The 144,179-nt window shown below is 37.0% G+C and overlaps 4 protein-coding genes across 4 annotated transcripts; 3 read left to right on the top strand and 1 right to left on the bottom strand.

Moving 5' to 3' along the window:
• Window positions 1-25,112: 25,112 nt before the first annotated feature.
• Window positions 25,113-26,126, bottom strand: LOC123662445 (histone-lysine N-methyltransferase SETMAR-like). Its single transcript, XM_045597288.1, has one exon. The coding sequence runs from the start codon at window positions 26,124-26,126 to the stop codon at window positions 25,113-25,115; it is 1,014 nt and encodes a 337-aa protein (XP_045453244.1).
• Window positions 26,127-42,370: 16,244 nt separating this feature from the next.
• Window positions 42,371-44,796, top strand: LOC123662354 (esterase FE4-like). The gene is made up of 3 exons (XM_045597204.1): window positions 42,371-42,550; window positions 42,929-44,202; window positions 44,555-44,796. Exons 1-3 carry the CDS (start codon window positions 42,371-42,373, stop codon window positions 44,754-44,756), a joined length of 1,656 nt encoding a protein of 551 aa, XP_045453160.1. The 3' UTR covers window positions 44,757-44,796.
• A 28,637-nt stretch (window positions 44,797-73,433) lies between these two features.
• LOC123662444 (eIF-2-alpha kinase GCN2) lies at window positions 73,434-115,525 on the top strand. The gene is made up of 29 exons (XM_045597287.1): window positions 73,434-73,656; window positions 73,869-74,029; window positions 74,642-74,777; window positions 76,159-76,275; window positions 76,877-76,965; window positions 78,182-78,318; window positions 80,170-80,668; window positions 81,400-81,519; window positions 82,300-82,426; window positions 83,287-83,409; window positions 84,423-84,683; window positions 85,033-85,139; window positions 86,432-86,640; window positions 87,119-87,256; window positions 87,601-87,650; window positions 88,967-89,199; window positions 91,411-91,675; window positions 93,851-94,002; window positions 97,820-97,959; window positions 98,576-98,755; window positions 99,090-99,304; window positions 100,323-100,459; window positions 101,089-101,263; window positions 101,932-102,161; window positions 102,207-102,290; window positions 103,258-103,355; window positions 104,288-104,406; window positions 107,949-108,127; window positions 115,378-115,525. The coding sequence occupies exons 1-29, from the start codon at window positions 73,603-73,605 to the stop codon at window positions 115,523-115,525; spliced, it is 4,683 nt and encodes a 1,560-aa protein (XP_045453243.1). The 5' UTR covers window positions 73,434-73,602.
• A 10,503-nt stretch (window positions 115,526-126,028) lies between these two features.
• On the top strand, window positions 126,029-136,401 carry LOC123662443. Its single transcript, XM_045597286.1, has 3 exons — window positions 126,029-126,118; window positions 130,787-135,307; window positions 135,520-136,401. The coding sequence occupies exons 1-3, from the start codon at window positions 126,029-126,031 to the stop codon at window positions 136,399-136,401; spliced, it is 5,493 nt and encodes a 1,830-aa protein (XP_045453242.1).
• Window positions 136,402-144,179: the final 7,778 nt, after the last annotated feature.

Below are 144,179 nucleotides of genomic sequence, written 5' to 3'. Positions count from 1 at the left end.
CCACGGGAAGAGAGGGGGTGGTTAAATTCTTTAGTGCCGTAGCCACACAGCACATATATTTAAACTACTAAATACTATATTAATCCTTAAACTATCATTATAACATCAATTAAAACATAAAGAGCTATATTTCAAACGCCTTACACCATAACTCGATAATTATTAGAGATCGAAACGTAAATGGCTTTTATGTGGAACTTTAATGGCATTCCATATAATGGGTAACATCAAAATGCGCACATATAATTGAATTTAGTTTGCATAATATCGGATACCGGATGTTGCCATTAATATGCAAAATTCACGGCAATGTAAGCGAAAATCCTGAACGGTATTATGCAAATTCATCACGATGTATGGATAAAAATTATCCTTTTATTGCGTCGTGTGTTCCATCCCGATCGTTACGGTCGAGGAGACACTTTGAAAATGTGAGTTTTATCTGTTGCTGTGTGAGCGGTCGCTTCAACATCAGCACTTGTAGATTTAATTCTGGCTGACCGATATACTCACTATTAAGTATTTAGAAACACCAATGCAAGTGAAACAACAATACCTATCGTCTATCTCATTCGTTAATTTTTAAATCCATCATATTTCATTCGGATATATTTAGTAATAATTTATGAAAACATAGCGTTTTACTGTTTGCAAATTTTATGTTACATTAAACCAAATTTCATATATTTTGAAAGATCTGTATGCAAACAGTGCCTCATTTTCATAAAATATATTTAGTTATTCGCTAAAATCATCACTCTATTCATTTGAACAATAGCAACGTATAATTTCACGTACTTCAATCACGGCCAAATGTGTTGTAATTTTAGTGTTATAATGACTGGGTTATGATGTTCAATTAATTCTTTTTTATTAACGATGCATTGCGTATTTCCTGTGAGATTAAACACGTTCTACTGTTTGTTATTTTACATACTAATCTTCTTTTCCTTGTTTAGTTATTTCTCGTAATGATACTTTAACAAGGGAATATGCCTATAAAGGCAAAAGCATTTAAAATTAACAATATATCTTAGATGATGTTTCCCCATATTATCATTACTTTGTAATGCTGTTCTTTAAATAATACGTCATCATTTCCTTTTCTCACTTATATAAATTCGACCAGTGGTCGAAATTAAAAAAAAAATCTTTTTTTTTTTTTCAATTTGACTACAGACTGTGACAATCAACAAGAGTATATTATGCGTGTGTGCGACAAATACATGGCAGTGTGTGTAATGTTTTATCTATTGATTTAATATATTTTTATGCATAATTAAAAAAAAATTAGCATTCTGAACTCAAATCTTTCTCTATATAAAACGTCTACGATATTTCACACTGCGTCGTCCGCGCAATTTTCGTAAAAAAGAGTACAAAGTTTTTGCTTCACGTATTAATATATAGAAATATAATTATTAGCAAAGTATCCTACATATATAGCCACTGCTGAGCAAAAGCTTCTTCTTTATATTAGAAAAACATTAGAGCTTAATCCACGACCTTGTTCCGCTTCTGACATGCTGATAAATATTCTATAATGACACGATTGGGACTGCAACGCCTTGCCACTTCTATGTCAGTTCGTAAGAAATTTGCCAAAAATTTCAAATTGAGAATAATAATAGCAAATAACCATCAATAAAGTGTGGTCCATAGGGGAATTGTAGGTGCGAGCCTTCAATGGATTATCCGTATGATTTAAACAGATATCCCCTTTTCTAACTATTACAGAACTATTATTATTTACAAGTTCTCGAGACGTTCAAAGATAAATACATCTTTAAAAAATTTCTTAGAACATTATAATAATTGTTCAAGTATAATAAATAATCTAAAAATTAGTTTAAAAGGACTATTCGGGTAAAAATGGAGAATTTCTCTCTAGATATGAGATATAGCTCGCTGAGCCCTATATTTCAAATTTTGTCGAAATACATTAGAGTCGTTTTCCAAGAGTTCACAGGCAATTGTAACCGTTTATCATAAAACGGAACTGTAGCTTTGTTTGACACTCTACAAAGATAATAAAAATATTCTTAAATCCTTTATAGGTGCTTTTATATAAACAAATAAAATACTTAATAACGGTAAGACTAGCTTCCTTAATAAGAGTAAAAAATAACCGTCATAGCCAATAAATAAGTCAGTCTGCTACGTGATTGTTTGAGAAATGACGTATAATATGTGTTAAAATTTCCCCCGAGACGTGCAAATTTCTTTACTTTCTAACACAGAACCAAATACTTCTATTTTCAAATAAAAATAATCACGTTTTCATATGAAAAAAATTAAATTTTTTTATAGATTTAAGGCATTCAGTAATAAAACAATATTACTAATAATACTTAATTTTTGCGTCAAACGAATCGTGGAAAACTCGTAAAATCTCGCAAAGGAAATCATTCCAGTTTTCATCTTATGCTATATACATAACAGTATATATAATTATATACTTTTAGAATTGGAAGAAAAAGAAGAAATTTGATATATACATGTAATAATGCCGTTCACCTTACATGTTAACATTATATTTTATTTTGACTGTCTAACCCCTTGATTGATAGTTAAATATTAGTTTTATTGTATTGTATATTAGTACTATTGTAAAAGTTAAATAAAATATTTCAGACAGTTATTTACATATATTATTTATACTTTTCCTTACATTTTTTTTTATGTCACTAGGTCGGCAAACAAGCGTACGGCTCACCTGATGGTAAGCGATTACCGTAGCTTATAGACGCCTGCAACACCAGAAGCATCGCAAGCGCGTTGCCGACTCAATCCCCAATCACCCCCCCCCCCCCCCCGGAGCTCTGGTCACCTTACTCACCGACAGGAACACAATACTGCTTGAAAACAGTATTATTTTGCTGTGGTCTTCTGTAAGGTCGAGGTACTACCCCAGTCGGGCTGCTCCATATTTTGAGCAGGAAATTCCTGCTGTGCCCTACCTCAGTTGTACATATTACAAATATATATTTTGACAAATAAATATTTTTGGAGTTTACTCTTTAAAAATCGATTTTCATATAAGGCCTCTGGTATGATAAAAATATAAGGAATGAAATCTGAACGAATGACCTCGTTACGTTTCTCGTAACGCCAACTATTACAACGCCATATATTACTCTATTGGGTTCCAGTAGATGGCGTTATTTTAATCATTTATTCATCATTTAATATAATATTAAACTTTTTCTTAGACTAGTAAGACTTGCTCCAGCCGTGCGTCGAAGCTGACACACACTTTTTTTGGAATAATTTAACCTTTTATTTAAAACATATCCGCGACCGTAAAATAACAACAATAGAGCTTAAGTTAAATCGCTTTTATAATACGCACTAAAACAAATTGAATACAATAAATAAAATTGCCGTTAGACCCTTTAAAAATCATAAAATATTTACTTCCCCATTCCGTCCTTAGAGATCATCAAAGTTATCTACGGCAGTTAAAATTATACGACATTGATAACAAAACAAGAAAAACAAATTTATATCTGTTATAAAAAAAGTCGATTTTGGAGTTACTTATAATTCTTTGATCAAAACGATCAACGAAGGCTAGTAAGAACCGAGAAGATTCTTTAACGTGTCTTACCCATCATACATTTGGTTTGTCCTTGACCAGTTCCATCTCATGGAAATTAAGGATTGAAATCATTTTGTGTAGAAATTTCCTACTAACTCTTCAAGGTACATAAATTGTGAGTTGAAGAGAACTGTTTGTATAAGAATCGTAGATGAGACATTTGTAATGTAAGTAGACTGGACATACAAAAATAATAGACTGTGGTTTGGTAGTTGATGACAGGAAAAAGGGCGAACACAGTTTTTAGCCCTTTCTGTAATATATAATATAATTATTGAATATAAATACTTAAATTAAATTTGGTTTTTGTATTTTTGGGCGATATTAAGTTTTTAACCGACTTCCAAAAAAGGAGGAGGTTCTCAATTCGACTGTATATTTTTTTTTTTTTATGTAGGGTAAAACCGGGATAGATGCCTCACTTTTTGAAATAGCCACCTAATTTTAAAAATATGATTTTTATACGAATAATTTTTATTAATCTAGCTAGCTCAATCCTTTATGTTGAATTATGACTATTTTGTTTCAACCTAGCCATTGCAGATTAAGCAGAAATTAGCTTTTCGTGAACCCTTTTTTTGAGGATAGATGCCTATCTATATGGATAGTTGCCTCACCATGAAAATAGTGAGTAGGAGAGATGCCCTTTAAACCGTGTAAACGAAAAACCAAATGTTAGGTTAGGCTACTCCTAAAACATCGATTGTCTCCAAGAAACATGGGCCATAGCAATGAAATTTTTTTTGTGTTTTTTTATATCTTTTAATTGTTATAATTAGAATATAATTTTTATATCACACAGATTATACTATATATAGATATATATATATATGTATATATATATATATATATATATATATATATATATATATATATATATATATATACATATATATATATATATATATATATATATATATAAATGTAATGAAATTTAAAAATGACAAGCATTTATTCAACAAAAGTATAAATTCTTAATTGTTGGTCTAAAATATTCATATCAAGTGTCAACATGCACATTGCACAATCATACTTTCTCATCGAAAGCTGACTGTAGGTTTTCTATAGTCCAAGAACATACTCGAGCTCGCATTTCTTCCTTTCTTTTATATTTTCGTGGCATAGTTCTGCTAGAATCAGTAAAACATCCAAACATAAATATACCTAAATACATAAAAAATATAACAGACACAAAAAAAATTATACATATAAACTTACTCTGTATATGGTGAATGAAGGGATAGATAGTAACGATCGCTACCAGATGTATATGAAAACAGCCGGTACAGACAGCTTAACGTAATCTACGAGGCACAGTGGAGAGACCCTAAAGAATAGACTTACAAACTGGAAAGAAATATTTGTACAAATGCAAGCACCCCTTCCGGGCGGGAATCGAACTAGCAAACTCTCGATGTTTAGGAGCATACATGGCTTCATGAGCCACTGAGAGATTGTAATAGAATATACAAACCCCAAAAAAAACGCATTTAGGAACATAAAATAAAAAATACTCGTACAAATATATAATGAATTTTTATTTATGAAAAGTTAATTTCAGAGCCCTTTCTGTACCTTTCATCACTCTGCGTCAAGTCTAAGGGCACCTATACCTCAAAAAATCAGGGCAACTATCCTTTGTGATTGGGATAGATGCCCACGTATTTTTTAAATAAATTATAAACAAAATAGCATCTATTTACAACTATATGCAGACTCAATGACCCAGTATATAGTCGTGATAAAAAATATAACGGAATTTATTACTATTTATAAAATTATACAACCTTAAATACTAACCTTTAAAACTTTGACGTGTTTTTAAATTTCGCCACGGAGAAAATTACACACACGATCCAAACGCGTCCTTGCCACACGAATATCTGTGGATATCCGAAGTACGGGGTGACTTCGACTCCTACTTATGGGATTAATTTTTATTTGTGAGTTCGGGATGTTAGGTTTTTAGAACATGAGGCATCTATCCCACTGCGGCATCTCTCCCGGTTTTACCATATGTTACATCAGAACTTTTGACCGGGTGGACCGATTTCGACAAATTTTATTTCAATCGAAAGGTGGTGTGTGCCAATTGGTCCCATTTAAATTTATTTGAGATCTAACAACTACTTTTCGAGTTTTATCTAATAATGCGTTTTTACTTGATGCTTTTTTCGTCGACCTACGTTGTATTATACCGCATAACTTTCTACTGGATGTACCGATTTTGATAATTCTTTTTTTGTTGGAAAGGGATATCCCCTAGCCCCTAGTTTGGTACCGTGATAAGGAAACCAGGATCTGATGATGGATTCCCAGAGGAATCGAGGGAAACTCTTGAAAATCCGCAATAACCGTTTACTGGGTGTACCGATGTTAATAATTTTTAATTTAATCGAAAGCTGATGTTTGTCATGTGGTGTGACCACATGTTATAAATTTTATTGAGATCTGATAACTACTTTTTGAGTAATCTTTGATAACGCGTAGTTGCTTGACTATTTTTTCGTCGATCTACGTTGTATTACTTGTCGATGTAATTGAAGTCGGCTTTTTTTCGTTTGCGAGCAAACACAATTATCGGATATAGTAATAATAATAATATAAGCCTTTTATTTCAGACAGTTAAAATGATTTATCTTACTTGACTAACTTATCTCTAAATCTCGATGATTGTTAATATCGATATCCAATTATTGAAGCAAGTCAGTCGGGTTTGCTGGAGTGTATGAGAAAATAATCAAATCATGAGCATACGTTGATGATTAAGTTTTTCGCCATTTATGTTCAAGCCATACACAGTTTAAGATTCGAAATACCCAATTCCACTAAGACTATGGAAAAAGCTTGGGTGATAGCTGTCGCCTGACCTTGAATACAGAAAAAGGTCGTTAAATAGTAGTTTCAATTAATTGTGGTTACAATTAGTATTCATTTATTTAAATTTAGTTTCTGTGTGGTTACTTAAATCTTTTTAGATTAAAAGAAAATATAAATAATGAATATTTAATTAATATTTACTATTTAATTGTAGTTAGAAAAAAAAATCTATAATGTATACTAATTTTACGAAATAATTGGTTTGGACGAATCTAAAGATAGAGACGGATGCAATTTTCATATAATTTTTTAATATAAATATTATTTATAAAATGACGATTTGAAGTACATTTAAAGCGTGCTTTCATAAATATTTTTTTATTTGAATATCGACGATTTTATTTTTGTGTTACCCACACTTTAGGAATTCTAAACATTTTTGAATATCATATCAAAAATTGACCGCTCCAGCGGGACCGACCGGTCCCGGAACCGGACCGACACGGTCAGTCGGAGACGTGGGTTCGAATCCCGCTGGAGCGGTCAATTTTTGATATGATATTTAAAAAAAAATTATTTGATTTTAATTTTTTATTTTGGTCACATTTTTTTTTTTTTGGCTTGTTACATTTCACCTTTACTATTAACAATTTTATTTAATCACATCAGTCATTATTATAAATAATAAAAAATCATTTTTAGACATACACACACGGTTTAGAAAAACAACTTAATGCTTGTGTTAACAGTAACAGCTGACTGATACTACATAGTTTTGGTCGATGGATAATGTACATATTAAAATATAAATATATTATATATATATATTAATACTAGCTGACTCGGCAGACGTTGTCTTGCCGCTAAACGTTATTTAAAAATGGGGGTTTGTGATAGAAGGGTGAAAATTTAGGGTTGTATGTATTTTTCAACGCCAAATCATAATAAAATAAAAAATAAATAATTTATCTAAAAATTAAAAAAATTAGGGGTGGACTACCCTTAACATTTAGGGGGATGAAAATAAATTTTGTTCGATTTTCAGACCTACCCAATATGCACACAAAATTTCATGAGAATCGGTCAAACCGTTTTAGAGGAGTTTAACTACAAACACCGCGACACGAGAATTTTATATATTAGATTACACCCAGACTCGCGGCTAGAATAGAACCCAAAATATCCGTAGCGCTATCGGGTTAGCCAATATATTATTTGGCGGTGTTGTAGACGCACCATAATTAATGAGTGTTAATATTACGAGATATCATTAAAAAACTCACAAATTTTCTTCAAGCATTTGCATTCAAATAAAGCTCGCGATAATGGCAGCATCTTGTAAGGAAGTTTAGCCAACGGTTATTTCGAGTTATTTACGACCTGGATATAATTAAATTCTAGAAATGCACCCTGGAACAAATGCTTTGTGCTTATTTAATTAAATATATCTGTTTGTACAGTTACCTACAAATATAAACGGTTTATCTTGTTAGTTTAAAACTTCTTGGTATTCAATCTATGTGTACAAATAAATAAAATTGGAGTGTCTGTTTGTAATATTAAAATAACCGTTTTTTACTAAATGCATATGGGTGTATACACGGTACATATACCAAAATAACATTTTCTCTGTCTGTCTGTCTGTCTGTTTGTTCCGGCTAGTCTCTGAAACGGCTGGACCGATTTCAACGGGACTTTCACTGGCAGATATATGATGTAATAAGTAGCTCATGCTATTTTTATTTCAGAAATATGTTTATTTTATAACTCTGCGAACAGAACAATAACTTTTTTGTTAAATCCGCGATTAAAGTCGCGAGCATAGCTAGATGCTTTATAAAATTTAAAAACGTAGCTAGTGAAATAATAGGACGGAATGTGAAACGCTTATGCTATTTCTATTACCACTTTTTAGACTAATTAATACAAAAAAACGACAATAGCTTATCAAAGGTCGTATATAAGTTCTGATCATAAGACGAAAAAGGGAATTAATACCAAATCATGGGCATAGTCTTCTATCTACATGTAGAAGAAAGATCAGAGCTTAATCCACCACGCTGCTCCAATGCGGGTTGGCGGATATATTATCATTATAATAACCGAGACCGACGGCTTAACGTGCTCCCCGAGGCACAGGGCAAGGCACGAGACGAGGGCAGTGTTAGTTATTTTTAATCTTATTATTATTATTTCTAAAACTTTAGCGATATAAGGTAGGTAGGTAACGGTAATCGAATATCAGAACTTAATGTGTACTATTTTTTTGGTATCGCAGGGAAACCCATTTACGGGTGATATCCAAAACGCTCGGGTAGGCAGTCCTAGATCGTTTGTCGGTTTCAGCACTTGGGGGTGCAATACCGACCCCTGCTGGAGCCTTCAGCCACTGTAATTGGAGGGTCCCGGATCTGCAGGCAACAGCATCCCTCCAGCCACAGGCTGGCCTCGGCGAAAAGGCTAGACTTCTCCTCCATGGGCACTGTCCGGCTCACCTCTGAACAATTCCAGGTCAGAACAGTTCCAATGCCAGGTCTAGCAGGACCTGGTTCCCATCCCGGCCCGACACGGGCACGGGTGCGTTACTGGAGGCGCATTAAGTAGCGCCTCCTACGCAACCCCGTTCGTCGCCTGCGGAAGGAGGCCTCGTCAGCGGCCTCCTCTCTCATCCGCTCGTCATTCTTCTTCCGAGACATTACTGTCTCGCAGAAAGTGACCATCGCCTTCCAGGACTCGTCGTCGCCGAGCATCGCGATGATGACGCTCTGCAGTGTCAAGTCCCCTCCGAGGACTGTCGTCAGATCGCGACGCAGCGCGACCCATCTCGGGCACACCTCGACGGTGTGCTGAGCAGAGTCCACCGCCGCGCCACAATCGTGACATCAGTCGTCGGCTCCCATTGGGCCGTCCGACACAAGTATTCACCAAAGCAGCCGTGCCTGGTGAGAACTTGCATCAGACGGAAATTGGGGCACCGTACGTCGCCATACTCCGACAGACTCCGGAATATAGCTGCCTACAGGCGGCGCTGGGTCCTCCGAGGTAATGTGTACTATTTTGCTTTAATAGAAAGTAACGCCAGAAATCATTATTAATCTTGTTATAGTTTTTTTGTACTTTTTAACTATACAAGGAATTATATTTATTAGCTGTTTAAGGAGCCTAGTCTCCTTACGTATGCTATAGATTATATTAAAATTATTTTCCTCATACGTCCCGAGAGAGCTTCCACCCATCAAAGGTCGACAAAAATATTCAACAACATTCGACGTTAATATTTTCGAATATAAATCAGATAAAATACTCAATGATATTTTTCCCTTTTTCGTTCGAAAATATTCTATCATTCAATCCGTAATCTTTTGAACGTTAACAAAGGAGCGGTCGTGAAAACGTCTTATTGGGTAATATTTAATTTATTTATTGGAACATTATAAAGAAGCGCCTAAATAATAAGGGGACTGTTACTTTGATAGACAGCTATAAAGGTTAGGGAATTGAGGAAGATATTAAAACAAGGAACCTTTTTATTATCGACGTCCAATATACGAAAATAATCTTTATTTTGGATATGGTAAATGTCTTCATGTAGGGGTTATAAGAAAAAAAATACGTAATTATTTTTCTTTTTATGACTCTCTAATGATGATTTCTGCGAAGTAACTTTTGTGGTAAGAATTAAGTATATTAAAAAAGAGATTTCAAAACAGTTTGAAGACGAAAAAGGGAAAATATCTTTTTTCATTTTTCAATTTGTAGTCTACGTCGCTCATATTGAGGTAGGGCACAGCAGGAATTTCCTGCTCAAAATATGGAGCAGCCTGACTGGGGTAGTACCTCGACCTTACAGAAGATCACAGCAAAATAATACTGTTTTTAAGCAGTATTGTGTTCCTGTTGGTGAGTAAGGTGACCAGAGCTCCTGGGGGGATTGGGGATTGGGTCGGCAACGCGCTTGCGATGCTTCTGGTGTTGCAGGTGTCTATAAGCTACGGTACTCGCTTACCATCAGGTGAGCCGTACGCTTGTTTGCCGACCTAGTGACATAAAAAAAAAATTAACTTTTTAACCGACTTCCAAAAAAGGAGGAGGTTCTCAATTCGACTGTATATTTTTTTTTTTTTTTTATGTATGTTACATCAGAACTTTTGACTGGGTGGAGCGATTTCGACAAATTTTCTTTGAATCGAAAGGTGGTGTGTGCCAATTGGTCCCATTTAAATTTATTTGAGATCTAACAACTACTTTTCGAGCTATATCTAATAATGCGTTTTTACTTGACGCTTTTTTCGTCGACCTACGTTGTATTATACCGCATAACTTTCTACTGGATGTACCGATTTTGATAATTCTTTTTTTGTTGGAAAGGAGATATCCCTGGTTTGGTATCATGATAAGGAAACCAGGATCTTATGATGGGATCCCAGAGAAATTGATGGAAATTCTTGAAAATCCGCAATAACTTTTTACTGGGTGTACCGATTATGATAATTCTTTTTTTGTTGAAAAGAAGATATCCTTAGTTTAGTACCATGATAAGGAAACCAGGATATGATAATGGGATCCCAGAGAAATCGAGGGAACTTCTTGAAAATCCGCAATAACTTTTTACTGGGTGTACCAATTTTAATAATTTTTAATTTAACCGAAAGCTGATGTTTGTCGTGTGGTCACATATAAATTTCATTGAGATCTGATAACTACTTTTTGGGTAATCTTTGATAACGCGCAGTTACTTGAGTATTTTTTCGTCGATCTACGTTGTATTACTCGTCGATGTAATTGAAGTCGGTTTTTTTTCGTTTGCGAGCAAACACAATTATATCAATATATGAAAGATCAGATAATTGATATTAATATTTTTGTGTTTTTAATGACTTTCAATTTAGTCTTCAAAATTAGACATTGAACACACAACAAGAAATAAACAAAATAAAATTAAAAGAGCACTATAGGAAATTTCACGCTCAAAATTTTGATCTATCAGACAGGGGAAGTGCCTCGACCTTACAGAAGATCACAGCTAAACAACACTACTCTCAAGCAGTGTTGTGTTCCTATGGTGAGTAAGGTTGCCACATCTCCAAGGGGGGAGGGCGTGGGGAAAGGGTTTTCAATCTACTTTTAGTTCTCCTGATTATAATGAAACAAATTTTTCGGATTTTATCGCTGTTAAGTTATTTAAATGCTCGACGTTTCGGATACTTCACAGCAACAACGGTCACGGGAAGATGGACAATCGAAACGATTACGATCGGACAATTTAAAATCCAAAAAAGCTGTTTCATTATAATGAGTGAAATTCGCGTAAATATTAGAAAACAATATATAGTGCTCCTGGTTTTACTAGCGTCCATAGGACATGGTACTTACCATCAGGCAGGTTAATTTGTCCTCTAAACAAAAAAAGTTTTATTTTTTTTTTATATTCCGATTTTGATTTTTGTTAGTGATCGTTTACTTGGTGCACTACTGCAGCTTACATTAAGAGAACTAATTATTTTATCTTAATATCCCTAATGCAGATGTGAGTCCACCGACCAAAAAAAAAGTTATATGCATGCAGAACCATTTAGAAAAATGAATAAACAATAAATGTCATATCTATATTTTCCTGAATATGTTTACGTTCGCTACACAATTTACGCTCAATTTGAGTGCTTCTGAAGGGAACAAAAAGTTTAATACTCTTAACGCATGGCAAGTGAATCGATTTACAAGGAATCTGTTCACGGAACAATTTTGTCCATCGAAGTGGATATAAAAATTAAGACATTATTTCAATTTAAGGAAATGTGTGTTACAGGGTAACTTTTCACGGATTTATTTTGTTATTTGTCACGTAATTTTTTTTTGATTGTACCTACATTAATAATTTTTACAACAAACCTCGTATACAACCTCGATAATTTGTAGCCTATATGTTGACCCCACTTCTTAATAATATTCTTGCCAAATTTGAAGTAAATCCATGCAGTACTTTTTGAGTTTATCCCGGACATACATACAGACAAACAGACAAAAATTCTAAAAACTATATTTTTGGCTTCGGTATCGATTGTAGATCACACCACAAGTATTATTTTAAAAAAATATTCCAATTTGACTTTCCTACCATTTTATTATATTATACATATAAGATATGCGGTCAAATTGAGTAACCTCCTCCTTTTTTGAAGTCGTTCAAAAAAGAATGGATAAATCATTGATTGTATTTAATAAAACAAAATAAACAAAATTAAATAAGCAACAATATATTTCATTTAACGATCCTCTGGTCCATTGAGTATTCATTTATTTTCGTTATAAATTTTTACAACTGTATACTCGTTTATATATTTCAAAGTTTATTCTTAAAACCTTTACTAGTAAACATTTATATCGATTGTCCACTTTAAAAGTACTGTGAAACAAACACTTATTTACTTCAAATCAAAACACACGTCTTCAATTTTGCAACAAAACGCTTAACAAAATTTTTCGTTAACTTATTCTATTTCACACTCCATCGTGCCGCAAATCTGGAATAAAGAAATTATTGTTATTATTATTTTTTTGGATGCTGTATTATTATTATTAGTAGTGTGTGTGGTTACGGCAGCAAAAAATATAGCTACCCCTTCTCTTGTCGTGGGTGTCGTAAGAGGCGACTAAGAAATAACATAGTTCTAGTGTTGCCCAAATTCAGTCTTGGTCTTGCAGTCTTGGTCTTGTTCTTGCGTTTTTGCAAGACCAAGACCAAGAACAAGACCGCGTATTTTTAGCAAGACCAAGACCAAGACTGACCGTGCAAGACTTGAGCAAGAACAAGACATAGCCTGCAAGACTCTTGCGTCTTGCAGCTAGGACTTAGCGCTATTTCACTGAGTAGTTAGGTGTAACAGTTCGGTGTATAGGTAGGTACGCTTAAGAATTCTATGAGACGCAAAAAACTGTATCAAAGAATATGAAAAACTGGACCTATGCGCATTACGACTAATACCATAAACATAGCGAATAAAAAAATATCTATTAAAATCAAACTGAGTGCATGCATAGTTATGTTTTAACCATCGGCACTTTGATAATGCGGCATCAAAGGTTTTGTACTTACTTCTCAAAGAAATTTGCCGCTTTTCGGAAGTACATGGTTATGATACACGCGCCGGCGGCTTCTTTTGAAATCTAAAACAATCGTTGCCACCACGCCGAAATCATAACATTTGACACTATTTGATTGCCGCCATAGGGCGTAGGTATACTCATGCAAAATAATTTCGAATTTTAAGAGTACCTACAGGTGTTCCAAAGAATAAATAAGTTTCAGAGTGCTTAGAATGAAAATGAATACATTATACTGATCACGCAAGTAGTATTATGATTAGGATAAAATGGTAAGGATAGGTAGTAGATGTCATATTAATTCATTCTAGTAAGTATATATTATAATATTGATTACTTATATGGTTTTAAACTAATTACTTAGGTACTATTATTGTACATTTAGTCATTATATTTCTTAAGTTTTTACAAGAAAAAATAGCAAAAAGTGTTCAAATATCACCCGTTTAATAAATATTGTAGCCACTTTTAAATATACTTGAAACGTGTAAAAAAATTCTACAAAACTAATAAAATAATATAAAAAGCGTAGGTACTTACCTACTAATAAAATAAAAAGCCTGCGATAAGAGTTTTGTATTACTTACCAGCCCGAATATCTCTGAGAGAGATGATGAGAGTAAGTATTTACTAGCTGTGCCCGCGACTTCGTCCACGAGGAATAGTAACTTTGGAGGTATAGTGACGTTCAGGACTTATTTATTTATTTTAAAACTTCTGTCATCAAACATACAAACGAACTCTTCAGCTTTATAATATTAGTATAGATGTACGCCAAAACATTCACTTATATGTAAAGAATAGTGATTGGCACTAATTCTTTACATATATTTTATTCACGCGTCGCGTCTGTACAAGTAGGTAATATTTAGTGTGTGTTTGTACGCCGCACGCGGCATTGTTTGATTTGCGGCGGCATCCTTTTCATAGAGCCGGCACGTGGCGAGGCGGCGCGGTAGAAAGCAAGGAAACGTACTATAAATAAAGGAATTATTTTAATTCCAGTCATTTCCAATTGAGCTGTGCTTCGAGTCTAACTTAATAATTGTTTTTACTAATTCTCGTTGTTTTCTAAAAACGTATCACGTGTACAATTTAATATGAGTGACGAAGATTCAAATTATTCTAGTCCGAGTAACGAGAGTTTGAGTCACAGATCTAAAAGACCCAAAAGCAAATTTGAGGAGTTTTTCGAAATAATTCATGCATCCCAAACTGCCTTCTGTAAATTGTGCCAACATAAAAAGATTGAAATAAAAATGAAAAACAGAAACACTTCAGGCTTAAGGAAACATCTAATATCTTTCCACAAAAAGGAATCAGAAATATTTCTTCCTGTTAAACCAAAATTAAGTGGAGATATCACAAGCTTTTTAGTAACCGCTGGAAGAAGTGGACAGGTAAGAATATTTTTTTAACAGTTAAAAGAATTTTAACTCTGCGTAGCTATTCATGCGATACTTTCAAAAACGCCATTAACTTACGTAAGTATTTTTGAGTTAGTGGTGTTTTCATCTAGGGGTGCGACATATTAAGTATGTAATTATCGTCTTAAATATTTTTTATAAACACCCATATTTTCATTTAATCGGCCAGTAACAACTAAGTACTTTATTTTGGTAAATTACAGTACAGTGCAACCTTAATATAACAAATATCAATTTAACGATTTTCTCGATTTAACAACAACAAACCTCCTGCTCTTATACGCTCAAACCTAGTATGTTTTAAATAATAACACAAGATTTATTGTTTTGTTTCAGTCGGAAAACAGCAGTGACAACATCACGACAGCTACAGTTGATTGGGTGGTGAAAAAATATCTTCCCTTCTCATTTTTCGATGACGAAGCTACACAAGTATATTTTCGATGTATTTGCCCTAATATGATGTTTCCTAAAAGGTCTACACTTAGAAGGAAAGTCAAAGAGCGATTTGAAGAGCTCCAATTGAATCTCAAGGAACGACTTCAACAATTATCATCTAAAATGTCTTTTACCATTGATGGGTGGACGTCAATTGCTGGTAGGAGTTACTACGGGGTTACTATTCATTATATAGACAACGAATGGAAGTATCAATCTGTAGTTCTTGATTTTATACCATCACGCGGTCGACATACTGGGGAAGATATTGCAACGATTTTCCATGAATGTTTATTGGAATATGGCATAATTGATAAAATACAAGGTATCACGGTCGACAACGCAACTGCAAATACCAAATTTATGTATGAACTGGGCAAACAGCTGCCGCCACACTTTGATTCAGACAATCAACATTTCCGGTGCTTTGCTCACATTTTAAACCTTGATGTACAAGATTTATTAAAGACCTTAGCATTACACTGTGAATCTGACACTAACGCGCAAGATCAGCAGTACGAAGACTATGCAGACGAAACTGAGGATGAGGAAGATGAAGAATCTGCACCAAATATTGCTGACTCGCGTACATCTGTAACAAAGTTACGCAGTATTTCCAGTAAAATAAAAAGAAGTGAGATAGTGAAGAAGAAGTTTCAGTCTGCTTGTGAAGCAGCTGGCGTGCCATCAAATCTAAATGCCATTCTTGACTGTCCAACGAGATGGAATTCCACACATGATATGATTGGATTTGGTTTAAAAGTAAGAGCGGGCATTGACATATTGTGCAGTTCTGTCACCGAATTAAATGATTTTCAAATCACAGCTAATGAATGGCAGGTACTCGAAAAATTACATAAATTTCTAATAAACTTTAAACTTTTAAGTACAAAACTTGGTGGAGACAAATATGTTACATTACCGCTAGTCATTGTATCATTCAATCTCTTGCTAGATAAAATTGAATCAAATGGTAAAACAGTTAGATGAGAAACCTAATCGATCTGAAGTGGATGAAAGGCTCATTCTAGCTTTCCAAGCAGCTCGAGACAAAATGCTTAAACATTACAAGAAGAGCAACTGGATTTATTGTACTTCTTTAATTTTAGACCCAAGGCATAAGGCTCAGACTTTTGACCTGACAATGTGGGGGAAGCAACTTAAAACAGAAAGTCTGCGCAAGTTCAATGAACTTTATGAAGAATATAAAAGTCTACACTCACTGAACAAATCTCTGGAATTACCAGAAAAAGAAAATAAAGTATGTGATGAAGATGAAGACGTAATAGACTTTGATAAACTCTATGAATGTCCCTCGACGTCATCTGGATCTTGTCTTCAAGGCTTAGTGATAGACGAGTTGGAGGAGTACATGAGAAAACCAAGAACTGCCAGCTCGGAAGACATTTTAGATTGGTGGAGGACGCATGAGACAGAGTATCCGATTTTATCGAAAATGGCCCGTGATTTTCTCTCAATACCTGCAACTTCAGTACCTGCTGAGAGGTTATTTTCTAAAGCATCATTAGTAATTAGAAAACATAGAAATAGGTTAAGTGATGAGTGAGCCAGATGGTTACTTTGTATTAATTCTTGGTCAAAAAAATTGATATAAAGTATCATAACCTAATGATAAAGCTGTTGATTTGTGTTGTATTTTATTTTTTATTCAAATAAATGATAAATCGTAAAACTCTTTTATTAAATTTCTTCTAAGTTGAGGGTTCAATCTCTTTCTAGACAGATAAGTATTGTTCTTTAAAATACAGTCAAGTTATTGTAATTAATTTGTTTTTTTACATGTTTTAGCAAATGTAAGCTTATAAATCATAAATGTTTATTAAGAAACAGTTACTTCCATGGAAAACGACATATAGGTCAGTTGATTTTTCGAATTTCTTATCAAATCTTCAGTTATTTATTAATCTGCTTGATCTTTACTATGGCTATGTTAATTCAAGCTCACAATGTTCCAATTCTAATACGTTTTTCTAAGATTTAAAGTAAACTTTAATAAATAGTAATAGACTAATAGGTAATTGCAAGACTTGCAAGACTCTTGCTGCAAGACCAAGACCAAGACCAAGACTGGGAGCGCAAGACCAAGACCAAGACCAAGACCAGGTGTATTGGCGCAAGACCAAGACCAAGACTGGCTAAGTCTCGTCTTGTTCTTGCATTTGGGCAACACTAGGCTACATACATGAGGCGGAAATGTCTAGCAGTGGACTGCGATAGACTGAAATGATGATGATTCATGAAGTCAAATTAGATCGACTAATAAATATAACTGTTTCAATTTCAATCAAAACAGCTCACATGACACCAACTCAAAGGCTCTATTCATATAAATTAAACAGATGTAAACAGTTGTAATTCGATTCGAGTCGTATTCCACAACGTACTTAACACTCAATAAACTAGTTCCTGTTAAGAGCCCTATGTGAAATCTAAATTGAATGCTGTTAATAGTATAAGTTTTGAATTGTAGCAATTAATTAAAAGTGCGTCAATCACCGTGGTAAAACCTCTAATAACCTCTTTACGTTTCTCATAACGCCATCTATCGGAAACCAATAAGACTCCGATAGATGGCGTAACTACGTTTTCTAGTAATGCCAATAGATGGCGATATTTTTTTTACCATTTGATATGGTATTAATCTTTTTCTTAGACTAGTAAGCCTTTTTGTGCCTTTTTAGACAGTCGATCTCAAGGAGTAAAATCCAGTCGTGTGTCGGAGCTAACACACACACTTTTTTACTATCAACAGTTAAGCAAGTAAATCGTAATTACTAAAACTAGCTGATGTGGGGCACAGCAAGAAATATAATTTTCATAAATTTGGGAAGCCCGACTGAATAAATATCTTGACCTTACAGACGATCGCAGCTAAATAACATAACTTTCGAGCTGTGTTGTGTTCTAGCGGTGAGTAGAGTGACATAGGGAATTGGGGGTAGGGTCGGTAAACCGTCTACGTTGATTCTTGTGGCGTCTATAGGTAAGCTACGATAATCGCTTACCATCGGATGAGCCGTACGCTTGTTTATCGACCTAGATTATTGATAATTTAAATACTAAATAAATAATCATCAGAACTATATCAAAAATTAAACACCAATGTCACTTGTTATAAAATAATGAAGATTTATAGTGTACACAATAGTAGTAAACCAAAGTTTTTAATATTACTTCAAATTTGAAATCTGGATTTATCAACGATAACTATGAAAGTAAACTTCCGTGTGTTTCCGACGAAGTGCTATTTGATTTGACAAATTGCATCCTTTGTTGGCATCAAACTGTCGATAACCCCTTACTATTTGCCAACCTTTTTCAACTAAACGGTTTCGTCCTCGATGATTTGATGGAACGCGCTATCAGTCTTGAAGATGTTCACGTATTAATAGATATTTTAATATAATAATATGTTTATAAGTAAGATCTGACTAATATTCAATAACTGCAATTGAATAGTAGTATTGTAGGCGCGTAAGTACCTTTTCTTTGATTAAACAATCGCTTTTTCTTCTGTCTTGAAATTTAGTACAATTTTTGGCTATTAAAGTATTCTTGACGATCGAAAACTCAGGTAACTAAACTCAGTATATAGTACTTATCTTTTTCTGAGGCCTAATTCATGGTATGTCTGAAGTTTCTTACATTACTTTTTATATACAATTCTAGGAAATATAGGCAAAAAGCGAGCTCTTCCAGGCAAGTATGAAGAGAAATCAAATTTGTGTTTAAGGTTAATAATACAATTATTAGATTTTATTGCAATAGAAGGATTTTACTATGAGTAGACAATTTTTTATTTTATTTTTATAAAATTATTTTTAGTAACGTTCTTCATTTTATTGTCAGAGTCAACTGAGATTAGGGTATTTTCTCGACTTAGTAATAATAGCCCGCACCGGGTGCATAAAATGCTTGTTACGACATCGGTGCCACTTGTGCCCTTATGAAGGAGATCAAAGTGCTTGAGACATCGAAACATTACTCCGGATTTTTCTTTTACACAGTAAATGTTTATCGGCATATTATTACAAGAACTTCATTTGATGTTGCTGTATGACTCTTTGTTCATGTATATATAAAATCGTCAAGTCATTCACTCATCACGAAAACACAAAAACTGTATCGATTTTGACAGGACTTTCACTGGCAGATAGCTGATGTAATAAAGAGTAACTTAGGTTACTTTTATTTATAACGAATATAATTTTAATTTATAAAGTGACGTATGGAATTTCTCTCCCAAGCGATACTTCAGCAATTTATTTCTACATATCTGTTTAATATTTTCAGAATCGAAATACATACTCGTATTCAAACGGCTTATTCGATTTACATAAACATGATTATAATAAACGAAGCCATGTAGCAGGCATATTGAATTAGTCACTAACAGCCTGGCCGTAAAATGTTACATATTTGTATATAAATATTGAGTATATTTAGTAAAAATTTAAATTGAGTATATAAACGAGATTTGGAATACGGTGGGGTTAAAATCAGTTGTAATTCCTAGTCTACGCAAAATTATAACTTAATCTGTGTTCAAGTTTATTTCTATCTTGAAAGCCTTTTTATATTAGTAGGTTAGTAGACAAGCATCCGGTTCATTTGATGGTAAGTATACCGTAGTTAATAGATACCTGAAAATCAGTACAAAACTACGACCAGTAATTATGTGGTTGTGTTCTTCTGTAAGGTCCCCAGTCGGACTTCTCCAAATTTTGAGCATGATGTTTCCTGCTATTTTTGGTCTATAGGAAATCAGCCAGATAAGTCTTTAGATTAAGAGTCATCGAATAAAAAAAATAAGCCTAATCTATCTAACTTCAAAATTTTACCGTTTATCGGTATAATTTCATGACAAAAACTTCGACGGCTCTTAATCTAAAGACTAGCCAATCAGCAATAGTATATTGACGATAATCTGATACCGACCTTTTGCAAATTATCTCAAAGTTACCACCGTGTGATAAAGTTATCTATTTTATCAAATGCTCTTATCTCTTTATTTACTGGATCGATTAAAAACTACTCTGCAAAGCCTCTTTTTAACCGACTTCCAAAAAAGGAGGAGGTTCTCAATTCGACTGTATTTTTTTTTAATGTAGGTTATGTAGGTTTGAGTAATCTTTGATAACGAGTAGTTACTTGACTATTTTTTCGTCGATCTACGTTGTATTACTCGTCGATGTAATTGAAGTCGGTTTTTTTTTTCGTTTGCGAGCAAACACAATTATTTGTTAACAACATCGCTTAAATCTTACTAATATTGTAATTACTAAACTTTCTCGCAAAAAGTATTGAACCGATTGAAATGAGACTTAGTAGTTTTTATACCGACATTCACACAGCATCGGATATCATTATTTAAATTATTTCTTAAATAAACACAAGTTCGGTAGTGATAAATCATCCACCATCCACCCATCAGTCTTTAACAGTCCACTAATGGACAAAGGCCTCCCCTAATGTTCGCCACTCCATCCGGTCCTGCGCCTTCTGAATCCAGCGACTTCCCGCTGTTTTCTTAAAAAAAATAGCGTAAACTTCAAATAAAATACAACAAAGATCTACAGATCTTGTTGGCAGTACGCTTGTTTGCCGAACTAGTTGTATGAAAAAAAAAATAGATATTAAATTGATTATTTTTTTAACTACCTACTTTTCGATGTAAATGGAAGTCAGTTATTTCTGTTTGCGAGCAAAATAATAATTTTATACACTTACTTAAATATTTATAAAAAAATAATTAATTATGACTAATATACATAGATATAATGTTAGTTAATAGAAACTAGGGAAATAGCCGTTTATACTTAAATTTCATTGGTTAAAAATTGTTTTTTCCTCCTTGCATAAATACTCGTAAATAACTTTTTCCCCATTAAAACTTGTTCTAATTTCAAAAGGTTCAAGTACGATTTAAAACCGCACACAAAAGATTTTTTACCCACGATACATGATATTTTTTTCTTTTTTTTTTCTAGATTTTTGTTTTTTAGAACTAAATTTTAAGAAGATTAAAACATAATTAATTGCATTCAACATGTATAATTAAACACGTTTGTTTATGCCTTTTTTGACAGAATTTTATTTTTTGGTAATTAGAATACTTGTTTACAAGTATTTTAAGATTTTTTTTTCTGTTCAATAAGTGTTAAATTTGTCGGCTTTATTCCCATTTATATTTTGCATATGCTTAGTCATAAAAATGTTTATTTCATTTTTGTCTATGGAAATTTTTTCTCTTGTGGGTATACTAGCACTTGAAAGATACATAATAGTATTTATAAAAGTTTTTCAACGACCTGATTTTTTTTTTGTTTTAACATTTTTGTTAACATGTTATAATAATATAATTAATAAAATAATAATTTTATAGCAAATCTGTTACAAACTAATAATTTTCAAATTTTAATAGTTACGTATACGTCTATCATAAATTTGTCTCTGTAGCATTTTCACTTAAAATTTTTGGGATGTCGTAATGGATTAACCATTGCCACATTATTTTGCCATTTTCATCTAAAATAATTGTGCCTATTCCAGTTTAATAAATATATTTCATTGCTTTGTACAAATTTACAGGCCGTTCCTAATTAATTTGAACCTGTAATTTCCCGGCGGAGGCGCTCTAATTTATGAATGAAGATAGGAAAATGCGATCCAAATGTCATGTACCCGAAAATGATTTTTAGCATTTATTAATTGAATTGGTTTATTTCTGGCGGACATTTCTTATTACAAACAATCTCGTCTTAAGGTATAATGTATTCTTGCTATGATTGAATTATGCAATTTTTACACACGTACAGTTTCCGCTCGTATATTTATATAAACTTGATGCGAAAATGAACCGCATTCCTTTGTAGTTAAGTATCTTTATTGCAATTTTTTTGGTTAAATGAACTCTTTTTTTTTACAACTCGGTCGGCAAACAAGCATACGGCTCATTCTATGTTAAACGATACCTGATTAGTTGTATAAAAAAATACCTCTCTATTGAGGCAGCTTGTAACCTACAAGATAGAGATTTTTTTTTTATCACTAGTTCGGCAAACAAGCGTACAGCTCACCTGATGGTAAGAGATTACCGTAGCTTATAGACGCCTGCAATGCCAGAAGCATCGCAAGCGCGTTGCCGACCCAATCCCCAATCCCCCAGGAGCTCTGGTCACCTTACTCATCAACAGGAACACAATACTGCTTGAAAGCAGTATTATTTAGCTGTGATCTTCTGTAAGGTCGAGGTACTACTCCAGTCGGGCTGCTCCATATTTTGAGCAGGAAATTCCTGCTGTGCCCTACCTCAGTTGTAGCTATAGCACAAGTAACCATAAACATTAAGGCAAGTAAAACCATACTAGTAGTGTAGTCATATAATGGTATAAATTTTTTATACTAAGGGTGCTTAAAAGTTGTTTTTACCTTTTCGTACCAATGCTTAAACTGAGAAGAGTAAATACCAAATAAATCTTACAGAAATACAAGTGTTTCATTAAAATAACGACTGAAATATGTTGAACTAATGACTTACCCTTGATTACACTTAGCTTCTTATCTGTTATCCAAGGTTTGTTATCCTGTATAATTAATACTCTCTTATTTAATTCGGGAGGGCAATTAGAATCATTTGTTAAGTATAGGTATACATTGTATTTTATCCTTATAAATGCAAGTTTAATATGTACGATTTTTATTTTTGTGTTACCCACACATTAGGAATTCTAAACATTTTTGAATATCATATCAAAAATTATCAGTCGGAGACACAGGTTCAATCCCCGCTGGAGCAGTCAATTTTTGATATGATATTCAAAAATGCAAGTTTAATGCTTAAAATATTGGTTCCGATAGTCAGAAGAGAGTTCCAGTGAGCGTGAGTTAAAAAGGCATTTAAATTAATTTTACTGTAAACTTTTTTTTTAATTAATCATACTTATTTACACTTTTACATTAAGATAAAATATCAAGTATACATTACTAGTGACCCGCATCGGCTTCGCACGGTTGCAAAAACTATCACTGTTCCTCTAATATATTATGAATAATACATATAAACCTTCCTATTATATAATATGCCAAGACAAACCCAATAAGGGTTTAATGGCATTGTTACTGCTGAAATAAAAATATGTATGTATATCATCATTATCATCATTACAGCCTATACAGTCCACTGCTGGACATAGGCCTCCACAAGTTTACGTCAAAAATAACGTGAACTCATGTGTTTTGCCCATAATCACCACGCTGGGCAGGCGGGTTGGTGACCGCAGTACTGGCTTTGTCGCACCAAAGACGCTGCTGCCCGTCTTCGGCCTGTGTATTTCAAAAGCCAGCAGTTGGATGGCTATCCCGCCATCGGTCGGCTTCTTAAGTTCCAAGATGGTTGTGGAACCTTGTTATCCCTTAGTCGCCTCTTACGACACCCACGGGAAGAGAGGGGGTGGCTAAATTCTTTAGTGCCGTAGCCACACAGCACTGTATGTATATATAAATACGTAAATAAATAAATAAATAAATAAATAAATACTACATATATATAAACCTTCCTCTGGAATCACTCTATTTACTGAAGAAAACCGCATCAAGTTCCGATGCGTAGTTTTAAAGATCTAAGCATACAGACAGCGGAATGCGACTTTGTATTATACTATGTAATATTGTAGTATGCAACAAACCCAGATTATTAAGATAAGATAGTACGAACAATCAAATGTTCATTGATTTGATTCCAGCTAACAGCTAAAATGTAGAGATGCTTTAATTGAACTTAATAGACATTAGGAATTCTAAACATTTTTGAATATCATATCAAAAATTGACCGCTCCAGCGGGGTTCGAACCCGCGTCTCCGACTGACCGTGTCGGACCGATTTTTGATATGATATTCAAAAATGTTTAGAATTCCTAATGTGTGGGTAACACAAAAATAAAATCGTAGATCTTAATAGAAATTCTGTCACAAATCAGTGTAAAATTAGCGCATATACATACACAGAACTAAACAAAAAACACAAACACGGCACACAACTTACTTGTTGGTATAAATGTCGCTAGGTTGCCTGGTAGAGATCGCTTTTCAGCGATAAGGCCACCCTTTGTACCTTGTGATGCTCTGTTAAAATAAATCAGATATGTATTATTTCTGTATTGGTGTACAATAAAGTGTATTGTTATGTTGTTATGTTATTGTCCTTGAACAATCACAACCGAACGTCAGGACAAATTTAAAGAAAACCGCTTTTATCAATAGGTACATATAATAAAAATGTAACGGGTCGCTGAATGTACATTTAAGATAAATGAGAAAAAATATTGGGATCTATATCAACGCAAATACCACCCATAGCAATGATTGTCTGTTTCTCTGTGTTTTTGTGCATGTCTCACTAATCTCTGAAATGACTTACTTGATTTAGATGTGGTTTTTACTAATATATTGTGGCATGCTTAGCTTAACATTTAGTGTTTTTTTGTTCATGTCAATCGGTTCATAAATAAAAAAGTTAAGTCAATTTAAGGAATCACGTTGAACATGTAAAGTCACTTAAAGAGGTGTATTCCACGCGGACGAAGACGCAAGCGTAGCTAGTACGAGGGGTGATCCAAAAGTCATGATAATAAAATAAAACACGGTAATTAAAGTTAAAATAATAATTTATTTTTCTACATAGTCTCCTAACAAATCAATACATTTAGTCCATCTTTTTTCTAAACCCAGGATTCCGTTTGAAAAAAATTCTTTTTTTTTGACCCTCCCAAAACGCTTCAACAGCGGCCATTACTTCGCTATCGTCTTCGAATTTCTTGCCTCGGAGGCGTTCCTTGAGCCGAGGAAAGAGGTAGAAATAACTAGGAGCTAGATCTGGTGAATAGGGAGGGTGTTCGAGCAGTTCGAATCCCGTTTCTTGAATGGCAGCCATCGCAACTGCGGCTTTGTGAGCCGGTGCATTGTCTTGGTGAAACAGCACTCCAGCTCGCAGTTTGCCGCGTCTTTTTTCCTTAATAGCCTCCCGTAATCTTCTTATTTGGTCTGCGTAGTAAGAGCCCGTAATAGTGGCTCCCTTTTCCAAATATTCCACCATAATTATGCCTTGAGCGTCCCAAAAAACAGATACCATAACCTTTTCCGCCGAACTTGAAACTTTGAATTTCTTTGGCGTCGGTGAGGAGGCTCGCTTCCAAGTCATCGATTGTTGTTTCGTTTCAGGATCAAAATGAAGGATCCAGGTCTTGTCCATAGTCACAAAACGGAACAAAAAATTTTCTTGATCTGCTTGGAACTTTTGGAGATTGACCCTCGAAATGTCAATTCGATTTTTCTTTTGCTCGTCGGTTAACATTCTGGGCACCCAACGCGCAGAGACCTTTTTCATATGCAACTCGTTCGCAAGGATTCTTTGAACGCTGCCATATGAGATCCCTGTGACCTCAGCTTCATACCTGATGGTCACTCTTCGATCTGCCAACACAACATCTTCGACTTTTTTCACGTTGTCTTCAGTGAGGGACGTGGATGGGCGTCCTTCGCGATGTTCATCTTCAGTGGATGTTCTGCCCAGTTTAAACTCCTTGGCCCAGCGTGCAACTGTAGAATATGGAGGAGCAGAGTCCCCCAATGTTTCCACTAAGTCACTGTGTATGTCTTTTGAAGACATTTTTTTCAAACAGAGGTACTTGATGACAGCTCTAATTTCGTTTTTCTCCATGTTGATGTTATCTCTTTGACAGTTCGTATTCAAATGAATGTATCTCCCGGAAATCGTGATCTATTTATATGATTTTTTTAGGCTGACGTAGTGAGTATATAAGCAAGCAAAAAATATTTTTTTTTGGATTTTTATGCGGACCTGAAGTAACCGATTATCATTACTTTTGGATCACCCCTCGTATATAATATACTACAAATGTGTCAACACAATAGATTTATAATACATTAGTATATTTCTTATATATTAAAATATTTTTTATCAGACATAAGGGGAAATACGCGATGAGGAAAATTGTAAACAAAGATTACGTTAGGAATTAGTTACAAAATATTAAAATTGCATCAGATTGTTTGATTCAAAATAAAATAAATAAATTAAACTTCTTCACTGAACTCATTGACCTCTGACATAAAGTTAATGAATATTTTATACTTATTAATCGATAAAATTTTCCACAAAACAAATAAATCCTAAAAAAAAACCTTAAAGATAGGGAATAACAGCTAAATTGAAGTAAGGTGCAGCTGGAAATACCTTGACAAAAATCTGTTGAGAGTGACTGATAAATACAGAGCTCACGTAAGCTTATTATCAGGCGGATATTTACATACATAAAGGCTACATTGTAAAAGTATTATAAAGTAAACAGTCGTGCCATTATCACGCTTCAACAAATTTTTGATATCATAGTTATAAAAGTGAAATATGTGTATTATGGTAAATATGGTAACTAAAGGTTCTTTAGTTTATGATAATTTGTATCTAGGGTAAAAATATGGGACACCATATATTACAAGTTTGTGAGAAAAGATTAAGGAAGTATAAAATCTGATGTGGTTAGTCGGGTTTATTATATCCTACGTAGGGTAAAAAATACAGTCGAATTGAGAACCTCCACCTTTTTTGGAAGTCCGTTAAAAAAGAATAAGGAAATAACAAAGAAAACCATGTAATACTTCCCGGTATCTGTATGCTTAGATCTTTAAAACTACGCAACGGATTTTGATGCCGTTTTTTTAATAGATAGAGTGATTCAAGAGGTAGATTTATATGTATAATACAATAATATAGTGGAGAACACTGATAATTTTAGAGGTTTCTAACATGTCTTTGCTGTAGATAGTGTTTAGTATCAGCATTAAACCCCTGGGTAGCCAGGGCGGGTGCTAGTTATTTTATACGAGTAATATACTATATATTATGTTTAATCTCCAGCTAAGTACCAAATTTTGTTTTTTTTTTACAATCAGTACAAAAATAACAAATATCCATCTATCCTTTCATCCTCACAAATCTTCCCATTTATTGGCAAGATGCAGCCTTCCCACTGCTGGGCATAGACCTCTTTCTCCGTGTAGGAGAAGGATTAGAGCCTAATCCATTAATAGTATTGTATAACACATAAATCTCTATTATTATTTATATAAAATATAGAAAACAATCTAAGATTTCGTGACTAATTCCTGACCTCGTTATTCACGGTACTTCACGATTTACCACTTCTTGTTCTTCCCCTACGTTTTATAAGATTTCAATTAGTATATAAGAAGTGTACAATGCATTTTAAATCAGTTTTGTTGACACTGTTGTAGTGTATTTTAAGTATTAATTTAAAAATATCAATATGAAAGCCATTTTCTTTACATTTATCCTGTTTTTCGCTGTTGTGATTGTTCAAGGACAACATATACAAACAAGTAAGTTCTATTTTAAATGTAATATAAAAAAATCTGTGATTTAAAAAGTGTGTATTTTTGTATGTGTGTTAATGTGTTTGTATTTCAGTTTGTATTTGTGCGAAGTCTTTCTCTTGCAATTAAATATTGCGCTTATGTCTGTGTTCAGGGTAATGATGTAGACTTCATTGGTCATGGTCATCATCATGTGACCATGTTTTGTGTGTGTATGTGTGTATGATGCTACATGTTCTAGCTGACCCAGCAAACGTTGTTTCGCCATGTATATTATAAAAATTTAGGGTGTTGTGTATTTTTAAATGTCAAATTATAATAAAATAAAAATGAAACGCACAAAAATTTTCATAAGAATCGCTCAAACCGTTTCGGAGGAGTTTGGCTTCCAACACTGTAACACCTGAATTTTATATATCAGATTTTATATATTACATTAAGTCTCAGTTTCGTAGTTTATTCAAATATCGTCAAAACATTCTTACACTAACTAATTATCTTACACATTTTACCACTTGTTTTATATTCATCTTGTGTATATATAAACTTTTAGCTCTATAAAAAATATTTTATTAACGCAAAAAATTCAATACGGCCGATGTACTTTGTATTTTTTTTTCACATTTTAACTTAACATTTTGCTTGGTAATTTATTTTTTGTTTCGTTACAGAAAAATGCCCAGCTGGCGAACACTCAGTCCTATACTGCCCTCAGAAAGCTGAACCATCTTGTGACAATCCTACGGTACACAACATGGAAGGCCCTGCGGCTTGTGGCATACCTGATTGCTTTTGTAACGTCCCTAATGTTAGAGACCTGAAAACCAACAGATGTATTCCACTATCCCAATGTCCAAAGCATTAATTTTTTTTACATTATGCTGTTATACCTCTTTCTTTTCTTTCCTTTAAACTTGGTTCTCTCATTCCTTCAGTTTATTGGTAATTATTTTGATCTTCGAAGAGTAATGATTTAACTTATCGCTTAAAATGACGCTTACAGACAAATTCACAAAGAGTAAATAAAGTTTTGAGAACAACATAGAAATGTATAAATATCTGAAAGTATTTTATTTTTATTTATATCACTTCTCACCGAATAAGTTTCCATATGCACCTTATTACCTATCTATTGATAAGTCAACTGTACATTTTTTTTTATAATAAAATTCAAACACCCCAATGTTATTCATTTTTTTCCATAAATAAGCTACTTATGGTAAGCATCGCCCGAATGTTATCACAAAAGCACCAAGTTTGATTCAGTTCACTTACAAATCTAAATGTGAGTGACCATCTTAATATATTGTTGTTCTACCTGTTGAGAAAAGGACAATGTTCCACTTCCAAAAGTTTTTTCATGTTATTAACTATGAATTTAGGATGTCTTTTTTGTCTATGGCAGTTTTTGTAGTAATGATAGTAGTAAAGGTAAGATTTGTAAGTGGTAAATATGTAAATGAAGAATATAAAAATAAAAGAAAAAGTGTTTAAAAGATAAAAGCTTTATTATTATTCCTCGTTCCTGTCAAAATAACCAACAGTGGTAGCAGAGCGTGGTTCTCTGCAGTTTCCGGCAATCTATAAAATATCGTCGAACACAACGTGAAAGAACAAAATGGCGTCAGGACAATATGAGTTTAAAATGAAACAGTTTGAAGGAGAAAATTTCGATACGTGGAAATACAGATTGAAAACTATATTAAGAGAGCAGGAATGCTTAGATGCTATAGAAAGTGAGAATTTTGCGATCAAAACAGAAAACATAAAAAAGGAAACAAGAGCAGTAAGCATTTTAGTAAGCTCTATAGCAGACAGTCATATTGAATATATAAAAGACGAGAAAACGGCATATGGGATGCTTAAGATATTAGAAGAAAACTTCATGAAGAAAAATACCAGAAGTAAAATATTTATAAGAAGACAATTAATGGAAATTAAGTTTAATGAAAATGAAAAATTGCAATCACACTTTACACAAATGGAGGAATTGTTTACACAACTCAAAAACGGAGGATCCACCCTGTCAGAGGAAGAAAAGGTGAATTACATCTTACTTAGTATGCCGAAATCTTATGAAGTAATAATAACAACTTTGGAAACTATGACTGATCTTAGTGTCAACTTTGTCAAAGAGAGATTGCTGGGGGAAGAGGAGAAAAGAAAGAAAACAAAATCAGAGGCGACAACAGCTGTCAACAATGCTTTCCTGTGCTACAACTGTGGTTTGCCGGGCCATAAGAAGTTTCAATGCCATAATAGAGGGAGAGGACGTTACGGACCAGCCCGAGGAGGTAATGCAGGATGCGGACAAAAAGGTCAAGAAGGACAATACCTGAATGCAGGACGAGGACGTGGATATGCCAGAGGACGTGGACATGGCAGAGGACGAGGACAATATAGGGGACACTACTATGAAAAGAACCATCACACATTCCTGTCAACATTTGAAGAAGAGGAGGCACCGCTGTGTATTAGTGAGGTGAATGTAAATGAAAGTAACTACACTACATGGTGTGTAGACTCAGGTTGCTCTGATCACTTAACTAATAATAAAAGTTTCTTTATAGATTACATAGAATTAAGTAAACCTAAAATAATTGCAGCAGCTAAAAATGGTATCATGTTACAAGCAATTGGCATAGGTAATATTAATGTAAAATGTTTTGTTGGTAGAAAAGAGTCTTATTTTACTATTAAAAATGTTTATTATGTCCCTGATTTAAGAAAGAACCTATTGTCAGTATCTAAAATAGAAAACCATGGCTTTAGAGTAGAATTTTACAAAGGTAAGATTAGAGTATACAACTATAATAATCTTACCATGATAGGAAATCAAGAAGGTTCACTTTATACAGTCAAATTGTTAATAGATAAACTGGAATGTGACTACACTAATATTGATGATGTTAACTTGTGGCATAGGCGCTTTGGACATTTAGGAATTAAAAATTTAAGTTTATTAAAACAAAATAACATGGTAAATGGATTAGGTGACTTAAAAACAAATAATTATGATACATTGTGTGAACAGTGTTTGACAGGTAAAATGACAAGACAACCATTTAATAGAGAGGGTCATAGGGCGTCCAGGCCTTTAGAATTAGTGCATACAGATGTGTGTGGGCCAATTAACCCACCAACAAGAAATGGATATCGCTATTTTATAACCTTTATTGATGATTATACTCATTTTGTAATGATATACCTATTAAATAATAAAAGTGAAGTTTTTAGTAAATTCAAACAATATTATTATTATGTTACAAACCATTTTAATAGGAACATCTTAAAACTTAGATCAGATAACGGTAAGGAATATGTAAATAAAGAATTTCAAGATTTTTGTTATTACAAAGGAATTAAATTGGAGTACACGGTCCCATATAATCCAGAAATGAATGGGGTAGCAGAGAGAATGAATAGAACGTTGTTGGAAAAGACCAGAACAATTTTATTAGATTCAACTTTAGGAAAAGAGTTTTGGGGAGATGCTGTATTGTACTCAGCATATGTTAGTAACCGAAGTCCATCAGCAGACAGGTACCATACTGCAAGTGAACTCTGGGAAGGAAGAAAACCGAATGTGTCAAACATGAGAGTATTTGGAAGTTTAGCATATAATTATGTACCAAAAGAGTGCAGACAGAAGCTTGATAACACTGGACGTAAGATGATTATGATCGGATATGCTCCAGCAGGTTACATACTCTTCGATCCTGAAACACAAAAGGAAGTACATGCAAGAAATGTGATATTCGATGAAAAACCTAAAGAAAAATATGTACCAAGAATTTACTTACCTTACCAAGATGTAGAAGAAAAAGATGAAGCACCGGAAGAAAGAAAAAAATCACCTGAAAAGAAAAAAGAAGAAGGTAAGAGAATAACAGAGAAGAATACAGAAGATAACACACAAGAGAAACAGAATAAAGAGTCATGCAGTGAAGAAAACACAGAAGTTTATGAAGATGCAGTGCAAAAATTAGAAGACCGACAGGTTGAAAAGGAGCTAGCAAGCAGGGAGAGACCTAGAAGAAATATTAGAAAACCTAAATGGCAAACAGATTACCAGTTAGATGATAATGAAGATACAGGAGATATATTATATGCTTTACTTACGATTCATTCTGACGCACCACAACATTTTGAAGAGATACAGAACAGAGAAGATAAACAGCAATGGGAAAATGCTATATCAGAAGAAATGAAAGTCCTACAAGAGAGTGAAACATGGAAGATAGTACCTAAACCAGAGAATAATAAGTTAATAGATACCAAGTGGATATTTACTAGAAAAGATATTGGAGACAAGGAAATATGTAAAGCAAGGTTGGTAGTAAGAGGATTCCAGCAAAAAGAAAATTTAGAAAACATTTACTCACCGGTTTTGAAACTGCAAACATTGAGAGTGTTGTTGTCAGTAGCAGCACACAGAGACTATAATATTCATCAAATGGATGTCAAAGGAGCTTTTCTTTATGGTAGGATAGATGAAGACGTATACTTGAAGCCCCCTCAGGGATTAAATATACCAGATGGTCATGTATTAAAACTAAATAAGTCACTATACGGATTAAAGAAATCTCCTAAATATTGGTATGAGAAATTTAACGAAGTTATAACTACTTATGGTTTTGAAAGATCTAATAATGATTATTGTTTATATTATAAGAAAGATATATACTTATTAATATATGATGATGATTTGTTAATCTTTGGACCTAACAATAAAGAAATAGAAAAAATAAAAAGATATTTGTCAGAAAAATTTAGAATGAAAGATATGGGAAGTAATAATTTAACTTATTTGGGAATTTCTATATTAAAACAAAATGGACAGATCTATCTGAATCAAACTAAGTATTTACAAAATGTTCTAAAGAAATATGGTATGCAAAATTGTAAGGGCATTGACACACCTATGGATCCTAATTTACAACTAGACATAAACACTGACATAGACATGACGTTAGAAAACTATTGTAGATCACTCATAGGATCTTTAATGTATTGTATGGTTAGCACTAGACCTGATTTAGCTACAGCTGTTTCATACTTAAGCAGATTTCAAGGAAAACCTAGTGTAAAACTTGTAAAAGCTTTAAAGCGAGTTCTTAGATACATAAAACAAACAGTTAATTATCAGTTAACTTATACCAATTGTAATGTTAATAATAATAATACTCTAGTAGGATATGCTGATTCTGATTTTGCTAGAAGCATGGACAGAAAGTCTACTAGTGGTTATGTTTTTAAACTTTATGGTAATACTATTTCTTGGAAGTCTAAAAAACAAAATATTGTGACATTAAGTACTACTGAGGCTGAGTTAGTTGTTTTGTGTGAAAGTTGTGTAGAGTCTTGCTGGTTAATGAAATTACTTAAAGATGTAGATGTTAACTTGAAACATGTAACTATTTTTGAAGATAATCAGAGCACTATAAAGATTGTTAATAATCCTGATCAGAAACGTCTCAAACATATTGATATAAAATACAATTTTATTAAGGAAAAGGTAGAACAGGGACTCATTAAGGTAATTTATATTTCTACAAATAATCAGTTAGCAGATTTAATGACAAAGCCTCTAACCACTCATCATTTTAGAAAGTCTGTTACTTTGTTGGGTTTGGAAGATTGTAACATTGAGGGAGAGTGTTGAGAAAAGGACAATGTTCCACTTCCAAAAGTTTTTTCATGTTATTAACTATGAATTTAGGATGTCTTTTTTGTCTATGGCAGTTTTTGTAGTAATGATAGTAGTAAAGGTAAGATTTGTAAGTGGTAAATATGTAAATGAAGAATATAAAAATAAAAGAAAAAGTGTTTAAAAGATAAAAGCTTTATTATTATTCCTCGTTCCTGTCAAAATAACCAACACTACCCAACCTAAGAATAGGTAAAAACCATTTTGAACAATAATAACTAATAGAAAATCAACTGCAAAAGCTGGAACAAGATAAAAATTCAATATGCACACAAAGTCAGCCCCAAAGTTGATCGTCGCCTAGGAGGCGAGTTTGACATGGTATAGGCGTGGGAAAGAGCAAAGTCCACATTTTTTAAACTTTAATATTGTATTTATGTATTAGTATTACGGTAATAATAATCATGATATACCTTTTTAAAATCCTTGTATTGTGCCCTTCAATTTGATACCCATATTGTAGTATTCGAGAAAAAATATTTTTTTTCATTAAATACAATGGCTTCGCGCAGCCGCCATGTTTGATTTTTTTTAATGTCACCTATCTAAGAACACTTGGACAGCTAAGACAAACCTAACGATACCTCAATTATGTAAATCTGTTCAGTGGTTCTGGAAATATGAGGTAGTAAAGAATATTACATACATACAAGATACGCGCGAAAAACATAACCCTTCCTTGGCAGTCGGGTAAAAATAACAATAAGCAAAAAAATTTGTTTTAAAAAGAGATAAATCACATCTCTAAAACTACGATCTAAGTTACATTCTTAGAGATAATCAATTCAATCAACAAATGGTAAAAAACATTTTTGGGTACATGTCATTAGTATCCCATTTTTCTACTTTAATTCGTAAATTAGAGAGCGCCGTTATCAAACTAGTTAGAAACGGCCTGTGTACAAAACTATAAAATATATGAATTAATTAGCTGTGCCCGCGACTTCGCCCGCGTGGAATTTATCAAAAAAGTAAAAATATCTTAAGCCAACTATAAAATAGACAAACAAGTAACGTGTAAGAGTAATCACACATTATAAACATAAAAAAATCATCAATAGTCTTTTTCTGCAAGGAATAGACACCACAAACTATACAGGTAATAGAAAAAATACAAAAAAAAAAATAACGGGATAGAATTACACCTTCAGCGTCAGTCTAGCTTTTCGAAATTTAAAATCTGTCTGTGTGATCGGTTATAAATAAAATAGTCTATAAGTTACCTTAACAAAAAAAAATATGCTTAAAGACCCAAAGACCAAATAAAATCAAAAGATAGCAATTAAATAGAAACTCATAGTGCTTATTACCCCCTGAGCATATCCTCTGTGACAGTCACGACCGCTCTGCTCTGCTCTGCCTTTCCAATTATTTTTTCTAAAACTTTAGTTTCAATATAAAATCATTTCGAAAAAAAAAAACTATAACAAATTTATTAAATTCTATACTTCTACATACATCTCTAGTAACTTCAGTTATTCATATCAGAATTTATTTCTCACCATGTGACATAAAGTTACTTGATAATGATAATAGTTTTAAAGCTTGTAAAATGTTACTAAACTTATTTTGTCATGTTTTGTACTAAGCCTTTGTACCTGGTCTTTATGTGTACCAGTGGGCACTAAATAAAACTAGATAGGCAAGTTCCGAACAAACAAACTTCAGGTAAAGCTAAGCAAATTTGACTTCAACCCCTATCAACTCTGACAAAACATACAAAACCTTTCTCGGTCGCAAAGTCTAGGACAAACTTTGGGCATTAAATAATCGCATATCGTAAATTAAGGTGTCGTTTTTTCTCTAGATTTATATTACACATAAATATTTTTTACGTATAAGAATTATTGTTTTCAAATTTTCTTTATATATCATCAACATCATCATCATCATCGCTTCAGCTTAATTCAGTCCACTGCTGGACATAAAATAAATAAATAAATAAGCCTTTATTACTGTTCCACAATTTATAGAAAAATTAAGATTTTTATATTAGTTTGTTATCGACAATCGGTTTCAAACAGCTTGTCCTTCGACATAGGCCTCCTCTAATTTTTTCCACATTGATCTGTCTCTCGCTATTCTCATCCACACTGGACCAGCCACCTTCTTCAGGTCATCGTCCCAACGTTTCATTTGTCGCCCTTTGTTTCTGTACATAGGCCTCCATAAATAGGCCGCCAAAAATGGCATGAACTTATGTGCTTTGACCATAGTCACCACGCTGGGCAGGAGGATAAATATGATCATGTCACCAAAAGGGTGGAATGTGTTGAAGAGAAAATTAAATTTTTAAAAGCTGTTAAGTCTGACTGCTTAGACTTGCAAAGTGTCATCACTAGAAATAAATAAAAAGAAACAATGGGCATTTCGTTCGAATATCGAGATTGTTGGAGTCCCGGAAACAAAGAATGAAAACTTACTGAATGTTATTAGCAACATTTCCAAGGTCATAAATATTAGCACTTTTGTCGAAACGGATATTGATTTGGTCACCAGAGTTAGTCCTAAGAATAACGATTCGAAAAAACCCAGATCAATCGTTATTCGCTTTTTGTGTCGATATAAAAAAGATGACTTTTACGATGAAGAACATAATATGCAGTGACATATGTTTTTTGGGTAACAGCAATCGTATATAGTTTAATTACCACCTAACTAGTTCCAATAAAATGCTTCTTCGGAAAACAAAGGAGCTAGCTCGACATAAAAACTATAGATATCTATGGATTAAATACTGTTTGATAATGGCACGTAAAAATGACACGAATTTTGTACTGCATAGTCAGACCGAAAAAGATTTTAAAAAGATGTAATAGGTATTGGTAATGTATACATTTATGTTATTTTATATTATTATATTTTTGGTCATTTATTTTGATTGAGAGAGGAAGAATTGATTTAATTTTATTATTTTTTTAACTTTATCTGTCGATTGTTCCTGCACAGGGCTCTAGCTTAGCATAAAAGATATTTTTTTGTCTTTTTACTCAATTTCCATATTTATTTAATTAATTATTGGGAAGTACTATTTTACTTTAGGACCAATGGGATGTATTTTATTAATATATTTTTTAGTATATTACTATTTTTAATGGATAATTCTCTGGACAGTATTTTAATTAAAAAAATGTAGTTTTAATGCATATACGTTATTTATTTGTTTCTTTATTGTTCTAATGGATTCTAAAATTCTTGTATATTATCAAAATGTTCGTGAACTTCGTTCAAAAACCACTTGCTTTTTTTCCCATGTGCTTAATGTCGAATACGATGTTATTTGCCTGACTGAAACATGGTTCTTGCCCGGTGTGTGATTCCGAGCTCTTTGACTACTGAATAATAATAAAAATTATTTAATATCTGAATATTCAGTGTACCATTGTGATCGCGATTATAAATCTCGAAATAAAAAACTAAGAGGTGGTGTACTGATTGCTGTGCGAAAGTGACTGACTCTTAAGGATGTTGTGGTCCAACCGTCTACTAAAACTTGTTCATCGGACGTAATTTGTATTGGCGTTAAATCTTATCTAGATCGAGTTAGAAAATATTGTTCAGTAAACTATTTATTTATAAATTTAAAAAATTGTAATGTATTAACTTTCTGTAGAAAGCGTTTTAGTATAAACTAAAAAGATCTTGGAGTTATTATTGACTCCATTATATAGACTACCATTAGGCATATTTTTCTTAATTTCACGTTTATTGATGTTACTATTAACTTTTGTTGCGATGTATGATAAAAAAGATTTTTTTTCATCATCATCTAAAAGCTATTATTTTATTTCACAGAACAACTTAAAATACTAAACATAATTTCAAGAACAACATGTTCTACCAACATTAACACGTTAATTTCGAAAATGTGTTTTTAAAAATATGAATTTTAGAAAGCACGGTGTAGGTAACTGTTTCGCAAAGCCCGTTTGAAACTAAACACTTCACAACAGTGAGTTGTGGCAGAGGATAACATATTTTACGCTCAGGTATACACGTGCGAACTAAACCAAATATATTCAGTGTGAAGAGCCAGGCGTATCATTACACCTTACGATACGATATTTTCATCTGTAAAATATTTCGCTTTTATATCCTATAAATCAGCCTGTAAATGTCTCGTTTTCACGATTTTTCTTTCTTTTCTTGAATTATCCAAGGGTTAGAAGTTAATTAACCAATCTGTAACCTACATACCTACATCGAGTTGGCGGATTACTTTAACATGAGTAACATTCATCATTGCGTATCTGTGATAATAATCAAGAACTTCATAATGTCTTCACGTGTTCTATGAGGTACGATGGGGAAAACCACAAGGACCTACATAGACTAAGTCTATTTGAACCCAACCTACGATCAACGCCTTCGGGGCGACTACTCACACCATTACACCACAACAGCTGTGTATCTCACAAATATCTAAGTAAATTAAATATTATATTGAATCGCAAACAAAAATAATAAATATTAAGTCTGAAAGTGTAAAAACATCAAAACTCCGCTTGGACGTCCGTGGCGGACACTAAAGAATATCATATTATAATACAACTTTTACAATTATACACGTATATTAATACTATTTTGATTATTTATGTATGGATATTTGTACTTGTATGTGTATGTGTATGAATTAAGGAATCTATTATACACTATTTTTTTTTTTATTCATCCTTAAGGATATTGTACACTTCCTATCCGTCGCTACTATATCATGTCCTGTGCCCAAAGGTTATCTGGAAGAAATCGCTCTTCAGCGATAAGATCGCCTTTGTACATCTTTTTGTTGTAATTACTACTGTTTGTTTATATTTTGGTGTACAATAAAGTATATATTTTATTTTTTATTATTATTATGGCTTTGCGATTTTACCAAAAAATATCTGTCTTTTTATGTATCTTTGTCATAAAAATAATTTTATTCTACCCTTATTTTTGTGATACAAACACAATGTATTGGGGTATCGAAATTCACGACCCATCGATAAAAAAACACGTGCACTTAATGAACACTAAAAGGATAAAATTTGTGGATCCTAAAATAATCATAACACTGATATTCATATTAAGAAATACGTTTTTATGACTAGACACCAAACCTTGGACCTTTAATACAAAATCAGTTGATGTAACTACATCGATGTCACAAGACGACAATACTCAAAACTGAGTCTAACTTGCAGCTTGTAAAGGACTGGAGAAACCCAACTGGGAATAGATCAATTAAGGATGACCCATTTTATTGATCATCAACAAAATTTGAATGAGATCTGACAAGTACTTTTCGAGTTATATCTAATAATGTGTATTTACTTGACTATTTTTTCGTCGACCAACGTTGTGTTATACCTCACAGCTTTTTACTGATTGTACCGATTTTAATGATTCTTATTTTCATCAAAAATAGTGCTTATCTTGTGGTTCCATTTAAATTTGATTGATATATGCTGACTACTTTTTAAGTAACCTTATTAACTTGACAATTTAATAATGCTTATTTACTTGACAATTTTTTCGTCTACCTACGTAATTAATTTTAGTAATTTTACTCGTCGATGTAATTGAAGTCTGTTTTTTTTTGTTTGCGAGCATATAAAATAAATATAACTTACTTTAATTAAACAACTCTTTCAAGCGAACAAAGACAAGACGGTGAAAAAAGTGACTCAGCGCATAAATTAAATTCACAACGATCCTATGAAAAATTTAAATTTTCTGTCCTTAGAAATATAGAGGACCTATTTACAACTTTGTATTCTCTTTGTAGACAAAGCTCTCGAAACAAACTCGAACGACCATCTTGAAATTCAAAGCTTGGGGGCTAAAGATAAAAGCACTGCAAGGAAATGACCCAAAGTTTCGAAACTTTTTCGTATTTAAATTTTCTTTAAACCACGCTAAGAGTAATAACGTCATTGGAAACTTTGTTTTCCGAACACCCTCCACCTGGTGAATTTTCTGCATATATTTCTGAGATTTATGGAAACACTTCGATTAGACATAAAAACCAACTAAGTAACAATAATTCCATCCCATACGAAGATTTCCGTACTGCAGTTATTTCTAAGCAGATTTTTAGTCTGAAAGCGGAATCTAAATACTTTATAATAGCCTAACAAGTCAGTTTTATCTACATTTTAAACCGACTTCTAAAATAGGAAGAGTTTATCAATTTGATTGTATTTTTTATATGTGAGGTAATCCTCATAACTTTTTACTCTGTGTACCGACTTTGATTATTCTTTTTTTAATCAAAATCTGTTGCTGATTCTGTAGTTTCAAATTTGATTAAGATCTAACGAGTTATTTTTGAATTGTCCTTAATATTTAATTGACTATTATTTTGATTACCTACGCTGTATAACTTTTTGATGTTAACCCTTAATTACTCGCATGGGGTCAAAGCATTTTCGGATTAAAAAATGAAGCACTTGGCTCGGCCCGATTTCCCCCGCGCCCTCGCTAGCTTCGTAACGCGCGTCTAAGTTTGCATTTTACCAGCAACCAAGTCACAGGAGTGGAAGGATGCGTCGCTGCACTCTTCAGTGGTGAACTTTCAATTACCGACTCCCTACAGCTCCTCGGTGTTGAGCTATCGTCCAATCTGAACTTTGGGCAACACATCGAGTCCAAAGCAAAAACTGCAGCAAAAAAACTAAGTATTCTCTCTAAGGTCAGGCGATACTTCACTCCAGAACAGCTGCTTCAACTATACCAAGCACAAGTTCGATCTTGTATGGAGTATTGCTGCCATCTTTGGGATGGATCCGCCAAATACCAACTGGCAACTTTGGACTCGGTGGAAAAACGAGCTAAGAGACTCATAGGTGACCCTACTCTGACAGACACCAAGTTGCAGAGTCTCGATCATCGACGTAGGGTAGCTCGTCTGTCGGTGTTCTACAAAATTTATTTCGGTGAGTGTGCGAAGGAATTACACGATCTAATTCCCCCAACAACCTTCCGCCATCGGGACACTAGGCGCGGTCGATCGTTCCATCCTTATGTCACCTACCAGATGCCACCTACGCGCACAAAACGCTTTGGCTCTACTTTCCTGATGCGCACAGCTAAGGAATGGAACTCGTTGCCCGCGTCTGTGTTTCCCGAACGATACAATCTGGGTGCCTTCAAGGCCAGAGTGAATAGGCTGTTATTAGGCAGGCATGCTTCACCTTCGACCGCATCGTCACTTAACATCAGGTGAGATTGTAGTCAAATGCCTGCCTATTTGTCATAAAAAAAAAAAGAGTAATTACGTTACTTTTTTGGAAGAGGTAAGTTTTTTATTTTATGTATTTTTTTTGTGAAAAATGCATTATATTTGTATTATTGTATGTTCAGTGAATAAATGTTTGTTATAAATATGTTTTTTATATCTTTATACAATGAAATTATCAAAAAAATCCGTTTTACTACGAGTTTTGTCTTTTTGTCAGAGTTAGTCATAGATAGGAGAGAACAGGAAATTGCGCAATGGTTGGTAGAGGATGAAGGAGGTTCTGACGATGAAGAAGTTGGAGGGTTAGGTTTCTTATTTTCAAAAACCAAATAAAGCTGTTGTGTTGTTATCTTTTATGCATCATGTAACTCATATCGACCCAGCCTCAACTGACAAGCAGAAACCTGAAATAATAACATTTTAAAACAGCACTAATGGAGGAATGTACAGCAATAATCACTTGTGTGGTACATTCAACGCAGGGAGGTGAACCAAACGGTGGCCGTTAGCCATTTCCTTCCACCTGATAAATGTTTCAGGCATAAATTCACTCATTGTACATCGAGTAAATACCGAATAATCACATACTCAAATGAGGCGTAATTTCTTACGGCAATTGTCTGTTGAACTTATTCATAATAACCAAAAACGATGACTTGAAGTCAGAGCAACTCCTAACAAGTTAAAAAAACGTCTGATGGAAGTGCATGAGTTGGAAAATCGCGTCTCGCCAACCACTGCAAAACGTGGACGTTGCAACAGCTGCCCGAGGAAATGCGATCGCAAAGTACCAACAAAATGCAAGAAATGTACAAGATTTGTTTGCTATGATCATTCCGACATATACTGTCAACAGTGTAACGAGAGTGATTCGGAGAGTTCCTAAAAATACGAGTATTTACTATGATCTCAGTATACCTAAGTACAAATTGTTGATTATTGATAATAATTTTCGTTTAACTTGTTTTTGTATAATTAGTTAGTAATTCATGTTATTACTTATAGATATTATAAAATAAACAAAGCACATTAATAATAAAATAGTTTTATTTACTTAAATATTTCAAAATATATTAAAAACTACTCATACTATTTGTCATCATCATGTCATCATGTGTGACCATCTCTGATCCCATCTGTGACCCCATGCGAGCAGTAATGTAATTTTCTTTATGCGAGTAATTAAGGGTTAAATTAAAGTCGGTCTTTTTGCAAACATAATTATTAATTACTGCTACACTCTTTTGAGTAGAAGATTAAAGTAGGTTCTAAGAACAATGGATTAAATAAAACAAATTTTTTATCTTTATTGTACTACGAACCAATCCTTATCGAATTTTGGTATTTTCACTTCTAAGGACTATCTTTAAAAAATAAAATCAAAAAAATTAAAAATATGAAACTTGACATCCGGGTAAGTTTACTTGCCATAGCTATTATAGAATGTAATGAAAATTAATGTACAGTAATTCATAAGCCCAACTACTACATTAAAGATAAGAAAAAGATTACTTAAATATTACGTGTTCAACTTCGCTTTGACCAAATCATCGATAATCTGCCAACCTATAATTATCGTAATATTATCATTATCAAGTAATCAGTTGAGTTTAAGAAAATGTGGCGAGCTGTCGTATTATTTATACTTGCAAATAGTATTTATTGTGATGAGGAAGAATTTAAAACAGTCGTTTTGGAAGAGGGTATCGTGAAGGGTGATAAATATTGGGACGGTGATTTTTATCGATTCTATGGAATACCATACGCTTCTGTACCTACAGGACGGGACAAATTTCAGGTATATTTTACGTTTTTATCATTTGTTCTGTACTGTCCCACTGCTAGGCAAAACTTTTTCTCAAAGAGAAAATAATACGAAACATATAATGCTATATTCAGAATTACATCCCAAAATATTTTAATTATAAAACTAATTTATTTATAATCAAGAAATAAACAAATATAAATCTACTACAGAATCAGATAGAATAGTGTATATTCTTTATTTTTTTTTATCCATACATGAACAAAACATTAATTTATTTTAAGTTCATTGTTGCTAAGCTAATCTTAGAAAGTAGAGAAGAGAATGTTATAGGTCAATAAGAATATGCACTTATAGATTTTGCACCTCATATTTTTTGTATAAATAATGTCTTTAAAATTCCATTCACAGGCTCCCCTGCCTCCTAAACCTTGGGATGGAGTATTTGAAGCCACTGATAGGTCAACAGTATGTCAGCAATGCTATTATTCCAGTGACTATGATGTCATGGTTGATGGCGATGAAGATTGCCTTCTTATAAACTTACTCGTACCCCTGGTAGCTTCAGAAGACAATCTATTACCCGTAGTCGTTTACATACATAGCGGTGCATTCTCCGGTGGAGGAGGAAATATGGCCCATTTCTTTTATTTAGCCAGACACGATGTTATAACAGTTAGCTTTAATTATAGAATAGGCGCTTTAGGATTTGCTTGTCTCGGCAATAAAGAAATACCCGGGAACGCTGGTCTAAAAGACCAGCTAGCTGCTTTACGATGGATAAACAAAAATATCAAACGTTTTGGTGGTGACCCTAATCAAGTTACGCTGGCTGGGTTTAGTGTAGGGGCGTCAATGGCTGAGCTACATTCTTTGTCGAAAGCATCTAGTGGTTTATTCAATAAAATAATTTTAGAAAGTGGTTCTGTACTGTCACCTTTTGTGATAAATCGTAATCCTATAGCTACAGCTAAAAACATAGCCCTATCTCTTGGATACAATGGTACAGATACCTTGGAGGGGTTAACAGAATTTTATTTAAATGCTACAGTCAAAGATTTGGCAGAAAAAAGTTTAAATTACTACTTGAAAAATAGTACTTTTGGTTTCGCTCCTTGCATTGAAAATGAAATTGAAGGAATAGAACCAATTATAACGGAATCACCTTTGGAGTTAATGAAAAAAGGTTTTAATAAAGATATTTCAGTTGTAACTGGCTTCTCAAACATGGAAGGTATTAGTAGAACTATTAAGTTTGGCGAATGGAGAGAAGAAATGAATGACGACTTTGCTCAATTCCTACCCGCGGACTTGAAGTTTGATAGCGAAAAATCTAAAAATGATTTCATTAAGGAAATCAAACAATTTTACTTCGAAGGTAAAGAGATAAATGCCAATTCTTTACATGGGTACGTAAATTACTTCTCTGATTCAATGTTCAAGTACAGTATTATGAGATCAGCTAAAATACGTGCACAATTAACAAAAAAACCGATATATCTTTACGAGTTTTCTTATGTTGGTGGTTTGAATATAGAACATAATTACAAGGACAGACTTAAAGGTGCAAGCCACAGAGATCAAACAGCCTATATTCTAGACTTTTTTGGATATACAAACACTTATAAAGATTTAGACACGAGGGAAAGAATGACTATGATGTGGACTGACTTTGCTAAGTACGGGTAAGTACTTCACTATTTTAACTAATTCCTATACTTAACCGAGGTACAGCAGAGCAGGAAATATCCGGCACAAAATCTAGAGCAGCCTGACTGAGGAAGTATCTCGACCTAAGAAATGATCACAGCTAAATAATATGCTATCAAGCAGTGTTCTGTTTCTGTTAGTAAGGTAACCAGAGAGGGGGAGGGGAGTTCAGCGACACACAGTTAACATTACGTAACTTTTAAACATACTATTTTTGTTATATTAAATAAATATCACACATTCCATCATTCCATTATTTCTGTGCTGTTATTGCTAAGATGATAGCAATTGTTTCTGTTTCTTATTATTCTATTGCCTTATTTACAGCAATCCAACTAAATATGAAACATCTCTCATAACCTTCCCATGGCTACCTTATACAAATGAAGAACAAAATTACTTAGCAATCAACAGAAAATTGGAGCTAAGAAAGAATCTTTTTGAAAAAGAATGGAAATTTTGGGACAAAGTATATCAGAAATATTACTGGAATCCATCTGCTCCGAAGATTCACGATATTAAACAATAAAATTTTATTTAGTACTAAAATAAATAAATTAATATAAAAATGATAATTATTTCAAAAACTCCTAATAAGATCAGTTGATACCACGGTTTAACTAAACAAAAAACGCATCACACTTATGATACGAATCAAGGTTTCAGGCTACGAAAAAAGTATATAAAATACCTATACAAATATTTATCATGTGCGGGAATCAAACTCACAACTGCTTGACCACCAGTCAGTAGTTTTATCCACAGCGTAAACATAAAGTAAGAGCTAATTGTTGCGTCAACGTTAAAGTATTTTTAAAAATTCAATAAGAAGTAAATTAAGGCACAGTAAAATTAATTTGTCACTTTGATCATTGTTATTTTTTTTAATAAAGAACAAACTTTACGATTTCCTTTTCTAAAAGATAGATACAGATAATTAATACTTTCAAACTACATTTCTACCATAGTTTTAACGATATAGGTATGAATTTCTAAAACTCCTAACTAATTCACCCCTTCATTATGCTCACGCAAGTTATTTAAGCCAATACAATTAGAACTCGCTGATGCATCTAACGGCTCCCTTATATTGCGTTCGTTTTAAATCTGACGTTGAACTCGACCCGAGTTTATAATAACGAAATCCTAAACCATAAATAACTGGTAACTTTAAGGGGAGAACGCTTGACAGGAAAATCTCTGCAAAATGACCCCACTTCAATCGAGGGGAACATTCTAGTCGAACTCGAAAGCTCTTTAAAATTTAATGTCAATTTTAAAGTGAACCACACAGATCCCTTATTCCCATGAACAGAAAAGTCACCTTCGCGTCTTCAAGGATTAATATTTGCTGGAGTCTTGCAAGTATAAGATCTAATATCCATTGCACGAGCTATAACGAGTGACTTTATGTTTTATCTGCGTACAGGTGACACGCACAATATGGGCTCCGTCAATTTATAAATGTCAAAATCAGAGTTTGGTTGACGGTGTTTTATTTCGCCGTTTAAAAACAGCTTGTCAAAGGGGAAAGAAATTTTTGTTCTTTACAAAATTTCAATGGATTTTCGTTTGTTATTATTTACAAGTTTTTCAAATATTTTCCCAGACTCTTCACAACTATTATGAACGAAATTATCATTATCTAAATGTGTAGACATGAAATACACATTATATTATTATTTTTATATAAAATATATCAAGATACAAACAAATTGTCATGTTTAATCAAGATAATACTGATAAAATAAAAATAAACATAGTATCGAAACGCTAAAAATATTTTAAAACCGTAGATAAATTTATATATTAATACGTGAATCAAACATTTTGTACCCCTTTTTACGAAAATTGCGCAGACGGAGAGGTATGAAATTTCGTACACTTATAATTTATATAGAGAAGGAGCGCAGAATGCTAATATATTTTTTATTATGCATAAAAATATATTATTAAATCAATAAAAAAACATTACACAACCAACAAACACACTACCATGTATTTGTCACAACGCACTCACACACACACACACACACAAATTATACTTACTCTTTTGTTGATTGTCAAAGTGTAGTTAATTTGAAAACTTATAAACTATTCTTTAATTTAAATTTTTAATTATGGAATTTCGACATCTGGGCGACTACTAGTATACATATATAATTATGCACATATGCTGGGTCCAAAATTCTTTCTTTCATTTCTTTCAGAGACTTAACCAACTTGCAGATTACCATTTATATAATTGTCTCCCAACATCTACCGAGATACGTCTCGAAAGAATGTTTTATGACGTATTTCTTTACTATCATACTTTGATTATATATACGTCTATATAATCAAAGCTATCATACTTATAATCAATTTGAATCCTTTCAGCCCTATAGGACATAGGATAAATTTTAAAGTAGTAGCACGAATAAGTACCAATTTTTTGGGTGACCTCAAGTTTTCATTCACTGGCTCGTCTCGAATATATATTACAACAGATAAATTTTCTTGAAATAAATAATGAACTAATAACTTAACTATTGGGGTGTTTATGTAGACTTATCTCGTAAAGGTATACCCACAATTACGTGCAGTTTAAATACTTGGCAATCAAAGTTGATCGAAGCCTTCACTTAATTAGGGTTCAAGCGAGCAATGTTCGGCACGCGTCGTGTCAACAACGACATCGCATGGCATTTGATATTGACGTAGGCGTGTGCCTACATAAACAGGATGTTTGTGTTATAAGTAACGATTTTATTTGTTAATTTTAACTAGTTTTCTATAGAATTATTCAAAAGAAAAAATAGAATTAATGTGAGCAAGGAGATGTACAGACAATTTTAGAATATAACTACAGAATATAAAATAAATAATATTTACATTCGGTGTTGTATTATTTCGATGAGTGCTGTTGCTATTTATATTTTAGGAGACACACAAAATGTCTATAGCAGGCATGTCGAAGATACGGGCTGCGATCGTAATATGTCACAGAAAGAAGAATCATGACTTCACTCGATTCCTCTACGGAAGTTTTAAAATGCACACACTACATTATTTTTTATTAGAATCTGGCCCGCCTATACATTCTAAATTTAATATATGGCCCTCTGCAAAATTAACTTTGACTCCTCTGGTCTATAGTGAACTTTTTCCTATTTAATCTGAGAACGAATGGACCAAATCTTTTAATTTTCCAAAGAAAGTAAGGAATTACTTTTAGTGATAATACCGACTTTGCACATTAGTTGCTAATCTTGTAAAATTAATTTTTATAATGTGCACAATTAAGTATTCAAAATGAAAAATCAAATCGAAATAAATATCTCTTCACTCAAGTTAGCTCCAGAAGCACCTATAAATCGTCATTTTACTATTTAATATAACTATATTTAAAAATTCAATTATATTTCATAATAATCGATAAAATTTCATGTAATCGATAAAATAACGCCACGTTTTTTATATCGATCATTAAATAAACTATTAAAATATTAACTGAATAAAAAGCACGCTGTGTAAGTTATTCTGTTGGCACATACCATACCCGTAGGCAGCGCGTTAAGCAAACCGAGGCAAGCTCCGACGACAACTCCACGTCACTTTGCCTACCCAATATTGACGTACAGAATGCTTGGCTTGTATAAGTGTGATATAGCAATTAAAGCCGTAATTTTGTTGACATACACAAACATAGTTTCGCTCTCGAAGATTTTATCTGGAAAATACTATAATTTAAATACTGTTTACAATTATTTTTTTCAGTTAATACTTATTAAAATACATTTGGTGGTTATTAAAGTTAAGTGTCTCCAAGCAATAAATTTTTAACGCTTGAATGATATATGATTATCATTATGAAAATACTTAAATACTATTTCACATTTTGTATTTGTTAGTGATTTTGGCAGGAACGAGGAATAGTAATAAAGCTTTTATCTTTTAAACACTTCTTCTTTTATTTTTTATATTCTTCATTTACATATTTACCACTTACAAATCTTACTTTTACTATTATTATTACAAAACTGCCATAGACAAAAAAGACATCCTAAATTCATAGAGTGATAATAACATGAATAAACTTTTGGAAGTGGAACATTGTCCTTTCCTCAACACTCTCCCTCAATGTTACAATCTTCCAAACCCAACAAAGTAACAAACTTTCTAAAATGATGAGTGGTTAGAGGCTTTGTCATTAAATCTGCTAACTGATTATTTGTAGAAATATAAATTACCTTAATGAGTCCCTGTTCTACCTTTTCCTTAATAAAATTGTATTTTATATCAATATGTTTGAGACGTTTCTGATCAGGATTATTAACAGTCTTTATAGTGCTCTGATTATCTTCAAAAATAGTTACATGTTTCAAGTTAACATCTACATCTTTAAGTAATTTTATTAACCAGCAAGACTCTACACAACTTTCACACAAAGCAACTAACTCAGCCTCAGTAGTACTTAATGTCACAATATTTTGTTTTTTAGACTTCCAAGAAATAGTATTACCATAAAGTTTAAAAACATAACCACTAGTAGACTTTCTGTCCATGCTTCTAGCAAAATCAGAATCAGCATATCCTACTAGAGTATTATTATTATTAACATTACAATTGGTATAAGTTAACTGATAATTAACTGTTTGTTTTATGTATCTCAGAACTCGCTTTAAAGCTTTTACAAGTTTTACACTAGGTTTTCCTTGAAATCTGCTTAAGTATGAAACAGCTGTAGCTAAATCAGGTCTAGTGCTAACCATACAATACATTAAAGATCCTATGAGTGATCTACAATTGTTTGCTAACGTCATGTCTATGTCAGTGTTTATGTCTAGTTGTAAATTAGGATCCATAGGTGTGTCAATGCCCTTACAATTTTGCATACCATATTTCTTTAGAACATTTTGTAAATACTTAGTTTGATTCAGATAGATCTGTCCATTTTGTTTTAATATAGAAATTCCCAAATAAGTTAAATTATTACTTCCCATATCTTTCATTCTAAATTTTTCTGACAAATATCTTTTTATTTTTTCTATTTCTTTATTGTTAGGTCCAAAGATTAACAAATCATCAACATATATTAATAAGTATATATCTTTCTTATAATATAAACAATAATCATTATTAGATCTTTCAAAACCATAAGTAGTTATAACTTCGTTAAATTTCTCATACCAATATTTAGGAGATTTCTTTAATCCGTATAGTGACTTATTTAGTTTTAATACATGACCATCTGGTATATTTAATCCCTGAGGGGGCTTTAAGTATACATCTTCATCTATCCTACCATAAAGAAAAGCTCCTTTGACATCCATTTGATGAATATTATAGTCTCTGTGTGCTGCTACTGACAACAACACTCTCAATGTTTGCAGTTTCAAAACCGGTGAGTAAATGTTTTCTAAATTTTCTTTTTGCTGGAATCCTCTTACTACTAACCTTGCTTTACATATTTCCTTGTCTCCAATATCTTTTCTAGTAAATATCCACTTGGTATCTATTAACTTATTATTCTCTGGTTTAGGTACTATCTTCCATGTTTCACTCTCTTGTAGGACTTTCATTTCTTCTGATATAGCATTTTCCCATTGCTGTTTATCTTCTCTGTTCTGTATCTCTTCAAAATGTTGTGGTGCGTCAGAATGAATCGTAAGTAAAGCATATAATATATCTCCTGTATCTTCATCATCATCTAACTGGTAATCTGTTTGCCATTTAGGTTTTCTAATATTTCTTCTAGGTCTCTCCCTGCTTGCTAGCTCCTTTTCAACCTGTCGGTCTTCTAATTTTTGCACTGCATCTTCATAAACTTCTGTGTTTTCTTCACTGCATGACTCTTTATTCTGTTTCTCTTGTGTGTTATCTTCTGTATTCTTCTCTGTTATTCTCTTACCTTCTTCTTGTTTCTTTTCAGGTGATTTTTTTCTTTCTTCCGGTGCTTCATCTTTTTCTTCTACATCTTGGTAAGGTAAGTAAATTCTTGGTACATATTTTTCTTTAGGTTTTTCATCGAATATCACATTTCTTGCATGTACTTCCTTTTGTGTTTCAGGATCGAAGAGTATGTAACCTGCTGGAGCATATCCGATCATAATCATCTTACGTCCAGTGTTATCAAGCTTCTGTCTGCACTCTTTTGGTACATAATTATATGCTAAACTTCCAAATACTCTCATGTTTGACACATTCGGTTTTCTTCCTTCCCAGAGTTCACTTGCAGTATGGTACCTGTCTGCTGATGGACTTCGGTTACTAACATATGCTGAGTACAATACAGCATCTCCCCAAAACTCTTTTCCTAAAGTTGAATCTAATAAAATTGTTCTGGTCTTTTCCAACAACGTTCTATTCATTCTCTCTGCTACCCCATTCATTTCTGGATTATATGGGACCGTGTACTCCAATTTAATTCCTTTGTAATAACAAAAATCTTGAAATTCTTTATTTACATATTCCTTACCGTTATCTGATCTAAGTTTTAAGATGTTCCTATTAAAATGGTTTGTAACATAATAATAATATTGTTTGAATTTACTAAAAACTTCACTTTTATTATTTAATAGGTATATCATTACAAAATGAGTATAATCATCAATAAAGGTTATAAAATAGCGATATCCATTTCTTGTTGGTGGGTTAATTGGCCCACACACATCTGTATGCACTAATTCTAAAGGCCTGGACGCCCTATGACCCTCTCTATTAAATGGTTGTCTTGTCATTTTACCTGTCACACACTGTTCACACAATGTATCATAATTATTTGTTTTTAAGTCTCCTAATCCATTTACCATGTTATTTTGTTTTAATAAACTTAAATTTTTAATTCCTAAATGTCCAAAGCGCCTATGCCACAAGTTAACATCATCAATATTAGTGTAGTCACATTCCAGTTTATCTATTAACAATTTGACTGTATAAAGTGAACCTTCTTGATTTCCTATCATGGTAAGATTATTATAGTTGTATACTCTAATCTTACCTTTGTAAAATTCTACTCTAAAGCCATGGTTTTCTATTTTAGATACTGACAATAGGTTCTTTCTTAAATCAGGGACATAATAAACATTTTTAATAGTAAAATAAGACTCTTTTCTACCAACAAAACATTTTACATTAATATTACCTATGCCAATTGCTTGTAACATGATACCATTTTTAGCTGCTGCAATTATTTTAGGTTTACTTAATTCTATGTAATCTATAAAGAAACTTTTATTATTAGTTAAGTGATCAGAGCAACCTGAGTCTACACACCATGTAGTGTAGTTACTTTCATTTACATTCACCTCACTAATACACAGCGGTGCCTCCTCTTCTTCAAATGTTGACAGGAATGTGTGATGGTTCTTTTCATAGTAGTGTCCCCTATATTGTCCTCGTCCTCTGCCATGTCCACGTCCTCTGGCATATCCACGTCCTCGTCCTGCATTCAGGTATTGTCCTTCTTGACCTTTTTGTCCGCATCCTGCATTACCTCCTCGGGCTGGTCCGTAACGTCCTCTCCCTCTATTATGGCATTGAAACTTCTTATGGCCCGGCAAACCACAGTTGTAGCACAGGAAAGCATTGTTGACAGCTGTTGTCGCCTCTGATTTTGTTTTCTTTCTTTTCTCCTCTTCCCCCAGCAATCTCTCTTTGACAAAGTTGACACTAAGATCAGTCATAGTTTCCAAAGTTGTTATTATTACTTCATAAGATTTCGGCATACTGAGTAAGATGTAATTCACCTTTTCTTCCTCTGACAGGGTGGATCCTCCGTTTTTGAGTTGTGTAAACAATTCCTCCATTTGTGTAAAGTGTGATTGCAATTTTTCATTTTCATTAAACTTAATTTCCATTAATTGTCTTCTTATAAATATTTTACTTCTGGTATTTTTCTTCATGAAGTTTTCTTCTAATATCTTAAGCATCCCATATGCCGTTTTCTCGTCTTTTATATATTCAATATGACTGTCTGCTATGGAGCTTACTAAAATGCTTACTGCTCTTGTTTCCTTTTTTATGTTTTCTGTTTTGATCGCAAAATTCTCACTTTCTATAGCATCTAAGCATTCCTGCTCTCTTAATATAGTTTTCAATCTGTATTTCCACGTATCGAAATTTTCTCCTTCAAACTGTTTCATTTTAAACTCATATTGTCCTGACGCCATTTTGTTCTTTCACGTTGTGTTCGACGATATTTTATAGATTGCCGGAAACTGCAGAGAACCACGCTCTGCTACCACTGTTAGTGATTTTGGCAGGAACGAGGAATAGTAATAAAGCTTTTATCTTTTAAACACTTCTTCTTTTATTTTTTTATATTCTTCATTTACATATTTACCACTTACAAATCTTACTTTTACTATTATTATTACAAAACTGCCATAGACAAAAAAGACATCCTAAATTCATAGAGTGATAATAACATGAATAAACTTTTGGAAGTGGAACATTGTCCTTTCCTCAACAGTATTTCATGCAAGATATTACTAATTTCATACTAAAACACGGTTTATACCTACATTATTTTCAAAAGAGTAACTGCGGTGCGTCTTGCTGATTTTTTCCTGCAGAATGTACATTCCGAATCGGTGGTAGCTTTACTTTTAAAAATAAATTGTACTTTAAATATCTAGATTATATGTATACTTTAAAAAAATTTAAATGACAATTCAAATGTAGAGAACACACAGAAGCCTATTTTAATAAAGCTATTTTTGATTTTGAACTTATTTTTAAAATACATACCTAATAATTATCCACTAGATTTTATATTATTGTAACTATAACATCTGCAACGTCGTCGAAATATCGATATTATCAAACTATTAATTAAGGTAAGTCCTGAGTGAGTAAATAAATTTATATAAGTATTTATATACGGGTACATACATAACGACTTTGAAATAAGCAATTTTGCAATTATTTCCTACATTTGGAACGCGACAAAGTTAATAATTATAATTACATGATATACCACACTATATACATATAAAACATCATAATATTATATCAAATTATAATTATTAATTTGTTTCGCTAAGAAATGAAAAATATCCTTTATTAAAAATATTCCATTGAGCGCCCTCGGTGCTACGCATAAATTTTCTCAAAAGAATCTCACCTCCCCTAAAATTCTTAGCCGGATGAGTGTGCAATTACCAATATCTGCATCACTGGGATCGAAAAATTCCTATTGCGATGCCATAAATCAGTTTTTCCTTTATTAAAACGATCGCGACACCTTACAAGTTAAAACAAGATTGTGAATTGCTTTTTTACCTTACCGAAGGAAATTTATACGAAGCAAAGTTTGTTATAAAACTTCCTGCGTAGTTTTTGTTTGTTTGATTATGTTGTATAAAAATACAGAATTTTAATAAATATTTATTTAAATAAGACGGTAATATGCATTATTTTAATATAGTACGGTTTCGATTCGATGTGTCGTAAAGATCATTGGTAAAATAATTATGAGTAAGTCATCGTCGAGATATAACAACGGTTTGTTAAATATTTTATTATTAGCCGTTAGATTTCAGGAGACTCGATTTCTGCCCTGAAATGTATTATATACATATTCAAAAAAAAAGTGTGTGTCAGCTCCGACGCACGACTGGAGTTTACTCCTGCAGATCGACTGTCTAAATAGACACAAAAAAGGCTAGTCTAAGAAAAATATTAATACCATATCAAATGGTAAATAAACGAATCAAACAACGCCATCTATCGGAACCCAATAGGGTTGTTGTGGCGTTACGAGAAACGTAACGAGGTCATTCGTTCAGTAGATTTAGCTCCGTATTTTTTTATCATACCTTATATGAAAATTGATTCTTAAGGAGTAAACTCCAATAATATATAACACAATCATTAAATTGCTTATCTTAGGAACACGTACCGTGTATGTATTGTTAAAGATATTTATTATATTTCAAACACTTTATGTAATCGCAGAATAAACGATAAATTTTCGAACGAAAAGTGAATTGAAGTCCACATAGTTTACCTTGGGCTATACGGTTTTTTAAATTTTGCCATCCCTGTTGGATAAATAATATTTTACAAAAAAACTAAAATTAAGACCTAATAATCTCATTTATTTACCTGTCAACTAAAATTAATTTAACGACTTAAGAGATTTTAATTTAGTTTTAATTAAGACAGAACCTTTATATAATTATTAACTAATAATAATTTTACATTTTCATTTTATAAAATCTATACAATAATAAATTATCCATCAGCCATTATTATTAATTTTTAAATTAATATGGGGAGGTCTAAGTCCAGCAGTGGACTGCGATAGGCTGAAGTGAGTGAGTGAGTCAGTGATATATTTATTTATCATTTTGTGTTTGTGAATGATAAGTTTTCGTGTTTAATTATATATTTAATAGGTTTAAATTTTAAAGCTATTTGTCCCATGTGCTGGGTAGCTACGGGTAATGTGTGGCTACGGCACCAAAGAATACAGTCACCCCCTCTCTTCCCGTTGGTGTCGTAAGAGGCGACTAAGGGATAACAAGGTTCCACTACCACCTTGGAACTTAAGAAGCCGACCGACGGTGGGATAACCATCATACCGCTGGCTTTGAAACACACGGGCCGAAGACAGATAGCAGCGTCCTCGGTGCGACAAAGCTAGCCCCGCGGTCATCAACCTGCCTGCCCAGTGTGGTGACTATGGACAACACACATGAGTTCACATCATTTTTGGCGCGAACTTGTGGAGGCCTATGTCCAGCAGTGGACTGCAATAGGCTGGCATGATGATGATGATGATGATGATGATTGTCGCATGTGCCTATCATGTAATCAATGTTATCTTCAGGTAATTTTAAACTATTAAAGAAATCAATATATTTATTTTTACCAAATTCTGTTATATTTTTATAATTTAAAATGTTACCAAACTAGTTAACAACTTCTTACGCTAATCTTTATTTTATTTATTCTAGTTTGTATTGAACATTCATATCTAAGATAGGACATCGTCATCGTGTCAGCTAGAATATTATTGTATGTTACACCTAATTTGGTGCTGTGGAGGACAAATAAAAGATATAAAAATAAAAGTTAAAATGTAGATATAATTCGTAATATTCAATTGCTATGAGTGAATCACGAACGCGCTGTATAATGATGTGTGTGAACTGATTTTATGTATGTAGCTAAAAAATTGTGCAACCAGTGTAAAACGCTGATCGGGCGATATCGATGTGCGGCTGAACCATGCAATCGTGTACCTAAATAAATCAGACAAGTTTTTATATATTTAGATAACCTAAAGGTAAATGTTAGCCGTCGTTAAACATTCATAAAAAATCTGACTCTCCCTTAGCAGTAAAATTATAATTGAAACCCTATTATCTAGAATGAACCAAGGAACGTTGTAATGTTATTTTTAATCTGTGCACCCTCCGTGTAAACTTCGACACCCATTATTGCATCTGGAGGGATAAGATAAATCTTCATGAAAAACGTGTTACCAGTCAAGTTTTTCCTCACAAATTTTAGGGGCAAAATTAAAAAAAAAAAACAATATTTTTGTTTTTCAATTCAATTCGAAATTTAAATGTTTCCATTTTCGAAAAACGAAATAATGAATTATATTTATTGATACTTTAATTTCTATACATACACAAAATTTGTTTTAACTTTTTTCAAATTTTTCAATGGTCTAGAAATTTTAAGTTTCGTGACGTCTGTGTGTGTATGTGTAGGATAAAGAACTTGTTCGCAAATAATAAAAAAAATCAAACAAGCAAATAAAATTTCAATAAGAAGCGGTTTTTATAACGAAATACAATATGGAATAATGACAGCATTTATCGCTTGCTGAAGGGACTGATTGAGGGGTGCGAAGTACTATACCTTCAATTTGGGAACTGTCATACACAATGACGTAGCCTTGATTCCATTTTGTATGAGTTTTTTTTAAGCCATGACAGTGGTATAGGAGTATTTTATGTGCGATCTTCAAATATTTAATTATAAGTCACTACGAAGAATAAGGATTGGGTATTGGAAATCCTTATAAAGCAATTTTGGAAAGTATTCGTAATCAAAACTACCTAACAATTAAGTTCGTATTTTTTATTGAAATAAGGTAAAAACCGCATTTTGAACCAATCTTCACTTTACAGAAAACAAATTATCATTTATGAAATTATGCTTTTAAAGTATTAAAAAAATGACCCTAATGAATTTAACATGTTATGAAATTAAATATTTTTCTTTATTAGGTATATATGAATTAGTATGTATGTTTTCCTGTGGGTAATCATCCACTTTGTCTCATATACAATTTAATTATTATTAAACTATATAAGAATATATAAAGATTTCATTTTATACAAATTAAAATTTAATTTCAACCGTCGCGTGCACTTAATGTTCAAAAATTAATTTCGTCGACTTTTGAAAGCGTTACGCCCGAGTTAATTAGATTTCATAATATTCGATGTTAAGTTTATAATCTTAAGTTATTTGAAAATAAAAGGTACCTTTCGCGTAAACATCTTAATATTGTTTTGTTAGATCAAAATACCGGCAATAATAAAGCTTGGCTTTTCAACGGTTGCTCTTTTAATTCATATCTTAAACTATTAAACGTGCAATTCTTGTATATATATATATATATATATTTTGATATATATAGAATCTAAACGACCGAAAAGATCACGAATCCTTCAATTTCCAATTTCCAGATCGATTATTATTTTTTTCTTTTTTTTTCTAATTGCACTCGTTATTTTTAATTTAAACAGCCAGTTCTAATTTTTTATCATTAATTCATATTTTATCTTTATTATTTTTTAATTCTTTTTTAATTTTGATTATTTATATTTTTTATAATTGTCGGTAAAAAAATATTATTCATATTTTCTAAATACTGTTGGGGGGTCCCCCAAATCAGCCGAGGCTGTCAGGAATTAGGTGTGATTCTTTCCTCTCGAATGGTTGAATGTGTGATGGAGCATGAATGTGTAACTCCTCTGGATCGGGCTAAAAGTTGGACTCACCCGCTTGTTTATCCTTGGGGTCTATGTACCAACAGAGATACGTGGAGGTGGGTCTTCAAAAGCCCAACAGGAGAGAGGGGAATTTCGGGATAGCATGAGAGATGAGAACGGATCGTAATGTTAAGGGACTTTAATGAGTGGGTTGGAGTAAAGCGTGATGGATATGAAAGAGTTCTGGGTACGTTTGGGGACGAGAGAGTGAATGACAATGGGAGAAGCCTGCTTGAAGTATGCTTGGAATGAAATCTTTGCGTAGCCAACACAATGTTTGACCACAAAAAGATCCATTTGTATGCAAGAGATAAGGGTGAGTCTAGAAGTATGATTGATTTTATAATAGTGGATGAAAGACTGAGAAAGAATGTGCTAGACACTCGGGCATACCGCGGTGTAGGCCTCGACACAGACCACTTCCTGGTCGTAGCCCGAATGCGTGGCCTCTTTAAACGGTGGCGACACCGAAGGGCCAAGCCTACGAGTGTTTTGGACAGAGTGAAAGTGGAAAACCTACAAGAAAAGGAAAAGAAAGACGAGTATGTAGAGAAACTAAAAGAAAGTTTTAAAGGCATAGAAGAGATAGGTGTGATTGAAGATTTGTGGGAAAAAATTAAGAAAGGGGTCGTGAATGTTGCTATTGAGGTATGCGGGGTAGCTAAAAGAAGGAAAGAAAGAAAGAACTATAATAACCAAAAAGTTCAAAAGGCACGGATGACGAGATAAAGGAAGCAAGAAAGAAATTGTGTCTAGAAAGAAAGAAGAACGAAAGGATGATTTTGATAGAAGGCTCACTGAAGATTTCCAGTCAAACATCAACTTTTTCTGGAAATCCATCAAAACTGCCAGAGGAAAAACCTCTACCTCGGAACTGAGTACAATCAGGAGTCAAGATGGAAGCATTATAAAAGGAGAATAATGTGTGTTAAAGAGATGGAATTTTTATTTTTATTTTATTTTATTTATTGTTTTTATTTTTATTGTTGTCCTATTTTCTTTTTTTCTTTTTTGGGCTTACTGTTTTTACTACCTTTATCTTAAATTTTATACTGACTCCATATTTCCTTTTTTTTTTTTCTTCTTTTTTTTATATTTTTCTTTGCGAGAATGGTAAAGTAATGGAATTTAGTTTCCTTGTTCAATTTTGCTTAGTATTGTAATGTTGAAAACTTGTAATTATTAAGATTTGTATTATAACGCTGGCAGGTATGAGAAATTATTTATTTGTTTTTATTTATTTATTTATTTTATTTATCACTTTTATTGTTCTCTTTAATACATTATTAATATTATTATTATTTACGTTTAATATATATACTACATTTTTTTTTATTATATGATTTTATACATTTACATTTTAGATTGCATAATTATATATATATACATACTTATTGCTATTTTTATTATTATCTTGCATATACAATGCTCAATATTAGCGGTACAGCTATTTCTGATGATAACAGTTTTTGTTCCCTAAGCACATCTTCGAATGATAGTTTTCATAGTGCTTCTTTGCCTTTGAATAGTATACTTAATGCTACATTTTCCTCTCTTCATAAAAATTTTAATGTCGTTCATATTAACGCACAGAGCATCCCAGCCCATTACCCCGATCTTTTAGATACTTTCGACGCTCCGAATATCCATGCCATACTAGTTTCTGAGTCTTTTTTGAAACCATCTTTGCCTTCCACCTCTTTCGCACTCCCGGGGTTTCACCTTATTAGAAATGATCGTACTGGCAAAGGAGGTGGTGGCGTGGCCATTTACCTTCGAAGTCACATACCTTTCTCTATTCTAAGCAAATCTCCTTCAGTTTATTCGGAATCCGCAGAACATATTCTCTTGGAAGTATTATTTGGCAAGCTAAAAGTACTCTTAGGAGTATTTTATTCTCCCTCACTCCAAATTAACTACTTCCAAACTTTTGAAAGCTTTCTCGAAACTTATGTTCCTAATGCCGATCACACCATTATTATGGGCGATTTTAACACCTGCTTGGTTAAAGATGACTCACGTGCTAATCAACTCAAGCATATAATCACCAGCTCTAACCTTTCTCTGCTCCACACTAATCCAACGCATTTTTTCCCTAACTGCTCTCCTTCACTTCTTGACCTCATGATCGTCTCTTCTTTAGACCTTGTTTGCTTGCACGGCCAACTTTCAGCCGAAGCGTTTTCATACCATGATTTAGTTTATTTATCTTATAAGATTCGACCTCCTAAAATGAAGCCTACAGTCATTATGCGCCGTTCTTTCAAAAATTTCAACAACTCCAACTTTACGACCGATTTGAACACAATTGATTGGGACGCTGTTCTTAATGCTGCTTCTATTGATGAGAAACTAAACATCTTTAATTCCCATCTTATTAATCTTTTTGATAAACACGCTCCCTTGCGGCCTATAAAATTGAAACATCTTCCAGCTCCCTGGCTCACTGAGGATATCAGAGCATTAATGACCAAACGTAATGCTGCGAAGTGTAAATACAAACTGAAACCATCTGAACTAAATCACAATAATTACAGGCGTTTACGTAATAAATGCAATAAGATGTGCAGGGACGCTCAAAGACAATATGTACATTTGTCTGTGAATAAAAAGAGCTCATCAGAGGTGTGGCGATTCCTTCATTCTCTTGGGTTAGGACACTCCAAAAATGAAACTTCCCTCAATATAGACCTGAACGTCCTCAACAACCACTTTTCCAATTCTTCTATCCCCAACCCTTACAAAGCACAAACTGTTTCTCTCCTCAAAGGCCGTACCAAACCCAATCACCCTTCATTTAAATTTGAACAAATAACATCATCTGATATTAAAAGGAACGCATCAGCTATCTCATCTGATGCCGTTGGCTCTGACGGAATAAGTAGAAAAATGGCTATGTTGGTATTAGAAGAGATTATGCCTGTAATATGTCATATACTTAACTTCTCTCTTACTTCAAAGACTTTCCCTAGTGTTTGGCGTCTTGCTAATGTCATACCAATCCCTAAACTCTCCAATCCTTCATTACCCTCACACTATCGACCTATATCTATACTTCCTTTCTTATCTAAAATCCTTGAACGAATCATTCACTTCCAACTTACCTTGTTTTTAACTAAACACAATATCTTGAGCCCTTTCCAGTCCGGTTTCCGACCCGGCCATAGCACTGTGACGGCACTTGCGAAGGTTTTCGACGACATTCGGTTTGGAATGGATAACAAGCAAGTAACCATACTAGCATTACTGGATTTCAGCAATGCATTTAACACCGTTGATTACGACATACTCCTAGCTATTTTAGAGTCCATTAATGTATCCGCTGAAGTCATAGAATGGTTCCATTCTTATCTATTCGGGCGTCAACAGCGTATCTGTGCCGGAGGTTGCGATTCCTCGTATTGCCGTCTCAGTGCTGGGGTTCCCCAGGGTAGCGTGCTCTCTCCACTACTATTCTCTATCTTTATAAACACTGTTACTGAACTTCTCTCCATCTCCTTTCATCTTTACGCTGATGACTTGCAGGTTTATTTGACAACGCCTGTTGAGAATATTGTAGAAGCTATAAACACCCTAAATTCTAACCTGAGCACTATCACCAACTGGAGTCGGTCGTTTGGATTGTCTGTAAATTCCGGCAAGTCACAGTTCTCTATTTTAGGTACTTCTAAACAACTAGCAAAGATTGCTCGCTATAACCTTCCTGACGTTATATTCGATGGCTCCGTGGTATGTTACTCCAACGTGATAAAAAATCTAGGGGTTATTGTTGACAGCTCTCTCTCTTGGCGTCCACAAATTGCTGAAATTAGTCGCAAAATTTTCGCAACTTTTCATTCTCTGAAAAGATGGAAAAATTTCCTACCTATTAAGACTAAAATATCGCTAGTCAACAGTCTTATGATGCCAATCTTGGACTATGCGGATGCATGCTATCCAGACTTGTCGGAGGAACTGATCAATAAACTCGACCGTCTGCAAAACCTTTGTATAAGATATATATTCAGCTTAAAGAAGTTTGACCACATATCACAGTATCGCTCAAGGCTTGGATGGCTGCCAATAAAACATCGACGTAACCTACATATTCTGTCTCTCCTCTACACAATCCTTTTTTATCCTACTTCACCGCTATACCTCAAAGAACGATTTTCTTTCCTTGGCAACCCTTCTCTTCATCTATGCCTTCGCTCTCAAAACGACAACAAATTGAGTGTGCCAATTCACAACTCGAGTTCGTACTCTAAATCTTTTACGTTAAAGGCTGTTAAATTGTGGAATGCACTACCATCAGTAATTCGTCAGTCTCCTTCTATCTTTGTCTTTAAAAACCGCGTGAAGCATTTCTACCTCACTATGACTTAAATAGCATGTCTATGCATACTTGTTTCCACTGTTTGTACCCATCTCCCTATCGCGTACGTTTATTCATTGGCTTATATATGTGTATTTTTATGTATATGTATATATATGTGTATGTGTTTGTATATATGTATGTGTTTGTATGTATGTATTTATGTACCCGTGTTTGTGTATATGTATGAATGTGTGTATATAAATATATATAAATTTATATGATTTATTTATTGTATTTTAGTTGCATGTGTATATATGTATGTATGTTTGTAGAAATTTATATATGTATTCTGATTAAACGTTATTACTATTGCGCAAGCCCGTTACACTGCTAGCTTTTTTCTGTTGGGTAATCTGGAAGAGATCGCTATTTAGTGATAAGATCGCCCATTGCACTATATGTGTCTAGAATTAAGGTTTGCTATGTATACTATCTTTAGTTGCAATAAAGTGGTTTATTATTATTATTATTATTATGGAAAGAGTATTTGTAAAGTTTGTTCGAAAGAGAGGAAGTGTAGGTACAACATACGGCACCTTCCATGGAAGAGAGTATAAATGGTGATGAAAGTGAGATAACCGTGGATGAAATAGTGAAAGTGTTGAAAAGTATGAGATTAGGTAAGGCTGCAGGGTATGACAGGCTTACAGTCGAAATGCTGAAGGCTGGACATGACATAGTGGCTAGTCAGCTGTACGCTGTAGTTTTATGAAACTATTAGCAAATTTATTTAAGATACAGTTAAAGTCATAGTTTAATTATTGTAATAGGTACCCTGCCAAAAGTTCCAAATAAAAAACGATGGTTGTATGGGAAGTTATTGTAAGCTATTGTGTGTTTGAAACAAGGATTCCATTTTCATACAATTTTCATATAATTTTCATATATTTTTATCTGGGCTATCTGGATTCTAGATAGATCTATCTGGATTCCAGATAGAATTTACAATAACTTCTCATACAATTACAATAACTTCCCATACAGTCATCGTTTTTTATTTCGATCTTTCAGCAGGGTAAGTTGCGTAAAGCTATATTTGGATATTCTATTTGGTTCCCAGATTCACAAAATTAAAACCATTTTTTTACACCTAAAGCCCAATGTTTCATTTTTAACTCTATGTGTACCATACATACTCTGTGTATCTTTTAATCTGTGAAATTAAAAAAAGAAACTATTGATTCGTTTCATTTTAGTTTCGTTTAGCAGAAAGTACTATAAAACAAAGCAATATAAAAATCTACAAAATTGATTGAAAAACTTAATTGAATTTTCTATTCAATGCACTTTTCAATAATACAGTTTGTGTCTAGAAATTAGTTACTCTCGATATCAGCGATCGTCTAGACTGTTGCGACATCTGGGATACTTCGTGGATTAAATGTAATGGAACGTTCAGATATTCGACGAACAGAAACAGATAATCCTAGCTATTAACTTGTTAATATTTTACTGATGTAACAATATTTTTTGTACTCAAAAACAATTTAAAATAACTTGTCAGTTTGAAAAACCACAGACACACCTTTGAACGCACAGACACATCCACTTTATGAAGTTTAATAGAATTAAGTCGGCGATTTTATTTTCTTGGTGAAAAAATCTTTTTGGCTACTTTTGAGAAGTTTCCCTTCTGACGTGTGTGAATTGCACATACACGCTTTTTTATTGTGTTTCTTTTCTAATTGTATAATATTGTACCATGTGTTTCTACTATACCAAATTGTGTATTATGACACCAATAATTTATTTATACTACGCCAACTCGAATTTTCGACAAGTTGTTTTTTTAAGCGAACTTGATAAAATGTGTTTTTATATGTAATAAAAAAATGTAAAATTGCAATGAATAAATTAACTTTTAAACATACCAAATTTCAAATATATTTTTTTATTAATATAAAAGGTATCACGTTTTTCCCTTTTAAGGCTAAGTCTGTATTGTAAAGTTCACTTTTATGAGTTAGCTTAGTATAAATTGCTGGTGTCGAATTTTAATACATATTGACTCGATTCCATATTCATATCGATTATTGTGATTATTTTGATCAAATTCATGTACATATATGTACCCAAACTTAATAGAGGATCCACTTCTCATCTCTTCTTATTATTATTATAATAGCCAATAAATCGTTTTAATTTTTTTTTAATACTAGCTGACCCGGCGAACTTCGTATCGCCTAACACAAACTTTATCGTATGGTATTAAAGTTCAAATTGACTTTTAAGTATTATCACAAATCTTTTGTATGGGAGTATAGAAAAGTGTTGTTTTTAGACTATTTCAGAAAATTTTAATTTTTTTTTTAGAATTTTTCTCTCCGTAAGAATCATCCTCGTACTTCAAGGAGTATTTTTAAAAAAGAATTAGCGAAATCGGTCCAACCGTTTTCGAGTTTTGCGCTTAGCAACACATTCAGCGACTCATTTTTATATTATAGATAAATGAATTTGTACTGACAGGTTGTGTCACGAAAACAATAAATTAAATTTAGATATATTCAAAATAGAAATATTCACTGAATTAAAAACATTGCAATTAGTTTTTTTTGTTTATTACTTTGAATGAAAATAATACACGTTCAAGATTTTGTAATAGATTTTGGATTTCATTCGAGTTAAATTTGCTTTGTCAATGAAATACCTACGATTCTACATAACGAATAAATTATTTCACCATCGTCCGTCTGCGGCGACATTTTTAATTGAAAACCGCCGATTATACAACTGGCGTCGCATACATTTGAATCTTATCACCTTTTTGGAAATTTAATCTGTGGTTCAGGTGATCGAACGTTTTGGATTTTTTTCTTCAAACCGTCTGGAATTTTGAATAGAATATTCTAGCAAGCACGTTCGTACGCGATTTTAAAATGAGAAGATTCTTATTGGGATATATAATTATGTTCATTCATATGTACATTATGAAGTGCCTACTATAAAATTACTTGAATATTTTTTTTTTTTTTGTAATTTTAGTATGCAACCTTATTACAAATCATTATTTATGATTTTTTTCAAAAGTTAATAGTGTCATGCTACTTTTTTTTATAATATAATATAATTTTACTACTTCCGATTTAACGGCGCACTATTTAATATACATATAAAATATACATATATTATAATTGTCATTTGTGAGCGCAAAACAAAATAGCCGAATCGGCTTTATAGTTTGCACAATTTTTTTTGTTAATTTATTACGTACAAAAACATTTACGAAATATTATATTACCCAAGACAATGACTTAATTAAGAAGACACTCAACCATAGACCAGACAATTTGAACCGGGGCTATCCCGAAGATTATAAAGCGAAAGTTCGAAAACTCTATCGAAGTCTAGATGTCTGCAGGTGTCCGTTTAATTTAGGGACCCGATTGTTTGAAACTCATGAATATGTATACCCTTCCAGCCGCCATTTGCAATGATATTCCACTTTAAACGGTTTTCGAGATCTTGGCAACGATACAACGCGAGGTTTGGTTCAACTTGAGTTTATATTGTCTTGTTCAAGAAACTTTTTTTACAAAATTACTCAAAATCGTTTAACGACTCCTTGTGATTTTGCAAAATAATTTGTACCATGTTTTTTCGTACCCTACTTTTGTGTACAGTAACTAGTAAATACATGACTATATTTATGCATTTAGATTTGTACATTTTACTGTATCTATCTACATATTTGTGGTTATTTATGACAATAGTAGATCCTATTTCATCCTATTATTCATTTGAATGGTAATCTAGCATGCCAAAGTAGTGAAGATAATTTCTCTAATATCAATGCTTATGCGCCAAATTAAATATAATTTCAAAAATTCTTGATTTTTACAACAAAAAAAATTATCAAAACTTAACATAATATATGCTTTTACTAAAATCGAATATTTGAAATTCCCAGCTTTCAACTTACGGTGAAATTAAAATTTAACTTAAGCTTATCACAGTTTCGAACACACTTTAAACTTTGACCGGAATAAATCACTGACTCTTTTGGCACCGCTTTTATGCACTCAGTGTGTACATGAGCATGCCAAATAAATGTATAAATGATACATTTACATAAGCTCTTCCAGATTTTCTTTAAATTTTTGTAAAAGTTTGATTTCTTTTATTATTATTACACACTTAGAGAAATATACTCAGTCAGTCAGTCAGTTAATTTAGCCTATTGCAATCTACTGCTGGACATAGCTCTCCCCAGTGAGTGACAAAAAAATATAAAAGACGCGTTGCTTGTAGTTGTAATTTCGACTAACCATTTTTATTTAAAAAAAATGTATAGATAATAGTTATTGTATAAGAAGTAACGACCGTATTATAATATCGTTCTACGAGATATTCACTGAAAAACTGAATTTCTTTTATCCTTTGCTATTCAAAGAGCATTCGACGTTGCATTTAGTTCGGGGAAACCTCGTTAAAAACCAATTAAGCGACACCTGCCAACGCAAATCTATGAAAATTGCCGTTTTATTCCTCTCGTAGACTGTGAAATGTAGTGTTTGCTGTAGTGATAACTTATTTCTTAGAATTTGGTGTATCACAATTTGTAAGACTTTGATGATGTCAAAATGAACCCAGACGACAACTTAACAATTGACGAACTGGGAATACCAAGTAAGAAATGTTAAAATTATACATAGGTATATCACATTTAAATAATTATATTTTCAGGCATATAATTTGTAGACCAATTTATAGGCGATAGATTTTTCGATAAATAAATGCATTACCAAAAATCTCAAAAGTTAAATGTTAAGTTCATTAAGTCTCAAAAATACCTTGCTAGTAACGTCTACTTGGGTTATCATTCAGTTATTGTTTTTATTATATTGAAAATATGGAAACAAAATATAGCATAGAAAACTAAATATTTAATTCTGAGAAAACCTAAGCTTTATAATGAAACCTAAATATACGATGCAGTTATCTACACTCAATAAGTGTTCGCCTTTTTCAGGCGTTCAAATACGTTTCGAAAAAAAGGATCCCTATGGCTGTTTACTTGTCTGATTCTCCAACTTAAAATAGTATTGAATTGAAACGATTTATAGGTAAAGATTATTTATTTTATCTCGAGCGAGAGGTCGAAGTGCTTTCTTTGTATCGTTAAATATTTGAGGCCGTTTTCACCCGTTTAAAAAAGTAATTTCTATTCAAAGTTTATCGGGTACAAACGCCCTCGTAAAAGTAACTGTAAACACGTATTCAATGCTGAAGGCCCTCGCGATTACTGTTGCCATTAAGGTTTTATTGTTGCCTTTTTATTTTTTAAGGTACAACCGTTTAAGTTTGTTGCACACTTGCATATAATATGAATGCGGTTAAAAAGATTTTTTTCTTAATCGTATGTTAAATGTAAGTACCTATATGTTACAATTTTCATTTATAAATGTTATAAAGCGTGATACTTTGCCACAAAGAAAACGTAGGTAGTCTTATTATGATTCCTGAAATCACGGCTAATCCCAAATAAAATCCAGCACGTAGACGGGCTGAGCAAAAAGAGCATTATTTTGTCAAGGTCTACTGACAACTACGACCCTTTTAGATTTGAAAGGGTTGGCGTAAAAACATTATTAGTATTCTGTGCGGCTCAGGTGTATTGGTGGTTTAAATCTTATACGTTAATTTTAAAGATTTAAAGTAAATTAGTTTGGCCCAGTATGCCTATAAGTTTTCAAATTCAAAATTTCTTTGGTAACTTTTGGAAGCTTGGCAGTTGTTATGATTGTGACGAAAGTTGCATTAATCCCATCCATTCTTATTCAAGGCGGAAATTTGTATTTGTACATTTTTTTTCTGAGGTAGATCTATGTTACTTGTTAGTAACACATACAAAAAATATCTGATAGTAGGTATTTAAAATATTTACCAACCATTCTTCCATGAATAAGGACTCTTAAAAAAATTCAGCAAAAGTACTTGTCCCTGAAATGTTTCATAACATAGACAATCCGAAACTGCGTGCTGTAACTGTTAAAATACAAAAAAAAACTAACTAACTATATACTATATACGATAACATTTAATTATTTTTATTCTATGGCTTTTACACTAATATAAAACAATTTGCCAAGATCAATTTGTTATGTTTCATCGCTTAAATAATACTGTAAAAATTATGTATTTAAAACTTCAGCTTTAATTGAGGCACGATCTGAAAGGAAATATAAAAATAGGAATTGTAAGTGATCTGTCGTAAATGTCTGAATCTTTCATTTGGACAGACTGTTAAAAAGGTTGAGCAGCCTTGCTCTATAGGCTACGGTAACTGCTTACCATCAGGTGCGCCGTATGTTTGCCACCCTTGTATACAAAAAAAAAAACCTTCAAAATAATTAGTATTGGTATGAGTTCGGTACATACACTAATATAAATACCTATGCAAATCAAATTAAAAGAAGCAAGTAGTACAAAATCGCCTTTTTCCTTTCCATTAAACCCTAACCTCTACTCGAGAGCATGACAAGTGTTCGTTGGACAGAGGTCCTCGTAAATTGACGAAATTTGACAGGTGTCGTTGCTGTCAACCCAAATAATAAGTCTAATGAAATAATTCATAAGCTCCTAAATTGACAAACAACCATTATAAAGATATAAACAATAAGGATTGACGGCTATTTTATTTATTCACTAGACGTTCATTGCGGCTTTATTCGTCAGATCCGACATTTGTCAGGTGGGTTGGCGTCTTCTTATAGCTTTGTAATTGTAAATGAAACAATCGGATATACAAAATAAAAAAAAATCCGTAAGTATAACTGAAAATGATATAAAAGTTTCAGATAATTTCGGACAGTTGAGAAGTCTAAGTAATGCATGGTAAGTATTTTTTATATTAAGCCGGTGAAACAAATACATATTATCTTTTATAACTTAATCGTAACTCATAAGTGAAAATAAAAATGAAATCCTTGAATGATTTCATAACGATTAATCATTTCTAATTTATTTACAATTTTGTGACTATACTTTTGTTTCGAAATATCTCAAAACTTTAATATCTATAACCGAAACCTCCGAATGTAACAGATAATCCAAAATATTTTAATATCCGTAATCTGGTACGAGGCCATACTATCCAACTAGGCCGCAACAACTTCGAGAAGGAGGCCGATAGGAGGATTCGGTTGGGCTGGGCGGCATTTGGCAGACTCCGTCGAGTCTTCACTTCGAAGATTCCGCAATGCTTGAAGACAAAAGTTTTCGTGTAATGCGTCCTGCCTGTGTTAACATACGGAGCCAAGACGTGGACACTGACGAAGGGACTGGTCCACAAGTTTAAAGTCGCTCAACGTGCAATGGAACGGGCTATGCTTGGGGTCTCTCTCAAAGACAAGATTAGAAATGAGACTATCCGCGAGAGAACGAAAGTAACCGACATAGCCCACAGAATTAGCAAGTTGAAGTGGCAGTGGGCTGGTCATCTGTGTCGCAGGACCGATGGCCGTTGGAGTAGACGGGTACTAGAGTGGAGACCGCGTCTTGGCAAACGCAGTGTGGGACATCCTCCGGCCCGTTGGACCGACGATCTACGTAAGATTACCGGTGTAGGCTGGATGAGGATTGCGGAAGACCGGGATGTGTGGCGCGAACTTGGGGAAGCCTATGTCCAGCAGTGGACTGCGATAGGCTGAAGTGATGAATCTGGTACGAAACCGATATAAACCAATCAGATTTTTGTATCTATTAATACTTACCTAGTTCATTTTCAGATATAAATAATAGAGTAATCTATTTCTACAATTTCATTTTCATGATCACAACGCTCTGGTGTAGTGCCCCTGCTGAAAATTCTAAATAAAAAACGATGATTGTATGGGAAGTTAATGTAAACTATTGTGTGTTTGAAACAGGTGTTGTGTTCCAAAATTTTCATACAATTTTCATCTGTTTTTATCTGGGCTATCTGGATCCAGATAGATCTACAATCATATAATCATCGTTTTTTATTTGGAACTTTCATCAGGGGCATGTGCCATGTATATGCTGGTAGCACTGGCGATTCCAGCTTTGATTCCCGCTCGAAATGGATATTTATGTTTGTAGAAGAAGAAGAAATATACTTTATTGTGCATAAAAGTTATAGTACATAGGTATCTTAAGAAATAAAAACTTACAAAATAATAATATGCACAAAGGCGGTCTTATCGCTAGGTAAGCAATTTCTTCCAGACAACCTTGGGAAGAGGAGATTTTAAAACAAAACAAAGTAGGGTCATCAAAAAGACAAAACAAAATGAATCCTATAGTCTAAAAATATAATAATAATATAAATAAATAATAAACATAAAAATAAATAAATAAACACACAAATAAATACATTATGTTTTATCGTAATAATAACTACACAAATATATACATTATTTATTAAGTAGGTAATGATTTATCATAGGTAAATATAAAATTGAATAATTATTTACAGCACAGATAACTAAATTTTCTAATAGAGTTCAGCTCTAACAATTTAGGTAAGTATCTTTAATTAACTTTTTAAAAGTGGTAAGAGTTTTAGCCTCCCTAATACTATTTGGCAAGGCATTCCACAAAATTATTGACTGCACTGTAAAGGAACAATTTATTGTAGAATGCAGTATGATGAATAGTCATTCGAACACAGTGCCTTGTCAGATTTACGTACTATGAACTTTAAAAACCTGGATTTTTAAGTACATAGTAAAGCAGCGACAGCATTCTAGTATTCCGGCGAAAACGGATTGGAAAGCATTTGAATTTTTTACGAAAATCGGATATGTGATCGTATTTTCTCAAACAATTTGGAGCCTCCCAAGTTTTGTTAGTTGTTGCTCAGTAAGGTCAAGATAGCACGCATCTGCATAGTCGAGATAAGAAAGGAAAAGAGTTTACACGAGCGTAATTTTGGTAGAAATAGGGTAGCATGTCTTGTAAGCGTCTTAACGAATGCCAAGTTGAAAACATTTTTCTACTCACTTCTTCTTTCTGCGTTATCCAGTTCATATTCTCGTCCATGTAAACGCCAAGATTCTTAACACATTTACTATATGGTAGTGTTATTGATGAGCACCGGAGGTAAAGAAGCCCAGTCAATTCTCGAAATAAGAGCCCAACTGCCCAATACTATAACTTGTGATTTCACTGGATTTAATGTTAGATATATTTTATTCCGATTTGGGTGTATATCCTTGTGGGTCTCCCGACAGTACCTTGGCAAGCACGTTAAGCTGTCGATCCTGGTTCTTATCATGGACACCTGATAGCAACTGTTACTCATAGTAGGGAATATATACGGCAACCCACAGTGCAGCAGGGTGGTGGATTAAGCGCCGACCCATCTACTTCAAGAAGAAAGATTCCTTTGCCCAGCAGTAGGGTGTACCAGCTGAATTTTATATTTGTTAATACTTATATACCTCGGTCACATTGTTTAAACGTGCAAATGCCTTTTTATTTACTTCAACTCTTGACATAATTATCTATCTATTAAGATCAATCAATGTTGTATGGAAGAAATCACTATTTAGCGATCAGACTGCATTTTGTACATTAATATCTGTGTTTAAATTTCATCAATAGACTATTACCTATAGTACGTAATTCATTTGGTGGCAAAAAAAAATATTCAAAGTTATTGTTAGAATAAAATAAATAATAAACAACGAAAAGTAGCTTATTTCATATTCCATTATTGTTTTCTAAATTAAACACAGATATGAATGCCAAAGAAGGAAGGTGTGTTCAATAATAATTTGAAAACAAATAACGACTCTTAAATTACAATCTGTCTCTTTAATACATTGTACGAGCGTAATAATTTTGTGATTTTATAGATAACTATAGCAATTAACAGTAACGGTATAGAACTATAGATAAATGTAATGTTAAATATAACATTATTTATGTTATGACCGGTATAATGGTTCCAAAATAACGTTCTTCAAGGAATCATGTTTCAACAAATAACGTTACCTATGTCTACAGAGACAAATGAACATTACCGAATTTCAAAGGCTTCAAGGCTTTTTCAAGGCTTGCCATATTATGTTTGAAGAGTTGAACTTTTAACTTTATATTATTGAATACCTATTTTATTCAATAATACAAAGTACTATTTTGGGTTTTGTCCTTCCGATACGATGTAATAAAGTTTAATATTTAGAGTACATACGTAATACGCAACATAATTATAGAAAATTATAGTCATAGAGCATTTTAATCAAAAATTAAAATCTTGTACTATTAAACGAGCAATTTCTTGTATATATAATCCCACCAAAAACATTTTCATGTAAAATGTTGCCAAGACGAGATCATATGGCTCGCACTGTCAAAAAGTGATCAGATCTCATGTAGAGCCAAGCTTCTAACTGTACACGCCCTAACTCTACAAGCCCTAACTTCACAAACTCTACACCTTAGTCAAAATTTGTGGCTTGGCCGTTTCGCTACCGTCACGTGGGCTTAAGGTGAAAAATTTATATTATTCACTGTTTATTACTTTTCTGTTATACAATAGTTCTATTAAAGAAAAAATAAAAAGAAGAATAATAAACAGTGAATAAATTTTTCACCTTACGCCCACGTGACGGTAGCGAAACGGCCAAGCCACATATTTTGTCTAAGGTGTAGAGTTTGTGAAGTTAGGGCTTGTAGAGTTAGGGCGTGTAGAGTTAGAAGCTTGGCTCTACATGAGATCTGATCACTTTTTGACAGTGCGAGCCATATGATCTCGTCTTGGCAACATTTTACATGAAAATGTTTTTGGTGGGATTTCACTTCTTTTTGTAAGTTGCTTATGACAATATTATAGTTGCATTTTACCTCCGACATATTTTATACCATAAATATCATCTAATCTTCACCATATTTGGTTTAAGCACGCTGTTTTTGATTTTATGTTGAACTGATATGCAAACGGTGACCTCCGCCAAAACTTAAATACCAAAATTACAAAATGTAAATTTTCGAAATAAACTAATAACCGATTTTTTTAATGTACTTTTTTATTATTATTTATAACAAGCAGTAACAAGGAGTTTCTATATCAATTTTCAGACCTCTAGCATCAAAATTTGCGGAAGTCTCATACAAACTTCCACCCCCTAGTTTAAGGGGTTGGGGGGTAAAAGTTCCAAGTTTTATAATTTTTTTGTTGTTTGTGTACTAATACTAGCTTACATACCAAATTTCAGCTTTCTGGGACTTCAGGAAGTACTCTAAGAATTTTGATGATCATCAGTGAGTGACGAAATCGGGGTTTTTTAGACATCAATAAAATCTAAAGTATAAGAGCTATGCAATTGAAACTTTATATGTTTAATAAGTCTACTATTGACATCATATCCTGAGAATTTTGTTTATCTGGTGTAATCCAAACCCAAGTTATGATGGTTCAAAAAAACGACGAAGCACTTCGAGAAAAGATAGGTAGTGCTTTTCGTTTTTTTTTTTTTGGCTCGTCTTGGCGGGGGCACTACCGTGCCCCCCCAGATCTGAATCTCGGAAACGGCTCCAACAATTTTCATGATTAAAAACCAATCAACAAAATTAAAAAAAATCAAGAACTAGAAAATATATCTAAAATTCAACATTTTTTTCATTCAAATTTTGTTGCTTTTATACTATCCGAAAGAAACTTCGTTCCTACCTGGTGTCCCATAACACCACATAATTTTTATTATTATGTCGGTAAAATCAAAAAATGTTATTCATATTTTATCAATATGTAATTCGTAACGATTACTAAAAATACCGAGCTAATCTCGGTCACCCAGGTACTATATAATTATTTAATTTGCACTACTTCGTTTCAATTTCTAATAAAATATTTTAGCTTTATGGCAATATTATAGCTCACGTCAGAGTCTTGGTTGGCTCAGATTGTCAAAATTCTTGCTCCGTGTTTTTGTTTCTATTTTCAAAAAATATTCGAATGTTAAGTATGATTTTTTCAAAATATGTATACACGAGTATTTTAAGTTATTCGACTTATTAATGAAATTAGTTTTGGCTAACCTTACAAAATGAGTGAAGGAACGAAACAGGAGCGGCAATATAATGAGCTGGAGGCTTTAAAGGTACGAACTTTAGGGTATTTTTCTTAATTATTTTAGAGGGCTAAACCTAAGCTATTTTGATTGGTAATAATTAATATTTTGTTTTCATTAAAAAAATCTTCACTTTAATATTATTATTAATTTTAACCTAACAATATAAACAGATTGTTTAATTCAAGATTCTTAAAATAAAATATAGTCATTTTTATATCGTATTATCTTATTAATTTCAGGCGATATACGGTGATTTAGTGGTCGATAATAGAAAGAGAGGAGTTTGGAATGCATGGCGTCCTTTGGATGTCCTCATAACGTTACAACCTTCCGCATACTCGGAGAGTGTGCATTGTCAGGCAACGCTTCAATTTGTATGCTGTCATAATTATCCTGATAAGTTAGTATTAAAAATTAGCATGCTTAAACTTTCATCAACAGAGATCAATTGAGTAGAAAATTTAAAAACTTCATCACATTTGTGTTACCATTTTATTACACGGAACAGCTATGTTTTGTTCAGGTATCGACACAGATATTAATTACTTGTTAACAGAATGGTGATGAGTTTGAATTGTGAAGGGTTATTTTTTTCTTTTTAAATTATATTTAACAACATCCACAGACTCGAAGTTTTCCAAATCATTTGTACTGTATAAAATATTTATTTTATTATCGGAGTGCAACTTTTACGATAGTTTAACTTCAGACCAGCAGTTCAAAAGCTGTCTAGAATTGCTAGTATGGTCCGACAGTGTCAGCTTCGTAGAGGGGTTGCAAACAGAAAATACTTTTGTTTAAATAATATAATAACTGAATAGTATTTTTTTTTTTTTAATTAACTCTTTATAGCCCTAAACCTTCCTCGCTCAAGCAAAGGTTAATCCTAAAATGAATTATTATCCTGAAATTAACATTCTCAAACAAAAATCTTCATCTATATTGTGTAAAAAATTCATGACATACTGTAATTAATATAAATTAATTATTGATAATATTTTTTTTATTACAGGCCACCGAAAATATTTATAAAAAAAAAGTTAGGCCTGTCTGACGATAATGCTACAAAGCTACTCAGAGAATTGGAAGAGCTGGCAAAGGAACAGTGTGGAGAAGTGATGATATTCCAACTCGCTGAATATACATTGGTAACATCCTTGCTACCATAACTTTTTCTTATTTATTTAAAAATGTCAAGTGTCGTAATGTTCTTGTAATCAGCTACAGCTGTGGTGCGTGTGCTGTGTGTCTAAAGACCGACGGTTGCGGGTTCGATTCCTGAAAGCATATTAGCATTAGTATAAATACTTCTTTCACACAGTGACAGACAGTGGGTCTCCCTACCATGTCTCAGGGAGTATAGGGGAGGGTATTGTAATAATATATTACAGTACATACTTAGTTGTCAAAGGCCTTCAATTTTTTTTTTCAAATTCGCATTGAGTCTGTAACATCTCACAGTTGGGTATAGACGTCTTTCTCCATGTAAGTAAAGCTGCTTAATCCACCACACTGCTCCACTGCGGCGTATGTTCCCTACTATGAGTAATGATCGCTAACAAGTATTCATAATAACAACAAGAACCGACACCTTTACGTGTTTTCCAATGTACGGAGGAGCGGTGGAGAGATCCACACGGACAGACATCCGAACTGGAAAGAAATATTTGTACAAATATCCATCCCGAGCGAGAATCGAACCCGCAAACTGTCGGTGTTTTAGGCGACTACTCGCACCACTGTCTACACAAGAGGTTTCGTGTGTTTTCTCAAATAAATCATCTTAATTTTGAAGCTACAAAGAACTCGCTAGCTAGTTATCTCTGTTAGAGTTGACTGATGTATGTGATGAGTTGATATATGTAATTACGTATATATATATGTAATTACGTTTATAGTATCTAAGAAAGTTATATTGTATACGAATATAATTAATAGAAATTGTGGTAATAAATGGATGGATAGATATTTTTTATTCGCACGCACGCACGTATACACGCACGCATACACGCACGCATACACGCACGTACACACGCACGCATACACGCACGCATAGACGCACGCATACACGCACGCATACACACACGCATACACGCACGCATACACACACGCATACACGCACGCATACACGCACGCATACACGTACGCATACACGCACGCATACATGCACGCATACACGCACGCATACACGCACGCACACACGCACGCATACACGCACGAGTACATGCACACACACACACTATTATATATAACTATTTCTCTTAGTCTACTTTATAAGTAAAAATGAATTGATAAATGTGAGGCTACATTCAAGATCGATTGAAATAAATAGGCTAATTTTAGTTTTTAAAGTTTTCTGATATTTCGTAAAAGTTTCTTACGGAATGAAAAACTAATGAAATTTCGCAGAAAATTATTAAATTTCAGAAAACTTAACGATGAACGAAACAGTTCGCTAGACAGTTTGTCAGACAACGTATCACTTGTATATAATAGTAAAGTAATATTTATAAATTTTATATTTTACAGCAATTCCTTTACGAGCACAATAAGCCAACATTATCCTTCTACGATGAGATGGTTAAAGAAAAGGACGAAATGGAAAAAATAAAGCAAAACGAAGTAAAAGAACGAGAAAATGAAGAGGTATGTGTCTCGAAAATATATTATATATGGTAAGCGGTTTTTTCTAACCGTTTAAATGGAAAATAAGCATAAAGTTCGCCTGATGGTAAGAGATTACCATTGCCTATAGAAGCCTATAACACCAGAATATGAGCCATGGTCACCTTACTCACCACATGAACACAACACTGATTTAGAGTAGTGTTGCTTAGCTGTGATCTCGTAAGGTTGTGGTACTTCCCTAGACGGTGTACGTACTGCCCGATGGTAAGCGAATACCGTAGCCCATGGATAACTGTAACATACAGAAGATCCTCAGAAGATCTGGTTACTTTTTTTTAATTTGTGGAAGGTTTTGTTACGTTAATCACCAAATAATCACAATATTATTTTGGTGCGATCTTTTGTAAGGTTAATGTACTTGTTCAGTTGGGTTGTTCCAAATTTTAAAAAGGATATTTCCTACTACGTCCTACCTCGATCAAAGCTTGAAAATCGAACTAAAAGCGCGGTGCACTCTACCCTCTCTACCCTATACTCTCCTTAGGACGGCCATTCTAAATCGTAGACCATATAAGACATATATTTTTTTTACTGAATCCCTTATTATCCCTCGTTTTAGATACAACAAGTGAAGGATGAAATCGAAAGAATATCTAATTTAAATCAGGATCGTGGAGATATGGAAGGAGACGCGCCGAGATTGGTCTAGTAAGTTTAAAAAAAAATCTTTACACATTTTACACTTTGGTTAGAAACTAACACATAAATGAAGGCAGGAAAATAGGACAATCATTGATTCAATAAGTAAGTTGCGCAGAGAATTGGCAATTGGAACTCTGTAGTTACTCTTTAAAAAATTGTCAATTATGAATTTAATCTTATCTTACTTGAATTACGGAACCACTAAATCATCTTTGTCATTAATACATAATCTTGAACCAAATAATGTTTTAGGTAAAAACTTCTAAATATACTAGCGGACTTGTCAGACATTGTCCTGCACCAAATTTGATTGCTGACATACCGATAGCAGCGCCACCTAACGGGCCTAATTTTATTTATTTATTTCCGTATTTACACAACACATTCAAGTAACAAGTGACAAAAAAGGAACAATCAGTTTCTAGGTGTAATTTGAAAGCAATTACTATTATGATCTCTACTTCTCCTAGCTAGGTAGCTGAGCTATCTGTATTAAGGAGAAGCGATTTTCCTCCCAAGAATTCTACAATTTTTACTTTTCATTAGTTTGCCACGAGTTGTTCAGAGTTCAAAGTTGCATTATAGATTATAAAGTTACATTATATTCTACAAAAGATTACATACATAATTTTTAATATTAAGTAAGTTAAGAGTGAAATAATAGAAAACAAGAAACAAACAAAAACAAAAAAAAAAAAAAATGAAATAAAATAGTAATTTTGTAACAGATATGTCTGCATGATTTCAACTAAGAGAACCAATTGTATGTTAGCCATACATGAACCCATGATATGGTCCGGAAGCCACCAACAGATTTTCATGACCAATTTCCTCCCAATCGAAACTACGTAAAATGCATTAGGGATGGTGGAAATTTCGATTGGGACAAAATAATTGATGAAATTTGTACCTGGCACCCGGACCAATAAAAATCTATGTACAAAATTTTAACAAAATCGGTCCAGCCATCGGTTTAGGAGGAGTTCATTGACAAATATAAAAAAAATATACCTATACTAGCGACCTCTGTCCATATTTTTTTACATAATAAGTAATCACCAACATATCCTATACTAAAATTTTCTCCGAAACACGCTGCATATTGTGGTATAAGTATTATTTCGATCGGCTCAATAGTTTTCACAGTATAATCGAACAAAAAACCGTTCTCCATTTATTAGTATTATCTATACATTATATAAAGATATTCTTTTTTTTTCAGTTATTCTGACGATAAAACATGTTCGGATAAAAATATATCCTCACAGGATGAACCATTATCGTGTAACTGTAAGAACAAAAAAACTCAAATCCTTAGTTATAAAGACAACAAAACAATTTATGTTGGAAACTGTATTGGTAAGTATGTAAATATAACCGATAAGTCTTCTCTTGTTCAAGTTTAAATCAATCAAAATCAAGATCAAGTATTGGCTTCAAAACACTTTTGAATCATTATTAGAGATTAAAATTATATTACTTTATAAAATAAATTAATTATAGTTTAACATAACCTATTATTGGGGATGTAGATTCTGAAAAGATGAATTAGCAAAAAACCCCGCAGTTAAAAAAATGCATGCGTGTAAAGTACACATGTCCGAAGTGAAACTTCTTTGGCAAGCTAATTGAAAAAAAAAAACAAATAAAAAAATGAATGGAAAAAAAACAAAAGCCAACGTCACGCGGTGTCCTAGTCACCCATCTAAGTACTGACTGCGTCCGACGTTGCTTAACTTCGGTGATCGGACGAGATCTGCCGGCCTAGCATGCATACAACGAGATATCTCTTGACGAGAGAGAGAGATAATGTCTACATCGAGTATTTTCTCGATTACCCTAACATGCGCACTACGAGAGACAAAATTCTCTTCCGAAGACTTCGCCTTGTCGAGTAGAGAAACATTATCAACCATAATCACAACTGAATATCATTCTTATTTCTTATGTCGTAAAGTTGAATTTACAAGGTTATTGACCAATCGTGCCAAACCGGGATGAGCCAACGTTTGTATAATTTCAAACGAGTGACACATGTTTTATTTAACAATGTTCTCGGCCTTTTGGCTAAGATAAAAAGTGTATATCTAATTTAAAAAATCTAATATGGAAAATAAAACGGCGTAAGTAAATGAATTTAATTATATATGTAAAACAATATGCTCGTGTTGTGCTTTATATCTTGTCGCACATTAGATAATTGTAATTCTATCACGCATTGTTTTTTTTTTTTTTTTTTTTTAATTTTTAAAATTTTTTGAATTTTTGAATTTTTTTTTTTTTTTTGATTATTGATTTTACTTTTATTCTATTTAATTTTATTTTTACTTATTGATTTTTTTAATATAATTTTGTTTTGTTTTTTATTCTGAATGTTGTCTTGTCTTGTTGTACTAACCCAATATGGACTTATACTTTGGTTTGAAATAAAGTATTATTATTATTATTATTTAGAATAAGAAGAAATTACCGAAATTATATAATTATAATAGGGAAACGCCATGGTATACAAAAAATAGGCACCCGGTTTTATTTATTTTTTATTTATCGTCTTTCTCGTCGATAATATTGAAGACGAGAAGTTTCTCTTCCTAAAACGACAAAATTCGACAAAATTACGATGTCATGTTAGCTTCCGTAGAGATAAATATCACAGATCACTAAAATTTAATGATTATCTCTTCTATTGACGTAACGAGAAGAGTATCGCGTGCACGCATGTTAGCTACTGTAGACATAGAGAGATAATACGAGAAAAGGGGTAGACAAAATTTTGTCGTGGCGCGCATGCTAGGCCTGCTGGTGTATTCTATGTGGTATGGACGTTTAAAAATTCATGACTCGTGACGCGTTTGATCCGTAAAAATTTTACCCTTCATGCGCCTAAAGAGGTTTCACTTCAAAAATCATTATATAAATTTCCTACTAAAAATCATCACAATCTCATACTAAAAGTAATAATTAAATTTTTATACGAAACTAGCTGACTGACCCCGCAAACGTTGTGTTGCCATATGTGTTATTAAAACCCTTAATTCCCCCCCTTATAACTTAGGGTATGAAAAATAGATGTTGGCCGATTCTCAGACCTACCCGATATGCCCACAAAATTTTATTAAAATCGGTCGAGCCGTTTCGGGGGAGTTCAATGTTTAACACCATGACACGAGAATTTTATATATTAGATTTTATAATTATGTATTCAAACAGGTCACTCGTCAAATGGCTCGACGACGTTCCTCGCAATTGATGACAGTGGCCGGCAAATAATATGCAAGAAGTGGACATTTTCCCATCGATCAGACTTTCAAACGCAACTCCGTCAAATGCTTTGGTCAGATTTTAAAACAATGTCTAGACTGGAACACAACTCCCTAGTACCATATGAATGGATTGATATTATAGAATCGAAACAAACACCGCTTCTAACTGTACATATATTCAGAGATTTTGTTATGGGAACTTCATTGAAATATATGTTAAGGCATTCTTTTGCCTTCGGTGATAAGGCAGAAAGTTTGAAGCTGTTACGAACTGTGGCTATCGGTGTTTTCGGTGCGCTAAAGGAATTGCACAGTGTAGATATATTGCATAGAAATATTAGAAGTGAAACAGTGTTTTTAAATAATAATGGCGGTGTTAAGTTGGTCAGTGCTTGTTTGGATGCAAGATTGAGTCATATGTTCGATTGCAGGAAGTTTTGTGATCGGTAAGTTGATTGTTTGAATTTGTTATAGATAAGGGGGCGTTCATAAAATACGTGAGATTTAAGGGGGGAGGGTGTCGAGTTCGATATCATCTAATCTTACGTTGGAGAGAGGGGGGGGGCCTCGGCAAATATCAGGCAATTTTTTTCTGATTGAAACAAAAAAAAATTATACTATTTTGGTCCATTTTATCCAGATTGTACATGCTTAAGATTAAATCTTAAGCGTAATCTTAATACGATCAAGATCATTCACTAATTCGTTCGAAAGAAAATAATTTCTATAACAATCCAACGCGTTTACGTAAGAAACCCACATTTTGAAAATGTCACGTGGGGTTGGGGGTTGGGGGAGGGGTTTGAATAAAATCTCACGACATCTCACCAGGGTGGAGGGAGGGACAGAAAATTAAAAAAAAAAATACCTCACGTAATTTATGGACGCCCCCTAATGGTTTATATATATAATGTTCATCTGTTCTTTAATATCGCCCTAACCGCTTTTTGTGTATGTCGGTCCTGTACTTAAAGGTTGTCTGATCTCTGTAAAGAGTATTATTATTATCTTTCTACTTCAAGGATTTTAATTTTAAAAATGTATTGAAAAAATAAAAAAAAATAAATGAATATAAAATGTAACATACACACGGTCGTCTGTTCCTGTATTTATTTATTTTTATTTATTACTTAGTTCATTGATGTTAAAATAAATAAATATATTTTTTTATACCTAGACAGTTAAAATCTCAAGATATTTACGCAGCGGCGCAGTTGTTGCTCTCAATTGTAACAGAAAAGGTCGATCAGGAAGTACCTTCGGACCTTCCAAGTTCAGCCAAAGATTTCTTCTCAAGGTAATTATATTTCATGAGTATGTTTGTTTAGAACCCTTAAATGTAAGGATGGTCGTTGGCTTTCTGCGCGTTTTTACCGTCTGTACAATGGTCTGTACGGTTTTATTAAGTGCACAACAGGAATTTATTATTATTAGCTCAAAATTTGAAGCAACGGAGAATTTGAAGTAACTTTAACGAAGGTAGGTCACAGCAGGAAATTTCCTGCTCAAAATATGAAGCAGCTCGACTGGGGTTGTAACTCGACCTTACAGAAGACCACAGCTAAATAATACTGGCTTCAAGTAGTGTTGTGTTCCTGTTGGTGAGTAAGGTGACCGGAGCTCTTGGGAGGAAATGGAGATAGGGTTGGCAAAGCGCTTGCGATGCTTCTGGTGTTACAGGCGTATGCTACGGTAATCACTTACCATCAGGTGAGCCGTACGCGTGTTGTCTGATGACCTAGTTATAAAAAAAAAAAAATAGCAATCTTGCAGAAGATCACAGCTAAATTTTACTTATTCTTGAGTATTGTTGTGTTCCTGTGGTGAGTAAGGTGGGGTCGGAAAAGCGCTTTCAATGCTTAAATTGAAAGCGCCCATAGATTACGGTATCCACATACCATTATATGGTAATATATTTATATATCTAACGTCTCATGTTGCAGACTTGGATAGTAGCCATTTAACAGTACTGACTGGTCTTTTTTACCGACTTGTTAACCGACTTCATAAAAATGAGTTTCTCAATCTGACTGTGTTTTTGTATGTGTTGTTTAAGTATATAAAATTTTGTTTCAAGGTGCTTGACAGAGGATGAGCGTGTTCAGTGGTCAGCTGAACAGTTAGTTGAACATTGCTTCCTACTCGACAATCCAACTGAATCGCCCAATAGCGTAGTGAACCCTGAACTTGATGGCGAAACTGAGGTATATTTTAATATTAAACTAGCCCTGCCCCACGGTTTCACTAGCGTTAATTTAAGAAACAAAAATAGCCTTTATAGCCTTTCTCGATAAATGAGCTATCCAACACAAAAATAAATTTTCAATTCGAACGAGTAGTTCCTGATATTAGCACGTTTAAACAAACATACTTTTCGGCTTCATAATATTAGTAGAAATACAAAAAAGCGAGTGTGCTTTAGACCACACGACTGAAGTAAAACTTCTTTACCTATAGGCGTGCACAATAGGTCTGCACTGTATCTTAGGTATACGAAACGTAACTGGCTATGAAAGAAAGAGAGAAAGAAAATATGTGCTCCCACCTCTCGCTCTTGCACTTTACGCATGCTTGATTTTGGGAGGAAGCTGGTGAAAGCGTGAAGAGAGCGTTAAGAAAAATGAGATCAGACAAGGCGAAAGGAAGTCGAGAGGGAGATATGTTAGGTGGAGCTAAATAAATTCTACTTCAGTCGTGTGGTCCAAAGCACACTTGTTTCAATCTAGATTTGAATCGCACAGATAATGCTATGTACTGTTTTTTTTTTTACTTTGACTAAAATATCTTTAGCATATAAACGCAGTCATCTTATTCCTAAGGTAGGCAATTCGATACCATTTTTTTTTGGTTAGCAGCCGACTTGTGTAGCTACACTTTATTTTTTAAATTTAGTCGCCCAAAACATTGATAGTTGTGAGTATTCGGACATGTTTTCATGATCTGTATATATGGTTTTATTATGGGTCTGCCTAATGCTGGAATTGTAATCAAGCAGCTTTTGCCTTAACGTAGATTTCCTCAATTTCGAATTTTATTTGTATTGTTTTTTTTTTTTTTTTAATAGGATGAAGATGGTACCCAACATATGCACGACATTAGTACAATTAGTAATGGACATACGCGTTTGAACGTCGAGTTTGAGACTCTCGCTTTTATCGGCAGAGGTGCTTTTGGCGATGTGTTGAAGGTAAGCCTAACCGGCTTCTCCTATTGGCTTTAAATAGTTATTATTTATAAAATTATCGTTGTGTGTACGCTCCCACCTTGACTTGGAAATCACGTTAAGCCGTCGGTTCCGGTTGCTATCATGTACACCAGATAGCGATTGTTACTCATAGTAGGGAACGCATCCGCCAACCCGCAGTAGTGGAGCGTGGTGGATCAAGCTCCAATCTTTCTCCTACATGGAGAAAGATGCCTCTGCCCAGCAGTGGGATGTTACAGGCTGAATCCGTACGTTAGTGTCGTTTCATTGACCGAGTCACCTGAGTTTTATAGTTGTCGGTTATACGAGTATATAGTAAATTTTCCCAAGTCTTCTCAACACTTTTTTTTTCAAGTTTGTCAATTTTGTTTGCTTATTTTTTACGAATAATTTCGGCTATAGTATGTCTACATGTATATGGCCCTAAAAGGAAGGACGCCAGTTTAATAACACGTTATATACAAATAAGAGGGCTTTAATAATTACCAATTCATATATATCAGATGCAATTACCACATAAGCTTCATTTTTTGTCTCAACTATAAGGGCACAGTAGGAAATAACTTGCTTAAAATTTGAAGCATCAAGACTGCGGAAGTAATTCAACTCTATAGAAAAACATAGCTATATGTAATATATAACACTGCTCTTAAGCAGTGTTGTGTTCCTGTGGTGAATAAGGTGACCAGAGCTCCTGGGGGGATTGAGAGTAGGGTCGGCAACGCGCTTGCGATGCTTGTAGTGTTGCAGGCGTCTATAGCCTACGGCAATCGCTTACCATCAGGCAAACTTTATGCTTGTTTGCCATCTAAATGGTATGCCATCCAAATTATTAGTAAAACTAGTCGTTAGACCATTTTGGCTATTTGCAGTACACCTTTAAAACTCGATTTCATATTAGAAGTGTTGTAATTATCTTTATAACTTACTAATAACCTTTCTAGCATTTATCACGATCCAAAGTAACTCTAATCTGAATCTGCTTATATTTATAGGTTAAAAACAAACTCGATGGTAGATATTACGCAATAAAGAAAATCAAACTAAATCCAAAAAACGTTGAATTGAATAAGAAAATAACGCGAGAAGTTAAACTGTTATCTCGTCTCAATCACGAGAATGTCGTAAGATATTTCAATGCCTGGATAGAGACCACAACGAGGACAGAAGTAGAAGAGAGTAACGTTGTCAATAAGCCGGTCAAGAAGAAAGAGGATAGTCTACTCGAAGTCGCCGCAAAGTTGGGACAAGTTGAGGTAAGTTATACGATTTTGTTTTCTTTTTTAATTGTATTTAAGCCTTATTAAGTTCAAATTACGTTATGTGTTCTAAAATTTTATAAAATTTGAGTGAACAGTTTTCATCTGAAATAACTAAAAATAACTTTTGGTGATGGCTGGATGAGGATTGCGGAAGACCGGGATGTGTGGCGCGAACTTGGGGAGGCCTATGTCCAGCAGTGGACTGCGATGGGCTGAAGTGTGTGAACTTTTTGTGTCTAAATTTTCTTTCGATATACTACAAAGTGCCTCTAAAATGAGAGTACTTGAAGTCTATTATAAATCAATGAAATCGTATTTTTTTTTTTTTTTTGGGGGGGACTAGGTAAACTGGTCGATGTCAGATGCTCCTGGTCAAGTGATAGATGAATCTTCAGGCAGCGAAGCAAATTCTGATGATTCCGACGACGATGAACCTTGGTTTAACATTAGGTATGTGTCTTTCAACCGAATTCCCGTTATTAGAATATACACCATAAGAAACTGGATAGAAGTTGGATATAAGACCCATGGTATGAAAAAAAGTGTGTGTGTGTACTTATATACGCAAGTAAGAAGTTATTACTTCATTGTCTAGCTAACTTCACGTTGCTAACTTCTCCTTCGTTGACTAACTAACTACAGGGCGTCGGTTTTTTTTTTGACGGTGTTTATTTTGGTAGGTATAGAAGGATTTAATTACCAACATATACTGCGTATATACGAATAAAAAGCGTCAATTTCAAAAGTCTTGGTTTTAAGTGTTTTATGATTTGATCCATTTAATATAATATATTAAATTTAAATATAACAGTAATTGTTCTTAAAGAGCAAACTACAGTTGCGTGTCTGAGCTGATAAATGCTTTTTTAAGTATCGTTTTTTTTTATATCACTAGTTCGGCAAACAAGCGTACGGCTCACCTGATTGTAAGAGATTACCGTAGCTTATAGACGCCTGCAACACCAGAAGCATCGCAAGCGCGTTGCCGATCCAATCCCCAATCCCCCAGGAGCTCTGGTTACCTTACCAACAGGAACACAATACTGCTTGAAAGCAGTATTGTATATTTAGCTGTGATCTTCTGTAAGGTCGAGGTACTTCCCCAGTCGGGCTGCTCCATATTTTGAGCAAGAAATTCCTGCTGTGCCCTACCTCAGTATCAATCGCTTAGTATCGCTAGTAGTTTCTTTATTCCTTTCTAGAAAAACATGTTGGACAAAATGATATGATATCAAACAAATTGATATTAAAAGCTGGTGGAAATTTTTGAGTTTACTTCTTAATAATCGATTTTCATATAAGGCCCCCATCTACATAACGCTACATCCGATAGATGGCGTTATTTGATTCGTTTATTTGCCATTTGATATGGTATTAATCTTTCTTAGACTAGTAAGGCTTTGTTGTGCCTATTTAGACAGTTAATCTGAAGCAGTAAACTCCAGTCGTGTGTTGGAGCTGACACAAATGGTGAAAACAAATGGTGGTAGCCCCAAAAAACATACAACCGCAAGCGATTTAGTCCAGCTCATGGCGTATATTAGGTTAGACCATACAGATGTTTATCGCGGTTCCAAAACTACAACCTGCAACTCTCATAAAATTACTTTTATTCAAAAACAATGAATTGCAAATAGGTATTCTTACATGACGCAAAATTGAGACATTTCTTTATAAATCCGTCAAATTTTGAACAAAATAAAGAGATTAGGTATGAAAATGTTCTTGTAAATTTATTTTAGTCCTGAAAATGAGAGCAGTTTTATACAATTCGAAGGCACGGCCAATTCGGACTCGATGTCTACCGAGGAAGCGTCATCATTATCATTGAAGCAAGCACTTTACATTCAAATGGAGTTCTGTGAAAAGAATACTTTGAGGCAAGCGATTGATAATGGACTGTATCAAGAGCATTTTAGGGCTTGGAGGCTGTTTAGAGAGGTCTTGGAAGGTAAGTGTTGATTTTTATAATATGTTACCCGACAGATTTTGCCCTGTCGTTCGAATAGTCAAACGTGTTAAGTTTAAAAATACTCGTTACGTTTTCTAAAATTTTCTGATTTCCAAGACAATTTTCTATATTTTATATATGTATTAAGAAAAACTAAAAAATAAATAAACAAGTTGGCTCAGCCGTTCTCGAGTTTTGCGCTTAGACATTAAGCGATTAATTTTTAAATTTTGTTTATTAACAGATTATATAACAGATAATTTATCTAATACCAAAATATCAAGATTACCTAGGACCAAAAAGTAATACAATTTTGTCCTCTTAACGTAGGTACTTCATTCTTTAACATAAGACTATGGTAGACTAGCAGTACGATGTGGGCGTTTGCGTGTTTGTATTCTGTTTCTGGACCCTCGACACAGGGGGTAAATCCTAGTGGGAGGCCTTTATCTATTTATATTTAATGTACGTATTTCAGGTCTAACTCATGTCCACCAGAAAGGTATGATTCACAGAGACCTCAAACCTGTCAATATTTTCTTAGACTCAAGCGACCACGTCAAGATTGGTGATTTTGGTCTAGCCACCAAAGTTTATACAGATCTTCTTACTGAAGGTAAGGAAAAATTCTTTATTCACCATCAGGATTTAGGACATAGTGTTAATTCATTTGGACTATACTATTGAAGTAAAACTTCTTTTCGTACGCTTGACTCGAGGAGTAAATTGGTGAATACGTGACGAGAGTGTTACGAAAAGTGTGATCGGGCGAGGTGAACGAAAGTTGAGAGGGAGATATAAGTTAGATGGAGATAAAGAAATTTTACTTCAGTCGTGTGGTCTAAAGCACACTGGTTTTTTTTAGGTTATCAATCTAGTTTTAATTTTAAAAAAGTTTTCTTATATTGCATATAAATAGCTGAAATTAATTTATTAATTAAATAATTGCTTTTTTTTCAGATAAAAACAGGGTGTCACAAGATGATCAAAACGGCTTACTGACAGGCAAAGTAAGATAAAGTTACTCAATTTATTTATTTATTTATTTTAATATAATATGTTCGCTTAAACCGAAAATAAAAATCATTATATCAAGAATTTCGCTCTGGCGGGTACATCGTTCCATAGCTTAATTGGCTAGAGCGCCGACACGGTCAGTCGGAGACGCGGGTTCGAATCCCGCTGGAGCGGTCAATTTTTGATATGATATTCAAAATGTTTAGAATCCATAATATTATTATTAAAGTTAGTACCTATTTCTTTTGCTTAGCAAATTTTTATTTATATAATAAATAGTTAATAATCTAAAAGATATAGTTTCATTAAACTTTCTAATAAATATCATATTTTAGACCGACAGACTTTTGACAAAATAATGGACATTTTGTTGTTTTAAACTTGTCATGTAACTTTTAACAGACTGCAGTCTAGTCAACAAATGCCTTTTTGGTCAACTTTTTTCAGCAGTCTCCGAAAATTATGATTGCGGTGTCATTCGACTCTGAATAGCATTTAGATGAATTTTGAAGAAAAAAAATTAAGTTACGCTTGCAAAAATTGCAATAATAAAATAAACAATCAACTAAAAAAGGGGGGTTTAGTTTTATGCAAATATCTCAAAAAGTGAAAGATTTTTTTTTAATTAAATAAAAAATTCGAAAAGACGAGGAAATTTCCTGAAAAAAGTCCCGACTCCCGGTAATGTAGGACCAAAATTTATAATTTTCTCAGAGGGATGAAAATACGGCCTGAAGTAAATACTAGAATCGACGTTGTTAAACGGTTTTTAAACGGTTTTATTTAGCTCACCCCGTTTGTTTTATTTTTTATTATTTATTCTTGGGTCAAATTTAGTAATTCAAATTTCACCCTCTTCCTGTCAACCGATTAATCTGAAATTTTGTATACACTTTGGATTTTGGTGATAAATGTACTACTCGCTCACCACTATGAAACCCTAAAACTCGCTTATAATCGAGCTTGCTAGCTTGTTTCCACATTCTAGCCCTACTTATCACACGTCCATCTTTGTCGGTTGAACAACTGCCTAATTATAGTGTAACATTACAAAACAAACATTTTAATCAACGATTGTAGACAATTGACGTGCCCCACGGTTTTATTTTAGTCTAGTCTATGCATATGTTTATAATTCCCACGACTGTATCTATTTTATTATTTTTTGGTTTTTAGTACATTTATCTTAAACATTGCAATGTATGTTTAACATAAAACCGTTTAACTTAAAAAGTTTTTTTACCTATTTTTTTTTTTAGTGATGTTTGAATAATCCTACGTATATTTTATTAAGTTTAATTTTTTATAGGTTGGCACCGCCCTCTACGTTGCACCAGAATTGCAACAATCAGCGAGCAAAGTAATATACAATCAGAAAGTCGATATTTATTCGCTCGGTATTATTTTGTTCGAAATGTTTAACCCACCATTCAACACTGGAACTGAAAGATACACAGTATTGAGCAATCTGAGGAAAAAAGAAATAATAATGCCTCAAGAATTTGAAAGTGAGGAGAATGCGAAAAAGATACACGTTATTAGGTATGTCTTTCATTGTTTTGTGTACTTCGCATTCAGCCTGAACATCCCACTGCTGGGCGCCTCTTTCTCTGTGTAGGAGAAGGATCGGAGCTTGATCTACCACTCTGTTCCACGGTGTCGGTGGATATGTTCCCTATTATGAGTAATGATCGCTATCAGGTATTTATGATAACAACCGGGACCGATAGTTTAACTTGCTCTGCGAGGCTGGGGAGACCCACAAAGACAGACATTCAAACTGGAAACAAAAATATTTGTCCAAATACAAATATCCATCGTGATTGAGAATCGAATCCGCAAACCGTCGAAGGTTTAGGGCGACTACTCGCACCGCTAGACCAGAGCGGTTGTTTTTGCTGTTTTTGTGTAGATATACTGTTAGATATAAATATAGATCTTCTAACTTTTTGGATAACTTATCAATGTTGTCTCATTCATATGTTTTTAAAGTCACTCTAAATGTCTTTAAGAGCCTTGGTTCTAGTCGCTTCAGCCTGTAATATTCCACTGCTGCAGGCCTAGCATGCACGCCACGACAAAATTTTGTCGACCCCTTTTCTCGTATTATCTCTCTATGTCTACAGTAGCTAACATGCGTGCACGCGATACTCTTCTCGTTACGTCAAGAAGAGATAATCATTAAATTTTAGTGATCTGTGATATTTATCTCTACGGAAGCTAACATGACATCGTAATTTTGTCGAATTTTGTCGTTTTAGGAAGAGAAACTTCTCGTCTTCAATATTATCGACGAGAAAGACAATAAATAAAAAATAAATAAAACCGGGTGCCTATTTTTTTTATACCATGGCGTTTCCCTATTATAATTATATAATTTCGGTATACGAAGAGCGGGAAATGCGAAAAGTCGAGTGAAGTGTGCCATATAAATGACACAAAAACGTATTTGCGCCCTGTTGCTTCTTATTCTAAATAATAATAATAATACTTTATTTTAGACCAAAGTATAAGTCCATATTGGGTTAGTACAACAAGACAAGACAACATTCAGAATAAAAAACAAAACAAAATTATATTAAAAAAATCAATAACTAAAAATAAAATTAAATAGAATAAAAGTAAAATCAATAGTCAAAAAAAAAATTCAAAAATTCAAAAAATTTTAAAAATTAAAAAAAAAAAAAAAATCAAACAAACAATGCGTGATAGAATTACAATTATCTAATGTGCGACAAGATATAAAGCACAACACGAGCATATTGTTTTACATATATAATTAAATTCATTTACTTACGCCGTTTTATTTTCCATATTAGAGTTTTTTAAATTAGATATACACTTTTTATCTTAGCCAAAAGGCCGAGAACATTTTTAAATAAAACATGTGTCACTCGTTTGAAATTGGTCAATAACCTTGTAAATTCAACTTTACGACATAAGAAATAAGAATGATATTCAGTTGTGATTATGGTTGATAATGTTTCTCTACTCGACAAGGCGAAGTCTTCGGAAGAGAATTTTGTCTCTCGTAGTGCGCATGTTAGGGTAATCGAGAAAATACTCGATGTAGACATTATCTCTCTCTCTCGTCAAGAGATATCTCGTTGTATGCATGCTAGGCCGGCTGGGCATAGACCTCTTTCCCTATGTAGGAGAAGGATCAGAGCATAATCGACCACGCTGCTCCAATGCGGGTTGGCGGATATATTCCCTACTACGAGTAACGATCGCTATCAGGTGTACATGATAACAACCAGGACCGACGGCTTAACGTGCTCTCCGAGGCACGGTGGGGAGACCCACTAGGACTGCACAAACACCCAGACCACGGCAAACACCTGTATGGTCAATACAAATGTTTGTCATGTCCGAGGATCGAACCCGCAACCGCCAGCGCAACAGGTACAATCCATGGCTGTAACCGTTGCGCCAACGCGGCGGTCCTAGTAAACTATTTAATTTTTTTATTACAACCGTAAAATGCTTTGAAAAAGAAATATTTCATACGAACAATATTTGACGATGCGTTGGCGCAGCGGTTACAGCACTGGTTTATGGCTGTTGCGTGTTCGATCCCCGAACATGGTATACATTGGTATTGGCCATACAGGTGTTTGTTGTGGTCTGGACGTTTGTGCTTCTATGTGTGTTTTCTAACCCCAGACACAAGAATTAATCTTAATGGGGGGGGGGGGCATGTATTTGATTGTTTATTCATTTGTAATATCTAATTGACGTCACATATCTCAGGTGGCTGCTGGATCACGACGCGGGGCGAAGGCCTACGGGGGCGGAGCTCCTGTCATCAGAGCATGTGCCCCGGGCGGTCCCCGAAGGGGCCCTCTCCAGTCTCCTGGCTCACACCCTCAGCCAAAGAGCCTCACGACGCTACCAAAGACTGATCGACGCCTGTCTGGACCAAAAGATGTCCCTGGCTGAAGACTACGTATATCAGAGCAATATCAAGCCCAAGCCGATGGAATACATCAGTGGGATCAAGGAAGTAGTTACTAAGGTATGGGTTACATATTTTTGTCACAGTCGGTCCTTGATTCGTTTAATATCCCACTGTTGGGCATAGGACTCTTTCTCGATGTTGAAGGGTCACAGCTCAACCCGGTGGTCCACTGCGGAGTGGTTAATATAAGTAACGATCGCTAGCTGGTGTATGTGATAACAACCGGGACGGTAGCTTAACGTACTCTCCGTGGCACGGTGGGGAGACCGACAATGACAGACATCCAAATCGGAAAGAAATATTTGTACAAATACAAATATCCATTCCGATTAGGTATCGAACCCGCAAACCGCTGGTTTTTAGGCGCACGCATCACTACGCCAGAGCGGTTGCGTATATTTGATGGTAATTAGTCACCATAGCATATGGACTCCTGGAAAATCGGTAGCATCGCAAGTGCGTTGCCAGTTCTACCCTGCGGTCCAATCAGGTTAGATATTTCCCAAGTCGGGATGCTCCAAACTCTACCGAAGAACCTAAACCTGAAATATATATTTATTTATTTATTTCATCTTAACAAGAGGGCTGGTGCATTTTTTGCCCAGAGAATCGGCATAGCGATTCAACGGGGAAATGCTGCCGGCATTCTTGGCATGATTCCACGCGGACATGATTTATACCAAAACTATCTGTAAATATTCAGTTCTTAAGTTGTGAATTGTTAATATGTATAATGTTTAATAAACTATTGTTATTTAAAAATTAATTATATACGAAATAATATATCAATGTTTTAATCTTTAATTTAAATCTTGCATTAATAAATAAACGCCTCACACTCTCCGGCCCCCACTAAGATTTATTGCTGTGTCAGGATCTGGAAATACTTCAAGCAAACATCTGTATCGCCAATGTTTGCCACGTCCGGGGATCGAATCCAGCAACAGCCTGAGGCTACTGCGGTGTCCGTTGCGCTAATGCGTCGTCAAATAAAAATAAAAATCAAAAACAACTTTATTCAAATAGGCTTCTAAAGCACTTTCAAATCGTCACTTTAGAAAATAATATTTTAAAGTAATTATTATTTTTATAAGTGAGAGGAGAATCGACAAGAAACTCCGTAGTTACTCTTTTGAAAATAATATATAAACTGTGCTTTAGTACAAAGTTAGTAATATCTTGCATGAAATACAGCGTCACTAAGTCCACACATCTATCAACTATGTTGTAACAACCCTGCACCGAATAAAACGCTTTATCAATTAATTTTTTCTTAATAAACACTTTAAATTGGCGTTCAGACAAAATCGTTTGTGGGATTTTATTATACATGCAAATACCATAACCTAGAAAGGAGACGTTTACTTTGCGCAGTCGAAAACTTAGTAGTTACAAGTTTTACAATTATACTATTTGCGCTGTAGCATGGTGCGGGTGACAGTTTCAGTAACGTTTCGTTTCACTCTTGAAAGTTGCCTCGATGTACAAATTATGACTTAGTATTTCAGCTGTACCACATTCGTAATATATTAAATCATTAATTACCGAAGTAAATTAAATTAAACTCAACCAGAAAGTTCTAGTCGACAAGTGAAATGTAATGGAAATAAAAATTAAGCAAAGTATTATGCGTATAACGTAACGCCATAGACGTATTTAGTGATGAGATGTATTGCTACGATGAATAGTCGATGTTTTTTATAGCAAAAAATCATTAACGTTAATCATTAATTTATATTAGTAGTTACACTGCACAACTGAATAACATACTAATTTAAATAACACTGTTAATAAAAATTAGATTTATGCTGTGAGTATCGTTAGTGATAAAAATGAATCGCGTAACATCACATCCCTAGTCATGTGGTATACTGACAGATCGACACCAGCAATTTATACTAAGCTAACTCATAAAAATGAACTTTACAATAGAGGCTTATAAAAGGGAAAAACGTGATACCTTTTATATTAATTAAGAAACTTATTTGAAATTTTGTATCTTTAATAGTTAATTTATTCATTGCAATTTCACAATTTTTATTATTACAAAAAAAAACACATTTATTCAAAATGCATTAAGAAAACCAACTTATCGAAAATTGAAGTTGGCTTAGTATAAATTGTTGGTGTCGAGATGTCAACGTCATGTAGGCAACTGTCACCCGCACCATGCTACAGCGCAAACAGTATAATGATAGATATATAGCAAGCTATAAGCGAGTCCCGGTCCAGGTGTTCCAGAGGCACGGCGCCGCGGAGTTCCAGCCGCAGCTGCTGACGGCGCTGGCGGAGCGCTGGGCGCGGCTGGCGGGCGCCGTGCGCGTCATGACGGCGTCGGGCTCCGTGTGCCACCTGCCGCACGACCTGCGCCTGCCCTTCGCCAAGTGAGGCCGGCTCGCGCCCTGTAGCATCCCTCACCTCACACTCGGGCTCCGTGTGCCACCTGCCGCACGACCTGCGCCTGCCCTTCGCCAAGTGAGGCCGGCTCGCGCCCTGTAGCATCCCTCACCTCACACTCGGGCTCCGTGTGCCACCTGCCGCACGACCTGCGCCTGCCCTTCGCCAAGTGAGGCCGGCTCGCGCCCTGTAGCATCCCTCACCTCACACTCGGGCTCCGTGTGCCACCTGCCGCACGACCTGCGCCTGCCCTTCGCCAAGTGAGGCCGGCTCGCGCCCTGTAGCATCCCTCACCTCACACTCGGGCTCCGTGTGCCACCTGCCGCACGACCTGCGCCTGCCCTTCGCCAAGTGAGGCCGGCTCGCGCCCTGTAGCATCCCTCACCTCACACTCGGGCTCCGTGTGCCACCTGCCGCACGACCTGCGCCTGCCCTTCGCCAAGTGAGGCCGGCTCGCGCCCTGTAGCATCCCTCACCTCACACTCGGGCTCCGTGTGCCACCTGCCGCACGACCTGCGCCTGCCCTTCGCCAAGTGAGGCCGGCTCGCGCCCTGTAGCATCCCTCACCTCACACTCGGGCTCCGTGTGCCACCTGCCGCACGACCTGCGCCTGCCCTTCGCCAAGTGAGGCCGGCTCGCGCCCTGTAGCATCCCTCACCTCACACTCGGGCTCCGTGTGCCACCTGCCGCACGACCTGCGCCTGCCCTTCGCCAAGTGAGGCCGGCTCGCGCCCTGTAGCATCCCTCACCTCACACTCGGGCTCCGTGTGCCACCTGCCGCACGACCTGCGCCTGCCCTTCGCCAAGTGAGGCCGGCTCGCGCCCTGTAGCATCCCTCACCTCACACTCGGGCTCCGTGTGCCACCTGCCGCACGACCTGCGCCTGCCCTTCGCCAAGTGAGGCCGGCTCGCGCCCTGTAGCATCCCTCACCTCACACTCGGGCTCCGTGTGCCACCTGCCGCACGACCTGCGCCTGCCCTTCGCCAAGTGAGGCCGGCTCGCGCCCTGTAGCATCCCTCACCTCACACTCGGGCTCCGTGTGCCACCTGCCGCACGACCTGCGCCTGCCCTTCGCCAAGTGAGGCCGGCTCGCGCCCTGTAGCATCCCTCACCTCACACTCGGGCTCCGTGTGCCACCTGCCGCACGACCTGCGCCTGCCCTTCGCCAAGTGAGGCCGGCTCGCGCCCTGTAGCATCCCTCACCTCACACTCGGGCTCCGTGTGCCACCTGCCGCACGACCTGCGCCTGCCCTTCGCCAAGTGAGGCCGGCTCGCGCCCTGTAGCATCCCTCACCTCACACTCGGGCTCCGTGTGCCACCTGCCGCACGACCTGCGCCTGCCCTTCGCCAAGTGAGGCCGGCTCGCGCCCTGTAGCATCCCTCACCTCACACTCGGGCTCCGTGTGCCACCTGCCGCACGACCTGCGCCTGCCCTTCGCCAAGTGAGGCCGGCTCGCGCCCTGTAGCATCCCTCACCTCACACTCGGGCTCCGTGTGCCACCTGCCGCACGACCTGCGCCTGCCCTTCGCCAAGTGAGGCCGGCTCGCGCCCTGTAGCATCCCTCACCTCACACTCGGGCTCCGTGTGCCACCTGCCGCACGACCTGCGCCTGCCCTTCGCCAAGTGAGGCCGGCTCGCGCCCTGTAGCATCCCTCACCTCACACTCGGGCTCCGTGTGCCACCTGCCGCACGACCTGCGCCTGCCCTTCGCCAAGTGAGGCCGGCTCGCGCCCTGTAGCATCCCTCACCTCACACTCGGGCTCCGTGTGCCACCTGCCGCACGACCTGCGCCTGCCCTTCGCCAAGTGAGGCCGGCTCGCGCCCTGTAGCATCCCTCACCTCACACTCGGGCTCCGTGTGCCACCTGCCGCACGACCTGCGCCTGCCCTTCGCCAAGTGAGGCCGGCTCGCGCCCTGTAGCATCCCTCACCTCACACTCGGGCTCCGTGTGCCACCTGCCGCACGACCTGCGCCTGCCCTTCGCCAAGTGAGGCCGGCTCGCGCCCTGTAGCATCCCTCACCTCACACTCGGGCTCCGTGTGCCACCTGCCGCACGACCTGCGCCTGCCCTTCGCCAAGTGAGGCCGGCTCGCGCCCTGTAGCATCCCTCACCTCACACTCGGGCTCCGTGTGCCACCTGCCGCACGACCTGCGCCTGCCCTTCGCCAAGTGAGGCCGGCTCGCGCCCTGTAGCATCCCTCACCTCACACTCGGGCTCCGTGTGCCACCTGCCGCACGACCTGCGCCTGCCCTTCGCCAAGTGAGGCCGGCTCGCGCCCTGTAGCATCCCTCACCTCACACTCGGGCTCCGTGTGCCACCTGCCGCACGACCTGCGCCTGCCCTTCGCCAAGTGAGGCCGGCTCGCGCCCTGTAGCATCCCTCACCTCACACTCGGGCTCCGTGTGCCACCTGCCGCACGACCTGCGCCTGCCCTTCGCCAAGTGAGGCCGGCTCGCGCCCTGTAGCATCCCTCACCTCACACTCGGGCTCCGTGTGCCACCTGCCGCACGACCTGCGCCTGCCCTTCGCCAAGTGAGGCCGGCTCGCGCCCTGTAGCATCCCTCACCTCACACTCGGGCTCCGTGTGCCACCTGCCGCACGACCTGCGCCTGCCCTTCGCCAAGTGAGGCCGGCTCGCGCCCTGTAGCATCCCTCACCTCACACTCGGGCTCCGTGTGCCACCTGCCGCACGACCTGCGCCTGCCCTTCGCCAAGTGAGGCCGGCTCGCGCCCTGTAGCATCCCTCACCTCACACTCGGGCTCCGTGTGCCACCTGCCGCACGACCTGCGCCTGCCCTTCGCCAAGTGAGGCCGGCTCGCGCCCTGTAGCATCCCTCACCTCACACTCGGGCTCCGTGTGCCACCTGCCGCACGACCTGCGCCTGCCCTTCGCCAAGTGAGGCCGGCTCGCGCCCTGTAGCATCCCTCACCTCACACTCGGGCTCCGTGTGCCACCTGCCGCACGACCTGCGCCTGCCCTTCGCCAAGTGAGGCCCGCTCGCGCCCTCATTACTGCCTCCACTCACTCCTTTACTCCATTTGCTATATATATATATATGCATTAAAGCCTATACAGTCCACTGCTGGACATAGGCCTCCACAAGTTTACGCCAAAAATAACGTGAACTCATGTGTTTTGCCCATAGTCACCACGCCCATAGACACCCACGGGAAGAGAGAAGGTGGCTAAATTCTTTAGTGCCGTAGCCACACAGCTATACATATATGTATATATATATATATATATATATATATATATATATATATATATATATATATATATATATATATAATATATATTTAAATGTGCCATTTTTTTATATACCTATATATTAATACGTGAAGCAAATGCTTTGTACCCCTTTTTACGATAATTACGCGGACGGGGGAGTATAAAATTTCGCACGCTTATAGTTTATACAGAAAAGGGGTGCAGATTGTTAATTTTTTTTTTAATTATGCGTAAAAAATACATTAAATTGAATTAAAAAAAAAAAACATTACACACACTACCACGTCTTTGACACACACATGCATATATCATCTTTTGTTTATTGTTAGTCTGTGGTCAAATTGAGAATAGATTATTGTAGATTAATATTGTTTCTCTTTGCTGAATGTCAAATATAACCACAATAAATTTATTTATTACAATATCTTATTTTATTTATAAAAATCTCGTGTCAAAATGTTAGTTACAATACTCCTCTGAAACAGCTAATCTAAGAATTGGCTAACATCTATTTTTCATACCCCTAAGTCATAAGGGTATATATGTAGCTAATCTAATATACTTTCCAGATACACCGCCTACAACGGTGTAAAACATATGCGCCGCTATGTCGTCGATCGCGTGTACCGTGACACGGAAAGGAGTGTCAAGGGTTTTCATCCGAGAGAGATTATTGAGTGTGCTTACGACATCGTATCTCCTAGAACAGGTAAAATGATTGTAGTCATATATTAACTGCAGAATTTATGTGAATCGTGTATAACTGAGGTAGGGGATAGCAGGAATCCATGGTGGATTTTCCCGGGAAGGGCACAGCGGGAAGTTATTTACAGCAGGTAGTACCTCGACCGTAAAGAAAATTACAGCTAAATAGCAGACCAGAGCTCCTGGGGTGAATTGGGAATAGGGTCGGCAACGCGGTTGCGATGCTTCTGCTATTGTAAAAGCCTATAAGCTACGGTAATCGCTTACCTTCAGTTGCGCCTTACTCTTGTTTGCTGACCTAGCTATATATATAAAGAATGTATCCGATCTCAAAGTGCTTCCATTACAGACCAATTTTTAAGGCAGGGCACTAAAGGTAGGCCCTTTTTAACCGCTTGATTATAAAGCCTACCAGCAGCTTATGTGCTGGATAAACTTTATTAGAAAATGGTAAAACAGGCTCTGAAATAGAGAAATTATATATGTTTTTTTGGCAAACGGAAGTTGAGAGGGAGATGTAATTTAGATGGAGCTGAAGAAGTTTTACTTCAGTCGTGTGGTCTAAAGCACCCTCGTTTTTTATGACTATTTCTGAGTTATTATAGAAATAATATTTACAGATACGTGCTGGCCAGATGCGGAGTTATTAGTAGTAGCAAGCAAGGCAGCAATCGAAAGTTCTCTTAAAGTAAAGATACAAATAAACCATACAGAACTTTTGAAGATATTGTTACTCTCTTGCGGTGTAGCGTTGGAAAAACATGCCGTTATATATCCTGTGCTTGTTGATGTTCATTTAGGTGAGTTTAATTTAAAATTATTTAAAAAAATATAACTTTTTGTACGTGCGAAAATGCGTATGTCGTTATTTGCGCTTGTGCGCGCTTAAATGCGTATGTATTTGTGCGAATTTATGTGTAAGGGAATTAATGTTTTAGACTACCTAAAAAAGTATACTTTTGGCTTGATTTTTTTTATGTATTAGCATAACTTTGTTCTCAGTGTAGCAATGTACGATTTTATAATATTGAATGATCGAGTCAGGCTGTAACACCCAACTGCTGGACATAGGCCTCTTTCTCTATGTAAACGGGTTATAATATAGCCTAACATTATTTCATTGTACGTTTTTAGGACGTATAACAAGTCTCCAACTCCAAACCCATCTAACGACTCTCTGCGAAACCAATCGTGATATAACTAACATGCTGTATCTAATGGAAGCGGACGTGCCCGTTAAGCAACTGCGCGAGGTGGTGGGTTCCGTCGTGAAGAATAATAAAGATTTGCTCTGTATAATGCGTCAGTTAGAAGACGTGTGTGAAAAGGCTTTAGCTATGGGCTGTGATGTAAGTATGCAATAAATATAAAAGTATTATTCAGATAAAGTCAGATTAATAAATAAAAAAACGAGTGTGCTTTAGACCACACGATTGAAGTAAAGCTTTCGCACAATAGGCCTGCACTGTGTCTTAGATATACGAAATGTAGCTGGCTATGAGAGAAAGAGAGAAAGGAAATGTTTGCTCGCACCTCTCTCTTGCTCCGTTCGCCTCTCCAGATGATATATAATATCAGTGCGTAAAGAAGTTACTTAAAAAAAATGTCTGTATGTCAGCTCTGACACGTGATCGAAGGTTACTCCTTAAGCCATTAAACCAATCGATCAATCAATCGAGAATGAAATGTCACTCTCAGGTCAGGTCAGGTCGCGATTTCGCTCTACATATTTTTTCATACCACAGACTATAGAATTTCTTAAGGGGTAAACTACGTTTTTTCAAAGCATACTAATATTTTTTTTAATCAACTTCCAAAAAAGAGGAGGTTCTCAATTCGATTGTATTTTTTATTTTTATGTATGTTCATCAGAACATCAGAAGTTCATCAGAACTTTTGACTAGGTGAACCGATTTCGATAAATTTTATTTTAATCGAAAGGTGTTACGTGTCATTTAGTCACATTTAAGTTTAATTGAGATCTGACTACTACTTTTAGAGTTATATCTAATAATACGAATTTACTTGACTATTTTGTCGTCGACCTGTGTTGTATTAAACCGCATCTTTGATAACGTGTATTTACTTGACTCTTTTTCGTCCTCCTATTTACTTGACCTGTCGATGAAGTTGAAGTCGGTTTTTTTTTTCGTTTGCGACACAATTATATTAGGTTTTGTTTACAATGATTTAGTATTCTTTTCGAAGTGTAACATTCGATACCATATAAAAAACACCTGAGACCTATTTTCAATAATTAATCGAATAATCTGCAATAAACATTACTCAAAATATACTTTATATTTTCCTTCGCTTCAAATGCAGTCCCAATACAGGCTATATTAAAACAATATACCTAATTCTCAGGCACCTATAACAGTGGCGCCTCTACTAGCCTACAACGTGTCGCAACACAGCGGCATGTTCTGGCAGATGTCCGTAGCAAGACAGGAACAGAGGTCCGCTAAACACCGGTCGAAGAATCTTATAGCCGCTGGTGGCAGGTAGGATTTATTTTAAAAAAAATACTTAGTAAAAAACGAGTGTGCTGTAGACCACACGACTGAAGTGAAACTTACTAAACGTAACTCTCTCTTTCTATCTTCACTAAGTTATATCTCCCTCCTCAACTTCCGTTCGCCTCGATCGATCACACTTTTCGTAACGCTCTCGTCACGCATTCACCATCTTACTACTAGTAGATACAGTAGTCCGACTTACTTCAACTTTACAGAAAATCCGAAGTACTTCAACTTTACAGAAAATCACAGATCTCCTCAAGCAGTGTTGTTCCTGTGTAAGGTGACCAGAGCTTCTGGGGAGCGTTGATGTCGTATATAGGCTACGAAAAACTCTTATCATCAATTGGGAAATACTATTTGATTTAAAGTTAAAATCCTAGCTACAGGTGACTGAGATTCTGAGTATAGCTGAGGATTTTTTTTATAAAACCATTTTGGCAAACAAGCTTACAACATACACAATCCCCCCGGGAGCTCTGGTCACCTTACTCACCACAGGAACAGAACATTATTTGAGCGTAGTATTATTTACCTCTGATCTTCTGTAAGGTTGAAGTACTACCCCAGTGAGGCTGCTCCAGATTTTGAGCAGGATATTAACATTTACACAGGTACGATAATTTACTCGACGAATTCGGAAAGGTCGCCAGGGTACAGGCTCAGAAGAAGGGTAACGAGATAGTAATAGCCTGTACCTCCGTCGGTTTCTCCATGTCTTTGGAAAGAATGGCCGCCATCTTGATCAGTATGAAGTTGGAAGTACCGTTTGTGGAGAAGATAAGCGAGGTGAGTGTTTTAGACGTATATTCTACCATATGACCAGCATTGTTTGAATGTTTTATTTTACTGATTGAAATTTAAAAATCATCATGAAACCCATTAAAAACATCCAAAAAACTTAAAATCTCATCGGTATTATTTAATACATTAAAGCTCAGTTTCTCAATGAGCAAAATATGTCGTCTTTTACCCCCTAAGCAGAAAGAGAGGTGTTATAACTTGACGCAATTGTCTGTATGTGTGTCTGTATCTAGCATCCTTGCTTATGGATGGACAAATTTCGGTGCAGATTTTTTTTTTCATATAAAACCGAGTTTCCTTGCGATGGTTCTTAATTACGTTTAATGAAAATCGATCCAGGAGTTTGAAGAATGGAATATAGAAACTTAGACCTCGCCTAATTTTATCATATAGCTGTTTTTACTAACCCGTTACTGCAGTTTTTAGTGGGCCTTTCAGCTCCGTTGGGTTTTGGGTTCAACTCTCTCCTGAGTCCGAGTGTAATATATGTTTGTATATATTATTTATATGTAAATTTATCTAAAAATGTAGCTAAATCAGTCGGCTGTTGCCTATAACACAAGATTTTGGTTGCTTTACTTAGGATCGCTTGACTGTGCGTGTGTGTTAGAAATATTAAAAAATAGGTAAAAACCAATTCCATTGATTTCCAGCGTCCCAAGATATGCGTATACTTACTCGCTCCGGAGGGTGGCGACGGTGGGTATGGTGAAGATCTGAGGGGGGCGCAAGTAGCTCGCTCGCTGTGGGCGGGCGGCTGGCGGGTCACTTGCTGGTGGGGCCCGCTTGGGGAAGCCCACGAGACGGTGGGCTGCCGCGCGCTGCTCGTGTGTGACGGTAGCGACGTGCTCGTCACCTTCTGCGAACAGAATGTGGGAAATAGGTGAGAATCTTAGTAAGACCGTTTATGGTACTTGGGAAAACCCAGAAGATCGCCCGCTGCGTCAAGCTACTTGCATCTGACTGTAGCGATGTGCTGGTTGAGCTTCTGCGAACAGAGTGCAGAGAACAGGTGAGTCAGAAAATAGATGTCTTACTGAGAGCGTTCATCGTGCTTGGGAAAGCCTACGAAGCCGTTTAATGCTGTTTTCTGCTTGCCTGTGACGATGACGACGTGCTCGTAACCTTTTACGAACAAAGTAATATGAGGAAAGAGGTGACTATCTTCTTGAGAGCGCTTATGGCGATTGCTCATCTGCGATGGTAAAAACGTGCTGATGATCTTCTGCGAACAGAATGTGGGGAACAAGTGAGTCCCCTTACTATGGTGGATACCTGGAAAGCCCACAAGACCGTCTACTGCCTCGCGTGCTTATAACTTTCTACGAATAGGGTACAACAGGTGAACCAGGTGAGAATCTTAGTGAGAATTTTATAGATTTTGTTCAGTTATCGACACAGTTGTTGAGCGCTACTGATTTTCCAACCTGTGCAGAATTTCATGTCTTGGTGGAAGTGAAACACAGGGGCGAGGTAATCATTTTATTGTAAAGTCAGTTGCATGTTTTTTTTTTTAAGTAAACTTTACGCACGCTTGACTGGAAGAGTAAGCTGATGAATGCGGGGCGATAGCGTTACGAAAAGTTTTATTGGGGAAGCGAACGGAAGTTAAAAGGGAGATATAAGTTAGATGGAACTAAAGAAGTTTTACTTCAGTCATGTGGTCTAAAACTAACTCGTTTTTTTTTTTTTTTTTGGTTGGGTCTTAGACATTAGTACAGATTGACTTAAATACTCGTAGTTTAAAGCAGTTTGTGCTCAAGTAGACCGAGGTGTTAACATACAAAACGTCTTTTTTTTCCTTGTTAAGTACACAGAAGATAGATAGTAATAGATAGATAGCTAGTAATAATCTGAAAATCGAATTAAAATATGTTTAGTGGTTTGTGACGTTATTGCAAACAGACTAACACAAGCGTCGAGAGACTTTGTTTTATAATATGTATTAATTGAAATATCAATATATAATTGTTTTACAGGTTTTTTAGAGAATATAGAAACAAAGTGCAATCGTCGAAAATCGTTGAATACTTGAAAAGTAAATTGAATCCAGAAACACCTCGAACTCCAGAGTACTGTAAGTATCGCTCTACCTCTTACGTCTTCCCGTTCTATAGAGGAAGTTTCATCTGAAAGTTTAATATTTGCATGAAATTCTATCTTTAATTTTACAGCTATACATTTTTATCTATATGTTTTTAAAGGCAGTGAAGCTGAAGAGTAATACGACAAATGTATTTTTTATATCTTTTTTTAATGGCAGTTTAATCACTTAGTGATTATGGCACCCCCGTAACAGAGATGATATAAAATGACAACAACAAAAACATAGTCATATAACAATGAGTAAAATTATACTTAATTAAAAAAATAATCCGGCTCGAAGGACCATAAAAGGATGTCGCGTTCTTGATTGACTCTACACACTTTTTACTTGCTAATATGAAATAAACCCGAATCACAATTAATTAAATAAATTAATTTGATTATGATCAAATGTGCGAGCACGCGCGATCGCCTTGATAGATCGAAACGTACTGAGTAATTATTATATTTAATAACCAATTTATTTAATAAATTCGCTGATTCGCAAATAGGTTAATGTACGACTTACTTCGTACAAATAATAATACACCGCGGACCAAGAATAAAGCCACAGTTATGTGTGATTACGGCAAATGTATTGATTAATAAAATATAAACATGCATATAAGAGTAAATTCACTAACTACCTTTATGAACGAAGACAAGTGGGTCGGCTAGTATAGAATAACCTAGATTCGTTCCATTTTAGGAAATATAAACGTAATTAGGGCCGAAGGCTAGACGTCACTCAAGACCGACACGCAAGATCTAACAAAATATCTAATCACTGAATCAAATGATTGGTTTATAAAGAGACAAAAAAAAAGTGTTCTATTTATCACATTTTACCTATTCATCCAAACAAACGTTGATGAAGCTCATACATTATATTATTGTTGACAAAAAATTTTTGATCATCAACAGCAAGCCGGGTATCAAATTGGTCGGAGAGCGACAAATCAAACGAACCGACTATATTAGTGACCTTCGTAACGGCAAATGAGAAATTAGCGAAGAGTACAAAACGACAGTGTGAAGCACAGGTATGTTTTTGATGTAAAATTTTCAGGAAATAATAAATATTTCATACTTAACAGTCACAAGAAGGCTACCCACGGGACAAGATTGATTGACAACATCAAAGGAAATATTTTTTTACTTAACCTCAACCTTACAGAATACAGTTAAGTAACCTAGTACCTTCACTTTGGCCTAATACAGTCCACTCCTGGACATAGGCATCCACAAGGTCGCGCCAAAAATGGCGTTAAAATAATTTAAAAAAAATTAAAAATTAATTAAAAATTCTGTTGGAGGTTTTTTAGGCAACCCATTTTTAATATATTATCTAATATATTAAAAATGACGCCCGGTTTCCGAAAGGCTGATTAACGCAAAAATTAACAGAACATCTGTCAAATCTCATGTTAAGTATCAAATGAGTTGCTAAAAGCGTGGTTAAACTGCTTAATTTTTTTTAATCAGTCTATATTCTGATAATTTAATTTTTCTTCTAAAGATACATTCTTCATCTTTTTTTCATAATATTGTTTTTTTTTTTTTAAATATATATATATTTTTTTAGGAACTATTTTCTTTTTTTTTTTCATATTCTTTTATATGATGCTGTGCTGGATGTATCAGTATTATCAGATTTATTAAATAACATCACAACTAACAGTTTCTGTATACATCCTGTCAGTTGACATACCTGTCAAAGTTGACTCTGAAATCGTATGTTAACCGCCATTTTGGGTTTCTGAAACGGGAATTAAGCTATAAACATTGATCAAACGTCTGTCAAATACTCGGTCAACTAATCAGTGTATAATTAACTTAAGAAAAACAATTATTTTCTTCGTGAAACTATATTTTGTTTCTTTAATGGTGTCACGGTTCCCCTGGTCTATTAGAGATGTAAATAAAACCAGGGTACCATGAACTAAAAAAAATTTATTAAATTAATTAACCCGGTGAGGTAGAAAATAAAAAATGTACGTATATGGGCGGGGTCGAGCACCCAATTCACACAAGCTCCAATTGCAGTTCGGCTCAGGTACTCTCCTGGTTCGCCGTGCAGGTGATATTCCCGGGAGTCGCGTGGCAGGATTCCGCTTTCGACCGGGGGCGGCAGGAACGGGTAGTTCAAGACCCGGCGGAGTGCACTCTCGTCGTCGGGGTTAGGTGGAAACGTCGAAATTGGTTTGAACGTCGTAATTGGTGAGCCAAACGTCGAAATCGGTGACCCAATCGTCGAACCCTGGAACGCGCCATCAAAATATAAAAATAAGCGTTCCAGCACAATTTGCAAACATCCACGGCACTGCGTTACAAAAGAAAGCACCTAAATTGTAGCAGTAGTGCTGTGGAATCATAAAGCCAGAAGCGGAGATAATTATTTTTTAAAAGTAGGTTGACTTATATTTCAATATACAATTATAATAAAAAATATTAAAAATGAGGGTAGACTTGAAAGATGATGAAATGTAAGAAAATAATTCAAATGAGATTTATGCTACTGAATACTAATATTACATTTTACAATAGGCATGATTACTTGCATCAACTACATAAATTGCCTGCTATATAAATATACCACTTACCCAGTTTGGGGGCGATAAACACTGACACTATAATATTTGTTAAATCGAGACAACGCTAAGCAAGGATCACACAATTTTATAAAATATGGTTACGATGCTTAAATATATATTAGCCACCGTATTAAGAGACCGTAATAAAACAGGTGATGTGCGTTAACTATTTCTTGAGACAAATTTCCAAAAATGAATGACGCGGCGGCGACCAGTACTGCCGTTTTTATAAGCCGAGACAAAAGATTCATTTGAATTTTTGAAAAAGATAAAATGTTGCCCGCGCGAATATATAAATGCCGGATGATGAATTTATTATTTTTTTGTAGAAAAAAAAAAATAATTTATGATAAAATAGTGTATCATAAATTACTGTAGATTTTAATTTCATTTAATTATAATAAACTAATGTTTTTTTTTTTAAAGAAAAATCATTTCACGTATTTAAAATATTAAATTTAGGTATATTTTAATTTAGCAGCACAAATAATGTACGTATACGTTACAATGGTAAGTAAAGCATATTTATAACCAAGTGTTTTATATGTAATATATGCTTTTTCTTATAAAAGTCTACATTTTGGTCTTGTTAAACTAAAATTTTTGTTCTTTGTAGGTAACACAGATGTCTATTATTCATCTCATCTCTATTATTAACAAATTTTAATTGTTAAGTTTTAAATTTTATTAGTAACAATATATAAATAATAAGGAATTTTAAAAAAAAGGTCATAAAAATAATTTGTTATATTTCAATCATATATATGTACATATATAAATTTATAGGAACAATTAAAATAATAATAATATAATAATAATAAAATAAATAATTAATACATAATACTTATAATTACTTAATAACTAGAATTTTAAACAAGCTATTATAATTATAACTACTTTATCATACTTTCATACTCCTGTCTATTTTTTTTTTTTTCTAGATCTAATAACGAATGTTTTTTTTTTAATCAGTCTATATTCTGATAATTTAATTTTTTCTTCTAAAGATACACTCTTTATCTTTTTTTTCATAATTTTTTTTTTTTTTTTAATATATATATTTTTTTTAGGAACTATTTTCTTTTTTTTTTTTTTTTCATCTTCTTTTATATGATGCTTTATTGGATGTATCAGTATTATCAGTTTTATTAAATAACATCACAACTAACAGTTTCTGTATACATCAAAAATATATAAAATAATATTTAATTATAATGTTACCTGACCAAATGTTACAAAATGAATGTCAAATCAAATCGAGGATTAGTTAATTTTGCTGTGAATGACGCTTAAGCAACTCAAATTTATTTGACAGCCTCGTTAAATCTTACAGTCGTTTAGTAGACCTATATTTTGACAAACGTTTCAGAAACCGGGCGTAAATTTATTATAAAGTATGTTTAATTCTATTATCAGCTCGGTGAAGATTGACTTAGGTTCAAATCTTCTACCATTGTTTAAAATATCAAAAGGCTAAGACAAATCTGTGAACAGAGCAACCACTTGCCCAGAAACAAAACCTACTGCTTTTTGCATGATATCGTAGAACTTAGATCTCTCTCATTTCGTTTACATTATAATACTCATAAAAATATGTAACTGTATAGTACATATAGGTACTATTTTTATCCGATTTCAAAAAATGAAGAGTCTACTCAATTCGACCGTGTGACCGTACCATATATATGTAATGTATGTTCGGGGATAACTTCGTCGTTTATGAACCGATTTTGACAATTCTTTTTTTGTTGGAAAGGAGATATCCCAAGTGTGGTATCATGATAAGGAAACCAGGATATGATGACAGGATCCCAGATAAATTGTATAGTAGACTAGTTTGTTAATTTTTTTCGTCTACTTACGTTGTATTACTTGTCGATGTAATTGAAGTCGGTTTTTTTTTGTTTTGCGAGCAACCACAATTACTAGCACTATTGAAGGTGAATCGAGTTTGGCGGGTACGAATGACTACGTAACGGTGTGTCCGGCAGATAAACAAGCAGGCGACGGCGCAGCTGGCGGCGCTGGGGCTGGCGGCGGCGGCGCGCGTGCGCGTGCACGTGGCGGCGCTGGGCGTGGAGGCGGCGCCCGTGCGCCTGCTGGCCGCGCACCTCGCCGCGCCGCTGCACGAGCGCAGCCTGCCGCGCGCCTTCCAGGCCGTCGCCGAGCTGTGAGTTGACACTACAGCTGGGCTGCAGGTCGTGCACGTGGAGGCGGCGCCCGTGCGCCTGCTGGCCGCGCACCTCGCCGCGCCGCTGCACGAGCGCAGCCTGCCGCGCGCCTTCCAGGCCGTCGCCGAGCTGTGAGTTGACACTACAGCTGGGCTGCAGGTCGTGCACGTGGAGGCGGCGCCCGTGCGCCTGCTGGCCGCGCACCTCGCCGCGCCGCTGCACGAGCGCAGCCTGCCGCGCGCCTTCCAGGCCGTCGCCGAGCTGTGAGTTGACACTACAGCTGGGCTGCAGGTCGTGCACGTGGAGGCGGCGCCCGTGCGCCTGCTGGCCGCGCACCTCGCCGCGCCGCTGCACGAGCGCAGCCTGCCGCGCGCCTTCCAGGCCGTCGCCGAGCTGTGAGTTGACACTACAGCTGGGCTGCAGGTCGTGCACGTGGAGGCGGCGCCCGTGCGCCTGCTGGCCGCGCACCTCGCCGCGCCGCTGCACGAGCGCAGCCTGCCGCGCGCCTTCCAGGCCGTCGCCGAGCTGTGAGTTGACACTACAGCTGGGCTGCAGGTCGTGCACGTGGAGGCGGCGCCCGTGCGCCTGCTGGCCGCGCACCTCGCCGCGCCGCTGCACGAGCGCAGCCTGCCGCGCGCCTTCCAGGCCGTCGCCGAGCTGTGAGTTGACACTACAGCTGGGCTGCAGGTCGTGCACGTGGAGGCGGCGCCCGTGCGCCTGCTGGCCGCGCACCTCGCCGCGCCGCTGCACGAGCGCAGCCTGCCGCGCGCCTTCCAGGCCGTCGCCGAGCTGTGAGTTGACACTACAGCTGGGCTGCAGGTCGTGCACGTGGAGGCGGCGCCCGTGCGCCTGCTGGCCGCGCACCTCGCCGCGCCGCTGCACGAGCGCAGCCTGCCGCGCGCCTTCCAGGCCGTCGCCGAGCTGTGAGTTGACACTACAGCTGGGCTGCAGGTCGTGCACGTGGAGGCGGCGCCCGTGCGCCTGCTGGCCGCGCACCTCGCCGCGCCGCTGCACGAGCGCAGCCTGCCGCGCGCCTTCCAGGCCGTCGCCGAGCTGTGAGTTGACACTACAGCTGGGCTGCAGGTCGTGCACGTGGAGGCGGCGCCCGTGCGCCTGCTGGCCGCGCACCTCGCCGCGCCGCTGCACGAGCGCAGCCTGCCGCGCGCCTTCCAGGCCGTCGCCGAGCTGTGAGTTGACACTACAGCTGGGCTGCAGGTCGTGCACGTGGAGGCGGCGCCCGTGCGCCTGCTGGCCGCGCACCTCGCCGCGCCGCTGCACGAGCGCAGCCTGCCGCGCGCCTTCCAGGCCGTCGCCGAGCTGTGAGTTGACACTACAGCTGGGCTGCAGGTCGTGCACGTGGAGGCGGCGCCCGTGCGCCTGCTGGCCGCGCACCTCGCCGCGCCGCTGCACGAGCGCAGCCTGCCGCGCGCCTTCCAGGCCGTCGCCGAGCTGTGAGTTGACACTACAGCTGGGCTGCAGGTCGTGCACGTGGAGGCGGCGCCCGTGCGCCTGCTGGCCGCGCACCTCGCCGCGCCGCTGCACGAGCGCAGCCTGCCGCGCGCCTTCCAGGCCGTCGCCGAGCTGTGAGTTGACACTACAGCTGGGCTGCAGGTCGTGCACGTGGAGGCGGCGCCCGTGCGCCTGCTGGCCGCGCACCTCGCCGCGCCGCTGCACGAGCGCAGCCTGCCGCGCGCCTTCCAGGCCGTCGCCGAGCTGTGAGTTGACACTACAGCTGGGCTGCAGGTCGTGCACGTGGAGGCGGCGCCCGTGCGCCTGCTGGCCGCGCACCTCGCCGCGCCGCTGCACGAGCGCAGCCTGCCGCGCGCCTTCCAGGCCGTCGCCGAGCTGTGAGTTGACACTACAGCTGGGCTGCAGGTCGTGCACGTGGAGGCGGCGCCCGTGCGCCTGCTGGCCGCGCACCTCGCCGCGCCGCTGCACGAGCGCAGCCTGCCGCGCGCCTTCCAGGCCGTCGCCGAGCTGTGAGTTGACACTACAGCTGGGCTGCAGGTCGTGCACGTGGAGGCGGCGCCCGTGCGCCTGCTGGCCGCGCACCTCGCCGCGCCGCTGCACGAGCGCAGCCTGCCGCGCGCCTTCCAGGCCGTCGCCGAGCTGTGAGTTGACACTACAGCTGGGCTGCAGGTCGTGCACGTGGAGGCGGCGCCCGTGCGCCTGCTGGCCGCGCACCTCGCCGCGCCGCTGCACGAGCGCAGCCTGCCGCGCGCCTTCCAGGCCGTCGCCGAGCTGTGAGTTGACACTACAGCTGGGCTGCAGGTCGTGCACGTGGAGGCGGCGCCCGTGCGCCTGCTGGCCGCGCACCTCGCCGCGCCGCTGCACGAGCGCAGCCTGCCGCGCGCCTTCCAGGCCGTCGCCGAGCTGTGAGTTGACACTACAGCTGGGCTGCAGGTCGTGCACGTGGAGGCGGCGCCCGTGCGCCTGCTGGCCGCGCACCTCGCCGCGCCGCTGCACGAGCGCAGCCTGCCGCGCGCCTTCCAGGCCGTCGCCGAGCTGTGAGTTGACACTACAGCTGGGCTGCAGGTCGTGCACGTGGAGGCGGCGCCCGTGCGCCTGCTGGCCGCGCACCTCGCCGCGCCGCTGCACGAGCGCAGCCTGCCGCGCGCCTTCCAGGCCGTCGCCGAGCTGTGAGTTGACACTACAGCTGGGCTGCAGGTCGTGCACGTGGAGGCGGCGCCCGTGCGCCTGCTGGCCGCGCACCTCGCCGCGCCGCTGCACGAGCGCAGCCTGCCGCGCGCCTTCCAGGCCGTCGCCGAGCTGTGAGTTGACACTACAGCTGGGCTGCAGGTCGTGCACGTGGAGGCGGCGCCCGTGCGCCTGCTGGCCGCGCACCTCGCCGCGCCGCTGCACGAGCGCAGCCTGCCGCGCGCCTTCCAGGCCGTCGCCGAGCTGTGAGTTGACACTACAGCTGGGCTGCAGGTCGTGCACGTGGAGGCGGCGCCCGTGCGCCTGCTGGCCGCGCACCTCGCCGCGCCGCTGCACGAGCGCAGCCTGCCGCGCGCCTTCCAGGCCGTCGCCGAGCTGTGAGTTGACACTACAGCTGGGCTGCAGGTCGTGCACGTGGAGGCGGCGCCCGTGCGCCTGCTGGCCGCGCACCTCGCCGCGCCGCTGCACGAGCGCAGCCTGCCGCGCGCCTTCCAGGCCGTCGCCGAGCTGTGAGTTGACACTACAGCTGGGCTGCAGGTCGTGCACGTGGAGGCGGCGCCCGTGCGCCTGCTGGCCGCGCACCTCGCCGCGCCGCTGCACGAGCGCAGCCTGCCGCGCGCCTTCCAGGCCGTCGCCGAGCTGTGAGTTGACACTACAGCTGGGCTGCAGGTCGTGCACGTGGAGGCGGCGCCCGTGCGCCTGCTGGCCGCGCACCTCGCCGCGCCGCTGCACGAGCGCAGCCTGCCGCGCGCCTTCCAGGCCGTCGCCGAGCTGTGAGTTGACACTACAGCTGGGCTGCAGGTCGTGCACGTGGAGGCGGCGCCCGTGCGCCTGCTGGCCGCGCACCTCGCCGCGCCGCTGCACGAGCGCAGCCTGCCGCGCGCCTTCCAGGCCGTCGCCGAGCTGTGAGTTGACACTACAGCTGGGCTGCAGGTCGTGCACGTGGAGGCGGCGCCCGTGCGCCTGCTGGCCGCGCACCTCGCCGCGCCGCTGCACGAGCGCAGCCTGCCGCGCGCCTTCCAGGCCGTCGCCGAGCTGTGAGTTGACACTACAGCTGGGCTGCAGGTCGTGCACGTGGAGGCGGCGCCCGTGCGCCTGCTGGCCGCGCACCTCGCCGCGCCGCTGCACGAGCGCAGCCTGCCGCGCGCCTTCCAGGCCGTCGCCGAGCTGTGAGTTGACACTACAGCTGGGCTGCAGGTCGTGCACGTGGAGGCGGCGCCCGTGCGCCTGCTGGCCGCGCACCTCGCCGCGCCGCTGCACGAGCGCAGCCTGCCGCGCGCCTTCCAGGCCGTCGCCGAGCTGTGAGTTGACACTACAGCTGGGCTGCAGGTCGTGCACGTGGAGGCGGCGCCCGTGCGCCTGCTGGCCGCGCACCTCGCCGCGCCGCTGCACGAGCGCAGCCTGCCGCGCGCCTTCCAGGCCGTCGCCGAGCTGTGAGTTGACACTACAGCTGGGCTGCAGGTCGTGCACGTGGAGGCGGCGCCCGTGCGCCTGCTGGCCGCGCACCTCGCCGCGCCGCTGCACGAGCGCAGCCTGCCGCGCGCCTTCCAGGCCGTCGCCGAGCTGTGAGTTGACACTACAGCTGGGCTGCAGGTCGTGCACGTGGAGGCGGCGCCCGTGCGCCTGCTGGCCGCGCACCTCGCCGCGCCGCTGCACGAGCGCAGCCTGCCGCGCGCCTTCCAGGCCGTCGCCGAGCTGTGAGTTGACACTACAGCTGGGCTGCAGGTCGTGCACGTGGAGGCGGCGCCCGTGCGCCTGCTGGCCGCGCACCTCGCCGCGCCGCTGCACGAGCGCAGCCTGCCGCGCGCCTTCCAGGCCGTCGCCGAGCTGTGAGTTGACACTACAGCTGGGCTGCAGGTCGTGCACGTGGAGGCGGCGCCCGTGCGCCTGCTGGCCGCGCACCTCGCCGCGCCGCTGCACGAGCGCAGCCTGCCGCGCGCCTTCCAGGCCGTCGCCGAGCTGTGAGTTGACACTACAGCTGGGCTGCAGGTCGTGCACGTGGAGGCGGCGCCCGTGCGCCTGCTGGCCGCGCACCTCGCCGCGCCGCTGCACGAGCGCAGCCTGCCGCGCGCCTTCCAGGCCGTCGCCGAGCTGTGAGTTGACACTACAGCTGGGCTGCAGGTCGTGCACGTGGAGGCGGCGCCCGTGCGCCTGCTGGCCGCGCACCTCGCCGCGCCGCTGCACGAGCGCAGCCTGCCGCGCGCCTTCCAGGCCGTCGCCGAGCTGTGAGTTGACACTACAGCTGGGCTGCAGGTCGTGCACGTGGAGGCGGCGCCCGTGCGCCTGCTGGCCGCGCACCTCGCCGCGCCGCTGCACGAGCGCAGCCTGCCGCGCGCCTTCCAGGCCGTCGCCGAGCTGTGAGTTGACACTACAGCTGGGCTGCAGGTCGTGCACGTGGAGGCGGCGCCCGTGCGCCTGCTGGCCGCGCACCTCGCCGCGCCGCTGCACGAGCGCAGCCTGCCGCGCGCCTTCCAGGCCGTCGCCGAGCTGTGAGTTGACACTACAGCTGGGCTGCAGGTCGTGCACGTGGAGGCGGCGCCCGTGCGCCTGCTGGCCGCGCACCTCGCCGCGCCGCTGCACGAGCGCAGCCTGCCGCGCGCCTTCCAGGCCGTCGCCGAGCTGTGAGTTGACACTACAGCTGGGCTGCAGGTCGTGCACGTGGAGGCGGCGCCCGTGCGCCTGCTGGCCGCGCACCTCGCCGCGCCGCTGCACGAGCGCAGCCTGCCGCGCGCCTTCCAGGCCGTCGCCGAGCTGTGAGTTGACACTACAGCTGGGCTGCAGGTCGTGCACGTGGAGGCGGCGCCCGTGCGCCTGCTGGCCGCGCACCTCGCCGCGCCGCTGCACGAGCGCAGCCTGCCGCGCGCCTTCCAGGCCGTCGCCGAGCTGTGAGTTGACACTACAGCTGGGCTGCAGGTCGTGCACGTGGAGGCGGCGCCCGTGCGCCTGCTGGCCGCGCACCTCGCCGCGCCGCTGCACGAGCGCAGCCTGCCGCGCGCCTTCCAGGCCGTCGCCGAGCTGTGAGTTGACACTACAGCTGGGCTGCAGGTCGTGCACGTGGAGGCGGCGCCCGTGCGCCTGCTGGCCGCGCACCTCGCCGCGCCGCTGCACGAGCGCAGCCTGCCGCGCGCCTTCCAGGCCGTCGCCGAGCTGTGAGTTGACACTACAGCTGGGCTGCAGGTCGTGCACGTGGAGGCGGCGCCCGTGCGCCTGCTGGCCGCGCACCTCGCCGCGCCGCTGCACGAGCGCAGCCTGCCGCGCGCCTTCCAGGCCGTCGCCGAGCTGTGAGTTGACACTACAGCTGGGCTGCAGGTCGTGCACGTGGAGGCGGCGCCCGTGCGCCTGCTGGCCGCGCACCTCGCCGCGCCGCTGCACGAGCGCAGCCTGCCGCGCGCCTTCCAGGCCGTCGCCGAGCTGTGAGTTGACACTACAGCTGGGCTGCAGGTCGTGCACGTGGAGGCGGCGCCCGTGCGCCTGCTGGCCGCGCACCTCGCCGCGCCGCTGCACGAGCGCAGCCTGCCGCGCGCCTTCCAGGCCGTCGCCGAGCTGTGAGTTGACACTACAGCTGGGCTGCAGGTCGTGCACGTGGCGGCGCTGGGCGTCGATACTCTAACTTAATGCTTGTGTTATAGATAACAGCTGACTGGTATAGATACATTTGTTTTTTCAATAAACATACATATAAATAATACCTATATTACACCCAGACTCAGGGTGGGAATCGAACCCCCAATCCCCGGAGCAGAAAAGAGAGTACAAGCTGCGCCAACAGGATAGGTTATCGATTCAATTGTATTTTTATGTGTGTTTCTGATAACTTCTTACTCTGTGGGCCCATTTTAATATTGATTTTTATTAAAAATCATCATGTGTCATGTGGTCCTGTTCAAATTTGATTTTAAATCGAGCTCGTCTATTTACCGACAACAAAGTCAAATTTGAAAATGGATTAGAATTTTTTTTACACAGAACGTGATCACTCACCACCCCCCCCCCCCCCCCATTTGAATGAAGACAGGTAAGAGTTGATCACCTTTATATTTATATGATAGGTATAGGCCAGCAAGCAAGTAATACTGCTTTCAAGCAGTGCTGTGTTCCTGTAGTAAGTAAAGTGATTAGAGTTCCCGGGGTACATATATTGGGGGTAAGGTCGGTAACGTGCTTGCGATGCTTGTGCAGGTTGCAGGCGTCTATAGGCTACGCTAATCGCTTACCATCAAGTAAGCCGTACGCTTGCTTACCGTCCTAGTTTTACAAAAATATCAGCTAAGAGTCCTGTGCTATTTTATTAAAGAAAGGTTTACACATTGTGGTATGGTCCAAACAATTACAAATTATGTTTCGAATCAAGTCAAATCCCCAAACTAACGAAAGCAGTCTTAACAATTTTTTAATATCATATCAAAAATCGAGCGTTCCAGCGGGGATCGAACCAGCATCTCCGACTTACCGCCGCTTTAGCCAATTAAGCTACGGAACGATGTACTCGCTAGATCGAAATTTTTGATACGATGATTTTATATTCGGTCTAAGCGACCGTCTAGCAGTATTATAAAGAATTTATTTATGAATCATATAAATTTCATTCCAGGTACCCAAAGCGGCAGAACATACTAGATTTAGCTTTACGTGAAATGACAATCATTGTAAGACAATCGAACCAAAGCAAATCGTCGGACGAGATTCAAATTTTCGCTCTCTTTTCGATACCAGATTCCCTCTGTCGACTAATAACATGATATTTAACATTTATGTGTTGACATATGTTGACTATTGACATTAAAAAATAAATGTCTTAGTTAAATGATAAAATCCAGTATATTTAAGGAGTATTCAAAATTTTCGAAATTATTTGTGCCATTTCGTTGTGTTTATAAACATTTTTCCTCAGATGCTAACTTTTTTTTAAGTAGATTGATTTTATATCGGGCAGTAGAACTGTTGATCATAATATAGTGGTATCAAAGTTGTAATTAAATTTATTTGTACCACTTCCAAAGTATGTCTTCAGGTCAATTTTTCGCCTAAGTAGAATACATAATCAAATATAAGTATCACTGTACTGTAGTAAAGTTAAAATTTTGATACCTTGCAATATTTATGAAAGTGGTGATAATTTCTTAAAAGCGAATAAATATAATATTGTCGGTCTCATTCCGATCTTAATTCGGTCTCGGTCGGGTAAAGATCTATGCCATAATCTCGATAAACATCATTTTCGATCTGATCTTAGTGATAGCTTGAATCTTAACGATAATATTAAAACTCCCAATATTTTTTAGTTGACAATATTTTACCAAACTGAGACCGGACTGAGACTTATGTTCCTATTATTTGTATCTTCTACACATGTAATGTAATGTGGTCTTTTTATGCCATAGTTTTTTCGAAATAAATTCTTAGTCTACTTGTGTAGTACTGTAGTCTATGGTAAGCGGTTAGGCTATTTTGTATTGTTATTTTTTTTTTTTTTTTGTTATGTTATGGGCTCACTCTTGACCTCAGTCTAGCTCTAGAGCACAGACGAGGTCGAAGATGGAGCGAGTTCGCCCAGAAGAAGCCTGTTCACTCGCGCTTTAAACATGTTCGGGTTGTATGAACTCGGTTAGTACTATGGCATGAGATTATTTGATATGTTACATATAATACAAGTAAAAGATGGTAAAATTTGTAACAGTAAGTCATTGCTGAGATTTGTAATTTAGTTTACATAACGATATTTAAAATGGCTCTACTATAAGACTAGTTGTATCTGTGTTGTTGTATATAAATGCAGACTTTTTTTATATTTTTAAGGTTTTTTTTCTCTATTATTAAGAGTTTGTTTTGACTTATAGTAGTAAGATTATTTACGTATGTAATAATGCATAATTATTTTAATATTAAAAAATAAAACAGTATTGAAATATTAAGGAGATCCGGTTCGAAGGACCAATTTAATTTTAGACTATGAAAGTAAAATTTTAATATTATGTTGATGAACGCATGTTAATGTATGTATGGCGTAAAGAATAAATGTTTAGATGTTTATTGATAATACAAGATTCGAAATCATAACGTCAAACTCGTGACGTAAAAAATATATATTATTATTTACGAATGCCAGATAAAATTTTGATGACAATGTCTTACGAAAATGTTGTAAAAATTCTATTTTAAGACAGAATTTTTACAACATTTTCGTAAAATAACATCGAGATTTAAAAAAAAAAAAAACTTTTAATCGTCTTGTAAGCATTTATATCAAAATATGATAATTAGGTATATCAATTCTATATTTATATACATTTTAACCAGTTTTCTATATCAGAAAATAAAAACGACTGGCTTGGCTTACAAATTGATGAAATTCTAATTGTCAATATTGTTTTACGATTAACGAACTGTTTTTCATATATATAGGAATGAATATGGACAAAACACATGAGTTCACGCCATTTTTGGCGCGAACTTGTGGAGTTATATGTCCAGCAGTGGACTTCGATAGGCTGAAGTGATGAATATAGATAAAAAAGTAACAGAAGAAATAACTTTCATTTACTGAAGCTCAAGTATAAGATTACGTTAAAAATATCACTAGTAAATTATGTCTAACTACAATAAAAAATTTAATTGACTATTTATAGCTAACACCTGTTTTATGTTACAATCGTGTTACAATACTTGATCAGTGGAAGATCAATATTTTTTGTATGACGTATGATAGTAGTTCAATCGTATCATAATGTAACCATAATAGTGGCATAATGTATTCTGATGACCTAAAATCAGTGATGACTGATTGATCATTATAATACGATTATAACAACATTGTCGCGTCCTTGCACATATATTAAAAGAGACGGAAAGAACGCGTGTAAATCGACACTATTTTTTATGTTTGTAAAAATTGTTCAACGTAATAATATACTCGTAGCCTCTGTTCACACGTATGTTACAACTGGTTCAATGAATGGACCGCCTATCATCAAAATCATACATCAATTACATCGACAGAAGCATCTTTCATGATCACTATCAACACTAAATTATACGGAAATTCTTCTTCTTCTTCTTCTTGATTAATGGCTTTCAATAGAGCCAAATAAGCACAGATGATTTCGCCAGTGTCACGTAGAAAACCATTTTTTATTTATTTATACGACAATTACCGCAATCGTTATTCAAAAAATTTATCATTACTGAAATATCAAAGATTCTCTCTGTGTGCAGGTGCCACTGTCACTGATGACTCACAGTCCGGTCATTTTTACACAATGACTTAAACAGACATATTGACATATGTATATAAATAGCTTGTCAAATAAGACGTGGTTACCAGTGGTGTATTTTAGAATTCACCGCCCCGGGCTAATAAAGTTTTCCGCCCCATAAATCAGGGGCAAAATCAAAAACGGCATCTGTATTAGGGATGCGAGAGGAAAAGAAATCGGCTTAGATGACTTACGCCGCCCCTCGCAGAGTGCCTCCCTGGGCCCTGGTTTTTTTGGCCCTAGGGTAAATATAACCATGGTTACGATCATGTCCAATTTATACATTAAAGTACAAATGATCTAATTACGCCTACTTGCATTAAAATAAAAACATTATAAAAATAGGTGTACTTCATAAGAAATGAATGAATTGTTCAAAACTGGTATTACTAACAATTTACAGATGACTTCGATTATAAATGTTTTAATCGACTAATTTAGTTCGATTTTCAATTTTATATATGTTAAAAAACCTTGTATTGAATAGACAATATTTTATATTTTCAAATTATATAAATATGTATCTATAAACTGTAAGGAAAATTGAAATATAATAAGTGTTTGTACAACCAACCTTGTCATTGTTTCACAAATTGTGTTAGGGATATGTTTTATTTTTCCCTATGATTTTCTTGATCTTCCATATTGTCATCTATTATAAAGTTCATTTAATTTTATTAAATATCTATTAATATTTCATTATATAATAAAAGATATTTTGTCAAATTAAATAAGCTTAAAGATGAAAATATCGTGATAATTTTTATTTTGCATTGTTTTCATCGTGGCGTCAATGGATGTTTTATAATATATTTATAGAACAAAAGTTATAAAATGAAAAATATTGTGTGCTATTTTTGGGAAAGTGTTTAAATAAATACTATTATTAAATTGCTACGTTTAAAATGTATTTTTATTTCACTTAACCCTAAAGTAACTACTTTTTTTTTTTATTATTTAAACAATATAATCGATTATCTTTTTAAGATATTAGATCTGTAGTTGAATAAGTTATCCGTAAAAAATATAAATACACTTTTTTACGCCAATATAAAATAAGCCTTTTGTTAATATACACATAGAAATAACTTATAAATACATTTAAATTAATATTGAAAATAGCTCAGATAACAACATTGTAAAGATGCTATGAAAAGTAATGTGTCTTGATAAGTTTTGATCTCGAGAAAGAAGTTTATCAGTAAACTATGGAAGAGTTTTACAAAAACATCATTAAATAAACAGTTTTGGAATTATCAGACGTGCGATGAACACATCAAAATAAACTTTTGAACACCATAATAGACTTTTTTTAATTCTAAAATGAACATTCACAGGCTTTACAATGCTGAATGCACATGCCTTTTATTAAACATCGTGTTAATTATGCTTTATTTGATATATTTTATTTATTAAAAAAGGTGTGTGTGTCAGCACCGACGTACGGCTGGAGTTTACTCCATCATATCGACTGTTTAAATAGGCACAAAAAGGGCTTACAAGTCTAAGAAAATATTAGTACCATATCAAATGGTAAACGAATCAAATAACGCCATCTATCGGATGAAGCGTTATTGGAAAACGTTGTCGTCTATCAGAACCCTATTGAGTTCCGATAGATGGCGTTACGAGAAACGTAACGAGATCATTCGTTCAATAAATTTCACTCTTCATTTTTTTTCATACCGGGGCCTTATATGAAAATCGATTCATTAGGAGTAAACACCAAAAATAAAATTACGTCTTTATATAATCAAAATTCCTTATAAAACTACGTCACCAAAGGCGTAAAGGACATGTGTACAGGCGGCACCGTAGGTATAGGGCCTAAATCAGTTGTAGAACACCCTTGCCCTAAAAGTAAAGACACAATTAGTGATAGCAATAGGGCCATAGCAGCCCAGAACATAATGATGAGGCCCAAATGTGCTCGTCGCCATTTAACGTCATTTCGTGATGCGAGAACTTCTTCGTAGGTGAGTGGTCTGAAAACAAAAGAAAATATGATTACCAAAGATGTGGTATTGTATGAAATGTGATTTGTCTGCATTTTATGGAAAAGCCGTACGAAAATTAGGGACTTCTGGTTGTGATAACGTTCGCAAATAACTAGTGAAAATAATTCTATTAAACTACTATTGAATTCATCAATAATGAGCAAAATTTTCCACGGACACAGCTCCTAATCTAAATTTCACACCACAGCACACATTATAAAAATTTATTATAGGTATAATTCATAAGTACTAGCTGACCAGACAAACGTTGTCTTGCCGTTGAACGCTATTAAGAAATAGGGGTTGGTGGTAGAAGGGTTAAAATTTAGGGTTGTATGTATTTTTAACGCCAAATCACAATAAAATAAAAAATAAATAATTTATCTAAAAAAAAATTAGGGGTGGACTACCCTTAACATTTAAGAGGATGAAAAATACCCAATATGCACACAAAATTTCATGAGCATCGGTCAAGGTGTTTCGGAGGAACTTAACTACAAACACCGCGACACGAGAATTTTATATATTAGATTATACAACTACTTTTAAATATTTTTAAAATAGGGTTAGGGTTTCTGAAATACGGTTTGTTGTCAAGCAATTTATTGTGTGAAATATTTACAATCTATTATTTCTTTTCTATCTATTATGTCGATATACAATAATATTAACTGATTTTTATTGTATTATTGTTTATATCTTTGAAATTTACGAACTGCAGGTTAAAATTGATAAAAAATGTATTCTAAACGCTTTTTGCATTAGAAATATTATTAAGATAAACTATTTAATAGTCACGTACGTGAAGGCAGGTCACAAAATATCGCGTGAGTGACTATAAATAAAAGTAAATGGTAGGTATACCAATTGTACATTCTATATTTGTATATATTATCTTATTATACTGTATTATTGTCTTATACATAAAATTCTCGTGTTGTGTTGTTACAATGTTAAATGTTAGCTACAATACTCTTCCGAAACGGCTGGACCGATTTTTATGAAATTTTGTGTGTATGAAATTTGTGTTGGTAGGTCTGAAAATCAGCCAACATCTATTCATACCCCCAAATTACAGGGTGGGGGGGGGTTAAGGGGGCTAATAATATAAATAGCAGAACAATTTACGTATTACTTCCGAACGACAGCATCAAATTGAATGTATGAAAGAAAATAAAAAAAGTTCGACATAGGGGAGAGGTCACATAATAACATAGTTTTCTTATGGACACATTTGGACTCAAAACTTCAGTGGAATTCCCATTTGTCATCCTTGAATGGTAGACTCAGCTCCGCAGAATTCGCAGTTAGAAAATTACGACAACTGACCGACCTTGCAACTGCACGTTTAATATATTTTAGCTATTTCCATAGTGTTGTTCGCGCCATTTAGGATCTTGGAGATCGAGCCTCTCTACGGGATGTTATTCAAAAGGTAGACATATTAACAATTGCGTCGCAATATATTTATAACAATATTATGTATATTCACCAGAATATTCATTGTTTGAAATAAATAGTAATAGTCGCATTGTAAACACGAGAAGGAGTAACAAAATTGTAACTCCAAGTGTCCGACTGCGCAAAGTAAACGTCTACTTTTTGAGTTGTGGTATTCGCATGTTTAATAAAATGCCAAAATCAATTTTGGAATTGTCTCAACATAAATTTAAAGTTTTTATTTAAAAAAATTAATAGATAAAGCTACATATTATTCGGTGCAGTATTACATAGTTTATAAAGATGTGTGGACTTAGTGACGCTGTATTTTATGCAACATGTTTCTAATTTTGTACTAAAACACAGTTTATATAAAAGAGTAACTACGGAGTTTCTTGCCGATTCTTCTCTGCAGAACCTACATTTCGAATCGGTGGTAGCTTCATTTTTACAAATATAATAATTTATTTTTAAAGTTTTAATTTGTAAAATGACGACTCGAAAGTGCTCTTAGGGCCTATTTGAATAAAGTTGTTTTTGATTTTGATTTTGATTTTGATAAAAAAAGACACACGGTATTGAAAAGGACGGTTCGAATTACCTCCAAAATTCGAATCAACACCATCTTTGTTGTATATCTGCACAGATGCATATCTTTTCACTCCTAACTTCACGCTTTTATCAACTCGAAGATAGGATATAATATAATATGTTGAGCTTGGAATTGTTTTTGTACATACTTCAAAATTTTTTTTATTACCATAGTAAGAAAGATTGAAATGTTGTAAGTCGCTGTCTTTTTTATTATCATTTGTTGTGATCGACTACATTTATACACACAGTGGATTAAAAGGTCAGCAAGATTTCTATCAAGCTTGTAGATTTTATAGCCAGGCTTTGAATTTAGGTACAATATTTATGAAAGGGACACAAGAAATTGTTATGGAAGGGACACACTACGTAACTGATACTTAAAAACGTATTTTTTTTATGTCACTAGGTCGGCAAACAAGCGTACGGCTCACCTGATGGTAAGCGATTACCGTAGCTTATAGACGCCTGCAACACCAGAAGCATCGCAAGCGCGTTGCTGACCTAATCCCCCCAGGAGCTCTGGTCACCTTACTCACCAACAGGAACACAATACTCCTTGAAAACAGTATTATTTAGCTGTGATCTTCTGTAAGGTCGAGGTACTACCCCAGTCGGGCTGCTCCATATTTTGAGCAGGAAATTCCTGCTGTGCCCTACCTCAGTTAAAAAATTAATCTCAGTTAATAATTAATTTTAGGAAATTGATTTTAACCTTTTAATTTGATGGATCTAATATAGGTATTTACACTTTTTTTTAAATCCTGTCGATACATCCAAAAATTAAATGCCATAAAAATTTATAAAAAAAGTTGTTTATTAGCAAGACTAAATAACTATCTAAAGTACCTTTCACGTGTGTGAATTTAAAATACAAACTTACTAATACACTAACTATGCACTAAATATTAAAATGTAATTTCGTTTATAGAGTGTCATTTTGTGTGATATTACATGTTGTCCCTTTCAAAAATGTGTATGTCCCTTTCAATATAGCATATTTATGAAATGGACAAAATTTTTTTAAAATGTAATTTCGTTTAAAAAGTGTCATTTTGTGTGATATTACATGTTGTCCCTTTCAAAAATGTGTGTCCCTTTCAATATAGCATATATAAGAAATGGACAAAATCCACATTCTTGGATGCTTTTAATAAGTATGAAATAATTAATAACTATAAATGGCAACGTTGATTTTTGTTAGTTATATAACGAATGTTGTTTATCATAAAGTTCTAAAAAGTCATACTTCTTTTGGTACATTAGGGAAAAATTATGAGAGTAAATTTTTAGGATACGCGCGCACAGTCACAAGAACTGACACCCTGAATTTAGTTAGTCAATGAAGAAGAAGTTAGCAACATGAAGTTAGCTAACCAATGAATGGGCGCGCACACTGTCACAAAAACCGACACCTCAAAGTTAGCTGATCAACGAAGAAGAAGTTTAGTGACATGAAGTTAGCTAACTAATAAATGGGCGCACACTGTCACAAAAACTGACACCCTGAAGTTAGCTAGTCAACGAAGAAGAAGTTAGCAACGTGAAGTTAGCTAGCCAATGAAGTATAACTTACGTGCGTACATAAGTACACACACTTTTTTTCTAGGGTATCTCAAACGAAAATGTCCCTTTCTTATGACCTCTTCCTTATTCATCAATTAGATAGTTAGAATAAAATACAAATAAAATTACCTGTAATTTCTGTATCGTGAACTTGAAGTATTCGGAACCAGTAATGACTCTCTTTCTTCATTCATAGTTAATAAACGTTTTAAAAATCACTATTAAACACTGCTGATATTAATTGTAATTAATATATTAACGCTCGATTTATTTATGAAATTCTGCAAATAAGCTTATAACGCGCAATATTTCCGTACTAGTCGCAACAATGTCGAGTGAGTTATTGATAACAAGTTAATAAATGCGCCGGCTCAAAAAACAAATCAATTAGTATATTGACATGAAAATCGATACGAGGTCTTTGCACTTGAGATGAGGGCATTCTTTAATGCAATTATAATTTAATAATTAAAACTATATTTTATGAAAGTAGCCAAACGACTCAAACTAAACTCAAAAACGAAAAGTTTTAAGGCCGGTACGTAGTAAAATTTCGATGATACATTTTCAAATGACTCCAAAAAGTAGGAGTTAAAAAGTGTTACATAGATATTTAACCAATACCAATATTTTTAATCGATTTACGTAACTCTTTTTGATTTAAAACTTCTTACGCATGCTTGACTTTGGGAGTAAGCTGGTGAATGCGTGACGAGAGCGTTACGAAAAGTATGATCGAGCGAGGCGAACGGAATTTAAAAAGGAGATATAAGTTAGTGAAGATAGAAAGGGAGAGTGAGTTACGTTTCGTTTTACTTCAGTCGTGTGGTCTAAAGCACACTCTTTTTACCGATGCGGAATAGTTGCCATTTGGTCCCGTAAAAATTTAATTAATTAGTTCTTATTTTTGGAGTATTGAGTTATCTCTAATTATGCATATTTACTTGACTACTTTTTCGTCTAACTACGTTCTATTACTTGTCGATGTAATTGAAGTCTGTTTTTTTTTCGTTTGCGAGCACTCACAATAAATAATTATATAGTATAGATATGCGGCTATGACACGTACATTGAGCGCCAGTTAATTAAACAATTACTTATCAAAATATGATTTTAGACCATTAATCATCTCAGACGTACCTACGTTATCATTACTAGCCTTATCTCGAATTGGTTGCTACCCTGTCACGCACCGAAGTTCATCATCAGTTAATTAAAATTATCTTATGTCAGCCGCGCTCCTTCTCATGGGTATAAACTTAAGTAGTCCGGGAGAAATGGCCAAATAGCCACAAGTCCGCCCATAGTATTACACAGTCTATAACTATCTCAAACTTATGTGTAAAGAAAAGAAAGAAGAATACTTTATTATTTGCCTTAGTACATAAACAGATTACATATAATAAAAATGCAATAGTAAGAATAATATAATAACATTATTAGGATAAAATAATACCATTAAAAGGAAAAATGTAATACAGTAAAACAAAAAAATGATACATTAAAGAAAGGAAAGGGAACACAAAGATAGCAATGAAAAGGAAAGGTTAACTAGGTTACTGCCACAGCATTGTTTTCGACAGCAAGAACTTGCAGCCAATAACACTGTTTTCTTGCAGAACCTATAGCTGTGTTTAATGAGCATCATAATATAGTTGTGGTGTACACACACACGCGCGCTTCAGCCTGTAAAATCCCACTACTGGGCATGTGACGGTACGATGGTCGGCACAGCGGTGTATTTAAAAGAAGTCTCCGTATCCCTAGCACAGAGTGCGCGAGACATTCTGCGGGGACTCTGGATCTGGAAGAAACTTATAAGTTTGTTGTGGAATAAAGTTCCCGCAGAACAAGAGGGATACATCACGCGTCCTCCGAATCTAGTAATAGTGATGAGGAAGGGTACAAGAAACAAATTTAAGCAGCAGTTTTAAAACCAATTCCTGTCCGGAAAATAGTAGCAAAACACAGACAAATTGTAATCACAAAATGGCGAGCAAATATGTTCCAATTATATAATTTTATATAGTTAGGTAGCATATACATATAATATAATAATATGTATAGGATAAGGAATTTGTAAAATAGCTTAAGATTAAAGATTGTTAATAAATAATAAACTGGTTAGTTAAATTAAAATAGTATTAAGTAGAAATTAGATAAAGAAAAATTGTAAAAATAACTAAGAATACACAATAAAGGTATATAAGTAGCTTTCCACGAGATAATGTAATATCTCAAGAAAAGTAACTCCGATAAATCGTGAAGCTCATAAATTGTAAAAAACAGACAATAAACCAGTAAAAGTCTTGTTTTACCCTGTTAAATAAAAGCTTAAAAATGAGGTAAAATAGAGTAGCTTAGAAAGCATATAGTTTGGGAACCCACCCTGAGCATGAAAGATGATGGATGCGAGAAAGAAATCAGTATGAGGCATGAAAGTACGAGAGGCATAATTGATAGAACTGGAATGAAAGAGTACAACGTAAATACAGGCTCCGACCATACATATCGGAGGTCTAGTATAAAAAATAAATAAAAAAAAAAACTACCGGGCATAGGCCTCTTTCCCCATGTAGAAGGATCAGAGCTTAGCTTGTGGTGTACATTAAAGTATAGTTAAATAGGGAATGCATCGGTTCTAACTAACGTCATTTAAATCAAGATTAGTTGACTTGCGTTTTTTTTTTTTACTTTTTATGTAACGATTTTGATTCTGCGCATCGTGGTATTTAGGTTAGTGGTTTGTTTATAACCTTGTTTGATAAGCAGGCCAAATAATTACGATAAACAGACAAATAAATTTTAATATTAACGATTTATAACATAAACATATTTAAAGTAATACTAAAGAGAAACGACATTCCGATGCGATAATTACCTACTTGAGCTAAAATAATTGTGTTTTGCAGGCAAACGAAAAAAACCGACTTCAATTATATCGACAAGATTCAACGTAGGTAGACGAAAAATTAGTCAAGTAAATACGCATTATCAAAGATTACTCCAAAAGTTGTAATCAGATCTCGATCAAATTTAAATGTGACCATATGATAAATATCGGCTTTCGAATAAATTAAAAATCATCAAAATCGGTACATCCAGTAAAAAATTATGCGAATTTTCAAGAGTTTCCCTCGATTTCTCTGGGATCCCATCATTAGATCCTGGTTTCCTTATCATGATACCAAATTAGGGATATCTTCTTTCCAACAAAAAAAGAATTATCAAAATCGGTTCATAAACGACGAAGTTATCCGCTAACATACATAAAAAAATATATATGTGGTCGAATTGAGTAACCTCCTTTTTTTGACGTTACGGTTAAAAATAGAAAATGACGTGATTAAAAATTCTTAGACGAGCTTAATTTAATACACATTTTGAATATGAATTAGAACTTTTTAATTCAAGCCTCAAATATTCTCTCAAAAAAGAAGTATTTTTTAAATATGAAATCATTATGATTATGGTAACATTAATATACATAAACTAGCTGTGCGTGCGATTTCGTCCGCGTGGAATTTAACAAAAAGCTATTGTTCAGTTCGCAAAATTATAAAATAAATCAACAGAATGCAGGGTCACTAAAAACTACGCAAACACTGCTCCTCTACTACGCAGCTTATCTGATGAGATTTCCTTAAAATTTATGTGACATATGCAGGTTTTCTCACGATGTTACTTCACCACCGAGTGTAAGAGAAACTTTAGAAGTTAATTTAGCACTTCAAAACTCAGCGGATCAAACTTAAATTTGAACAAATATCTAGTGGCGATTTACGTGATCCGCTAGACTTTGTCTAAATTAAACAAATGTAAAATAGTGTTATTTTATTATTAAGTCTTTTGTTTCAATATACTCACTTCAAGATCTAATTTGCCTAATATTTAGGTTCTTATTGCACTATGACGATATGAGACTATTATCGTAACATATCTATATCTATTTTACATATAATAAAATGGTAGGAAAGTTAAAACTGTACATTGAATATTTTTTTAAAAGAATACTTTGGGTGTGATCTACAATCGATACCGAAGCCAACAATATAGTCTTTAGAATTTTTGTCTGTTTGTCTTTTTTTCTATTTGTCTGTATATATGTTCGGGATAAACTCAAAAAGTACCGCATGGATTTACTTCGAATTTGGCACGAATATTATTAAGAAGTCGGGTCAACACATAGGCTACATATTATCATGCTATCACCTACCGGGAACGAGCAGTGAACCTTTATTTCCTCAACGCATTCTGTAACAACGTGTAATCTAACGACGCATATATGAATGTTGTTGTTATTATGTTAATAAGCATGCTATGAGCTAGCTTCACACTATAAATCAAGACATTTTGTAGTATATTTAGTATCAGTATTGCACCCGTGCTAAGCCGGGGCGGGTCGCTAGTCATCTATAATTATTAACGCGAGTGAAGCCATGGTGGCTTTTTAGTATTCATTATTAGTTACTTGAAGACAAATTTAATTTCTTACTTTATTTCTCAGACAAAATTCAATAACTCTGTAAGTTACTACATTTCCTAATTAGAAAATCATAATATCAAATATATCTTATCTACAAGTATGGAATCCAGAGAATATGAGCAGATAATTGAAGTAACTAATCTTGCATATCGAGACATACAGGACGACTGAGTTAGGGATTGTATAGTTCTGCTGGAACGTTTCAGTTCATATTAGTACATAACTTTAACTTCTGTACTTTCTGCACATATTTCAAATTTGGTTAACCTATTTTGTAATAGGGGAAAGAAGTATTTTGTATTTTCTAGTAAAAAATTGTAATAAAATATTTTTTGTTGTATCTTTCGTAACTGACTGGTTTTAATACTATGAAAAGGTGAAATTTTAAAAATAAATTAGTTTTGTGAAATCTTACCTTGAATTTGTGTATAAAATACGAAGAAACTTTTTCCTCGGCCTAATATTTAACTTGACTATTGCTCTAATTTGATAAACAAATTAAAAAAAAAAAACAGTAGTAATTTCAGAATATTTAATTTACTGCTGCTCTAGTGGTGTTTTATTTTATGGTTATAATGAGAACATTTTATGGTCAGCAATGAGCTTGTGATGCTCCAGATTTTGTAAGCATCTATATGTTGCGCTAACCGCACAGCATCAGCCAACCTTACACATACGCTTGTTAAAAAGTATTTACATCTTATACAGGTGCCGCCTTTGTTGCTACACGGGCGATGTTCGTTCCTTCTTTGATTGTTACTATTGTATTTATTATTTTCTTAGCGATTTCCAATAAAGTATATTATTATAAAAATAAAATTAGCTGGCTTTATTGTCTCATTTTCATGGTTTAATAATTATACGCTTTAAATAATTGTTCTGAAAGCAAACGATCTACCATTACCCACTGAGTATCGTTTTGTCATTTAAATTACATTTTAATGCTTTTGATACAAATTTAAAGTAATAAAAACGGACAAAGATGACTTGTTTTCAATTAATTCCAAAAGATTAATATGAACTTATCAGGAAAAGTAATGAATGTTAGGGTTGTCACCTCGTACTTTACCTTAAAACTACGGTTATAATATTTTTAGTTCTTAGCTAAAATAAATCATGCATTATGACATTAATCAGTAAAAATAAATTTAAGTTAGAAAGTGTATTTGATTTTTAAAGCACCAACTAAGTCAATTTAACATTGTCCCATTTGAAATGTTAGTTTTTATCAGTAAATTAGCTGTTTAAATCAATGTATACAGTTATAAATATTACTAATACACTATGAACTACGCGATAACTTATGATGCCCCCGCCTTGCCCCCGCAGTGACTGTAAACACAATAATTGTAAGATAAAACTAAATTACTACAAGCTTCTTCAAGGAACGTCTTGAACCTATAATATAAAATTTCTACGTAGAATTTCATCATCATCATCATCATCATTTACATTATTATTAATTATTAATTATTACTATTGTCTATATTTATATTTCTTAATATTATAAAATGAAATAATGAAAATTAGAAATAATCAGCGTCTGTACAGTATAGATAGACCTAGCCAACTTCTTACCGACATATTTTTTTATTAATATAAACCCTTTCCTGAAAATAACACAGCATAAAAAGATAAATGCATAAATATCAAGAACAAAAAAAAAAAAAGAATTTTCCAATTTGGTGCAGTTATTCGAAAGTTATGCGCATACATATATTTCAACAATTCGCTTTTTGTGTATATATATTTGCAATAATTAATTAAATTCTATTTACAACTTAGTCTTAAATCTTGTGGTTACCATGTTCATCTGAAGTTCGTCAATTTGATTGACTTTTAGGGAAAATATGTGTTACGGACGGCTTACGTCACAATTGATTGTTTTTGTTAGTTATAAGTAGGCTAATAAAATAAAGTATTAAGTAGTACGTAAGATACATAGATATAAGTAAATTGTATCTTAGACATTAAGCTATGTAATCATATTGTAAAAATAATGTAAGAGTAAGACGAATGTATGCGAGAAAACAGGAGATGGCAACAGGCACGAGAGAGAGAGAGAGGGCAACAGTATGAAATAGACATACGGGCCAGAAAGTGAGGCAAAACACCCCTTCTACCAAACGCAGGCTGAAGTTGGTACTTGTCTCAAACGGATCCGATCGGTTGGTGCTCCGCAAAGGGCGGGGCCAAGATATACCGTTATCAAACGGGCCCGTTACGTTGGTACTCCGCAAAGGGCGGGGCCAAGATGTACCGTTATCAAACGGGTCCGTTAGATTGGTACTCCGCAAAGGGCGGGGCCAAGATCTACCGTTATTAACCGTCCTATTAGGTTGGTACTTGTCGCCAACATGTACCGTTATGTTGCCCACTCTCCTAGAAGCAGGTCTGTGATTGGTCAACGCAAATGGCGTGACCTAGACCTACCGCCATTGGCCCGATGCAAAGGCGCGGGAAATGTACTAGCCATCTCCCGTTATGCGGCTGTTACCGGGGTGTGGGAAACGCTATATAACGCGTTTCCCAGCAACAGCCAGTCACTCTCTAACGAACATTCGCCGCACTCAAACAAGAAACTAGAACAAGGAAGAAATAAGAAATAAAGAAATAAGACCGAGGAAACAATTGAAGTTTAATTAAGAAGCTTTGCAACCTCAACAGTGTTTGGTCCTTCGAAAATCGGATAAGAAGTGTGGTGCTTTCGCCATACTCAATAGTGTTTGGTCCTTCGAACGTCGGATACAGAAAAAAGAAAAAATCAGCGTCATGGCAAATTACACAAGAAGCCGCAAGAACAGATCAGAATCGGGAATCGGTGAATCGGAACGCGCCTTACAAGCAAATTCTGCCACCTTTCAACAGATCCACGAAGAATCTCCGAGATCACCATCAACAGCCGTAGAAACAATATCACAAGGAAGAGCAATAGAAAAATCGCTAGTGCGAATTTCTATGGCACCCCCGGCGCCCCTCGCCCCGCTAGAAGGAGATAGCGCACAACCGTCGACGTCACAGCGGACAGAGACGACACAGTCTTGTAGGCCTCCATCGCCTACAGGTACTGTGCGCTCTCGGCGTTCGACAAACAGCGCTATAGCCCGCATTAGATTGGCCGAGTACGAGGCTGAAAAGCAACTAGCGGAGCTCGAAGAAAGGCGCCTGAACATACAGAAAAATCTAATCAAAAGGCGATTAGAAGCGAACATCTTGGCGATAGAAGCGGATGAAGCGGCGACCATAGACGAAAATGAAATAGTCTGCGAATGGATCGATAGGAGTCAAGCTACCAACCAACCACAGGAGTCAGACGTACAACCTCCCCTCGCAACGGAAGTGCGGGGGGAGGAGCGGATGCAACAAAGAGGGGAAGGGATCGAACAGCTCGCAAACGTGTTAGAGAAAATGATCCATTCCAGACCGCCGCCGCGACAGACGTCAGACCTCCCGCCATTCAACGGTAGCATCATGGAGTGGCTTCCCTTCAAGGCGGCTATGGAGGATTCAACGCGACTGTATAAGTTCAGCGCAACAGAGAATCTTCTCCGACTAAGAAATAGCCTCCGAGGGGAAGCAAGAGAGATAGTGCTCTCTCAGCTATACACGGCAACTCACCCGGATCTTATTATGAAGACGCTGGAAATGAAGTATGGCCGGCCCGAATACATCGTAGATAAGGCGATGGAAGATCTAAAGAGACTTCCGAGGGTCGGCAGCTCCAGCGGGGAATTGAACGAGTTAGCCGTCAAGCTCCAGAACATCGTCTACACAATGAAGAGTGTAGACAAAAGAGGTTATCTCCAGAATCCGCTATTAATAAGGGACGTCATGGAGAAGCTTAGCCCGTATTTAATAAGCAAATGGGCGGAACACGCGGCGGTGAATGAAGAGAGAATCGCCTGTGACAACGAGATAACGGTGCTCGCCGAGTTTTTGATGGCGGAAGCAGACAAGCTGCTACGTTTCACGCACACCGGTAGACACGGCGCTTCAGGGTTTCTCAGAAGGGAGCGACCAACAACGAAGAGGACCGTGGTTAAAGAAAGGGTATTTACTACTAGTGAAGCAACGCGTGAAGAGCAATCAGTCATGTGCTTCCGATGCAAGTCGACGAGTCACTATACCCCGTTGTGTCCGCAGCTAAAGAAACTTACTACGAATGAAGTGTGGCAGTGGGCTAAGGAACAGCGGCTATGCTTCAGATGCATGAAGCGGAAACATAGCAGAGCCACATGCCAGGCAAAACTCTGCGGAGTCGATGGATGCAAGATGCCACACCACGCCATTTTGCACAAAAAAGCAGAAGTTGTTCCTAAAGAGGAAGAACCGTGGGCAGAACAGAGCACACCGGCGACAGTAATGAATGTCGCAACAAAGTCAATGCCAGGAACCGTGTTACTGAAGACCTGCAAGGTAAAATTAAGTGGTCTACGGTGGGAGGTCATCACGGACGCGCTCCTCGACGAAGGGTCTACAGTAACGTTGATCGACGAAGACCTGGCATACGAGATCGTCAAAGGGGGTCCGAAGAAGCCGCTCAAGCTTAAAGGTATCAATGAAGATCGACGAGTGAGCAGCGCAACAGTAAAGTTCCACATCCAAGGCGTACACGAGGATGTGAAACATGAGATTACAGCAAGAACGGTCAAAGGGTTGCAGCTGTGTCGGCAGCGAGTACCGGATAATTTGACTCGATATAAACATCTACGAGGCGTCGTGAGACACACCGTTAACGAAGACGTCAAGCCTCGGATGTTGATCGGTGCTGACAACTGGCACCTGATTGTGTCGAGACAACTGCGTACCGGTAAACACAACGAACCAGCCGCATCGAGAACCATGCTGGGATGGGTGATCCACGGTTCAGTGCCCGAAAGGATTATAATGCAGAAAGAAGAATCTGTGCTCCACGTATTCACTCCAGCCAGCGATGTGCAGCTGCAAAGGCTCGTCGAGAAACACTTCGACGTCGACTCACTAGGAATAACGAACAAAACTCGAGTCAGTGAGAACGACAAGAGAGCGGAACGGATCCTAAAGGAGACGATCAAACGAAAAGGCAATCAGTTCGAGGTCGGGTTACCATGGAAAACCGACAACCTGGTACTACCCGACAGCTACGAATACGCACTCAAGAGACTTCGCACGCTCGAAAAGAAAATGAGCAAAGAGCCCGCATTCAAAAGGGAATACGGGAAGCAAGTCGCGAATCTCATCGGTAAGGGCTACGCAGAGGAATGCGACGGTAGCGAACAAGCAAGCAGCGTCAAGTGGTACCTACCGCACTTCGCCGTCGTCAACATAAACAAGCCAGAACGGGTACGGATGGTGTTCGACGCAGCGGCCAGAGTGGACGGCGTGAGCTTGAACGACTGCCTTCTGGAAGGACCGGATTTGCTAGCGTCGTTGACCGGTATATTATTCGGGTTCCGCGAGAAGAAGATCGCGGTCACGGCGGACATCGAGGAAATGTTCCTACGAGTGAAGATCCGCCCCGAAGATCAACCGGCACAGATGTTCCTGTGGCGAGACGGTCCCAATGAAAAACCGCGCACATTTAAAATGACGTCGATGATATTCGGGGCGTCGTGTTCACCGTTTCTCGCTCACAGCGTGAGAAACTACAACGCTTCCGAATTTGAAGACGAGTACCCCGAGCCAGCGCGAGCCATAAAGGAAAAGCACTACATGGATGACTACTTAGACAGCTTCGACGACGAAAACAAAGCGATCGAAACGATACGGGACGTCATGCGAATACATGAAAGGGCTAACTTTAACCTCCGGGGATGGAACTCGAACAGCACAAAGGTGCTCGAGAGTATACCGGAGGTTAAGCGGTCAAAGAACTCAGACGTCCGACTAACGGCGCACCAAATGGAGAAGACTCTCGGGCTCAGATGGAACCCGAGAGAGGACACTGTCGGCTTCAATACGGACATCAAAAGAGTCCCGGAAGCCGTCAAAACTCAACGTAGAGTGCCGACAAAGCGGGAGGCACTAAGCGCCGTCATGTCTATCTACGATCCACTAGGACTCATTAGCCAGTACACCGTGGTAGGGAAGATAATCCTACAAAGGCTGTGGCTGAAGAAGGTGCAATGGGACGAAGAGCTCCCAAGCGACGAAGCTGAAGAGTTTCAGCAGTGGGTAACCGGTCTAGAAGACATCTCCGCCCTGGCTCTGCCGCGATGCTACAGTATGGAGATAGCACCGGGGTCAGAGGTACAGCTGCACGTGTTCAACGACGCTAGTGAACAAGCCTTTGCGACGACAGCCTACTGGAGGATCCGTCACGAGGACGGCGCCATAGAAGTAGCGCATGTCATGGGAAAAGCAAAGGTGGCGCCGTTAAAGCTGTTAACGATACCGCGGCTAGAACTGCAGGCGGCGGTTATTGGAGCTCGGATGGCCAGTGTGATAGTTAAAGAACACACATGGAAACCGAGCAAGGTGGTTTACTGGACCGACTCCAAAACGGTGCTTCATTGGATCCGAAACGAAGACAAGAAGTACACACCGTTCGTGGCACACAGGCTTGCTGAAATCGCCGAGTTATCACATAAAGACGACTGGCGATGGATATCAACAGACGACAACGTAGCAGACGACGCTACGCGCATTGGAACCAGACGGATAAGCAGAACGGACCGCTGGTTCAATGGACCTTCGTTTTTGAGAACGCCTGAGGAAGAGTGGCCTACAATGATACCGGACGGCGAGCGACACGACGAAGTAGTGTACAGTACGTCAGAAGGGAGTACTAGCGATGACGTCACGCTACCCGACATCAGCCGGTTCTCATCGTATAAGAGGCTAATAAGAGCCACGGCCATGGTACGATTATTCATCGAAAGGCTCAAAGAAAAACAGAGAGACATCCCATTGCAAGTAGCGCACATGAAAGACGCCGAAGCGAGGTGGATACGACAATCTCAAAAGGAGTCATTCGGCGATGAGTTAAACAGGTTAAAAACAAAACAGCCGCTTCGTAAAAACAGCAAGCTTACGAAGTTGGACCCGGATATAGAAGACGGCATATTAAAAGCGAGAGGACGCATTGGAGCGTCAACGGTAACAACACACTCCAACCGACCAGTGATATTAGACGGCGGGCACTCCTTCACAAGGTTACTGATAGACAACGGACATCGGAACGCCGGGCACGCGAATAACGAGCGCGTAGTAAATGACCTACGCCAACGATTCGTTATATTTCGCCTGCGACCGACAGTAAGAAAGATAGCAAAGGGCTGTCAGTTCTGTCGGGTATACAAGGCGACGCCTAGGCGTCCACCGAAGGGAGACCTACCTGCGGAACGAATTGATCCGGGGCACCGCGCATTTACATACTGTGGTGTGGACTACTTCGGTCCCTTGACGGTAACCATCGGAAGGAGGCACGAGAAGAGATGGTGTGCATTGTTCACATGCCTAACAACGCGAGCAGTGCACCTAGAGATCGTACCGTCTCTATCAACGGACTCGGCAATTATGGCGTTGCGACGAATGGCCGCCAGAAGGGGCTGGCCGCGAGTTATTTACTCCGACAACGCCACGAATTTCCGAGGCGCCGACGTCGAGCTGCGAGATTGTTATCGAAAATGGATCCCGAGCTCCGGAACTACTGTCTACAATATGAGACAGAATGGCGATTCATACCACCGGGGGCGCCACACATGGGAGGCGCATGGGAACGATTGGTGCGCTCTGTTAAAGCGGCGCTCAGTACAACGCTGAAGGAGAAATCTCCGAAGGAGGAAGTGCTTCAGACACTACTCACGGAAGCAGAGTACAGCATAAATGCGAGGCCGCTGACGCACGTTCCAGTAGACTACGAAGAAGAAGAAGCCTTAACTCCAAATCACTTCTTAATGGGGTCGTCGACAGGCCTGCCTAGGACGGGGCCGTGTACCGAAGCGGATCGCAGCACATGGCGGCGATCACAGGCGATGGCGGACCAGTTCTGGAGACGATGGCTCAGGGAGTACCTGCCGACACTCATACCAAGAGGGCAATCGAGGATGGAGGGACCGCAGCTGCAGCCGAACGACCTCGTCATGATCGTCGACGGCACGCTGCCACGCAACACATGGCCCAGGGGGATCATCGTACGAGTGTATCCGGGACCAGACGGCGTCGTCCGAGCGGCCGACGTGCGAACCAAGGGAGGTGTGTTCCGGAGACCTGCAACGAAGATCGCCGTCCTGCTGAGGGGAGAGGCTGCGAAGAGTCTACGCCGGGGGGAGAATGTTACGGACGGCTTACGTCACAATTGATTGTTTTTGTTAGTTATAAGTAGGCTAATAAAATAAAGTATTAAGTAGTACGTAAGATACATAGATATAAGTAAATTGTATCTTAGACATTAAGCTATGTAATCATATTGTAAAAATAATGTAAGAGTAAGACGAATGTATGCGAGAAAACAGGAGATGGCAACAGGCACGAGAGAGAGAGAGAGGGCAACAGTATGAAATAGACATACGGGCCAGAAAGTGAGGCAAAACACCCCTTCTACCAAACGCAGGCTGAAGTTGGTACTTGTCTCAAACGGATCCGATCGGTTGGTGCTCCGCAAAGGGCGGGGCCAAGATATACCGTTATCAAACGGGCCCGTTACGTTGGTACTCCGCAAAGGGCGGGGCCAAGATGTACCGTTATCAAACGGGTCCGTTAGATTGGTACTCCGCAAAGGGCGGGGCCAAGATCTACCGTTATTAACCGTCCTATTAGGTTGGTACTTGTCGCCAACATGTACCGTTATGTTGCCCACTCTCCTAGAAGCAGGTCTGTGATTGGTCAACGCAAATGGCGTGACCTAGACCTACCGCCATTGGCCCGATGCAAAGGCGCGGGAAATGTACTAGCCATCTCCCGTTATGCGGCTGTTACCGGGGTGTGGGAAACGCTATATAACGCGTTTCCCAGCAACAGCCAGTCACTCTCTAACGAACATTCGCCGCACTCAAACAAGAAACTAGAACAAGGAAGAAATAAGAAATAAAGAAATAAGACCGAGGAAACAATTGAAGTTTAATTAAGAAGCTTTGCAACCTCAACAGTGTTTGGTCCTTCGAAAATCGGATAAGAAGTGTGGTGCTTTCGCCATACTCAATAATATGTATTGTAATGTTCCGGACTGGATAAAATATGAATAAGTTCATATAAAATAATGCTGCATTTGAAGTGTGTTCTATTTCAGATAAGGTTCAGAATCGTGAAATTTTGTCAAAAAAAAAAATACATAAACCATTATTTAAGCTCTATTTCATTCTTGTAGATTCGCAGCCCTAGTATCCAAACATTTCTACAGTTACCGACAGCATTAATCCTTGTTTCAATCGTTAATGTCATTATTCATTTTGCTCATTTGTAAGGAATTAGTTGCAAAAATTATTGTCATGTCTATTATTAAGACAAAACTTGATATTAAATATGTTCCTTACAAATACATTTTAAAATAACATTTCTTCGATACGCCGCCGGACGCCATTTCTGCCTATTTCTGCCACTGAGTGAAGATAAAAAGCTTTCCCTCGTTTCTTCAAAGACTGTCACCGCCAAATAATACTGATTCTACTAAGTATGTCTAATTTCTGTGGTGAGTGAGGCGAGGTAGCCAGAGATAGTAGTGGAGGGTCAGCACTACAAATATATTTCAAGTGTCCATAGTAACCGCTTACCATCAAGTGGAATATTTGCCTTTTTACTTTTTACCTTGTCTTACTGTTGTCTACCATTTTGGACTAGAAACATTAGTTACAGCTGTAAATTGAATTTAAGAAATATTTTGAAGCACGCAAATAAGTTCAGAGTTAGTAAATCAAAAAGAAATGACGTGGAAAATATTCAATGACTAATAAGTAAACTTGAATTCGAACCTCAGTTATAAAATTTATAAGATTGGGTTATTTAAATGAATTGTATTTAATAAAAAATCTCTTGCATAAATGTGGTGACCCAAATTGTAGTATTTTCTAAGACATTAAGGCCGTATATAACGAGACGTTCAGAAATTGGCGGTGACAGTTTTATTGCTCGAAGAAGAAATGGCCTTGATAAACGTTGCTAATTGTCGCGTGGAAACTTACGCCTTAGGCCATTGACCCTGGTTATTGCAGCCACAAGACGTTGAACCTTAAGAAAATTGCTATCAGGAGAACATAAACAGATTCGTACTTTTGTTGGTCTTAAAATAGAAAAATTACTTTTAGTATAAGTAGAAGTGTAGGTATGCTGTACTAAATCTTAATACGTATTACAGAGGTAATAAATCACCAGATTTTGACTAATTTAAGGATATTATTTTTAGAAAAAAGCAAAAACTTTTGTTTGTCACTAGAAATATCAGTATATTTTTTGAGCCATGCTCATGGTATGTATAGGCTATGAAATATAAGGTTGTGAATCTTTTATATATGAATGTAAGTTTTATTTTTATGGGCGAACCGTAAGTTTATGGTGCCCTTTTTGATATCGCAGGGGAACCCATTTACGGGTGATATCCAGGATGCACGGGTAGGCATTCCTAGACCGTATGTCGGCTTCAGCACTTGGGGGTGCAAGACCGACTAAAACTCCTGCGGGAGCCTTCAGCCGCTTTAATTGGACGGTCCCGGATCTGCAGGCAACAGGATCCCTCCAGCGACAGGCTGGCCTCGGCGAAAAGGCCAGACTTCTCCATGGGAACTGTCCGGCTCACCTCTGAACAATTCCAACGACACCGTGTCTAGCGGGACCGGGTTCCCATCCCGGCCCGACACGGGCACAGGGGCGTTACTGGAGGCGCATTAAGTAGCGCCTCCTACGCACCCCTATTCGTCACCTACGGACGGATGCCTCTTCGGTGGCCTCCTCTCTCATCCGCTCGTCATTCTCCTTCTAAGACATTACTGTCTCGCAGAAGGAGACCATCGCCTTCCAGGACTGGTCGTCGCTTAGCATCGCAGTGAGTTTATGGGGCCCTCGGCTAATAGTACTCTAGGCCTATTAATTACTATTAATTTTTATACTCCAAATACAATTTTGTTACAGAATTATTTTATACAGTTAAACAGTATAGATAAATCTTTCGTAATCTTTGTGACACCATTTTCTTAATAAAACGCGTGACAAAATACAAATGAGGCCTATTGTGTAAGAGTTTTAAGATTTTCTCATGAAGTTATGAACTTAATACTCTAGTAGACGAATTACGTGTTTTCACTCGTATATATTTAAAAGTCCTGGTTATTTATTTCCTACTAGCTGTGTCTTGCGGTTTCATCCGCATTAATCTAACTCTGTAAATGGGCTATGCACCACAAAAATCATTTTTCAATCCGAACAAGTATTTCCTGAGATTTAGATTCCTGAGCGTATTTATACAAACAAACTTACCAGCTTTATAATATTAGTATCCGAATTATAATTCAGAAATAAATAAAAAGAGTCCTATTGTCGGTGATACTAGTATTCTTAGGGATAAATTTGGATTCAAAACTTCAGTGGAATTCCCATTTGTCATCCTTGTAGTAGACTCAGATCCGCAGAATTCGCAGTTAGAAAAGTCAGACAACTGACCGACGTTGCTACTGCGCTTTTAATATAATGACTGCGTTTTTTTATATATTTGCTATTTCCATAGTGTTATGTTTTTCAGTCTCTTATTGTGAGGTAGTGCTACAGATATTGAGACTGTATTTGTTTTGTAAATAAAAGGCTATTCGCGGCATTCATGATCTTTGAGCTCGAGTTTCCCTGCGGGATGTTTTCCGTAGGGTAGACTTAACAACAATTGCATCAAAAAATGGAACTCTCTACCAGCGTCTGTGTTTCCAGAAAATTATAACCTGGGGATCTTTAAGTCGCGAGTGAATAGGTTACTTCTAGGTAAGCGTGCTCCATCTTAGACCGCATTTTCACTTATCATCAGGTCAAATAGTGATCAAACGCAAGCCTATCATTGTATAAAAAAAAAAAAAAAATCACAATATTATGTATATTCAACAGAATATCGATTGTTTTTTTTTTTTTTTAATATAAGTAGTAAAAATTGTCTGTAAAATTGGTATATGGACGATAGTTTAACGTGAAAACGTCATAACAAAACATATCCTCAGACGTATAGGCCAATCGAATATAGTATATGGAAAATCGAGAATAGTATATGGAATATAATAATAATAATAAATAATAAAAATGTTTATTTCAGAATAAGTCTTACAAGTTGCTTTTATACAATACTTCTGCCAAACTGTAAAACAGTTTGTTGGCAAATGTAGCTCCTAATTTACATTGTAGGTAATACTTATTCTTACTGACTATTGTTAGTTTATTTTACACTAATTAAAATTATTTTCAAGAAAATACATACTTAAGTTAGATGTTATATAATTCGATAATTCTTTCCTTGAGAACACTTAAAAGCCTCTTTTGTAGTTGATTTTTAAAAGATCGTTTTGTTAATTTATTGTTTTTTAATGTTAGTGGCAAATTATTAAAAATTATAGGCACCATATATTTTCTTTTACGTTGACCGAAATAATTACTATATGTAGGTACTTCATATACTTTTTTGCTGACTGTTTTACGCCCTATAGGTTTATTAATACAAATTTTAAATTCATCGCTACAGAATTGCTGAACAGCTATCAACAAAGTTACCTTGTCATGGACTGGCAGCATATTACACTCGATGAATAATTCCTCGTAATCACTGGATTTACATTTCTTTTTGACTTTATTGTTAACTAGCTGTTTTAAGAACCTAGTCTGTATTAATTTTAATTTGTCTAAATATGTCTTAAACGTGCGTCTGTAACTAGTCAGCCCATAACAAAGCAACGAGTCTACTAGCGCGTAATAAACAGTGTACATAGTTGACCTATCTAATATAAAACTTAAATGATGGAATTTAGTAAGCACGATCCTTAGTTTTTCACATAAGTTGTTAATGTGCGTTCGCCACGAGAAATTCCGGTCTATGGTTAAGCCCAAGTATTTGTATTCATGCACTACCTCAATAGGTAAACAATTGCAGTATGAATGTGCTTGATGCAGACACTCATAGCTATGCCCCACTATTTTTGGCGCGGTATCTACAATCCTGGAATAAGGTGATCGTATGTACATACATTTTGTTTTTTCCATATTGATTAATATTCCGTTGTCATGCGCCCACCGTACAATATTGGTGAAATCCTGCTGGATTTTATTTTCTATGACACTGAATTCCTTATCTGCGTATAATAGACAGGTATCATCCGCATACATATATATACTACAGTTGCTGACAACATTGCACATATTGTTCACATGCATAATATAGCCAACGGGGCCGAACACGGAACCGGTTGGTACGCCACAGCTGATTTGCGCCGGGTCGCCGGTAGCCCCGCTCACTGCCGTTATCAATGTTCTCTCGCTCAGATACGCTTGGAGCCAATTATTTAAGGGTCCTGCAACACCACACTCCCGCATAGCTTGTAACAGCTGGTGGTGTTCCAGGGTATCGAAGGCTTTTTTGAAATCGATATAGACCACCCCCACCTGTTTCCTTTGATCTAGTGCTTCATTTATTTCATCTGTGAAGCAGGCCAACACCGTCTCCGTGCTACGACCACGCCGGAAACCATGCTGTGCGCTTGTCAATATGTTATATTTTTCTAGGAAGTTACTTATTTGGTTGACTATGTACTTTTCTACTATTTTATTAATAACTGTTAATATGGCTATAGGCCTATAGTTAGTATAATCTGTGTGCGAGCCTTGCTTGTAAATTGGCCGAATTAATGCGGTTTTTAATTTTTCTGGATACATTCCCTTTTCTACACATGAATTAATAAACAATGCTAAAATCGGACTTATTTTATTTTTTAATAACTTAATTTCTCTAACTCTTATCCTATCCACTCCTGGTGATTTATCACAACTCAAATTATTTATTATTTTTTCTACATCCACAGGAGATGCTTTTTGAAATCTCAGTGACACTAAGTTTTCTTTTACATACGTTGATCTATCGAGAAACTTACAATCACACACATGCTTAATATTCATAATTTCTTGGGTAAATGTATAAGAAAAGTTGGTACACTATCATCGTATTGGATCTGCCTAAATATTTTAATATAATGTCATCTATACTTTTTTTACTCTGGCCTGTCCAGTTATTTATTTTAGCCCACACTTTTTTTAGGTTATTTTTACATTTTAATATTTCTTCTTTTCGAAACTTATTTTTTGCTTTATTTATTTCTTTATTTAGTCTATTTCTATATTTATTATATTGACTTCTCAAGTTCATATCATTAGGTTTCTGTTTCCAATATTTAAATAGTTTATCTCTAGTCAAAATCATGTTTATTAATCTTTTAGTAATCCATCCTTTTGGTTTTCGTTTTTTAGTTACAAATTGTGTTACTTGAGACCGACCATAAACATCAGAAAAAATTGAACATAGTTTATCATATAAAAGTAAAGGGCACTTACAGTCCATTAATTCAGTCCAAGAAACAGCTTCGAATAGTTCACGCACTTTATTATCACAAATTTTTGTTACCTGAGTTTTTCTATTCGTCATAGAGTTATTCACATAACAGTCGTCGCAGCCGATGCCTAGTCCTATCAAATAATGGTCGGATAATTTGCTATTTACCACATACGCTGCCGTCCCCATTGTAGATCGCACCCACACATGATCGATACATGTCTTCGTGACTATGCCTCCATATACCTCCTCGCGCGTAGTGTCGATGATCGCACACTCTAAACCTAGTTCGCACATGTTGGTTTTGTAGATACTAGCAATGTTGCTCGTACTCGTCAACAAATCAATGTTTGTATCCCCGATAGTTACCATCTCACAGTCATAAGGTACACTGGTTAATATTTGGTGTAATTCTTTTATGAAACCCTGTTTATTTGTTTTGGGTGGTCGGTATACACCCAAAATATGCATTGGTCGTTTGCCAGGTCGGAACAATTCGCACTTAATTGTTTCGCAATAGTTAAGTTTTAAAATGTCAGTGGTAAAGTTGTGAACATTCATTAAGATTCCACCTCCTCTTGTACTTTCTCTTGTGTTTACACACATCTCAAACCCCTCCAATTTGTACAAACACAGTTCATGTTTTTTAATATTGATTTCCGTGAGAATAATAATATCTAGTTTATCCATACTATCTTGTATTAGTGCTTGAAATTCATTAAATTTCTTTCTTAAAGAACGTAGTACCTGGGTGACCGAGCTCCGCTCGGTATTTTTAGTAAATCGTGAAGGATTAGTAGTAGAAAAGAGTTAAAATGATTCGCTGCCAGTTTGGATGAAGTCTTTTTTAACCGACTTCAAAAAAAGGAGGAGGTTTCTCAATTCGGCTGAGGGAAACTCAATATATATATATCGCACCTTCGGTGCAACAAAGTCACAATTCAGGACACTTTTTTTGTTATGTCTTTTATTAGGACTTTTTGATAATTTAATATAAGATTTTTAAACTATAGCAAAGAAAGTAAACTATTAATTTTATAAAGATTTCAAACCTACCATAAATAATAATCCAGAAAAGAGGAAGTAAAAGCGAAAAAAAAAAAATTAAAAGTCCTCTCCTGTAAAATTAAGAAATAAGCTGTTGTGACTTTGTTGCACCGAAGTTGCGATATATATATCACTACATAGCATAAAACAAAGTCGCTTTGTCTGTCCCTATGTATGCTTAAATCTTTAAAACTTCGCAACGAATTTTGATGAGGTTTTTTTTAATAGATAGAGTGATTGAAGAGGAAGGTTTATATCTATAATAACATCCATTAAATAGTGGAGATATACTGTTATTTTTGAGGTTTCTATTGTGATGTCGTAAATAATTACAATTTTACCGCTTACATTGCAAACGCAGCCTGAACCCTACGAGATTTATCAAAATAATGTACTAAGTATCATACACATTGAAAAGTTCTACAGAAAACTCCGCTATGGTATATATGTCTATCTCTTATGAATATCCCACAATAAAATTTTTTTGTCATTTACTTTTTACGACAAATAATGGCTAATTTTCAAAGCGATTTTAAT

The sequence above is a fragment of the Melitaea cinxia genome, chromosome 18, assembly GCF_905220565.1.
Source record: "Melitaea cinxia chromosome 18, ilMelCinx1.1, whole genome shotgun sequence".
Taxonomy (NCBI): Eukaryota; Metazoa; Arthropoda; class Insecta; order Lepidoptera; family Nymphalidae; genus Melitaea; species Melitaea cinxia.
The sequence above is the reverse complement of the archived record's forward strand: the minus strand, read 5'-3'. Positions and strand labels throughout refer to the sequence as shown.

Bases quoted from the DNA above. Each gene is read 5' to 3' on its own strand.
- LOC123662445 (XM_045597288.1), bottom strand. From the start codon at position 26,126: ATGGAGAAAAACGAAATTAGAGCTGTCATCAAGTACCTCTGTTTGAAA.
- LOC123662444 (XM_045597287.1), top strand. From the start codon at position 73,603: ATGAGTGAAGGAACGAAACAGGAGCGGCAATATAATGAGCTGGAGGCT. The intron at 86,641-87,118 runs GTAAGTGTTGAT...TACGTATTTCAG, and splicing joins GTTTAGAGAGGTCTTGGAAG to GTCTAACTCATGTCCACCAG. The intron at 98,756-99,089 runs GTGAGTTTAATT...GTACGTTTTTAG, and splicing joins GCTTGTTGATGTTCATTTAG to GACGTATAACAAGTCTCCAA.
- LOC123662354 (XM_045597204.1), top strand. From the start codon at position 42,371: ATGTGGCGAGCTGTCGTATTATTTATACTTGCAAATAGTATTTATTGT. The intron at 42,551-42,928 runs GTATATTTTACG...TTCCATTCACAG, and splicing joins CAGGACGGGACAAATTTCAG to GCTCCCCTGCCTCCTAAACC. The intron at 44,203-44,554 runs GTAAGTACTTCA...CCTTATTTACAG, and splicing joins ACTGACTTTGCTAAGTACGG to CAATCCAACTAAATATGAAA.
- LOC123662443 (XM_045597286.1), top strand. From the start codon at position 126,029: ATGAAAGATGATGGATGCGAGAAAGAAATCAGTATGAGGCATGAAAGT. The intron at 126,119-130,786 runs GTAAATACAGGC...CAACCTCAACAG, and splicing joins CTGGAATGAAAGAGTACAAC to TGTTTGGTCCTTCGAAAATC. The intron at 135,308-135,519 runs GTAAATGACCTA...AACCATCGGAAG, and splicing joins ACGCGAATAACGAGCGCGTA to GAGGCACGAGAAGAGATGGT.